The sequence below is a fragment of the Nyctereutes procyonoides genome, unplaced genomic scaffold, assembly GCF_905146905.1.
Source record: "Nyctereutes procyonoides isolate TBG_1078 unplaced genomic scaffold, NYPRO_anot_genome, whole genome shotgun sequence".
Classification (NCBI taxonomy): Eukaryota; Metazoa; Chordata; class Mammalia; order Carnivora; family Canidae; genus Nyctereutes; species Nyctereutes procyonoides.
In genome coordinates, this window is record NW_026575147.1 from 18,213,719 (window position 1) to 18,357,897 (window position 144,179).

At 43.9% G+C, this 144,179-nt stretch overlaps 3 protein-coding genes and 1 pseudogene across 5 annotated transcripts; 2 read left to right on the plus strand and 2 right to left on the minus strand.

Moving 5' to 3' along the window:
- Window positions 1–14,229: 14,229 nt before the first annotated feature.
- Window positions 14,230–85,356, plus strand: LOC129501346 (uncharacterized). Of its 2 annotated transcripts, XM_055312400.1 has the most exons (4): window positions 14,230–14,410; window positions 78,635–78,769; window positions 80,854–80,944; window positions 85,138–85,356. In XM_055312400.1, exon 4 carries the CDS (start codon window positions 85,150–85,152, stop codon window positions 85,354–85,356), a length of 207 nt encoding a protein of 68 aa, XP_055168375.1. In that variant the 5' UTR covers window positions 14,230–14,410; window positions 78,635–78,769; window positions 80,854–80,944; window positions 85,138–85,149. The 2 variants fall into 2 exon arrangements, with proteins under 2 accessions (XP_055168375.1, XP_055168376.1); XM_055312401.1 differs by having other exon boundaries at window positions 80,854–85,356.
- On the plus strand, window positions 85,346–99,454 carry BCL9 (BCL9 transcription coactivator). Its single transcript, XM_055312399.1, is given in 8 exon segments — window positions 85,346–85,450; window positions 86,777–87,093; window positions 88,324–88,513; window positions 89,399–89,498; window positions 92,166–93,435; window positions 93,438–94,412; window positions 95,669–95,929; window positions 96,910–99,454. Coding segments are annotated over 8 exon segments (4,284 nt in total). The 5' UTR covers window positions 85,346–85,397; the 3' UTR covers window positions 98,028–99,454.
- A 9,781-nt stretch (window positions 99,455–109,235) lies between these two features.
- Window positions 109,236–109,351, minus strand: LOC129501575 (small nucleolar RNA SNORD22; annotated as a pseudogene).
- Window positions 109,352–121,342: 11,991 nt separating this feature from the next.
- ACP6 (acid phosphatase 6, lysophosphatidic) lies at window positions 121,343–140,776 on the minus strand. Of its 2 annotated transcripts, XM_055312381.1 has the most exons (10): window positions 140,115–140,775; window positions 131,864–131,992; window positions 131,614–131,744; window positions 131,205–131,284; window positions 128,378–128,465; window positions 127,438–127,570; window positions 126,332–126,432; window positions 123,898–123,993; window positions 122,198–122,363; window positions 121,343–121,533 (listed from the first exon to the last, which is right to left on the minus strand). In XM_055312381.1, the coding sequence occupies exons 1-10, from the start codon at window positions 140,331–140,333 to the stop codon at window positions 121,393–121,395; spliced, it is 1,284 nt and encodes a 427-aa protein (XP_055168356.1). In that variant the 5' UTR covers window positions 140,334–140,775; the 3' UTR covers window positions 121,343–121,392. The 2 variants fall into 2 exon arrangements, with proteins under 2 accessions (XP_055168356.1, XP_055168357.1); XM_055312382.1 differs by lacking the exon at window positions 122,198–122,363 and having other exon boundaries at window positions 140,115–140,776.
- Window positions 140,777–144,179: the final 3,403 nt, after the last annotated feature.

Sequence of the window (144,179 nt, forward strand, 5' to 3'; positions counted from 1 at the left end):
AGTGATGGGAAATCAGGTAGTTAGCTTGGTAGAGATCATATCACAAGGGCACTTAGAGGACGTGCTATGGAATTTAGGCTTTATTCAGAGGACAGGGCAATTAGTAAAAGTTTTCAGGGGAAATCACCTACCACATTTACATTTTGGAGAGATAATGATAACAGTGTCTTGTACTATTTGGGTGGGGCCAACTGGGGTTTATAAACCTCAGCCTCACAATAACCTTTATCATCTCCAGAGAGATATACAAAGTTGGCCAAGTTCACCCAAGGAGTAAGGAACAGAGGAGGCTTTTCTGTTTTACCCCAATATGCTGCTACCTCTCTGGCTGCAGTGTGGACGGGATGGGAAGGGAAGAGGCAGAGCTGTAGTCAGAATAAAAGATAGTAAGACCAGAGCGAAAGCAGCAGGGTAGACATGTAGAGAAAGAGACAGAGTCCAAAATTATTTAAGAAGTATGCTTTCCTAGGCACTGAGTGATTAGACTAGACATGGGAAGAAAAGTGGGGAGAGGATAGGATGACACCCCAGGCTTCTACTACTACAACTGTGTTTCTTGTGGGGTCATCCACGGGGGAGGAGCTATAGGAAGTAAGGGAGGCGGGTATGGAGGTAATGGGTGAGGCGGTTGTGGGACACCCAGTGACGGCCCCAGTGAGTGAGGGATAGACCCAGGAGGAGTCAGGAGCCAGGCAGGGCTGGAGGAAGAGACAAACAATCTGTCAGACCGGCCGAACGGGCAGGGCCGATTGGACTGTAGAGAGCCCCGATGACAGAATAACATATGGATTGGAGTTTGAAGGCAATAAGGAGTCACTGAGTCCCTTTGATTAGGGAAGCAACATGGTCAGTAACAGCTTTTTAAATGTCAAGCCTCAAACGAAAATATCCAAGAACTAAAACGGAACTTATTTCTATCCTCCATTCTACTCTGTGGTGAAGGTAACGCATCAGGAAGGAACGGTCAGCACCTCCACACTCAGGGTAGTGCATGGGGCTTAGCAAGCACAGGAGAAGGAGCTGGCACTTGGCTGGTGTCCCCCTCCACGTGGTGCCCTTGAGACATCCGTCATCGTTCCTGAGGTCTGCAGGCCTGCTCTGTGAGGCTCCCAGCCATGTGCACCTCATAAGGACGGTGAGGGCTCTCCTGGTGAAAGGCCAGAGGAGTCCCGGGTCCTCTCTTTGTTTTTCTTATTCCTGGTACCACCTGGTCACTGAAAGGTAAGAGATGAAAGAAAATGTTGGGCAACGAAATGGAGTAGCAAGTATTGATATCTTGAGATACTATTCTGCCACATAATAAAAATCATATTTTGGGAAAACCAGTTCACAACATTGGACAGGGTATAGTGGAGTGAGGAGAGCCTAGAGGAAACAGGGAGATCTCTTGAGAGGCCACCATGGCCATGTGGTATTGTATGGACCATATGCAGTTACTCTGGAACAAGACAGGTGAACCATGTGGGTCCACTTATATGCACTGAAGACAGTACAGAGAACTATAAATGGATTTTCTCTTCCTTATGGTGTTTTAAATAACATTGTCTTTTCTCTGGCTTGCTTAACATAAGAGAACAGTGTATAATACATATAACATCCAAAATATGTATTAATCAACTGTCTGATATCAGCAAGGCTTCCGGCCAACAGTTGGCTTTTTGAGGGAATCAAAAGTTATACTTGGATTTTTGACTATGCAGAGGCTTGGCACCCCTAACCCCCACGTTGTTCCAGGCTCAACTGTAATTTATAATGGACTTTCCCCTCCATTTGATCCTCACAGGGACTCTGTCAGTTGGTCTTATGATCTGTATTTTACAGATAAAACAACAAAGAGAAGTTAAACAGATTAGACAAACCTCTTGTTAGCTTAAAACCTTGGTCTTGTGTTGAAAACCTTTGAGAGAAAGAACATCCCTTGTGCATTCCCCACCCATGCATATCCCACATCAACTTGCCTCTCTGGGACCATGTTGTCTAAACATCAGAGCCTAAAGGCGCATGTGGAGGCTCTATCTTGAGAGAAGATCCCACTGGGAAACAAGGCTGCAAGCATTCCTCGGGGCTTTGGAAGGGACTTCCCACAGAGAGCTGCTTCCAGCCTCACACACAGCCTTCTGCGGGGCCCCTATGTAAATCCTCTGTTAAGATTCAGTGTACTCTGGGCTCTGACAACCATCCTCTGATCCGTATGGGATGAATCTCGGGTACACACGGTCAGAATCGAAGCAGCAGGTGTGGCTGCCCTGGCGCTTTGAATAGGAACTTGTTCAAATCATGTAGCCTCAATAGGAATAGTTTTTCAAAGGAGTGGTTTATAATTTCTCATCTGCAGCAGGAGTGAGGGGGTGGATTGGGAGGAGGAAGGAGGAAGTGCTGTTGGGGGAGGCAGGCAAAGAGACACCTTCCGGGATCAGAATATCAAAGATCAAAGGAGGGGGGGGAATCCTCACTTCTGGAGATGAGAGGCCTGGGAGAGAATGCCTGAGTAGGTAAAGGAGAGAAAGAAATGAGATGTGGCAGGTGGAGCCCTCTCTAGAGAGAACCAGAAGAGGTTTCTATTTCCCCACAGGAGTCTGGTATTTGGGGCTCCCTGGCCCTGCCCTCAACCTCTGCAGCCACCTCCACTTCTTCCAAACTACCTACCGCTCTTGATCCCCACCTTTCTGGGCCTTCCTCCCCCACAGTACCCTCTCTTCCTTTCCTTCTATGGTTTATGCATTCCTACCCCATACGTGCACTCACCTGGGTTGCCCTTCCTGGATGACCCCCCTAACTTCACTCTCTGTCATTGATCAGAATCAAATTTAAATGCAGAATGCCTTGTAAGTTGGACTTGAATCCAGCCCTGATTCCCCATTACCTACACCATGCTTCTCAGACTCCAGCTCACATCAGAATCGCCTGGGGTGCAGGGGGAAGCTTTTTAAAACAGAGTGATGGGACCTCCAGTTCCAGATTCAGCAGGCCTAGGATGGGGCCTGAGAATTTACATTGCCAACAAATTCCCAAGTGATGCTGATGCTGTGGTCTGAGGACCATTAACCTGTATCATTCATGTGGCCTTAATCATGCACTGCCCTGTATTGATACCTTAATTGAGTGTGTATATCATGCCCCCCAGATGAAACTGAACCATTCAAAGGTAGTGGTAAGTACTTGACTGTGTATCCTACTCCTCACCTTACCCGCCTCGTTGCAGTACCTAGCTGGAGTTTTCTGAGCAGGTACTCAGACCCAATGTAATTTATTAATTGGTATGAAGGGTTAGTCTTGATTTTTAGATAAAATTATGAAATAGACAGTTTGTCCACAGGAGCCTCCCATGTTCCCCTCCTTTCCTTGACCAATTTGTTTCACTCACCCTTCCTCCTCCAGGTTGAACCAGGGCCCCCAAACCATATGACTATCTTACAAACCCAAAGTTCTATCACCCGTCCCTTGGAGCCTATCAGCAATTCTTTTTTTTTTATATTTTATTTATTTATTCATCAGAGAGAGAGAGAGAGAGGTAGAGACACAGGCAGAGGGAGAAGCAGGCTCCCCATAGGGAGCCCGATGTGGGACTCAATCCTGGGATCCCAGGATCATGCCCTGAGCTGAAGGCAGACTCTCAACCACTGAGTCACCCAGGCATTCCGGGAATAATAGTTCTTATGCCATAGGGTTCTTAGGAAGTTTTTAAAAAATTTATTTGAGGGCAGCCCGGGTGGCTCAGCGGTTTAGCGCTGCCTGCAGCCCAGGGCCTGATCCTGGAGACACGGGATTGAGTCCCATGTCAGGCTCCCTGCATGGAGCCTGCTTCTCCCTCTGCCCGTGTCTCTTCCGCTCGCTCTCTCTCTGTGTCTCTCATTAATAAATAAATAAAATCTTTTAAAAATACAAAATAAAAAATTTATTTGAGGGACGCCTGAGTGTCTCTCATGAATAAATTAAAAAAATCCTAAAAAAAATTATTTGAGAGAGAGAGGGCACATGAAAGTGGTGGGAGGGGCAAAGGGAGAGACAGAATCCTCAAGTAGACTCCCTGTGGAGCATGGAAACTGACGTAGGGCTTGATCCCATGACCCTGAGATCAGGCCCTGAGCCAAAATCAAGAGTTAGATGCTTAACCAGATAAGCCACCCAAGCACCCCAGGAATTTTTTTTGAGATTCTATCTATCTATCTATCTATCTATCTATCTATCTATCTATCTATCTATCTAAGAGAGAATGCATGCACAAGTGTGTGCATGTCTGTGAGCAGGGGAAGGGGCAAAGGGGGAGGCAGGTGGAGAGAGAATCTCCAGCAGACTCCATGCTGAGCAGGGAGCCCCACACAGTGCTCAGTCCCATACCCTGAGATCATGACCTGAACCAACACCAAAAGTCAGATGCTCAACTGACAGAGCCATCCAGGTGCCCCAGGAATTAAGTAAGATGATATATACATAAAGCACTGAGCACTATGCTTGGCGCATAGTAAGCAGTCAATATAAGGTGGTTGTTTTGATGTTACTATTGTTACTGTTCTGTAAATAAAGTTTGCCATAATTCACATCTCAGAAGTGACCAATATTGTTAGCTCTTTACATATTTTTTCGGGTTTCGTTTCTATATCTCTATCTCTATCTCTCTCTCTATCTCTATGTCTTTGCCTCTCCCTATATATGATATGGTGCCCAAAATATGTATACTATTTCACATATTTGTTCACATAACAAATATTCTAGGTGATTCTCAAAACAGTCCTACAAAGTACATATTGATAATACCATTATAAAATGGATATTTGATATACCCTCTCTGAAAGTAACATCTTCACATCCCAAATGTTCAAAGGAAATTTCTGGAGGCTGGAATATAGGATATAGGTCAGCAACCTTTTTCTGCAAAGGGCCAGATAGAAATAGTCTAGACTTTGCAGATCATAAGGTTTCTGTTGCAACCACCGAATTCCATGGTTATAGTATGAAAGCAACTGTAGATCATATGTGAAAGAAAAAGGGTGACTGTGTTCCTATACAACTTTATTTGTGGAGATCAAAATTTGAATTTCATATAATTTTCATATGCCATGAAATATTCTTCTTCTTTTGATTTTTTCCAACCATTTTTATTTTATTTTATTTTATTTTATTTTATTTTATTTTATTTTATTTTATGTTAAAGATTTATTTATTTATTTTAGAGAGAGAGAGAGAGAACATAAGCCAGGAGTAGGGTCAGGCAGAGGGAGGAGAGAGAATCTCAAGCAGACTCTGTGCTGAGTAGGGAGCCTGATGTGGGACTTGATCTCAAGACCCTGAGATCATGACCTGAGTGAAACCAAAAGTCAGATGCTTAACTGACTGAGCCACCCAGGTGTCTCCAACCATTCTTTTAAAATGTAAAAACCATTCTTAGATTGTAGACTGTACCACACAAAAATGTAGCAGGTTGAATATGGCCCGTGGGTCATAGGCAGCACACTAGCTTGCCATTCTGGAGTGTAGTGAAAAATCAGAGAATGTAGTGTGGAAGTAATACCTTCACATGCCCTTCCTACCTTCTCAGTAAGAAGTATCTTTTTTTCTGATCAAAATGCATTATCCTACCAAATCTGTTAAATCCTACTCAAGGTTTAGATCACACACTACATCTTCTGTGAAACCTTCCCAAAATTCCTCTGAAGAAATAAATGCTTGTTTCCTCCCCAGATTCTCTTAACACTTCTTTTATAGTACTACATATATACTTTTCACCTACCAGAATCCCTACTAGGCCTCAAACTCCTTGTGAATTCGATTTATTTGATGTGCATCCAGAACAAGTACACTGCTTGGCATCTAAGAAGGGTTGAACTGAGTTCCTGAGCTTCAGTCTTTTTTTGGGGGGCAAGAAAGAGAAACCCATTAGCACTAGTCTAGAGGGAAGACATGCAGGGGGTTACTTAGAATCAGGAACATTTTAAGGAACAAAATTCAGGAAGCTTCCACCAGAGCTAGAACCATGGTTTAGAAGGCAGACAGCCAAAGACTCTCTCTCTCTCTCTCTCTCTCCCTCTCTCAGGCCATGTGGACTCTCCTCTCTATCTCTCCAAGTAGGTTGATTTCATTACTTTTTTTTCTTTTTTTAACCTCAGGATTTCTCTCAGTTCAAGAGCTAAGAGAGATCAACTAGCTTCTGTTAAGTCCTAATTAAATTTCTCAGATAGAGAATGTTACTGGCCAGGGGAACTGGTTGCATTGTATAAACACAAGTGTAGAGCTTCTCTGAGCAGGTAACCTGGGGATTATTCTCCATGAATGGAGGGAATGTGTTGGGCAGGTACCTCAAAATGCATGTAGTACCTGGGTGCCTGGCTGGCTTAGTCAGTAGAGCATGTGACTCTTTTTTTTTTTTTTTTAAGATTTTATATATTTATTCATGAGAGACACAGAGAGAGGGAGGAGAGAGGCCGAGGGAGAAGCAGGCTCCATGCCGGGAGCCTGACATGGGACTCGATCCCGTGACTCCAGGATCAGGCCCTGGGCTGAAGGCAGCGCTAAACCACTGAGCCACCAGGGCTGCCTAGAGCATGTGACTCTTGATCTTCAGGGTCATGAGTTCAAGCCCCATGTTGGCCCTACTTAAAAAAAAATGCCTATGATCCCTGCTGGCTTTCTTTATCCCAGGATGGCTGGCATTGTGGTTACTTGTAAGCATCTCTCTCCTTTCCTCGATCCAGACAGCACTCTCCTTTAGAACACAGACAGTCATACTCTGTTTTGGTGGCACCAGTCCAAGCACAGTGTTTTGCACACAACAGGTAATAGCAAATGCTTATTGAATTGAACTGAAAATACCACCTTCTATTTGGTCTTTACTGCATCTTTCAACTTTATGAAAGGTACACATTCCATTGCTAGGCATAGGACATGGCATAAAAGATAAATTTCCTTTCCCTGGCTTCAGTATTTTTTTTATCGAATTGTCTTTAGCTCAGATAATTGCATTATTTCCATTCCAGGTTTTCAGAGGTCAAACAACCTCAGGTCCAGATGTACTATGAATGCAACTATAATAGTTTCAGAGCAATTATCTCCTTCCAGCTCTGCAGGGCGGAACAACTCAAACTCAGAAGCCAGGCTAGTAAGAAATCCTTTTATATGTACCCCTCTCAGAGTCAGCCCAAAGTGAACTCACAGCCACTTAGAGCAGAGAATTACGTAGATGTGGCTGGTGGCCCAGGTAGCTGCTGCCCGTGCTGGCTTCTAAGTCGGCCTGGGAGCAGCAGAGTGCTTCAGATCATACCTGAATCCCTCTGCCTTGAACCAAGGCCAGGGAAACCCAGTTTCCGAGGACGATCGGGGAGGCAGCCCTTTCCTAGCTGTCTCCAGAACTGCTGGAGAGTTTCTCTCCAGCGTTATTACAGCTCCTCTGATCTGCTCCCTTGGGGGAGAAGTTGGCTCATTGTTTACCAAAACCCGTTGCTCCCACTGGTAGCTCTGCTGCCTCTTTCAGTTCTCATGAGCTGCAAGCTTCATACAGAAGCAGCTCTCAGGGAAGGCGCATTACAGATAAAGCCCTCGACTTTATGTGCCTTCCTCGCCTGGGCTAACATCAATTCCTCAATCCTTTCTCAGGGCTTTCTAAGCTCCCTTCCACATCCTGCTTAGAGGAGATGGAGATGGGACAAAGCAAAGTGGCCTTTCTGTCCCACTGATATGCCAGTTGTACTATTATACATATACTTTTTTCCCAAAAGACCCTCTACAACCTGCACAGTTGGGGTGCTTAATAATGCAGATCCAGGGGATCCCTGGGTGGCGCAGCGGTTTGGCGCCTGCCTTTGGCCCAGGGCGCAATCCTGGAGACCCGGGATCGAATCCCACGTCGGGCTCCCGGTGCATGGAGCCTGCTTCTCCCTCTGCCTGTGTCTCTGCCTCTCTCTCTCTCTCTCTCTGACTATCATAAAAAAATAAAAATAAAAATAATGCAGATCCAGGCCCATCTTTCCCCCACACGACTGTATTTGGTGGCACATAAGTAGGTGCCACGTCTCCTCGTGTCTCCTCGTGACCTGCACACGATTTCAAGTTATCATCAGTTAACACACTTACGTGACAATTATAAATATGAATCAAATACATATGAACTTGAGCAAATCTCTATCCTTCATCACTTAATTAGGATCTACTAAAAGCATTCATAGGTCCTTTGCAACCACCAAAGAGCTTTTTCAGAAAGTTGCCTGGAAAAAAATAAGATGAAAGAACTGCTTAAAAAATGGTGTGTTAAAAAAAAAAAAAAAAAAGGTGTTTTAGGATCATAGGGCATTGAATCTGGTGGCTGCTTCCAGAATGGTTATCCTTTCAACCACCCTACATGGAGCCCATTCTTCTGATTTATTGTAGTTTAGTTAGAAGGAAGAAGCTATATTCATTCATTCCATAGGAGAGAGGATTTCTGTTCCTCACTACATGATGATCTGTTTCCACCTGCCATCTCTCCCTGGAGCTCAGTAATGTGAATCTCTTGTTAATATATATTTTCAAACTTAAGTTGTGCTTCCTGATATATTTTGCCTATAAAATTGGAAGTTCTTCACTTTCTGCACCTCTCTTAAAGTTTGTAGGGAAGCATATTACAGTCTGTGGATTACCTATATGCTTTGTTATTTCTCCTATACTGTACCTTTTGGCCACTTAATGCTCTTCTTTGACCTGAAGCTCAGCTGAGAAGACAAGATGAAATTTAGATGAATAATTTTTAACTTCTAAAACACAAGTCTGGCGGTATCTGGGTGGTTTAGTCGGTTAAGCATCTGCCTTCGGCTCAGGTCATGATCCCAGGGGCTCCCCGCTCAACAGGGAGTCTGTTTCTCCCTCTGCTCCTCCCTTGTTCATGCATGCTCTCTCTCTCTCTTTCTTTCTCTCTCTCTCTCAAATAAATAAATAAAATCTTAAAAAAAAATACAAACACGAGTCTGCCATAATGCTTTTCTGTGATGTTTGTACTCTACTCTGGATTACTTTGAGGGAATCTTTTCAAGTAGTATTTTAAAATAATAACATCATTTCTCTAAGATGTTCTGTATAGAAGATACTTTCCTTGAGTGCTTATGTTTACAGACTAACAGTTCACGTGGGAAGCTAATAAAGGTAAAGCAAATGATGATGCAATTAGTATGTCCTTTCAATTACCTGTGGTTCAGAAAAATCAATGGCAAGATAGACAAATAAAAAAGCAGTAAAGAGCAGGAGTTGTGGGCCAAACAGAACCACACTTGGGCACTTTATATTTATGAGCTGTGTGACCACGGGCAAAGCACTTAATCTCACCTAGTCTGTGAAATGAGAACAAACATAACATCTAACATTTGTTGGTTGCTTTTCATGTGCTGGGCACGGTGCTAATTATGTCACATGCATTCATTATCTCATTTCATCCTCGAAATAATCCCAGGAGGAAGGTACTATTAATATCCTCATTTTGCAAATGAAGAAACTGAGACTCAGAAAGGTGAAGTAATTTGTCCAAAATCATAGAGTGATTGTAACTCACTGTAACTCATACCATGCCTATCTGGCTCTAGAGATCAAGTATGTAAGTACTGTGTTGCTGTGGTGGTAACTCTTCTTATAGGGTAAGTTGTGACAATTAAATGAGATACTGCACATAAAGAGCATGCCTGACACAGAGTAGTGCTCTTATTGTTACAGATTTTTTACCTATTACTGGCTAAAATTTGTAGAGTGCTTTACTCTTTATAAAGCCTATTGACACAGTAACTCATTACTTCATGATACCTTGCAAGGTATGAACCATGTGGCTCAGAAAGGTTAAAAGCCTTGGACAAGGTCATTTAGTTTATAAATACATCACACTGGGACTCATATCTTTTAATTCCAGAATCCAGTAACTTCACTCTGCCTTTTAATCATGGCGGGGTGGGGAGGTGGCAGGGGCGGGGAGGTAGCTATATTTTTATGTAGTGTAATTTATTTAATTTATTATTGGGAGAAGTGGCTATTTTTAGATCATGTGTTATTTAAAAACCATGTCTTAAATGGAACTTAAGCCCCATAGTGACCCCATAGAAACCTATTGTGAGCATGTGCCAGATGCAGGCAAAGGGAAATGTGGAGGAAGATGAAGCCAGGATCCTTCTTCCTTTATTTTTTTTATTTTTATTATATTTTAAGATTTTATTTTTAAGTAATTGCCACACCCAATGTGGGACTCTGACTTAGAACCTTGAGATCAACAGTTGCATGCTCTACTGACCAAACCAGCCAGGCGTCCTCATCCTTCATCCTTTAATTCCAGACTTGCCCCCATACAATTTTTTTTAAAGATTTAAAAAATTTATTTATTCATGAGAGACACAGAAAGAGAGGTAGAGACACAGGCAGAGGAAGAAGCAGATTCCCTGAGGGGAGCCCAATGCAGGACTCGATCCCAGGATCCAGGGATCACGACCTGAGCTGAAGGCAGATGCTCAACTGCTGAGCCACCCAGGTGTTCCGCCCCAGTACAGTTTTGAAGCTATTTCCCTTTATTATGTCCCTACCTTTTCATAGTTTATGCCATCTCCATAGTTTATGCCATAAGGGGTGCCCCCTTATCTTCTCTTCAGTCCCCACATCAGGCCTGCCTTACATCAAGACTCCTCTCAATTCTAAAACTATCTACTGGCTTCCCCTTTTCACTTCACTCTGTAACCTAAGTGATTTTTTTTTATATGAATTAGGTATTCAGAGGAAAGTAGCTTGATGAAATAATTCACACTAATGTATGAGTGGCTGATTTTCCTTATCCCCTCTAGAGGCATTTGCTTTTTTAAAAGATTGTTAATATTGCAAGTGTATTTGTCATTGTTGGGAATTCCAGCAGCGAAACAAAATAAAGTGAAAAATAGCTATGACGTGAAAGGTATTTTTGAAGAGATGTGCTATAATTTGAGTAGACCGCCCAGTGAGGGCCTTTCTTGCTCTATCCCTTTACGCCATGACCCTCTCCAGCACACATACACACGCACACATCCAAACACACATCTCATCAGCTACCTTGGCTTTTAATCTTTACTCCATCAACTGGACACTTACCAGAATGATAGCATTTTCGTTCTGGTGAGGGTGCTAGGTCTATCAGCTAATTTTATAATTGAGGAAACAAAGCTCGGCCAGAAGAGCCTGGTTCACATCCCCATGAGTGGTAGACTGCCACCAGAATCCAGGTCTACCCAAGGATTCAGGGCATCTTCTTCCACTCCACACTTAGCATTCAGAAGTCTCATAAAGTACACTGAGAAACACTCCTGCAGTAACCTCGATCACTTATCCACTTGAATTTTCTTTTCTTCCCTCTTTGGACTTGGCAGGTAGAAGCCCTCAGTGCTGGAGGCAAGAGAGTCTGACTTGGTGTTCCTCCCAACATGTTCTGACCTGGAGGCTGGGGAAGCGCCTTCCTCTGCCAGGTGGGACTAAGGAGGAATTAGAGACTTGGGGCTATTTGGGGGCCTGGCACATGCTTCTTCAGTAGCCCCTTGTGGAGATGCCATGTGAAGACACTAGGATTATTATTGCCCCGCTCTTCTTTCTCTCACTGAACATTTAGATTTTCTCTCTCATGATTGGAAGGGCTCCCTGCTCCCTCCCACCACCACAGAGCTGGGGCAGATGGGTAGGTGGGGGGAGAGCCTGGTCTCTGGAGAGGCAGGCTGCCTGAGGCCCATCTCAGCCAGCACTTCCTGCCTGAGTGAACTTGGCACTTTGCCAGACCTCTGTGTCTCAGCTTCTTCATCCAGAAAATGGGAGCAGTAACAGTTTATACCTTATGGGGTTGTTTACTAGATGGAGGAGCTTAATAAATGTCACCAGCTGTTATCATCATCATTATCATCAACACCTTATGGGTGTTTTTAGTCCACTTTTATTTTTTTAAGGAAGGGAAGCCTTCCTGGCCTCAGCTGCCTTTCTCCATTGCCCAGCAATCTCTAAATCGTGTGGTTACTAAAGGTTAAGTTGACCCTTCATGCAAGAAGGCCTCATTGTGTATAGTGAATCACCGTCACTTAGAAGTGGTCGTCACTTAGAAGTGGTCGGTGAGTCAGCAGTTATTAGGGGGAGGTCAGAAGGTTCCCTGGCTCAAAGTGAGAGGACCCAAACAGCAGCCCTGAGGTATAGAAGGAAAACATCCATTTGTATGGCGAGTGGGGTATTATGGAGAACCGAGCTATGCAGGTCAGAGGACATAAGGCGATGGGTAAATGCTGGAGCTTTGGAATCACACAGATCTGAGTCTGACTTCAGCTCTACCCTCACCTTGCTGTGTGACCTCAGGAAATTTATTTAATCTCTCTGTGCCTCACTTTTTATCATCTGTAAACGGAGATGGTCTTAATAGAAATGACTTCATGGTATAAATGTTTGGGAAAGCGCTAAAAATTAAGTAAATACTCAATCAAAAGTAGTTACTCTTCTCACAATCAGCAAGAATTAGAGTCAGGATAGACAGTTTTAGGGATCAGCATAATGGATAAGCAAACCAAGGTGTAAAGGCAGCAGGAACAAAGATGTATCTTTGATGTGGCGACTGTTAGCTACAAGACATTTAGCTAGTATTAAGGGTAAAAAGTCATAATTTATTCCCTGTTGCACCCCTATGAGGGAGTGTTGTGTGTTCACATAATTTGCATTTTGTAGAAGATTCTGAGAAATAGACTCTAAGCTACCTTTCTGCAAGAATACAGGTCTGGTTTAGCTCCAGTGAGGAGTTAAGCTTCCCTTCAGGTTCTGCAGGTAAAGGGGCAACTTCCGGCCTGGGCAGGGGAGACCTTGTCAGGCTGTGACCCCACAACGTGCTAAAAATATGAATGCCACATTATCATCCTGTCCTTCCTGATCTCAACTGGCCTTCCTGATTTCATGCCATCTGCAAATTTGCACATCCTTTGTGTTCCTTTTTGCTCACATTTTATGCTTTCCTTTGCCTTCTCATTCCCCCCCTGCATGTTTCAATCTCTGGGCTTCCATTTTTCTTCTTCTTCTTTTAAAAATGTGGTGTTTTTTTTTTTTTTTTCTCTCTGTCTCTCTTCCCTCCTTTATACCCCCACCTTCCTCCTCTCTCCACACCAATCAAATTCCTGCTTGCTTCATGCCATATTCATTATCCTACCTCATTCCCCCTCATTCCTAGAAAACAGCTCGGTGGAGACTCATTCACCCTCCCCCTGCAACTCACAGTGCCCACCCTCCATAAATTCCAGCCGCCTGGCAATCAGTAACTTCAGCATCACACTTCACAGCTCTCAGAGTTTACACTACTTGTTACTACTCTCCTTGCTACTGCTCTCTAGGGTTTCTGGGGGAAAAAAACCCGCTTTAAAAATATCCTGGGTACAAGTTGAACCCACAGTTAAAGTTTACTCGCACATTCACACATTTCATGGATTTATTTTAACTAGTAGCTCAGGTCTCTGCTCAATTATGCAGTGAAGAAAGCCTGGAGCCTGGGGAAACCAGTTTTTCTCTACTCTGGAGAAGAAAGGCACCTAAGGATGCAACAGAAACCCCAGGGCTGGATTCACCTTCTCTCTTATCTCCCAGCTCCCCCAACCTCAAGCTGATGGGATCTTGCTGTTGCGTTTGGGGTCATTTATTTAGCTCTCCCTGGAGCTCAGGCTGCCCCCCCGGGTGCGTATGTGTGCACACGTGTGTGGCCACTGCTGTTTTTCCAAAGGGCTCACCTCTCTTCTGCCATTTTACCAGGACACAGGAGGCTCCCCCGCTCTCCCGCTCGCTCCCTCTCCCTCTCTCTCCCTGCCCCCAACTCAGCCCAGGCTTTTTCCTGTCTCTTAACTCCACCAGTGCAGCAACTAGCTGAGCTGCTTGGGCGCGCGCGCGCGTGTATGTGTGTGTGTGTGTGTGTGTGTGTGTGAGAGAGAGAGAGAGAGAGAGAGAGAGAGAGAGAGAGGGAGTGAGTGTGTGTGTGTGTGTGTGTGTGTGTGTCTGCGTGCGCAGCTAGGCCGAGCCTGTGAGCCTGCCTGTCACCGGAGAGTTTTAGTTTGCATTCAGAAGAAAGGAGGAGGGGAGACGGGGGGGGGGGGAGGAAAGGGGGAGGGGGAGGAGTGGGGGGGGCGCCGCCGAGAAGGGAGGGAGAATGTCTTGTTTGTGGCTTGTCAGCAATTGCTTGAGACAAGCTTCCATGTGTGAAAGCTACTTGGCATGAATGCCTGGGCCGTACCAAGTGTCACCGCAGCAAGAGGGGGAGTCAGAAGAAAAACAGATCAGACCAGAGCAGACAATAGGCCCCTAAAGTCTTCCCCCTAAGTTGCTTTGATGTTGTCCTAGTGTCTTGATACCAGGAGGCCAGGGATTGCAGGAAAAGGGTCTTTTTTGTCTTCATTCACTTTCCCCCCTCAGTTTGTGACATGATTCTCCAGAATTTCTCCTCATAAAAAAGGTAAGAGCCCGAACAATCCCTTCCTCGGTGGCAGGCTCGTTCGCCGGTGCCTGGAAGTGGGGGTCTCATTCCTGCGCGGCTCAGGAGCAGCGCCCGGGTCCTGCCGCCGGAGCCGTGGCGCGGCCCCTGGAAGTCCTGCGAGGCGCGCGGGGCTGGGGACGGCCCCTCTTTCCAGGGAACCCCGGGAACACGATCCGTGCCTCCGGGTTGGGGGGGAGACGGGGAGGATGGAGAGGGGTGGGAGGAGGGTGTGAGGGTGGAGGTGTGAGGGGGAGAAAGACGGAGCGGGAGAGAAGCCCGGAGGAGAGGGAGAGCGGGGCCGAGCCCGGGCTCGGAGCACCCGCAGCCTGGAGCCCTCGGAGGCCTCGCCCGCTCGGGGCTGCGGGTCTGAGGCTGAGCGAGGGCTGGCCGGGCTCCGCCGGGCGCCTGCACAGATTGCAGCGAGCTTTGTGTGTGTGAAGGTCTGTGCGCGCGCGCGCGCGCGTGTGCTTCCCCCGCACTGCCCTGGCGCGCCCGGTGAAGGGGAGGCACCCCGGTCCTTACCACCCCGAGCCGGACTCCCAGGCGGAGCGGACAGGCAGGCGAGATGGGAGAGCAAGAGAACTCTGCCGCAACGCAATCCAGAAACTTTTCCAGTCTCAGGGATTTCTCTGCTGATAGATACTGTAAAGGAGTTGTGTGCTGGGGGGTGGAGGCGGTGGAAGGGGGCGAGGGGGGGCGGTGCCTCAGTTTCCCCGTCTGTACAATCCAGAGAGCCGAGCGGGGATGCTGCATGTCTGCCTGGGATTTGGCGAAACAGAACAGATCCTTATGTCTAACAGGCGTGGAGAAATCTTCAAGCTAGAGATACTGTGGAATCACCAAGTACAAGTGTTATCATTATTCTTGGTCATCATCATCATCATCAAACCATCATTAAAGACACCCCGAGACAAAAAAAAAAAAAACCGGGGAACACAGATCAAGTGTCTGAGCATTTCTAAGGAAACAAAAAGCCTTTTTCCACCTGTTGGCTTCTGTCCTTTTCCCTTGTGTCTTTTCGTTAGATTTATTGGCCGATTTGTACAGAGAATGGGGTGGGAGGGATTGGGTTTTCCCCTTTCCTCCTCCCTTGTACATATATATATTTTTTTTAAAGAAGGTCAGTGTAAGATGCTTGAAAGAGAAAATGTGCCTCCTGTTATAGTAGTTTATTCAAGTCCTTGTGTTTTCTGCCGCTGGCAGGGCTTGCAAACACATCTGTAAACTCTACCTTGGAGGTTAAAGATTTTTATTGTGGCTTTTAGAGATTAAATGAGATTTATTTACAATTGCTGTTTATCAGAGAGTAAATATCTTACTGTGTGTGTGAGGGTAAGAATGTGAAGGCTCTTTACTCACTGGTGGTTTTGTGGATAAAACCTTTTGCTTTTTAAAGTGACATCTTGAGAGATGGGAATAGAAGGCTAAAATCAGTGCCTAATACTCTAAATTTTTTTAAAGAAAAAATGTCTGCTTATTTTCTTAAACTGTGGATTTCCCCTCTTCTCTTCTTACACGGTGATTGCTTCAAGGCTGTTAGTTGTAGCTCTCTGAATTCTCTGGGGGAATTTCGCTTTCTTACCTAATTCCAGGTTTGCTGTGACTCTGCTAGTTGTCCAAAAAAATCTGCAAAAGTCTGGGAGGCTGTGCCTCCTTCCATTCTAACTGCAAATGTTCATCAGACTGACTCCCTGTTACAGCTAGAGATTGAAGCAAAGGGCCAGCCCTGGTTGGGAATATTTATGTTCTTCCGTTGGAAGCCCGGAGAACCTGACTTCTGGGTATGAGAAAGGATGAAGGCAAGATATTAATTGGCCAGGATCTGGCAAGAAGCACCCTCCACACACACACGTAATGATTTGTTGGAATAGAACTGAACTTCATATTTTAAAACTTAATTTTTTTTTCCCACTTTGTAAGCAGAAGATCTTACCATGGTTTGTCTCTGACAAGATTTCAGGTTCTGGATGTCTTCCTAAAATGTTACAATTTCAGAAGTGCAAGGAAAAGAAAGGTTATTCATCAAGTTTTAAATGAGGACACCGAAGCCCCAGAAAGACCAGCAGTGATCTGAGGGGCTCAGTGCAGCTGTGGTAACATCCAGACCACACCCTGGGGTGTGAGTACTCCGAGGGTTGTCATGCCAGCACCCTTACCTGGCTTCCACACTACATCTTGTACAGCCTAGCACTTGGGCCTGCCAAAAAGACAGGCACCTTTTGAAATCTGCTTGTTGTGCTGGACTATGTAGCTGTACATTCAGCCCTGCTTGTGACACATGGAGCAAACATGGCAGCCACGTGTCACAGCATGAGTTCGTGTGAACTCATTCATGTATTCACCAGCTTATTCAAGTGATGTTTTAGGGGCTATTAACTATGCACCCACCACCTTGCTGGGCACTGAGGACATAGGAAAGAACAAGGCAGACGTGCCCTTGCTTTCAGGGAGTGTAGCATCTCGGTGGTGTAATCAACATTAACCACATAGTTAAATTAGTAATAATAATAACGATAATTTACACTGAACAGCATGCAGATACTATAATAGGACAGAGGGGCAGCCCCGGTGGCGCAGCGGTTTAGCGCCGCCTGCGGCCCAGGGTGAGATCCTGGAGACCCTGGATCTAGTCCCACGTCGGGCTCCCTGCATGGAGCCTGCTTCTCCCTCTGCCTGTGTCTCTGTCTCTCTCTCTCTCGCTCTGTATCTCTCATGAGTAAATAAAACAAAATCTTTAAAATATATATATAATAGGACAGAACATAAAGTTGTATAAGTGATTGTCCTAAATTTGTAACTAGGTGTAAGCTCACTGTCCTTTTCCTCTTAGCACATTGCTGTCCCAGCCAACACCCATTCCCCTAGAGGCGTTCCTACTCACGTAGAGGCCCAGTGTTTCTAAAGACAGTAAACAGCCCCCCCCCACTTCTTCACACAAGGCAACGGAGACACAAATAGTAACTATTAACCCTTTACACTTGTACTATTAAATAACTCCACATACCTTATAAGTTGGCTTCTGGAGCAGTCATCTGGGTGATTCACATTAGCTCTAGCCTTTGCACATTGTGAAACTCTAATGGGTATTGGAAGAGTCGTGGTTAGTGAGGCTCTTGTCTCATTTCACTTACTCCTTAGTTTCTCCAGTTGTTACTAAACACTTAGCTGCAGGAAACCCCACCATTATCACTGTCATCTTGAAATTCCAAAGACAATAGTGTAGTAAAGGGCTTTTCCCATTTCTCCTAACAAGGACACATTATCTATAAAGGGGGAAAAAATTACAGCCTCTTAATCTTACCACAGTCCCATTTTGTTTGGGTTGTTAAAATCTTACTGGTTTGATCTCCCAAAGTAGGAGCATCCTCCATCCTCATTTTGGTCTTGGATGGAGAGAAGGTATGGTGGAAATGCCGGGAGTTTCCATGCTGGTTGATTTGTGTTCATGCTTGTATCATCATTTTCTACATTGTGTGTTTCCCTAGTACTCAAAGGAGAATTGTCTTCAGTGGTGTCAAGCTATCTTTTTTTTTTTTTTTCTAGACTAATTTAGTAGTTTAAAGGGAAGACAGACATGCCCACCTACACAGAAATCATAGGTTTGGTGCCTATACTTTGGGAACCTACACAGGTCGTGTGGTTAAATCGTGTGATGAGCAAAGTAAGAGTCATTTCTATGTACCCAACGTTGTTACTCAGTGCAGTAGCGGCCCACATTGTAGCAACAGCCCTACCCAGAGCTTGCCATAGTCCTCTGCATTTGGCACCTGTGGCCACTGCCTTCTCCTGTGAGCTGTATGACTTCATTTGCAAGTATTTGATCATTTCCGACGCACTCTGCCCAACCCCCAATGTGTTACTCACTGGGGCGCTGCCTCTGGGGGAGGCAATCTGAGTCGGCTTCTTCAGAAGAGCAATCCGAAGAGAGGAGTGATCCAGGAGTGATCCGAGTGGGGGAAGCTAAGATGTGGATAAAACAAGGATCTGGTGGAGGGAGAAATTGAACCAGCTGGGGAGCCAGACAGCAGCAATCAGGTCATCTTTAATTCTGGGGGAATAAAAATGAAGACTGATCACATTTTAAAAGGTGCATTTTGTGGATTCTGTGTGTAAATAAAAGTGGAAGAGCCCCTAGTCCTGTTGAAGGTAAAACCAACACAACATGTAGAACATCCCCCAAACTTCTTGGTTACAAATACGGCTTTTGCATGTAGGTCTAGTGAAAAGAATTGTGTGTGTGTATGTGAATGTGTGTGTTTCCCCCCAAGAGACATAAATATATCTTATATTTAAAATGGAAATTTTCTCCATTTCTTTTAAGCCCTGACATTTTAGTGCACTTTAAAATATCTGCTCAGTCCTCTCTTATAATAGCCCTGTGAATTAAGTAATATCGTTATCCTTCTGTTATATTTGAGTAAGATTATGTGACTCACCCAAGGACTCACGAGAAAATAAGGGGCAGGATGGCTTGATATTCTAGCCAAATTTATTCTTTTCTTTAAACACTTAGGATTTAGAGTGTCAATCAAAAAAAGAAGGGTCCCCAATTCTAGTTTAATCATTACATGTTTTTTACAAGTGCATTGAACAGCTTCTGGTTTTGGTTTTGCCCTTCTATGACCTAGGTCTCCCTATTCTGCTCCTCTGGACCTCTTTCAGAATGAGGGGCTGAGCTACATCATTTCTGTTTCCTTCCTGTAATTCTGCATTTCTCTAACTCTTTGAATAGAATGTTCCATGGATCTGGTCTTTTGGTCACCTTATACAAAGCCCAGTTCAAGAAACTGTGATTCCCAGAGGGGAGATGTTGTAAGTTTATATGTGTAGGGGATTCGTTCTTATATATCCGAACTATGTTGGCATTTTGAAGTGAAAAGCACAATAGGCAAAAGTGGGATTTTAATTTATGGATTGGAAAGAATTGGCCAGTCAGCACATAGGCACATGTGCAAGGAGACTAAAGAACCATTTTCAAAAGAATAGGCTGTTTTGAATGCACATCTTCCTGTATAATAAGTATGAATTGGAAATGGATGGGCCCTGGGTACATCTCTTAGCTTCACTGTTCTTACTGCTTTCTCACAGAAACTGAGTTCCTTTTTGTACTGTGCTTACAGATTGTTTTGAGGGTGCAAGGGACCAGTTTAAGCAACTGTAGTGCTGATGATACATGCTATGTGTTAAGCACTATGCTTTGGGGAATGACAGGGCTACTGATCATCTTTATGATATGCAACTCCTGAAGGATGTTGCTGAAGACTTGCTGATATGATGTGATATATATATATATATATATATATATATATATATATATATATATATAATATGTATATATACCTTTAGATGTGAATGATAAACTGCTTCTGAAATGTGGCCAAAAGTGAGACAGGCAGGGTAGAGAGTGAATGATGTTTTTATTAATCATGTTTGTATGAGTAGTTCCAGACGCTATTCACTTAAAACCGGTTAAGTCTTTGGAAAGATATAATTTAAAAATTTGGTAGCTCTTTATGTAATTTTCTGAATTCAGAGTAAGATCTTCTACCATGTTTTACGAATATCATCTTGCTTGTAGCAAGGAAGACTGGTTCAAGGCTGCTTTGGGGATTAGTAAACCACTGGCATTCTGAATTGGTCTTATTTCTGTCTGCAAAAAAAAAAAGTAACATATAGTTAGTTTATAACTGGTGGAGGGAACTTGGAAGACTATAAATAATAATTTTTTGACTTATACTCTTCCTGTATTCCTGGTTGCTTAAAATTCCTAACATTGGATATCTTGCTTAACTTCATAAAATCCTAAGAAGTAACTACATAAGAGAACTATATTACTGACTTTATAGATGGGAAAATATGAACAGGCTTGTGAAATGATATACCAGCAAGCATTTTTTGAACATAAGAACATACTCTATAGAAATATGTGAAATGTGGTTATTAATTAACATCAAACTTATAGGAAAAGAAAAGCATATTCTATTTATTATTGTTGTTAATCTAACTTTTATTTTTTTAAAAATATTTTTTTAATATTTATTTATTTATGATAGTCACAGAGAGAGAGAGAGGGGCAGAGACATAGGCAGAGGGAGAAGCAGGCTCCATGCACCGGGAGCTCGACGTGGGATTCGATCCCGGGTCTCCAGGATCGCGCCCTGGGCCAAAGGCAGGCGCCAAACCGCTGCGCCACCCAGGGATCCCGCTAATCTAACTTTTAATGATCTCAGTAATTATCAAAAATATTTTTATGCTGTGTGTTAACTACACTGGAATTAAATCAAAAACTTTTTTTTAAAGTATTTTTATGTTAGTCACTTAAAGGTTCAAAATGCGATTAATCAAAAGCTTTGAAGAGCTCTCAGTAATTTCCATGAAAATCTTAATTGTTCTTTTCCTTGAAAAATGAATACACAAACTCAAAATTAACAGTAATGGCAGTTGAAAGAAGCCAAGCCATCATTTGCTCAGAAAAGAAACCTGGAAAGCCTGAGGTCACTTTATTTTGTCTAATACTAGATACGTTGTACCTTCTGTTACCTTGGGGCTTATGTGGTTAGTGTATGATTGAAGAGAAAAATTTTGCTTAAGGTATATGAATAAGGGACTTTTTGAATGTGGGTCAAGGGCATACCTACCTTTTCTAAAGATGCCTGGATGGGTGGCTTAATGTACATTTGTACATGTACATTAAAAGTCCATGATATACTGGGGTGTTTAAGTCAACCATAGTCTAAAGAATGCAGGGTTTTAATAACTGTGCTGTGCAGGGTTCTACCTTTGCCTGGACATCCCTCTGCCTCATTTGTTCCAAGCCAAATCCTACCGCTCCTTCAAGACTTATCCTGGGTATTTCTTCTGGGAAGCTTCCTAGACTCCATCTCTGTTTCACCACCTCTTGGGCTGGGTGAATGCTAATGTGGTCCTTACCACACTGCACTGGAATCAGCCACCTCGTGCTGTGGGCTGTAGCTCCTTCTGAGTTTGGGACTGTCTTTAGTTTTCGTACCCCTACTGCCTAGCAGAGGGTGAAATAGAGCAGGTGGTCACTAATTGCTGTCAAGTGAATACATGGTACACGTTGAAATGTAGCTTATTAAGAAATTTAACTAAATACAAAAAGAAAGACATGTAAAAATCTTAAACTACACAACCTTATGTCCCTTCTTATAAAAGGAAATTTCTTTTTTTTTTTCCTCAAAGATTTTATTTATTTATTCATGAAAGACACACAGAGGGAGGCAGAGGCACAGGCAGAGGGAGAAGCAGACTCCCTGTGGGGAGGCCGAGGTGGGACTCAATCCCAGGACCCCAGGATCACACCCTGAGCCAAACAAAGGCAGACACTCAACTGCTGAGCCACCCAGGTGCCCCCCAAAAGGAAATTTTTAAAGATATTCACCCTTCTCCCCCTTTGCAAAGACTAAATTCATAATAAAGTACTTTGAATATCCCTGAATCTTTCCTTTTCTTATGCTCAGCTTTTCTCCCCTAAAACTTGTTAGTTTCTCATTCTTGGGCCTCGTGGTTCCCATAAGCTAAGAGTTTACTTTTTAGGTCAAAGGATCATAGGTGATAAATGAGTGGTGAGGTTTGCATTGATATTTAGGTAGGAGCTGGATGGAAGTTTTTTCTATCTCAGAAATGAAAAATAAAGAGATCTTTGAAGAAGTCTGGACAATCAGAGGATAGTAAGGTGAATGCCTGACTTCCAGGAGTCCGCAGCTGTGACCCACCAGAAACAAAGAAGGGGACAGTACAATTAACCTTCATTTTCTTTTTTTTTTTTTTTTTTTAAATTTTTTTTTATTTATTTATGATAATCACACAGAGAGAGAGAGAGGCAGAGACACAGGCGGAGGGAGAAGCAGGCTCCATGCACCGGGAGCCCGACGTGGGACTCGATCCCGGGTCTCCAGGATCGCGCCCTGGGCCAAAGGCAGGCGCCAAACCGCTGCGCCACCCAGGGATCCCTAACCTTCATTTTCTAAAGAAGGTTTTAAGTGCTGAACCCTCTGGAAAAGGCCTTCTGGTCACAGAGAACTGACTCACTATAGTTTCCTCGAGGAAAGGGGGGATTCACTGTGAGTGTGTTTACAAATGGGACCTGAAGTTAGAACTGGAAGTTTTCAGGTCCGGAGGTAGCTCTAGGGGCAACCTCTTCTCAAACCTTTCCTCTCACTGTGTGTTGCTTTACTTGGGCTCCTTTCGCTACGTGCTGGTTTGGTCTTCTAGCTGGACTTTGAGTAACCTCTCTCAATCTCATAACTTTTGCTTACACCTGCCATTACTTCCTTGACTTGCCAAGACTGCCACATCCAGAACCCTATCCTCTCCACCCTCTTTCCCTTGTTTCTTCTTCATGTCTTCTTTCCTTACATTCTTTCCATTGTACTTTTTCCTGATAATTGCTTCATTCTCTCAGATTTTTCTAATCCAGGTACCTGAGAAAGAATCCAGTAACCCAACTCATTTTTTCATTGCCTTCTTCTAGATCCCTAACCAGCTTTGCCCAAGGGTCAGACATGCACCTCTAGCCCAGGGGGCTGTGGGTGGGGCAAGGGGTTGTAACTTGGTATAAAACTTTCTTTTGGGATCCCTGGGTGGCGCAGCGGTTTCGCGCCTGCCTTTGGCCCAGGGCGCGATCCTGGAGACCCCGGGATCGAATCCCACGTCGGGCTCCCGGTGCCTGGAGCCTGCTTCTCCCTCTGCCTCTCTCTCTCTGTGACTATCATAAGTAAATAAAAAAAAAAAAAAAACTTTCTTTTAGTAGGAACTATGGAAGGGCCATCTTCCCCTTCGTGTAGGCGGTGACAAATATATTTGGTATATCTAATATAAATCCATTAAGGAAATATAAGAAATTAAGGATAATCAGATTATTAAAAATTAAACTGTTTCATAGTTGACAGTTAGTAGAACGGAGATAAGAAGACTGTGGGAACAAATAGCAAATTTATAACCAGGAAAGAAATTGGGAGAGGGAAATGTGTTAGAGTTAGTTATTAGATGAGTGACATAATTTCATGCATTTATTAGAAAGCAGGAATGTGTGAATATTGAAAGTGAGACTATATTGACTCAGGTTCCAGAGGCTGGTTTAAAAAGCAAGCATAATCCCGAAACTGGAGGCCAGGATGGGGATAAACAGGAATACTAAGCTTCTTAGGGAGCCTCTGCCCATTCTTTTTTTTTTTTTTTTTAAGATTTATTTATTCATGAGAGACACAGAGAGAAAGGCAGAGACGTGGGCAGAGGGAGAAGCAGGCTACCTGCGGGGAGCCCGATGTGGGACTCGATCCTGGATCCTGGATCCTGGGATCAGGCCCTGAGCGAAGGCAGATGCTCAACAGCTGAGCCACGCAGGTGTCCCTCTGCCCATTCTTCTTGCCTGTGTTTTCTTTCTCTGCTTCCTATTCTGCTCTTGATTCCTCTTACGTTAGCTTCTGGAGCAATCTGTCATGAACTAGTGATGTGACCTTGGGCTGGTTATTTATTCTCTCTGAAACTCAATTTACTCATCTGTAAAATAGGGATAATGATTATTATTTCAATAGCTTAGTATAAGAATTAAATTAGATGGCATAATATATTTAAAGTGACTAGTACACATTACCTAGGATATAATAGGTGCTCAGTCAATTGTACCAATTATTCTAGCACACAGGAAGGAAGGAAACATTGCCTGAACAATGTGTTAGGTAATATTTTGCTTGTTATATCATTTATTTCATGTAAGAATCCTGAAGGACTTGTACTGTTATTTCTACTTTAGGAACAAGACTACAATTTTAGTACTTAATTGAATCTTTGCTATGTGCAAAGCACTGAGTTGAACCCTTTCATGTGTTGTCTTATTTAAGCCAAGTTAGAGGCTATTTATGTTTTTCATCTCCTGGTTGAGGAAATTGAGGTCTAGAGAATTTAACTTGCCCAAAGGCATATAACTAGGAAGAGACAATGAGAATTTGCATGTAACTCCACCTGAACTTAGGTCCAGCTCACTCCAGAGTTTTCCAAAGTCACGTAATGGATGAATGTGAATATGACTGAATCAAGATTCAGGTCTTGGGTGGGGCAGTGCTTTTGCAGTTCACTGACTGAGTGACAGACAGATGAGTAGTAGGAAGACATACACAATTCTGCTGCATTTGAATCTGAATGCTGTGATTAGACAGACAAGGGCAAATTTTGGAAGGAGGACAAAGGAAAAAAATTTAATAATTAAAATATGTCAAAATAGGGTCTCTCAGACCTGATGAAATGATTTAACCAGCATGTGTTGAATGTCTACTGTGTGTCAGGCAATAAAAAATGACCTTGGCATGCTGGGATGCAAGGCAAGTAAGGCTGAATTCCTACCTGTAAGGTGGTTTCATTCTGGTGGAAAGAGATGGAGACTTGCACAACTAATAAAGCATATAGCAATGGATCAGAGAACTGTGGTAGTCAAGAGAGAGAACGGTTACTTTTTAAGGGACTGGTGGTCGAAGGAACTGAGGAAGGAACTGAGGAAGGGGCACCTGTGGCTCAGTGGTTGAGTGTCTGCCTTTGGGTCCTAGATCAAGTCCTGCATCGGGCTCCCTGCTCAGCACAGAGCCTACTTCTCCCTTTGCCTGTGTCTCTGCCTCTCTCATGAATAAATAAATAACATCTTAAAAAAAAAAAAAAGATGGAACTGGGGAAGGCTTCATTCAGGAGACAACATTTGCAATGGTCTTCGAGGTGACAAATACGAAGTACCAGAAGCCTTCTACAGTTTCTACAGTTTCCTTCTTCTTTGTATGAAGTAGCTGATTATTGTGATAACATATAGACAGTAGTGTTTTCCAAGGTTCTTTGACCAAATGTGGAGAAATATCTATTCTTATTAATGATAAGCATATATTTCCATTTTCTGGTCTGAGGTTACCTGTGTCTCTATTGAAGGAGCCAGAAAATGGAATCCTGTTTTCTATACATTCTAGGTTGAGGATCTATAATCATCCAGCAGTCCAACAAGAAGCTAACGAATCCCTCAAGTGGCCAAATGCCCCAGTATCAGCTTTTGGGTGTATTGTGCGGTGTTAAGTAGTACTAAGGTACTGGCAAGTGGGTCATTCATCCATTTAAAATCTGGATTGGAGACTTTAGTCTGTGGTTGGGAGTTCCCAATTTTTCTTGCATGCAATACCAGGTTTTCTGGGAAAAAAAAATCTTTTTTTTTTTTTCGGATACAGTCTCAATTTAAAACATTCTGCCTTGTCTTCATAAGTATATTCCTGATTGGTAACCTATGTGTTCTGTTATTTAAGGTTGATAATTAAATTGAGTTTCCATGGCCTGATCCTGTTTAAAGACGCCTGTAGACATCTTCTGCTTGCAGGTTTTGTCCACTTGAATGAGAATGTATGTACTCATCTTTGCAGTGTAAGGTAGAAACCTAGCCAAGAGCCTTTGTTTTGGTTTGGTTCTTTGCGTGATGTCTCCTTTTTTCTAAACTCTGTTGATGGACATTATATTCATCCTTCCTTCAAGGCCTGGCTCAAATGTAACTTTTCTTACACTCTTTCTCAATTCCTAGAGCCTGAGGACTGCCTCCATCCCCAAAGAGTCCATATTATCTTGTTCTTTTTTTGATGTGATCATAATAGCTATACATGTTCAATAGCACAAATCCCTTAATAAGTGATAAACAAGAGGGCAGGGATGTAGGCTCCATTCACCTATGGATCCCTCTAAACACCCAACATAGCCCCTGCCCTACAAGTGGTTGGTGCTCAAAGATGTTTACTAAAATGAACTGAATTGAAGTTTGGGTTTTGTTGGACTGGCTTTGGGTATGGTAACATTGAAGTTTGAGCTCTAGTTCCTTTTTGGAAAAGGATGCTTAAAAAAAAAGGCTTTTAACTGATTTTAGACTGAAAGAAACTGTGTAGTATAAACAGTAATTGTAATTATTATTAATAAACATCATTAAAATAGCATGAACTGATAGAAGTACTTCCATGCTTGCTTTTGCTGGCAGTGTGGGCAGGCCTGATAAACTAACTGGTCTTTTCCATCTGTAATATCTATGATTCTTTGAAATTTTATGTAGACAAGTGCAAGCTAATGTACACTGGAAGGAACAATTGAAACAGCTCATACTCACTGATGGGCTCTGAATTACTCTACTTGTAAGTGCTCAGGAAAAAGATCTCAGATTCATTGTGGATTGCTCAATGGAGACATCTGCTTGCTGTGCAGAGGCAGCCAGAAGAATGAATGAGATATAATAGGCTGTATTAACTTTGAGAATGGGATAAAGAATGATGCAGAAAATAATATAGTGCACATAATTTGGCATTGACTATTTCTGTAATTACAATAAAACATTTTAATGATATACATTGATGTTATGACTTCACCTTAGAATCAGAATTCGGCATTGGGTCCTTTCAAAGAAAACAAAGCAGAAATACAAAGGATCCAGAGAAAAACAACAGACTGTCTCCAAGACATGCAAAGGATTTGCCTATAATGAGAAACTGAAAAGACAAGGACATTTTAATTTGGATAAGGGGGGGACGACGACATTGTATAAATTTATTTAAAATTAATGGAAGTTTCAGAAAATTGCTAGAGCTAGCTTCAGATTATCCTCGGTAATGGAGGTCAGAGATGGGCAGGATAATTGAAATCCCTGATAATCTCCAACCCTCATTTTAGCTATTAGTGGCAGCATCCTGTCCTATGAAAAGTTTTAATAAATGAACAAATACAAGACATTGCACCACAGGATTTGTGAACTAAATGACCCAGGAGAAAGGCTGCCAGTTGTGTTGAGAAGCTCACAAAGTTTGGAATTAGGTGACCATGGGTCTAGTCCCTATTCTTTGTCCAATCTTGAGTGATACGCTTGACTTCTATGAGACCCAGTTCCCTCATCTGTAAGATAGAGATAACAGTAATATTTATTTTATGGTTTTATTGAGAGAACCAAATGAGCTCATTGGAAGTGGTAGGTGAGTTGTGATATTTGATACTGAGGGCTGGTTGTTAAGAGTACCTACTTTCCCATTTGGCTTGCTGGTCTCAAGGGCAGACATGGCTCCTGGCACCTGGAAGATTACATCACACCTTCCCTTCTCTTGTACTTTCTACGGTTTATGTTCATGGTTGAAGATTTTTAAAAGATCCTTCATCTCCAGGATCATCCACAGACTGTCCTACTTCCTTGCTCCCAGAAAGCCTTAAGATAATTTTGCCATGTTTTTATTAACACATGATCATTTAAAAGTCATCTCCTGTAATTTTCACAGCAGCCCTTTGAGGTGTAGACTGCAGTTGTCTTCATCTTCTAGAAGCGGACACTGAGGCACAGACAACTTGCTTAAGGACATATAGTGATGGCTGATAGAGTCAGACCTGCATTTTCTTGCCTCTGGATGGATTGACATATTCTAGAAAACTGACTTATGTGACTATACTGATCCCTTCCCTGGGGAGTGACCGGCCTTTCTTAATTCCCAAGGAACTCGTACTCTACCCTTTGCACACAATTCAGGACTCATGTCCTCCATAGAGCCTGTCCTAAGCCCTCTACCCTGGAAGAAGTCATCCTGTCTGCCTCAGCACCCTGTATTGTATCTTTTAACATACTTTATGTTAACAGTAGAAATCCTTGTACCCTATGCAATTAATAGTTGGTAATGAAAAAAAAAAAACTAGTTGGAGATTTAGTTGAACAAGGAGTTAAAGCGGGAATCATATAAACTATGGAATCATTCCTTAAGCTTTTATTTCAACTTAAAACATCCCTCAAGTTTTTGATGTAAGGCCAAGGCCTCCCTTGTCTTTTGAGTTTCAAGTCTCACATTAGAGCCCTGCATCCTATTTCTCATATAAGTCACTCCTCCAAGGCTTTTGCAATCATTTTGTCTTGGTTTCTTTTAAAGTGGAGCAAGATCTTAAAGACATTCTGTGAGGCATTCAGATTTTTCCAGGTTTTTTATGATGTTACAGGTGGCTCTCCCACACACAAATCGACAGCATGTGTTTTTAGTAACTCACCGTAATGTGCCTTTCCCAGACATTCACCTTAGATCTTGTAGAAACAACTTCTCTCTTTTTTATTCACATTCCTTCCTTTAAGTAAGTTTAATTAAATTGTGTAATACCAATGATTATGGTTTTGGGGAACAAACAATGAGTTTAGGGAAAAAAACATGCTGACTTCTGGTGAACAGACAGCTCTGCTGTGGCAATAGCAGAGTGCAGGCATTCTAGAGGAGCCTACTACTGGCTATGATCATCCCACATTGTGGGCCTTATGTCTTTACATTTGCAGAGGGAATGTAGGCCATAGATTAATTAGTTTAGTGTCCATCACTTAAGAGAGCTTCTGTTCAGGATGGCTTCTGTTCCGTGTCTAGCCTAGAAGATGAATTTCTTGAAGGCCTAGCATTCATCTTTCTAGCTAGTCTTAGAATCTCGCACAGGGATGGCTATATAGTGAGCCCTCAATAAATGTCAGCTAATTGGCCAACTAGCCATACCAACAGAAACAAAACTCAACTTTGCCACTGAACATCTGCTGCTATGAGTACTAAGCAGCAATCAACTGTCCAGAAGTTGGGAGAAAGAGGGAAGTAGGGAGAAAGGAAGAACCAGCAAGTGAATTTCTAATATTAATATAAGGTAAGACAATGTGTACCATTAAATAGTTAATGTAAGGCGGCTATAAAGAATTGGATTTTTGTGTCATATGTAATTAACCTGGGTAACTCAATAACACAGAATAACATTGAGACAAGCATGCTTAATATTTTATAAAAGACAAGATACGTTCTTACGTGAGGAAAAATCCACACTTAACATCACGGTATCTGACTACAAAAAGCCTCTGGTGATTATGTTCAGGGCCAGCCAGGTCATAAAAAAAATTTCCTCTACTGACATACCATTGGAGTGTGGAGTTTATTATATGCTTTTTGTGACAAAGTAAAGCATCTTGAATTGAGCACCAGAAAAGGAAAGAAGGCAGGTCTGAAGAGTATTGAAGTTGACAGAGACATTCTGTGGTAGGTGATTGGTTTGGAAAATGGTGGAGACTGCTGGTGATGACAGGGATGTCCTCTTTCCTAAGATAAATTAGGCAAAACATTTAGCCTTGTGCTTAATAAATGTTGGAACCAAAATAGACTTAGGAAGCAAAGTCGGAAAATCATAGCAAGTTTGTATGACCATAGGAAATAGTATGATAAAGAAAAATATATATGTGTGTGTGAAACATATGAAACTATTTGTAAAAGCATATAGAATGTATGTCTGTGCAGAATAGAGATAATGCTTCATTTGAGCATTATTTTCACAATGAGTATGAACCTTCTCATTAATTTTCCATTGTGAGAATCTGTAGACCAGTTCCGATTATTAATTCTTAAGGACCTCCCTGTTTCTCAAGAGGTTGTGAAGCCATTGTCTAGCAAAGGAAGAAGGGAATTAACATGGCATTGAGCGCTCATTGTGTGCCAGGCATTATGCTAAGTGTTTAATGTATGTTATCATATTCCTTTGAATATAAGTTGTCATTGAGTTGTGTAAGGTCCACATTACTTTATGTGCAACTATGAAAGAAAAAAAAAACACTCTCAATTAAACTATGGCACACCAGCAACATTAAAATGGATCTTGATTTCCTAGCTATTAAAATGTGAAGAATATCCATCTTAGAATCAACGTGATATGGTATCTCATTTAATCCTCCCAAAAACCCTTGAAGTAAGTATTAATACTGCCAGATGAAGAAAGTGAGACTCAGAGAAGTCAAACAATTTGTGTCAAGGCAAACTGATGCAAGTGTCAGAGCTGGAATTTGACCCAAATTAGTGTCTCCAAATTCAATCCCTTTCTCTCTCTCTCTCTCTCTTTTTTTTTAAAAAGATTTTATGTATTCTTGAGACACACACACACACACACACACACACACACACACACACACAGAGGCAGAGACACCGGCAGAGGGAGAAGCAGGCTCCATGCAGGGAGCCTGACGTGAGACTCGATCCCAGGTCTCTAGGATCAGGCCCTGGGCTGAAGGCGGCACTAAACCACTGAGCCACCTGGGCTGCCCCTAATCCCTTTCTCATAGTCTTGTGCTGCTGATTGAAATCAGCGCTTGCCCCAAAACTCAGAGATTTTTTAAAATAAAAAATAGAAACATTGTATTCTAAAAACATCTACCTTTGTACTTATCTCTCAAAGATGTTTCCTCCGGGGAAAGACTGTGAGTGACACTGGGATCCATGATGGCCATGGATTTCTAAGGGTAGAAGGAAAATCTGAGTTCCCCTGTCTAGTCTCCCATCTGATGTTTGAACCCCCGATGATAACACTCCCCCAAGGGGCCACATGGCCTCTGAGAATCAACAGCAGGACAATCACTGGATTACTTGGACAGCTCAGTGCACCTGTTGTGAGCGCTGCTTTCATCTGCTTCCTAGTACTGGTTCTATCGTGGAAATATATAGAGTTGGCCTCACTGTCTTAACCCCTTGTGGCCCTTCCCATATTTGAAACAGCTATAAGGGACCCTGTAAGTCTTCTTTACTCCAAGCTGAACATTCTGAATTCTTTACAGGACACAGTCTAGAAATTTTTCTCTCTGGCCGTCATACTGAATGCATCCCAGTTTCTCTATGTTCCTTTTTACAGAGAGGCATTCAGAATTGATCATTTTGCTCCACAGGAATGAGAATGATCATCTCCCTTGCTTTAGGTACCGTACCTCTCTTGGTATGACCTGCAAGTACATCTGACTTTTCCAGCACCTCATCAGAGAAATGTAAGCTCTCTCTTCCCTGCTCTTTCTCCTTCCTTCCTTTCCTCTCCTCCTCTTCCTTTTTTTTCTTCCTTTTTTTTTTTTTAACACATGCTGTTATGTAGGCAACCTGGAGTTTGTAATTTATATGTTGGACTTAAGTTGTTCTGCTTTCATCACTTTGAAAGTTCATTTTGTTAGAATTGACATTTTGAGGATTTTTTTTTTTACTTTGGCTTTTTGTTTGTTTTCATTTCATGGTCGTGACTCCCAATTTTATAACATCCATAAACAAAAACATTTAAAAATGTTTTCTATAGTTTTAACTAAATCACTGCTGTACGAATTGAGCATGACAGGGCCAAAGACAGAGTCCTTTGGAAAGTCATAGGAAATCTTTTTTTTTTTTTTAAGATTTTATTTATTTATTCATAGACACAGAGAGAGAGAGAGAGGCAGAGACACAGGCAGAGGGAGAAGCAGGCTCCATGCAGGGAGCCCGAAGTGGGACTCCATCCCGGGTCTCCAGGATCACACCCCAGGCTGCAGGCGGCGCCAAACCACTGCGCCACCGGGGCTGCCCAGTCATAGGAAATCTTAAGATTTTTTATTTTATTTTATTTATGATAGACATAGAGAAAGGGAGGCAGAGGGATAAGCAGGCTCCATGCTGGGAGCCCGACGTGAGACTCGATCCCGGGACTCCAGGACCGCGCCCTGGGCCAAAGGCAGGCGTTAAACCGCTGAGCCACCCAGGGATTCCCCATAGGAAATCTTTTAGTTGTTGAGTTACCAAGCCACAAGCCATGACCCCCCATATGTCTCTGTCTAGTCTGGAACAATATCAGGTGTTTCACATGCACCATCACACGTAACCTGGGTGGTTACATGCTCCTCTTTTATAGCTGGGCAAACTGAGGCTCACTGGTGAGGGAGCTTGCCTGGGATTGCCTGTTTGCTAGGAGTAGACTGGGATTTGCACACAGGATTTCCTATCCCATCTGCTCTGTGTGGCTGTACCCATTGTGAATTACTTTGCTGAGATCCAGAGATGCAAATATTGCCTCATTTTCCTTAGTTACAGGAAAGCATTTCTGACCTCAAAGAGCAAAATATTATAGTAGAAATGCATTGTCTTCCTCCTTTTCCTGGAGAACCGCAGGCAAGAGTGGGGATACTTCACTCCTCTCTAGGGATAGGACTTAACACCATCACCTTCCCTTTGACCTCTCTTAGAGTAGATGTAAAAATAATGTTTGAAAAGGACTTCCTGGATCTTCTGGGCAATTTGAGTAGTTGGATCCTGAAGGTGAGGAACTAGGCACAAAGAAAACAGATTTTTAAGATGCTGGTAAAAAGTTGTTTACCTAAACTCTTGGTAATAAAATCACACACACACACACACACACACACACACACACACACACACACACACAAAACCAGAGTTAGAGAGCCTTGCTTTTTAGGACATGCTACAAAGAGTTCATATTTTATAATAAATTACTATGAAATTTAGGGATGCCTGGGTGGCTCAGTGGTTGAGCATCTGCCTTCTGCTCAGAGGGTGATCCCCGGGTCCTGGGATTGAGTCCCATGTCAGGCTCCCCACAGGGAGCCTGCTTCTCCCTCTGCCTGTGTCTCTGCCTTTCTCTCTGTCTCTCATGAATAAATAAATAAAAATAAAATATTTAAAAAATTACTATGAAGTTTAGAAAGGACAGAAAAACAACATAAATGATACAGGGAACTACTGCTGCTCAAACCACAATTGGTATCTAGCTTGTTGGTAGGCAAGAAAGTGTGTTTGGCATAGTTAGGATCCATGAGGGGCAGAAGCCCAGGGGGAAGTAAGCCATCCTGAGGAAGTATCAGCTGCCACATTTCTCTCTCATTGAGGGACTGATCTTTGGTGTATCCCTGAATCTTCTAGGAGGAGTCCTGTTAACTATTAAGAAGTAATGAAAACAGGTACCATTGCTTCATGAGAGCTTCATGAGAGCTTCATGATTCTCAGCTATAATTAATAACAGATGGTTTGCAATGAAACAATGCACTAACAGTATGTATAGCTTAAAAAACAAGGACCAGGCACCTGGGGGGGCTCAATCGGTTAAGTGTCTTCCTTCAGCTCAGGTCATGATCTCAGGGGCCTGGGATCAAGTCCCTGCATGGGGCTCCCTGCTCAGTGGGGAGTCTGCTTCTCCATTTCTCTTTTCCTCTGCCTTTCCCCCTGCTCATGCTCACTCTCTCTCTCAAATAAATAAAATCTTAAAAAAAAAAAATCAGGGGCACCTGGGTGGCTCAATAAGTTAGGCACCTGCATTCAGCCAAGATCATGATCCCAGAGTCCCAGGATGGAGCCCTACACAGGCTGCCTGCTAGGCCCTCTGCCCCTCCTTCTCATTCTCATGGTCATTCTGTCTCTCACACTCTCCCAAATAAATAAATAAAATCCAAAAAAAAAAAAAAAAGAAAGAAAATATTTTTAAAAACAAAACAAAATAACAAGGACAGCTAGTTATCCTCTTTCATAAAGAGAGTCAAGGTCAGTGCATGAAACAAAAGATAGTAGTGAGGAAATGTTGCCTATTTGCTTCCCCAGCAAATGTACCCATTTCCTACATTAATAGAGGCCTTTTCTCTGTGCGGAAGTTCATTTAGTATCTTTCTTCCAAAACAGAGTCACTTAAGATAAATGAACTTACAACACAATTGATTGAGGTAAACCCCAACACACTAATTCAGTCTTTCTGGAATGCTAATATACTCCAGTGAAGAATTAGGGAATTAGATGAAACTTTTATCTCTTTTTCTGCAAAGGAACTGCTCAACTCAAAATTAATTGCTAAGGGAAATGGTTCTACATTATTTCCCATAAACCTACCTTGGGGACTGAAGGACTGTGGGTAGTGGGGAACCCCAGACATGGAATCTATGTCCTAGGGCACTGCTAACACAGTGCATAATTTTCAGCAACTCCCAAGTGACTTTTTCTGACATCCATTCCATGTAAAACAATGGAAACCTATTTCCATGCTTATTTGTGTTTCCCGGGAGCCCTTAGATGCCATGGTGAAGATGAAAGGACTAGACCCTTTTTCTTACTCCCTTTAATGATTATTCATAATTTTCTAAAATCATTTCATGGAGCAATGCCGCCTGAAGATGAATTTTAGGTCTATTTGTCTATTTATTCATTCGGTCATTCATTCATTCCACAAATATTTATTAACTACATCTTAGCAGAGATCTAGGGACTAACGAGCATAAAAAATGAGTAAGCTTCAGTCATCATCCTCAAGGAACTAAACATTTAGTAGAGGAGTAAGACACGTATGCAGATAGCTGTATATAAGAACAATATAATAAATGCTTTAAAAAGGTTCAGATAAAATCCCGTGGGAGGTTCACATCCAGTCAGAAAGAATAAGGAAAGCATCGTGAAGATGATATCATTCGACTCCAGGGATAGAGCGGTTACAGGATCTCAACAGAGGCAACTGGAGGAAGCATCCGTTCAGACCCAGGAAACCACACAAACAAAAGCAAGGCATGTTCTGAGAAGAGCAAGTAGACCAGTTTGGCCAAAGCATAGGAGGGAATTGTGGAGAGAGGCACAGTTCAGGATATATGCTGGGGGATCTCAAACACTGGGTTAGAGAATTACATTTTAGTTTCATGGGCAGTGGGAAGCCATTGAAAGTTCTCAAGCAGAGAAGTGATGTAGGCAGATCTTTAGTTTGGGAAGATTTGTGTGCTGTGGTATGTGAGGTGGGTTGCATGCAAGGAGAGTCCAGAAGACTAAGGAGAGCTACTGAAGTATTTCTGGTGCAAAGGGCTGAGGACTGAGATTAGGATGATGGCAGTGAAAATGCAAACGGAGGTTGAGCTTCAGAAACACTAGAGGCAGTTTGGCAACAGATTGAATAGGGGTGGACACACACACACACACACACACACACACACACCCGCTGGCAAAATGGCGACACTCCTAAGAGAAACTGGGAGCTTGCACTTGCACACTTTCACTGACGTGTTGGGGCAAGGGGATGGTAGGATTAGGAGTAATCTTTTTAAAAGGCAGATCAGATCTCATTGCTCCCCTGCTGAATAATATCCAAATGGCCTTCCACTGTATTTAGAATAAAATCCAAACTCCTTGCCACAGCCCAGTGTAAGTTCCACGTGAACTGGCTCCTGAGCTGCTCCAACCTTATCTCTTGGTACTCTCCTCTGCTTCAGCTATAGTTCCATTGGCCACCTTGCCATCCCTCAGATGCACCAAATTCATTTCTGCCTCAGGGCCTTTGCTTTTACTGTGCCCTCTGCCCACAGCACTCTGCCCTCAGATCCTCACCTGATTGGCCTTTTCTTGGCAGTCAGGTCTCAGCTTAAATGTCATCTCCTCATAAAGGCCTTTCCTACCCAATCAATGATCATGCCCTTTGCCTACAGCCACCCTTTATCACATCATCCTGCTTTTTATTCTTCACAGCACTTCCCATAATCTGAAGTGATCTTATTTATTTGTTCCCTTTGTGTATGTCTGTTCCATTCTACCAAAAGCAAGCTCTAAGAGTATGTCTTGTTCACAACTGTAGTCTGACTATTAGAACCACGCCAAGCACATATGAGGTGTTTCATGAGTAGTTGTCAAGCAAATAAATGAATGAGTGAATGCGAATTCTTTTGTGGGGAATGTTAGCTTTTTATGCAGGTGTCACATTCAGGTAGAGATGGGCAACAAGGACTCAGGTATGTGGGGTTAGAGGCTGAGAGAGGGCAATGTATTACATTTGTCTTACAGGAGATTAAAAGTCAGGACAAGTCACTTCCTGGGCCATTTTGAGGAAAGGTATCTTTTCACTGCTTCTGCCTCAATCACTGATTTTTTTTTAAGATTTTATTTTTATTTATTCATGAGAGACACAGAAAGGCAGAGACATAGTCAGAGGGAGAAGCAGGCTCCCTGCAGGGATCCTGATTCAGGACTCAATCCCAGGACCCCAGGATCATGCCCTGAGCCGAGGGCAGCTGTTCGACCAGTGATCCCTCGATCATTGATCTTAACTTCTAGTCTCCAACTTAACCTACAATGTTCCAATGAGTGTCTTTTGTCTTCCAGGACTGTCTACTTGGCAGACTTCAGCAAAAATGCTACCTTGTCTGAAGTAGTTTTTTAAATTCCTGCTTCAGAATTGCTCACAGAGTCTGCAGCACCTTAATAATATTGTGAAATATTAATAAGTGCTATTCACTAAGCACTTGTGCCAGGCACTATACTAAGTATTTTCAGAAATTGTCTCACCAAATCCACCTCAAAACCTTATAAAGTAGGTAAAAAGATTCCCCAGTTTTGTGGTAAGAAACTGAGACCCAGAAACATTAAATCCCGTGAGCAATGTCAGATCTGAGGTTCCAGTGCTGTCTGAGGGATTCTGAAGCCTGCATGCTTAACTGCTGGTCAGTGTCTGTGGTGAGAGAGAGAGCTTGTGGGAGTGAGGGAAGGGGGTGGGAATCTTTCTTTCTTCAACATGAATGTGACTTTGGGAAACATCCAGGAGCTGTAGAACAGAATCCTGGTTATGCCACTTGATAGATGTGTGATCTCAGATGGGAAACTTTCTCAGTAATGAAATGCTGCTGCAAATGCTCCTCACAGAATTGTGTTGCCAGCTATAATCTGTAAAATGCCTGGCACACAGTGGGACTTCATTTTGTACTCCTTTCTTTCTCTTATCAGAGAACTAACTTTTGATTCGTTCAGGGTTTGATCATCTAGTTGGTGGAAGAGCGAGTCCATTGCTTTTCCTCAACTTTCTTATTCTTATCCTATTATATAATTTGTTTCCAGTTCTGTGATGAAGTTGGGCAAGAGGAAGGATTGGAGGTTGTACTGTGTGAGAAAGGAACTAGAGGAAATGCAGTTTGAAGTGATTCCTTCAGATTTCTACTTCATTTTTGTTTTAAGCCTGTGATCTGGGGCAAGCACCCAGGTCTCAATTTCCTCATCTGTAAAATGAAATAATATTACTTGTCTTCTACATCGCAGGGTTGTTGTGAGGATAAAAATATAGCCTGAAAGAAATTTGGAGAACATAAAGTTATATACAATTGTAAGGTGTTCTTATCATTGCCATCATTACAAAATGAGACTCCATCCTTCTTTTTAGAAGTTCTAAAGCAATAATAGTGCTCTGTTTGTAAATTGCCCAAATTAAACTCGTGCCTTTATTTATTCTTCAATTGAAACAATTCCCATATGAATAATAGTGAAAGGGAATATAAGGGAAGGGAGAAGAAATGTGTGGGAAATATCAGAAAGGGAGACAGAACATAAAGACTCCTAACTCTGGGAAACAAACTAGGGGTGGTGGAAGGGGAGGAGGGCGGGGGGTGGGGGTGAATGGGTGACGGGCACTGAGGGGGACACTTGACGGGATGAGCACTGGGTGTTATTCTGTATGTTGGTAAATCGAACACCAATAAAAATTAATTTATTAAAAAAAAAAAGAAACAATTCCCAAACTACTCCCTTAATCTTTTATCTTAAAGTTCTGACTTAAAATGAGGTTGATATCTGCCCTATTCCATCCATATGGTAGCCAATATCTACATGTGATCATTCATATTTAAATTAATTAAAATTAAGTGAAATTTAAAATTCAGTACTTCAGGGGCACCTGGGTGGCTCAGTCAGTTAAGCATCTGCCTTCAGTTCTGGTCATGATCCCAGGGACCTGGGATTGAGCCTGAGCCCGCCTGGGGCTCCCTGCTCAGTGGGAAGTCTATTTCTCCTCCTGCCCCTGCCTTTCCCCTTGCTTGTGCTCTCTCTTGTTTTCTCACTGTCTCTGTCTCAAGTAAATAAATGAAATCTTAAAAATAAATTAAAAAAATAAAATTCAGTTCTTCAACTGCACTGGCCTCATTTCAAGTACTCAGTAGCTCTATGTAGCTAATGGCCACCATATTGGACAGTGCAAATAGAGAACATTTCTATCTTGCAGGAAGTTCTAATGCACAGCACCATGGCTGATTTCCCTGAGTTCCATTTTTCCATGCTTTCTCTTAATGCTATAGGCATGATGAAACCAAGCTAGCTGTTCTTCATATGAGGACATTGAAACCCAATGTACTTGCCAATGCCTATATGATAGAATATCAAGAATTATAAGAATGTTTGCATCATCTATTCCAACTTCCTAATTTTACATATGAGAAAATTTAAGCCCAAAGAGAGTGAGATCACTTGCTTGAGCCCATACAAATCTTTAATGGATTTCCACTGCTTTTCTCACAGTGGAACTATGGACTCAAGAGTAATAGAGTAGGCTGATATTCCTTTTGCAGGGCTGCTAATACCATCCATCTCAGCAGAAAATATGCCTGAGACAGAATTTACAAGTAGCTTGCTATTGTGATTTGGCATCCTTTTCCTGCCTGGCCAAGTGTTGCAGGTGAGCCCCCACTCTGTCATTGTGAAGGTGTGTTGGAAGCTAGCGAACACGTCCTTCCATGCTGCCTCTAAGTTACAAGTGTCCTAGAAAATGGTTGCTTTGAGAACCAGAGTATTCCATGTTTCATAATTTGAATAAATTTCCCAGATCAGCTCAAATTCCCTGAGATTGGCTTCACTTCATCTTTGCACTTATTTAAATCATGAAATATTGATCTTTAAGCAAACTGCTAGGGAATTTAGAATGGGGATGGTTATTCCCCAGAGGTATATGCAATATAGATGTAAAATGCTAAATAGTATGTGATACATAGTAGGTGACCAATAGATGTTTGATTCCATCCCTCCAGCTTCTCCTATTTCCACTCCCATCCTCACCCCAGCAACCAGCCCTTTCCTAGGTAACTGACACAACACTTGCAATTCCCAAGTTGCTAGAACTCCAAACTACTGTTTTTCAAAAATCTTATCCCCTCTGATTAATCTTCAGTGAGCGCCTACAATCAAGGGCCCAGTGTATTCACAGTTTGTAAAGGTATGGGGGGGGGAGCATATATTTTTTAAATTTACCATCAAGACAAAGGATCTGGTTGGTTTCAAGCATTTCTAGAGACAACAGGGTGCATTTGAAGTAGGAAGTGTGCCAGAAATTTTGCACTGTGTGGTTGCTCTGTCCTTCCATATATGTATGTGGATTAAATAGCATCATCAGTAAGTTTAGGAGGAGAATTCTACTCTAGCCTGCTTTTCACAATCATAGATAGCTTATTTCCAAAATATTCTAATTGTATTGACATTTCACACATTGATGTATGCCTATTTCCTTCCTCCCAGTGCTGAGATCTACTTTGAAGGTGGCATTGTTAGTGACCCAGCAGGTCCGACTGCCTTTCCACTCTGCTACTGGCTATCTATCTCAAATTGTGCTACGTTTCAGCTCTAATACTTGTACTTTCAAATTGCATGCAAACTGCTCTGCCACTCCCTTGCACACACAAACACCAGCAAACTCCTTGACAAAGCAAGCTGCATTCTCTTAAGAATGGAAGCCCTAGCATATCAAGCGTTAGATATGCTAATGATCCCACCTACCTCTGTAGCCAAAGCCTTATCTTTTTAGAACCCAAACTATTGTCTCATCCCAAGAGAGTTGTAGTCATGTTGCTTTTCCCCAACATGGCTCTGTCATAGGATTGAAATGTCTTAGGGCAAAACTGTGGTCAAATGATCTCATAAGAGATGTAATTCCACAGCTCTGAAAGACTTTAAAACCTGACAGAGCAAATTCTTTGTTACAAATGCCCTATTGACCCACACAACACAGAATGCTGGACTTTGTGGCACTGCGAAGTTTCAGAGTTGTGACAAGCCACAAAATACCATTTGGTCCAACTTCTAACAATGCTTAAATGCCTTTTCTCATTAAATTTCGTACCTGGGCAATGCTGAACCAGAAAGATTGTTGAGGGGAAAAAAGCAAAACCAAACAAGATTCTTAGTCATTTCACATGGATCCAAAGAGAACAAATATTAATAGTTTGTGATTTCTTATACTCCTACCTGAGGGAGAGGCTTGTACTTTTTTTTTTTTTTTCAAATATAGAAAGGGCTCAGATGGAAAAGGAGGGCAAATTCAAGAGACTTGTTAGCAGTCTCTTATCTGCAACCCTCTTTCCCACAGATCTTCCCAGAAGATACGGTAAATGACATTAATTAGACTTGAGGACATCTTTGAAGAAAGACCTCCTTCTGTCTAGGCCCAGAGCAGAGGGCAGTCCAAGAAAAGAGGCATTTCTTTATGTGTATTATTGTATATGTGCTTACGTCTTCCTCATGGCTTTCTTTCCTTTATTTTTAATTTTTGTTTCTTTATTTTTAAGTAATCTCTACACCCATCGTGTGGCTTGAACTCACAACCCTGAGATGAAGAGTTGCACGCTCTACCGACTGAGCCAGCAAGGTGCTGCACCCATCGCATGGCTTTCTTCTTCAACTGTCTCATCTCCCTCACCATTCTCATCATTCATTTATTTATCCAGTCATTCCCTGAGTACCCACCACTGTGTCAGGTGCTAAGGATCCCTCTCTAGAAATCATAAAATAAATGCCTTCCCTTCTGGCAGCGTACTGTGTTGTATAGCAATGAATAAACAGTCCAGTCTAAAGTGGCAAAAATTATTAATAGGAGCCTAGAGGAGGGAACGTGACTACTGGGCAGCTGGAGGAAGCAAGGGAAGGAGAGAAGTCTTATTATTATTATTTTTTTAAGATTTTATTCATTCGTTTGTGAGAGATGCACAGAGAAAGGCAGAGACATAGGCAGAGCAAGAAGCAGACTCCTCTTGGTGAGCCTGATGTGGGACTCGATCCCAGGACCACAGGATCACAACCTGAGCCAAAGGCAGACGCTCAACCGCTGAGCCACCTAGGCACCCCTGGAGAAAACTCTTAGATGGAGCTTTACAGGTCTAGAAGAATCTTTTGGGTGAACAACTGGGGAAGAGAGGCAAGCAGAGGAAAGGCGCCTCGTAGGAGGGAACAGAAAGTTCAAGGTCATGGAACCATTTGAGAACCAAGTCTTCATAGTGAATCATGATTTTCTTGAAAAGGATTCTTTTCGGAGAAAGTAGAAGGACATGAACACAGGGTTAGTGGAGGAAAGATCTGTCCTATGACAAGGAATTTGATCTTTATCTGACAATACTTTGGAATAGGGTAAGACTGGGGGCAGAGACATTAACCAATCGACTGTCACAGGGAAGCAGGAAGGAGGTGGTGAGGGCTATTGGAAGGGGGAATGAGGAGAAAGGGGACATGTTGAAAACATTAGAGATAGAGTCTGCAAGGTAGTGTGGGAGTGAGGTGTGGAAAGTCTAGGATGACACTGGTTTCCTATTTAGGCACGTGGGTATTAAGGTGCTATTTTCTGAACAAAAAGAAAACATAGAAGTTAGAAAAGGAGGCTCAGCCACAGGAGGCTAGTTTTGTTTCTGTTGAATCTAAAGACTACGGGACATCCTGATGGCAATATCTAATGGAGCTTGTGGTTGGAAAAGTCTGGCTAGAGCTCAGCTCATTTGTGCAAACATTTATGGTGTGCTTTCTGTGTGCCAGCTGTTGTGTTCCACAGGATGCCTGGTCTAGAGATGTGGGTCAGAGCCATGTGTTTGTAAGTGGCAATTGAAATTATGGACAATCACCTAGGAAGAGCACACTGAATAAAATGATAGGTCTAGGGATGGAACTCTGGGATCCCCAATCCTTGATGAAAAGGTAGAGGCTAAAGCTAAAAAAAAAAGTAATGAGTGAGAGAAGTAGAGAGGTGATATCAGAGATGCCACAGTCAGGGAGAGAACCAGAAGAGGCCCTGGGGAGCTGACAGTGCAAATCCTGCAGACTCAGGCAAGGTATAGGCTGGCAAGTGCTTCTTCCATTTGACAGTTTGAAGCCATTTGTGACCTAGGTGGAAGCAGCTGATCTGAAGTAGGAAAGGTGGGAGATTTGCATCCTCATCTTCTTTGGGGCAGGGGTTGTGTTTTCAAGTTCTTACTATTTAGATGCTCCACCTTTTGCTTCTCTTCGTCATCCTATTCCTTTGCCCATCCCTCCTCCTTCATACACCATTATTGATTGATTGCTATCCTGAATTCCAAACACAGTTTCAACTACCCATAGACGTATCTCTCTCTTTTTTTTTTTTTTTCCCATAGACATCTCAACCTTGATCTTCCACCTTGAGCAAAATAAAACACATTCACTTTCATCTAAAAAGCCTGAGTCTCCTCCGGTATTCCTTTTCCTAGTTAACTCATACCACCTTTCATCCAGTACCTGAAGCCAGAAACCTTGGACTCACTGAATTCTTTCCCTCACCTTCTACACCCAAATGGTCATGAGGATCTATTCACTTCACCTCAAAAATGTCTTCAAATTCAGCATTTTCTTTCTCCACCTGGTACCGTGTATGTACTTCTTTTAGGATTTATTTCATTCCATCATAGTTTTGTGTATGTACATACTTCCCCCTTTAAATCCTGAGATCCTTGGGTGCCTGGGTGGCTCAGCATTTGAGTGTCTGCCTTTGATGCAGGTCGTGATCCCAGGGTCTGTGGATCGAGTGCTACATGAGGCTCCCCACAGGGAGCTTGCTTCTCCCTCTGCCTATGTTTCTGCCTCTCTCTGTGTCTCTCATGAATAAATAAAATCTTAAAAAAAATAAATCCTGAGATCCTTGATAATAAGGTTGTTTTCCTTTATTTAATCTTATGACTCTGCCCCTAGTACAGTGCCTGGCACCCGGCTGATGCTCAACGCATATAAGCATCACTGAATGAATGAATGAACAAGATCTTTCCAGATGTGACATTTGCCTTCCTGTCTAGAAGCTTATGGAACCATTTTTGTGTCTGTGGTTCTGACCTTTCTGCTCTCTGGTCTGCCTGCCAACCTACCTCCTTCACTTTAGCTCTAGTTGGATGACACATGATTTTGAGGAAGAACAGATGCATGAAACCAACCAGTTATGAATTTGCCCCTCTCCACTTCTCCAATAGAGGAAAACACTTCTCAGATAAGAAAAATGATAGATAATCCAGTCTTTAGGGGTGGAGATGTGGATAATTACCAGACTAATCACTCCTTCATTGCAGGACTACTAATTTCTGAAAGCTATGTCTCATTCAGAATAGGAACCAGTGTCAGTGGAACAAATGAATAAATGAATGAGCAAAAGTTTGAATGCAGAAGAGAAATGTGAATCAGACATCCAACTTCAAAATTTTTTTAAAGATTGGTTGATTTTGAAAGAGAGAGAGTGAGTGGTGGGGAGGGGCAGAGGAAGAGGGAAAGAGAGAACCTCAAGCAGACTCAACATGGGGGGCTCGATCTCACAACCCTGAGATCATGACCTGAGCTGAAATCAAGAGTTGGATGCTTAACCAACTGAGCCACCCATGTGCACACCCTAGACTTCCAACTTTGAAGAAGAACCGCTTTCATACCTCCAGGAAAGATTAGCTTTAAGGAAGACCCATTTTAAATTTGAGCATTATGGTGAAGTTCTTGCTAGAGACAGCGTAGCCTTTCAGCCCCCCAGTTGTGCCATCATATTCTTTTTTAACAGATACTTGACATGATAGTGGATAATAGTTTCAGGACAAGCATATTCCATAAAGGGGATTGGGTATTGTGTATACACTGTGTATTGGCATACACAGTCCCGAATTGGCCCCATTTGGGGTTTGTCCTGGCCAGATGTGGTACAAGGACAGGACATAGACTCCCTAACAACTGCCTCAGGTGACTTCCTGGTACCTCTGTCCTTTGCAGGAGTCAGTCTTGGATTTCTCAGAGTCTCCTATTCATGGGGCCATTTCTGATGCTTACAAATGGGAGGCCTTGTTTTTTGGTAGCTTCATTGACTTTTCCCCCCTAAAGCAACAAATGTAAAATGTTTTTGTTTTTCTTTTGCCTGAGAGGAGGAAAGCTGGTATGTTTTCTCAGGCAACGATCCCAACATGCTGTCTTCAGAGGAGCGTAGTTGTGTAAACTTTCTGGGCCACAATTTTCTCATCTGTCACGTGAAAGTGGTTGGTTGACTTACCCACATTCTTCCTTAGACTGTTATGCTATGATTTGGGGGTTCATAATATTTCCCTCACCACTCTCACTTCTCGGTCAGACATGCCCTAGCAGCACAGGAAACTGAGTTATCTCAGCTGTGTTAAGGAAACAAAACTGATATATTGAGACTCTGTATTAACACAAAAGACAAAATGAGAACCAGGAGAATGGCACAATGATCCTTCTTATAAAAGGTTTCTTCATTTTGTGAAAACATTTATTTATTCATTAATATATGTATTCATTTTTCATCCTCTTAAGTTAATTGCTTGTTAGTTTTTTTTTTTTTCATTGTTGTTGTTGTTTTATGTAAGCTCCACACCCAACATGAGGCTCAAACTCACAATCCTGACATCAGTAGTCAGATGCTCCATTGCCTCAGCCAGCCAGGTGCCCCATGCACCTGTTAGTTTTTAAGGCCTGTGCTAAGAGGCTGCTTCCTTTTTTTTTTTTTTTAATTTTTTTTTATTTATTTATGATAGTCACAGAGAGAGAGAGAGAGGCGCAGAGACATAGGCAGAGGGAGAAGCAGGCTCCATGCACCGGGAGCCCGACGTGGGATTCGATCCTGGGTCTCCAGGATCGCGCCCTGGGCCAAAGGCAGGCGCCAAACCGCTGCGCCACCCAGGGATCCCAAGAGGCTGCTTCCTGCTCTGTTTCAGGATTCCTCATAAGTTGCTCCTCTAATATGTCACACTGAGGTTCCCTGGGACCAAGGACCTTTCCCTGAGTCCCTCACTTGTTAGGTCTGCCCATGCTCTGAGTCATGGTAAGGAACTCTGAGCTATGGTAAGGAACCATGGTAAGGAACCATGATGTAACACATGAGGAAGGAACCCTTAGCTCCTATAGGTGTTCATCCATATAAATCCATCTCCAGCAAAGTAAAGGATGGAGGCAGGGAATACCACAGGTGTGTTATTAGTGGCTTAGGTCCAAAGCTCTTGGGCCATCCTGCCCGATGAGCCACCAGAAACAGTCCCTGGCAGAGGCAGATTGGTACTCCATCTCAGGGAAGCTGCCAGCGCATCTCCTATCCACCACACTGTATACATGGGGCCCACCCAGGTGCCCCTGCATCACAAACGTTACTAAGCATATCCCACCACAACTAGAGACAATTACTGGGTGAGAGGTAATAACTCACTGTATGTGACATCTGCAGTGTGCGATCAGTTGTGGTGCTCGTTATCTCCTTACCACTCTGAGGTGAAGAGGATTGCTCATATTATCCCCATTTTATGTAGGAAGAAAGTGAGGCTGCCGGTCCGAGACTTCAGTGTTCTGATTCCAAATCCAGTATTCCTTCTTTCTTCCTGTGCTTTCTGACTGGCCATCACTGACACTCCCACCCTGCAGGCGAGGGACCAACTTGACACCTCCCCTGCGCAGAGTATTTTAGGCAGGCAAGGGTGGTTCAGGATTTGTCAGTCTCCCAAGAATTAGCTGCAGACAGAGATCCTCTTTCCATCAATGCCAGGCCTCTGGGTTGGGAGGAGCTCAGTGATCTGGACATTGGGGCAGGGTTCACCCCCAGCCCCACCCCGGGTGACACTGAGGTCCCTGGTTCTTCCTCCACAGGTAAAAAAGCACCCTTTTCCCTGTGTCCACTCCCATTTTACCCCCAGAGAGACCCTGGAGTGATGGGAATCAGAGCCAGGGACTGCCTTGCCCACAGGGTAAGGCTGTAGGAACCCTCTAGACAGAAGTAGAAGAGTCCAAGCTGCAGCAGGTTACCTTCTGAGAACATGCCACAGGTGGAATGCTCCAAAGGCAAGAGACCTTCACATATCTGAAGAGGTGTACAAACTTCCTTAGTTTTGCCCCTAGGTGCCTGCCTTGAAACTCAGTACTCTATTCATTGGCTTAGTAGACATTTATTAAACATCTACTATATGCTAGGCCCTATTTTAAGTACTAGAGATGAAACCACACAAGACAAGTCGGTCTTCCTAGAGTTCACATTCCAGTGGGGCATAGGCCAGAGGCTAGATTGAGACCAGACTTTTGCTGCAAAGGCTCCTAAGAGTCAGGTGACAGATGTGTTTCCATCCTAGCTTTTTCTAGCATCAATAGAAATCATTTCCAGGATAGGCTGTAGCTCAGATGGCTCAGGAAATTCTTGACCTGAGCTGACCATAGGTGACCAGCCAGTATTGCTTTGTGACCTCATTAACACTTCTCTAGAAGGAAAGGTGTACAGGTTGAAGATTTCAGTCCTCTGTAATACTTAAGAACAGAGGTTTGGGCTTTGTCTATTGGTTTTTGTTTTCCCCGAAAGAGCATTCCAGCAAAGAATATCTGTATTGTGTATATGTACCCACATATTTGTGAGGTCTTTTATTAGACTGTATAGATGAGAGAGGACCAGAGAAGCCCTAGAATGTTTTTCTCAGAAGAAACAAAACAAAACAAAAAAAACCCAAGTGCTAGAGCCCAGAGAAGATAATATAAAGATTTTCCACAAATAGGTTGAAGTTAGTTCCATTGTTGTGAAAAGAGTTAAAATATATAATTCTGATAGGGAAAAATGTTTGTCACAATATAGGAATTCTAAGGCAGGTAGTTTAATGAATATAAGTTTGTCAGGGTGTTGGTGTCAGGGGGGCATCTTATTCTCCCTAGGATGAAGCATATATTAGACATGCAATAGAGGGTGCCTGACTGGCTCATTTGATAGAACATGTGACTCTGGATCTCCGGGTCATGAGTTCAAGCCCCACCTTAGGTGTGGGGCCTACTTAAAAAAAAAAAAGAAAGAAAAGATTCACTCTTTGTAGGGGCACCTGGCTGGCTCAATTGGTAGAACGTGTGACTCTTTATCTTGGGGTTGTAAGTTCAAGCTCCACATTGGGTGTAGAGATTGCTTGATAAAATCTTAAAAAGAATAAAAGACCTCTTAGTTGAGGGTTACTAGGTAAGAACAAGGTTGAGGCATTCACCCACAGGACAGAACCAGAGGTTCTTAGCCAGAAAGGACCCTGGAGATGTCAAGTGGAAGGGAGAATAAGGCAATTCAATGCAATGTATATTGAGAGGGTAGGCCATGGAATGAGTCCTGGGTTCAATTCCTGACCTTGCCCTTTTATAACAGTGAGGGTTTTTGTTTTTTTTTTTCAGTTTTGGAAAATTATTTATTTCAATCTGTTTCCTCATCTCTAAAATTGGGTAATATTACTTAAAGATTATGTCCAAAAATTCATGTAACCTGGCTCAGTACTAGAGTGAATGGCATTTTCCAGGCGGGAGAAGTGACTTGCTCAAGTCACACAGCTAGTTAGAAAAACTGGAAAATAATGAGGATCCCCAACTTCCTGTCATGCGCTTTCTTCTACTACCACCGCACCAGGCCAGAAAAGAGAAGCAGGACAGGTAAAATGTAGGCTTAGTTGAGAAGTGAGTATTATGGTGCCTTGAAGACAAAAAAAGAAGTCCCTGTTACTTACTGAGGGCAGCTATGTGTCAACCACTATCCTGCATTCCAGATAATTCTTACTAATCTTCACAGAGACACTACACAGCACTGTTATTATCCCTGTGCTAGGGATGCAGCTCTGAAGTGTAGGTGTAATAAATAATCTCCCTAAACCCATATCTGTCTGACCAACCTCCAAACTTGTGACTTACTCTTAGCCATAAAGGCTGTGGTAAGAACACCGAGATGCAGGAAACAAGTCAAGGTGAGTGGGCTCTGCCAGGCTGCCGAGGGATCCCCCGCTTCCTGCTGTCACTGCTTTTGGTGGCTGCCCTTCTTGAGATTGTGATTGTCATTTGTGGAAAGACACGGTGGATTTGAGTGGACCCTGTTTTTACATTATTTGTTCAACTGTGTAGGAGAATCTGTGTAGACAAATGAAGATCCTGCTGCCATCTGGGACCAGAATTCCAGGGGAACAAGCCGGCTGTGCACCTTGATGGCAGGGGATGGCGTTTTATTTCCAGTGTGAAATGCCAAATAGTCCAGGAATGATAAAATCACCCTCGTTTTTCTTATAAACTCCTAGAAGTCATCTTTGTTGGTATAAATGAGATCATTTAGCCTAATTAGTTCCAAGCTTAATTAGCAGTAATTATCCCAACATGGGAGTAATATCCAAGCAGGAAGTGCCGAGTCCTCGATTAGATAGATCTCTAATTGGTGTTACAATATTGTAATTAAAGCGTGTTTGTACGCCTCTGCCGCAGCACGCGATTTGTTTCATGTCTGATTAAACAGGGAGACCCAGCAGCCTTTGAGGGGGCCAGGATTTCAGATCTGACTTATAGAACATGTTAACCCTGTGACAAAAAATATGAGGGGGTGGTGGGGAGGATTGCCTTCATGGTCATGGTGAGTGTGCAGCCTTGAGCCTTCCTGCTCAAGGCTGTGTGCTTGATCTACTCACCCCTACTGCTGCCACAGGTGTGTGGTGGAGGAACTGGAGCATTTAGCACAAGGGCCGTTTTGTAAGCTTCACACTTTTGAGGCTGCCTCATAGGTTACCTGGAAGAGACTCTCCAAAACAACCAGGCAATAATAGCTATCATTTATTGAGCATTTACTATGTGCCAGATACGGCACTAAATGCTTTCAATATCAAAATTTATTCAGTCTTCAGAGAAAACCTCTGAGATTACTAATCCCTGTTTTACATACAAAAGCCTGCAGGTGAGGGAGTTGCTTCAGCAAGCTAACTGCAAGGCCACCCTCCCAGGTCCCATCTCAACCATCAGTCTCCCTCCAGAAGGTCACCTCTGACCCTGAGACCAGGTACCCTCCCCACCAGAACTCCTCCTAGTTTCCCCTCTGTAGCTGTAATATAGTTTTATGCTCCATCCGCCCCTGCTCTATGCCCAGTACTCCAAACCTTGCGAAGAGCCAGCAGAGGACAGGTGTGTAACAAACAGGCATTAAATACATTGTCAGAATAATAAGCTGGGTGATCAGAACTCAGCTCTGTGTGCTGTTTAAAATCCCAAAGTTAAGTTTCTAGGTAGTACACATACAGTGAACATGTATTTTGGTGAGGGATAGAAGAATATATTTTCTTTCTTTTTTCTTTAAGATTTTATTTATTTATTTGAGAGACAGGGTAAGCAAGCGAGAGAGAGAGAGAGAGAGAGAGAGAGAGAGAGAGAGCACATGAGCAAGGAGAGGGGCAGAGAGAGAGGGAGAAGCAGACTCCGTGCTGACTGGAGAGCCAGAGGTGGGGCTTGATCCTAGGACCCCAAGATTATGCCCTGAACTGAAATCAGACACTTAAGTGCCACCCAGGCACCCTGAGAATAGATTCTTTCCTCTCATTTCAAAGTGCTTTCTTACAATTTTGCAATAGATCCCTTAACCATTCACCATATTAATCTATTCAATGCTTCATCTTATATTACAATGTAGAGATTTTTGTCTATATTCAAAAAATTAATAATTAGATCTAATAAGCACAAGAGAATTTGAGTAAACCAGATAGAATTTATGTGTATTTGGGACACCTGGGTGGCTCAGTGGTTGAGCATCTGCATTCGGCTCAGGTCGTGATCTTGGGGTCCTGGGATTGAGTCCCATATCGGGCTCCCTGCAGGGAGCCTGCTTCTCCCCCTGCCTATCTCTTCCTCTCTGTGCCTCTCATGAATAAGTAAATAAAATATTTTTAAAAAATAATTTATGTGCATTTATACATCATTGGATTCTGCAAATTTTTAAAGATGTGATTAGCATTTTCAGAATCTGAAATTTAGTGGTTCCCAGCTATGGTTTTGGTGCATCCCAAGAATGTCTGGTTATTTCAAATTGTGATCAAAATTCTCAGAAATTATTATTTAATTCTGTATAATTAATATACAGTGTTATATTAGTACAATATAGTGATTCAACAATTCTATGCATTACTCAGTGCTCACCACAACAAATGAACTTCTTAATCCCCATCACTTATTTCATCCATCCCCCTACCCATCTCCCCTCTGGTAAACTATCAGTTTGTTCTCTATGGTTAAGTCTGTTTTTTGTTTTTTGTTTTGTTTTGTTTTGGTCTCTTTTTTCTTCATTTGTTTTGGTTCTTATATTACATACATGACTAAATCATATGGTATTTGTCTTTCTCTGACTTAATTCACTTAGCATTATGCTCTCTAGCTCCATCTATGTCATTGCAAATGGCAAGATTTTATTCTTTTTTATGACTGGATAATATTCTATTGTATATATACACTACATCTTCTTTATCCATTCATCTATTGATGGACACTTGGGTTGCATCCATAGCTTGGTTAGTGTAAATAATACTGCAGTAAACATAGGGGTGCATTTTCTTTTTGAATTAGTGTTTTCATATTCTTTAGGTGAATACCCAGGACTGGAATTACTGGATCATATGGTAATTCTGTTTTTTATTTCTGAGGAATCTCCATACTGTTTTCCACAGCAGCCGCACCAATTTACATTCCCACCAACAGTGCATGAGGTTTCCTTTTTCTCCACATCCTCACCAACACTTGTCACTTCTTATGTTTTTGATTTTAGCCATTCTGACAGGTATGAGGTGATATCTCATTATGGTTTTAATTTGCATTTCTCAAAATTCTCAGAATAAAACAAAATTAACTTTGCTGCTGGGGTGCCTAGCTGGTTCAGTTGTAAGAGCATGAAACTATTGATCTGAGGGTCATGAGTTCAAGCCCCATGTTGTGGGCATAGAGCTTACTAAAAATAAATAAACAAACAAATAAAAGATAGATAGATAAATAAATAAAAAATAGACCCTATGGTGCAACTTTTGAACTCTGCTGGATGTTTAAAAGAAAATATGACACATGATGAATAGTGGAGGAATAAGAAGCAGGTTAGATCAGAATGGAGCCAACACCTTTAAAACTTCGGAAATCAACTATTTAATCTTGGTCACTGCTAAAACATTTAGGAGATAAGAAGCTCAAAAAGAATATTTGTTTATTTTTTAAACTCTTTTTTGTTTCTATTTTTTTTAGAGAGAGAGTATGAGCAGGGAGTGTGGGGAGGGGGAAGGGGCAGAGGGAGAGGGAGAGAGAATCTCATGCAAGCTATCTGCTGAGCATGGAACCTGACTCGAGGCTGGATCTTAGAACTCTGAGATCATGACCTGAGCTGAAATAAGAGTTGCTTAACCAACTGAGCCACCCAGGCACTCCAAGAATATTTGTTTATTCATTGAAAATCTTTTAAACATATTTTTTGCAAATGAGTAGATGCTACACGAAGTATAAAATTCACAAAGTGTGTAAATACCATCCCTCAGCCACTTTAGAACAACCAGTTTTTGCATATACCTTTCTAGAAATATTCTATGTGTATGCAAATATATTATTGTTTTGAAAGACATTATTTCTTCCCTTTTTTTTCTTTTTTAGATTTTATTTGACAGAGACAGAGCACAAGTTAGGGGGAGCAGCAGGCAGAGGGAGAAGCAGGCTCCTTGCTGAGCAGAGAGCCCAATGTGGGGCACTGAAGGCAGACACTTAACTGACTGAGCCACTCAGGTGTCCAAAAGGCATTATTTCTTGACCAAACACTATAGCACACACTGAATCATAACAGTGAATCAGCTCACTTCATAGTCTAGGCAGAAACAGGAAGGGAGAATGAGAAATTCAGTGCGTAGAAACCCAAAACGCAAAGCTCTGTCAGTCTATTTTTTAACAAAGCTATTACTAAACACTGGGATGATATTTTGAAATTCGAATGGTACTAATGGTACTGGTACTAATGGATGAGAAATGCTGCTTGATTTATGACAATAATGACATCATCAAGGGTGAGTCCTGAATCTTCCTGGCTTTTTCTGTTCTTTTAGGATGAGGTTTCCCCGGGGCTGTTTACTTAGCACCAGCAAAATGAGGCAGAGGGAATGGGTTCCAGTCACTGTTAGCAATTTAACTTACTGCTGGTCTCTGTCACTAAAGGAGTTAGGGGAGAAAGTGAGAATGAATTCACCCAAATTTAGCACCTCGAAAGAGAAAAGTTTCTTTATATAAAGATCATCACCATTACATTATTTTGTATGGATAGGACTCGGTGTATATCTTGGATGACTATTTTAGTGTCAGAATAATCCACTAAGCTTCCTGCAGTATTGCACTAATAGTTGGGAACTTTTTTCACTTTTGAATTACCAGAAATGATCTGACCATGATACTAAAATAATTGGATTTGCATTTATACAAGTAACAGGTGAATGAGGTTAAAATTGTTGGGGTATGAGTATCTTATGATGCCCAAGGAATATCTGGCCAAGGTCATCATCAGCTTACTATAGTTTATATTTAGAATTTATTGAGCCCTACACATGCTGGGCTTTGAGGAAACCTGGTGCCCTGGGAACTAATAAATAGTCTTAAGTTATTTATCATCTCATTTTGTGTATCAAAGACTTGCCTAGAATCCCTGTGGCTTTTATTTTCACCAAGGGCTCACCTTGGATGGAGATAGACTCTGATGCTTCTTTTCTGGCTATGGTAGTCTCTCTTGACTCTGAGTAGACTACATTCTCTTCTGAAATGCTGTGGAATGTTCTGGAAACATCATCTAGGACCACAGTCTAACCTTTGGTCTTTATTTTAAATACTCTCCTCCATGACACCTGTAAACACATTTATAGTTTGTGTCCCAATTTTTGGCTTAGAGAATATAGCCACTAGAGCTGGAACAAAGTGGCTCTAATTTGGGACCTGACTTTTTTGCCTTCCTTAGTGGAAAAGTAACTTTTTGCTTTGTTTCTCTGGACCTTGATCTTTTCGTTTGTAATAGGATGTTGGGCCAGTCTCTAGGGTACCTTTTGTCTTTGGGATTTGACCATTATGAGCTTTGGGACAGTGTTTCCAAAGTTTTTTGTTTGTGTGTGTACATTCAATGTTTTCATGATATCAAGCTCTGAATGAATATGGCTATAAACAATATGACAAATTAAGACATTAGATCTATAAGGACAAACTCCAAATATTTTTGAGGTAAGAATTAATTGATTGTTCCCTTTTACTCAGCTTACATCTAGAAAACCTTCCTCCTCTGTGATGCTTCAATAAATTTTGAGTTCTCCTTCTCAAAGTATATCCCTTCCTGGTTCCCGGCGGGTTTTTCTCTGCCTTCACAATATTTCCAAGAGTCTGCTTTTCTCCTCCCCCTGGCTAATAACTGTGTGACTTACTTCAGTTATTCCCCTTCTGCCATTAATAAACTTAGTAGTAATGCTCGTCCAGGGCAGAGACCGTGAGATATTATTATTCATCTTATTGGGCTTTCTCTCTCTGTGTCGAGTGCCTTGTACGTATTGGGCTTTTTGAAATGGTTGTTGATGGAACTGAACTTCTGACAATTCCTACCCAATCACACCCTTCAGAACTTCTTCCAAAGAAACCTTTCCGGACTAACTCAATTCAGACTTTGCCTTCCCTTTATTTGTATGCCATGATACATATGTACATGTGGCTTTTATCATATGAACTTGTGCAGTTATTTGCCCTAGTTCTTCCTTTTGGGACACAAGTGAAATATGAGAGAAAGGTCCTCAGTCTTGGAGTTAGAAAAATTGGGTTTTGCTTCTGTGAACTTACTAGTTGCGTAGCCACGGACAGTCACTCAGCCTCCCCAAGTCTCAGTGCTGGTGTCGTTTCTGTTTAACCTAAAAGAGGGAGAGAGGGGAAGGATGAGGATGGATCTAATGATTCTCGCCTTAGGACCCTGATTTTTGGCATAGTGGCTCCCTAACAAGATGATAAACTTCTCAAGGGCAAAGATTTTCCTTTTTCTACAATTTGGAATAGCTAACACTGCTTGACAAAGATGGTACTTAGTAAATTCTTCCATAGAAAATGACTCTTATTCTACCCCTTCAGGCAAGAAAGTTAAGTCCACGAGTGCCCGTGACCTGAGGCAGCTCTTGGATCCACTCTAGAAAATGCTGTTCTGGACTCGGCCGTGAGCAGCTAAGACCAGCACACCATGTTAGCCGTGAAGTGGAGGGGTATACCTCACAGCTTTGCCTTTTTAAGTAAATGTGTTTATGGTTTGTGCTGCTTTCCTCAGTAAGATCATTTCCTTACAAGTAATGAGAGCTGTGTGTGATATGGTTGAAATCCTGTCCCTCGGCTGAGATGGAGAAGTCACGTGATGCTGAGTGGGGCCCATTATCCCAACGGCACTCACAGGAATGCTAAGTCTGGCAAATATTAACTCGGGAACCACAGCAGCAGTGAGGAGACAGCTGTCTGCCCACCTTCCTGAACCTACCACTTTGGGGGTATTTTCTGATTTTCCTTTCTGTGGCTTGGGCATTGCATTTATTTCCCCTTTCATTCATTTTCTTTCTCTCCAAAAAGATAAAAACAAAAACAAAACACACACAAAAAAAAACCTAAACCAAAACAAGAACATTATATTTCCTCCATTTGTCTCCAACTGGAAACCCTGACGTTCTCATTCATTTTGGAGCAGGAAGCTTTTCCTCTTTTGCCTAAGTGATGTACAGTACACTTATTCATCCTCTCTGCCTCCAAGCTGCAAGCCTGGGCATTGGAAGAACTCTGGAGTCTTCCAAAGGTCTCCTGGAACAGGGTCCCATGCAGGCTGCTATAGAATGGATGGGTTGTGAGAGCAGCTCAAAACCATTCCTATGTGCTGGAGACGCTTTCCTTGGAGGAGGAGAAGCATATGCTATTTATCCATATGGCAGAGAAGGGAGTGACATATTAGGTGGGAGAAAGCTAACACACATCTGAATGGATGTAAAGAAACAACTTATAGCAAAAAGGGAGGAGTTGTGGTTTAGGCTAAAACCACAAAGGAAGTGAAGGACGTTACCACCTTCCTCTTTGTGGGTAGAAGATTCTCCTTTGGCTCATCTCATGGGCTCTCTGAGACTAAGTCTTCCTACAGGAATATGTTTATTGCTCCTGCTCCTCTAGAAAAGCACCGTGAGCAACGGTTTATGGTCCTAGAGAGTTTGGGCTTGATTTTTAAAGCATCAACATGCCTTAAAACACCCCCATTTTCAAACCTGTTGTCCCAAACATGCTTCCCTTATTTTAACTAGAAGAGCGAAGAATTAAAGATCTCTGGGAAATGAACAGAAGAAAAAAAAAAAAAATATATATATATATGTATTTATGTAGTTGTGTTGTCTTAATAGCAACCATTTATTGAGGGCTTATTATTGCTAGGTATTTTCCTTATATTATCTCTGAACTTCCAAAAGTTCTGAGAGATAGGTTGTATTATTCTCATTTTTAGAGGTGAGAACATTGAGGCCAAGAAAAATCAACTTAAGCTATGATCTTGAACCTTGAACTCCAGTGTGTTTGATGGTAACATTTGTGCTCTACCCTGCCTCTTCTTAAAATCTGATTTTAGTATTTCAGCCACTGATACTGGAAGCTTGGAAGTAAGATTTGAGACCTGCCTCTGCCCCTTATTACCTAGATGACCCTGGGCAAATTATTGAATCCCTCCAGGCCTTATCTGGTTATGTCTTAATGGATATGACAACTGCTTATGTTGGGAAAAGTCCTCCTTATTGGCCTCTTCTTACACTTAACTGAAGCAACCAATATAAAGGTGTAGCAAATCGATCGGCATACAGTAAACTCCTCAGAGGATAGCCATACACTAATTGTATACCCATCAGGTTCTAGACTAAACTGTGAAATGGTTGAAGTGTGCTTCAGGGAAACATCCCTCTCTTTAAACTACTCTAACTCCTCTCTGTCTCTCTCTAGCAAAAGAATGCATCCAGGTGTAAATGGCTATGCAATACTTGGGAAGAGAAAAGTCATACCTCTTCCACACTAGCACAAAAGAAGCAAGCCTTGGTTGTAGAATTCTAATTTTGTCCTAAAACTTGAGGTAAAAGCTGTTTTGTGGTTTATTGTTTGGGGGAAGGTGGGGGTGTTGGGGGTTAGGAACAAGAAGCCATCTGTGCCCCCCCCTCACCCCCAGCCCCACTGCACACAAGGACCCAAGGTAGCCTTTTCATCTCATACTTCTTTTTCTGGATATGTTCAGTTTAGGGGCAGTTGTAGATTCCAGGTCTCAGCTGCTTTTGATCAGAACTTTTTTTCCCCCTCCTGTGGTGATTTTGCATGAATTTTAGACCCTGGCGACTTTCAGTTGCCTGGGTCTGGTTTTCATTGCAGATTTTGTCAAGATTTTACATTTAGGTTGCATTTGAAAGGCTTTTTTTTTTTTTTTTTTCCTTCTCTCACTATTCTGTGTGAACTTAAGGTTCTGGACTTTTTCCACCAGTTTATTTTATTTTAAATATAGTATTAGTGTACTTTCTTTTTAAAAAGATTTTATTTTTAAGTAGTCTCTACACTCAAGGCGGGGTTCGAACTCACAACCCCAAGATCAAGAGTCACATGCTCCACCAACTGAGCCAGCCAGGCGCCCCAGTGTATTTTCTTAATTACAAAAGTAATAACTATTCACTGTAAAGAATTAGAACAAAAGAATAAAGAAAAATGTAATCACCCGCAAACCCAGCATCCAAGACTCTATTCACATTTAATGCATTTCCTTCATTCTTTCCTCTATGCGTATACATGTTCCTATGTAAATTGCATTACACATGTTTTGCAAAACTAGGAAATAGACATTTTGTCTTGTTTTTTTTCACCTAACTTTATATTGTGAGCATTTTTTGTATGTCATATGTTTTTTCCAAAAGATTTGTAGCTGCATAATATTTCACTGTATGAATGTATCAGATGTACTTAAACCATCCCCACTCTGCTCAATGCTGAGATGCTTCTTTGTATAAATTTCCGAGTTTCCCCATTTCCTTTTTCCTTATAAATGATTCCTAGGGAGCGAATTATTAGGACAATTGGGGAAAAGAATATGTGCTTTTTTTATCTAAAGAAGTATTTGTACCTGCTTATTGTAATACCAACCTGTGCATAGCCTTTACAAAGTTTCTTGATAAAAACAACAACAACAACAACAACAACAACAACAACAAAGTTTCTTGATATATAGTGTCAAGTTGATTTCCAGAAATGTTGCTGGAAACAACATTGTCCCTGCTGGACAGGGAAAACTATACCCATGGGCCAAATCTGTCCCATGACATGTTTTTGAATGATTACTAATGGTGATTTTTACACATTTACATTGTTGGGAAAAATCAGAAGAACAATATTTTATAACACGTTAAAATCATATGGAATTCACATTTAAGTTTGCACAAAGAACGCATTTTGGGGACACAGTCATATTCTCTCAGGTACATGTTGTCCGTGGCTGCTTTCACCCCACAGTGGCAGAGCTGAATACTTGCAACAGAGATTGCCCTTTACAGAAATAGTTTGCGGAAACAGTTTGCTGACCCCTGCTTTTCCTACGTCCTCCTACGAACTACCAATGGGATTTTCTTACTCTTTGTTAATCTGAACAAGTCAACAAATACTTACAAAGTCAGTAACCATATGCCAGGCCATCACAGAAAATACAATTGCTGTTTCTTCGATTACTAGTTAGAATGAATGTTTTCACAAATTCAAGTGATTTTTTTCTATCAATTTTCTGGGTGTGTGGTTAAATGGTAAATTTCAAAATGTTAAAAATTGCAGTGTCAAACCAACTCAGGCGTTTTTTTCCTATTGCTTTATCTGAGTTTTTTCTATACTAATAAGTAATTTCTTTTCAGTCATATTTGTTAAAATCCTATTTGTTGGAAATACTTTGTTTCCATTAGGTCATTGGTCTTCTAGTTTTATGATTTTTTTTTTCACACACAGAATTTTACATTTTTATGTAGTTAAATCCACCAAATTATTTATTTATTTTTCCTTTGGTTTTATTCTAAGAATATCTTTCCCTGTCCACAAGGTCAGATAAATATTCATCTATATTTTCTTCTAGTTTTTTTAATTGATTCATTTTTATATTCATCTCTTTAATCTCTCTGATTTATTATACGATGTGAAATGAGGATCTTAAATTTTTTCCAAACAGTAAACAATTAATTATGCCAACAGTATTTCTTGAGTAATCCTCCCTTTTCCCTACTTATCTGTGGTGCCGCCTTTACTAAATTCTTATGTATCCTGGGATGTGTTCCTGGTCTACATTCCAGTTCTCCATGTGTGTGTATGTATATGTTTTGTTGTTGATTTCTTATGGATGTCCAAATCACTGACGAGGTCCGTACGGTAGACAGATTTTAGTTGGACTTTGGCATTATATTTTTTTCTTTCTCTGGTGTGTTATTCCTTTAACGATGGTAAATTTCAGTAGCATCACCCCTCTCATGGTCAATTTGTCAGGAAAGTAGCATAAGCTTATCTCCTAAAAGTAAACAAATGGTAAGAAACCTTCCTACCAAACGAGAGGTAAAGGCCAGAGCCAGGCCTCACACACATGTGACCCGTGAACCGTAGTACTTATTCATAACCACTCCAGGTGACAAAGGCTTTAGCTTTTGTAACCTAGGAGGTTGGAGGTTTTCTACCTGAATAGTATCAACTGGCATAAAAAGAGCAAATCTCTGGAAGGGGTTCCCAGAAGAGCTGTTACATGATGCACAGTCCCTAACCTTCTGTTAACGGCTCACCCCAACCCGACCTTGGTTCGCAGTGGAGTTATTTCATTTACCAGGTGTGAAAATTGGATTTTACCACAGAGGAGGGGAATTATTACCTATCAGGTCTGCTCTTTAGGGGAGCAGAGATTGGTGTGGGATTTATTAAGAGATGTGCTATGCATGGAACATACCATTAGAGATGTGTTACTTTACAATGGATTTGCAATCTTTGTCATTTTAGGAGTGCTATTTTTTTTTCTTTTACTTTTTTTACTGACAGCCTTCTTTCCCTTGTAGATTGCACACATCCTACCTAGGACCTGAATATTTTATATGGCACCATTCTGCCAAGAGAGGGACCTCAAGGGTGTGACAAAGAGTGCAGCATAGGGGGATGGTGGGTACTGCCTGCAGTTTGGGTGCTATTAGTCACACATAGATACTTAGAATGGGAGGTGGGACGATAAAATAATTTTCATGTTGATTAACTGCAGTCTGGCTCAGGCTCTCCGTTTGATGGAGGTATTAGGGTCACTCAGACTCTCTAATAAGGGAATTCTTGAAAATCAAGAATTTAGATCTAATTACCTTCCTATTAGAAGCTACAGACAGCCTCGAAGCTGGTACCTGGTTAGCCACATCTGTTTTTGAAAAAAAGACACCTTGTTTACTATCATGGTGGAGGAGGCGGCTGGATTTATTATTATTTAGCATTTCTAGCACACTTTGTTCTTGCTGAGTGTCTTAAACTTATTTATGTATGTATATTGGTTGCTCTCCAGCACTCCCATGAGATGAGTGGGTGATAAGTTTTATTATCACCTGCTTTTCCAAAGAGGAAAGGGTAGTTCCTGAGAAGGGCAGGGACTGGCCTGGGTTTACAGCTCAGAGCTCCTGTCACCTTGTTGGGGTACCCTCCACAAACCGGTGAGGAAGGCCGGCCCTGCAGCCTTCTTCTGCCCCGGCCCAGTCTTGGCGGGCCACCTGTGTCTCCTCCTATATTCCACTAACCACAGTGTGCCCTCACTCAAAATAAAAATCAACAGTGTTCTCAGCCTGTGACTGTGCCAGAGCTTTCCATCGAAACACACAGCCTTCCTCATGCAGGCGCCTCTCTCCCCTGCTTTTCTGGTAAAGGTCCTGCTGTTTTCCTCATTGCCCAGCTCCAATCTCTGGAGTCAAGTGTGACAGCCCCTCCACCCACTTCAGTTGCCCAGTGAGCCATGTAGGTTCTGTCACCAAACGTCTTTACATTTGCCCCTTCCCTCCTCTTCCCTGCGCCGCTGTCGCCACGATCATCGCCACTGCGATGATTCAGGCCCTCGTGACTCCCTACCTGGACCCCTGTAATAGCCCTTTCCTGGGTCCCCACACTTTCCATCCTCAACTCTTCAGTCCCCTAAAGCTTCTTCAAGCACCGTCGGCTCGGCAAATACCTTTTTCCCCCTCGGGGTCCATTCTCCGCAGCGCCGCCAGGCCTCCAAGGGGAGCGCAGGTTCTTAGCCCACCTTCACGTTTGGCCTTTTCTCCGGCTCAGCCCCTCAGCGATTCTCTTGCACCTCAAGATCACCTGGGGCGTTTGGGGGACAGGCTCCAGCCCCAGAGGTTCTGACCCGGTGCGTCGGCTCGAGGGCGAGGGACCCGCCCCCTCCAGCCAGGTGTGCGCCGCTCGCCGCCTCCCTGCACCTCGCACCGCGGCCACGCGGTCCCTACCCGGCCCTGCGCGACCGGCCCCTGCTGGCGGTGTCCCCGGAGCCCCAAAACACTCCCCGCCCGCCCCATCTCCACCTGTTGACGTTTGTTTAATGGTTTAATGGCCCAGCTCAAATAGGAAGGCCTTCCTCCGTGAAGACTTTGCCTGGTTGCTCCAAAGGAATGGGGTACAGATTCCTCCGCGTTAAATTTCAGATCCTTTCGCAGTACAACGCGGTTTTACAATTGCAGCCCCGTCTCCTCCCAGGTTCCTCCACTACCCTGAGACTCTCGCTTCGGATGCGTCCCCAGAGCAGGCCCTCCACCCACACCTCTGCCGGGAATGCGGTGCCCCTCCCCCCCTCCCCCATCCTAGCTTTTTAAAACTTTTCCTACTAGGCTCAGCTCCTGTGTCACTTCCTCTGTGCCACATTCATCACAACCCGCAGTCTTTCTAGACCCTCCCCTGCCCCCACTGACGCCCCCTCCTCTGGGCTTCGCGGGCCCCGTGTACCTAACGGAGCTCTCAGCCGCCTGAGATTTACCTGTTGAACGCAACCCCCAGGCAGTGAACTTGGCCAGCGCTGTATTCTGAGGTTCATACTCAGTCAATCCTGGAAAGTGTGCTTGGAGTCTCTTTCCTCCAGGCCATCCCTTCCCCTGGACGCGCTTTGCTCCTTGCACTTCTCTGGGACCATTCTCTTCTCCTGTCTTTTCTGCACTTGTTTTATTCCTTCCACTAGATTGCAAACACCTTTTTTTTTTTTTTTTTTTTATGATAGGCACATAGTGAGAGAGAGAGACATAGGCAGAGGGTGAAGCAGGCTCCATGCACCGGGAGCCCGACGTGGGATTCGATCCTGGGTCTCCAGGAGCGCGCCCTGGGCCAAAGGCAGGCGCTAAACCGCTGCGCCACCCGGGGATCCCTGCAAACACCCTTGAGAGGAGAAACCTTGGAGGATTTCACTCCCTATCCCTGAGCCTGGTTTCTTACCCGTGGCAGGAGCTCAATAAATGTTTGTTTAATTGAATTGTAGGGTGTTGTGCTCAGCTAGCTGCTAAACAATCCCATTTAAGGGGTTAACTAATAACACTCGGAGAAGTTCTTCTCCTTTGGGGACATTTGCATTTTAATGGGAATCTTAAAAACCCAGAGGAAATGTTGGCTAATGGTGGGATTGCCTGCTTTGTAGGGAGGCTCATTTTTGGTGGTGCTGGATAGAGACTGGGGTACGTTTTTCCAGTCCTGGAATTTTTCGACTTTTTTGTGACATGGACCTGCCTTGGGCTGTCTGGTGAAGCCGATGGATGGAATTATGACTTTAAAAAATACATAGCCTTACAAAAAAGAGTTATACTGAAATATGATCAAAATATCAAAAGCATCAAATCTGTGTACTAATATATATGCTTCTTTATTAGAACATTAATAAAAGTCTACTGGCAGATTTAATAACTACCATAATGTTGCATCATCAGTGATGAGTATAAGCAATATTTGGGATATCTGCTACAACGGTAAAGTGATAACAAAAATATCTGTGATTCTTATCAGTGAAAAAGTCCTGGATGGCTCATGCCACCTTGATCTATTGCCTATGTTTGTATTTGAAGTCAATGATAAATTTGAATTAGAAGTTAGTGAAAGTAAATGTATCTTTTTTCCTCTATCCAAAATCCAGCCTTAGGCTCCAGGTGAACCTGGGATTAAGAGACTGCTTAGCTGCCCTTCATAGTGTGATGTGAGTGGGGTGGTCCTGAAGTTGGGGGTCAGTGTTCCCAATCCTGGGCTTCTTTCTCTATACCCTGCTGTCTCTATCCTGAGCTCCCAGATTCTTTTTTTTTTTTCTCCCACTTTATTTCACAACCAAGGACAGTGGTCTAAATTTGTTTCATTTTCACCGGAGATGTGAAAGGAGAAACAAAAAAGGGCTGTCAGGCCTTTGGGGAAGGAGAGGATCTTTAGTCCCTAGCCTGGAAGGATCCATCCCCAAAGTTCTCAGCCTGGGAGGGGGCAGAGGAGGACGGGTCACTACGTTCTGAGTTGAGAAAGCAGTTGCCAAGTTTACCTGAGACTCTGCTGGCTCCTTCTAAATTCAGAAGTCGATATGGAGGCCAAAAAGCCTGATTCTAGGGTTGGTCCAGCATAATACCCACCTTTTTTGGTGCTAAATGAAATGTCATTGCTCTCAAAACACCGCACTCCCTAATGCTGATGTTATTTCTAATTCAGGTGAAAGTATTTGTGCAGTTCTCTTTTTAGCATCAAAATACAGAGACTACATTCAGTCCATTTCCACTTATCCTTGTGTATTTTAGTCACTTAGAGGCAATTTTCCCCCACACAGACTGACCGTGCTGTTTGCCATGCCTTGGGGCACATACCTCTGCGCACATACCTCTGCGCTCGGTGGGTATGAGCTTAGAGAATATAAATGAATTTTAATATTAGTGGGATGAGTTGTTACCAAGGTGAACATCATTATTAGCCACCGCAGTTATCCCTGCCCCTGGTGGTAGTGACACCAAAGGTTTTGTTCTTGACATCTTCCTTTTATCTTGTGTGCCTTTTTCCTGGGTGAACTAATTCATTTATATTGCTTCAGCTATTTTTTAAAAATTTTATTTATTTATTCATGAGAGACACAGAGAGAGAGGCAGAGACATAGGCAGAGGGAGAAGCAGGCTCCCTGCAGGAAGCCCAATGTGACACTGTCCTGGACTGGGATCACCCCCTGAGATGCTCAACCACTGAGTCACCCAGGCGTCCCTATTGCTTTGGCTTTTACCTCCGCACCTGGCAGGACATCTCCACTTCAGTGTCCAGTTGTCACCTATAATTCTAAAACAACTCTTTTTTCTTTCACAAGCTAGCTTCACTTTAGGTAAAAAATAAAAAGCTTTACTGAGATATAATTTATGCACTGTAAGTTCACCCATGTTAAGTGTATAATTCAATGACTTTTGTTGTGAATTTAGTGTTGCGCAACCACCACCAAAATCCAGTTTTCAAATATTTGCTTCACCCCAGAAAGATCCCTCATGCCTGTTTGCTGCTGATCCCCATTCCTGACACCACTAATCTGCTTTCCATCTCTATAGGTTTGCCTTTTCTGGACATTGCATATAAATGAAATGATGCAATATACAGTCTTGTGCATCTGGCTTCTTTCACTTCGCACAGTGATTTTGAGGTGCATCCATGTTATAGTGTGTATCAGTACTTCATTCCTTCTTATTGCTGAGGAATACCACACCACGTTTTATTTACCCATTCATCAGTTGATGTACATTTGGATTATTTTCACTTGTTGGCTGTTAGGAATAATGCTGCGATAGAACATTTACATACAAGTCTGTGTGGGCCTGTTTTTATTTCTTACGTAGACACCTCAGAGTGGAATTGCTGGGTCATATGGTAAAATGTTTAACTTATTAGGAAACTACTGAATTGTTTTCAAAGGTAGATGTACCATTTTACATTTCCACCAGCAACACTCGATGTCATCTGTCCTTTCTACCATAGTCGTCCCCAGCTGGCATACAGTATGTCTCCCTGTGGACCAGTGTCATTTTTAAACCACTCTTGTTTCTGACCACAATGCCCACCACCACTTCCACCCATTTTAGGCTTGAAACCAAACTTCAGCTTTTCTTTCTTCCTCTTACGTTCACATGCTTCAGAAGTGAGGTGCTACAGCCTTCCCCAGACGGTGCTTAGATGTGCCACCTCTTCACTGTCCCCTAAGTTACTCTGTCTGGGTCTGCATCACCTCACACCTACTTTTCTGCAGCCTTCCAGCTGCTCTTCTTGCCTTCCTGGAGCTGCAGAGAGATTGTTAGAGGGCATGCATGGATGTGGAAACTTGGGAGCTGTGCTCCTGTCCAGGAATCACATTCCTTGAATGAGTTCTGCAACTTATCTGAGGCCAACCTCTTTCATTAAATTTTTTAACCTCTGTGAACCACAGTATCTTCATGTGCAAGGTAAGAATGATAACAGAGCCTATCTTACAAGATTGCTGTAAGTCAACCATACAATCCACGTGAGGCTAGGTGTATGGGGAGCATTTGGTGCTGCCTAATATTATTTTAGTGATTATTGTGACTGTTATTATTATTCATTATGATCGATGTTGGAGGTATCTTCTGAACCTCTCACATGGTTATCCTACAAGGATCAGATGTGGCTGTGAATATGAAAACACTTTGAAGAATGCCATACAAATTGCAGCAGTGTTATTTTTACCCAGTTTTTCCCTTGCCCAAGGAGAGAGGCAGTGTGAAATAGCAGCAAGAACACAGGCTTTGCTGCCAGCCTTGTGTTCAGTTCTGGACTGTGCTGTTTAATAGCTGTGAGGCTTGGCCAAGTCATTCAATGTCTCCATTTTGATTTTCTCATCTGTAAAGTGGGTATAACTCTAAATCAAATTCTGGATGGTACTGTAAAGAAGACTGCTTGTTCCACAAGCAGTGTTTGGTAAACTATGATTTTTGGTGTTGTTGTTTTTTTTTTAACCTCACAGTATATCATTCTTGCATACTTTCTTTAAATTATATTCTTTGTGGGACACCTGGATGGCTCAGGCAGTTAAGTGTCTGACTCTTGGTTTCAGCTCAGGTCATGATCTCAGAGTCAGGAGATCGAGCCCCACATTGGGTTCAGTGCAGAATCTGTTTGGGATTCCTTTTTACCTCTTCCTCTGTCCCTCCTCATGCTCTCTCTTTCTCTCTAAAATCAATAAATCTTTAAAAAATAAATTATATTCTGTGTAATGAATTCCTACCCTATTTATTCAATTGTATTTTGCCACTGCATCCCAATACTTGCACTAAGAGAGGCTGTACTGTAGAAAGCTAAGAGCTTTCAACTCAGAATGACTTGGATTTTCATCGTAGCTCCCACTTAGCCACATGATTTTAGAACAGTGACTTCTCTCTCAAAGTCTCTGGTCCCTTGGGACGCCTGGGTGGCTCAGCAGTTGAGCATCTGCCTTTGGTTCAGGTTGTGATCGTGGGTCCTGGGATCAAGTCCCACATCAAGTTTCTGCATGGAGCCTGCTTCTCCCTCTGCCTATGTCTCTGCCTCTCTCTGTGTGTCTCTTGTGAATAAATAAATAAAATCTTTTAAAAAAAAGTCTCCAGCCCCTCAACTGTAAAATGGGAACAATAGTTCATACTTTGTGGGGTCATTGTGTGTATTAAGTGAGATGATATGACTATAGTCCTTAGAATATTGCTTGGCACATGCAAATACCAAATGCTCAGTAAAGGACAGCTCTCAGGATGCTTGTTCTCATCATTACTATTATTGTTTTCTGTCCACACATGCTGTTCTCCTTTGAGTCTCTTGCTTGGCCCCTGGGACACCATCCCCTCCTAGAACCGCTCAAATCCTATTCTTCAAGGCCCAGTTCAACTTCTGATGCTGCAAGTGATCGCTCCAGACTCTACTCATTGCTTTTTTCTTTTTTTTCTGGAAGTCCAGAGTTTGTCTCATGTCTGTCATATCTGTAATACAATTTAGAAATCAATTGTTATTAAACTTTTTGCGTTTTCTCAACTGGGCTGTGAGATTTCTGACAAGGACTATTTCTTCACCTTTTTTTTCTTTTTAAATATTTTATTTATTTATTCATGAGAGACACAGAGAGAGGCACAGACACAGGCAGAGGCAGAGGGAGAAGCAGGCTCCATGCAGGGAGCCCGACGTGGGACTCAATTCCAGGTCTCCAGGATCACACCCTGGGCTGAAGGCGGGGCTAAACCGCTGAGCCACTCGGGCTGCCCTTTCTTCACCTTTTAAAAAATATTTATTTTGGATGGAGGGAGAGGGAGAGAGAATGAGAGAGCATGTGCACAAGTGGGGGAGGGGCCGAGGGTGGAGAGAGAGAATCTCAAGCAGATGCCCTGCTGCACACAGAGAGAGCCCGGAGCCCCGGTCGTGGTGCTCATCTTAGGATCCTGAGATCATGACCTGAACCTAAATCAAGAGTTGGACGCTTAACCGACTGAGCCCCTCAGGCACCCCTATTTGTTCACCTTCTTTTTTTTTTATTTTTTTGTTCACCTTCTAATGAAATTGTCACTCTACTTAATTTGGCACTATGACACATATTAAGTGCTTATTCATTTTTTATTAATAAATAATAACTAAGAAAGCAAACATGTAAAAGTCATTACGAAATCTTAAAGCTAGGGATTTCTTGACTACTTGTATAGTCTCCTTCATTGACATGATTCAACATTGATCCTGAGTGAAATTATTTATTCTGAAACACAGCACAGAGTAGAGAAAGGGGCAGTGGACGGAGAGTCCCCAAATCAAGGTCAGTTTGTTAAGTTAGTAAAGCATGTCTTTACTGACACAAATGACCTTGTTTTTGTTTTCTTCATTACTTCTTGGCATCTCTCTCCAATCCAACCCTTCTTCCAGTCCCAGAGGACCTACTGCCCTCAGAAAACCTGGCTTCAATTCCTGGGGAAGGTTGTCCATGCTTCAGAATTAGCCTTTTCTTTCTTCCCCACAATATTTCCTCAGTACAGTTAATAGTTAAGGATGATAGATGTCTGGCCAGATGATTATTAAAATAAAACAGGGCTAACCCTTTGTTGTGTTACCCTTCCCAAGGCCTTGGGGAAGTGACATCTTAAATCCAAAGGTATGAATATCTAGTGGCAGAACTCGAAGGAATGTGTTAGGAGAGTGGAAGAGATACCAGTGAATGAGATTTAAGTGTGGGAATAAGTGAAGTATTGAGAAGGTAACCTTCTCAGTGCTCCTACAATCTCTGCCTAAAGCCAATCCCATTGTGGATAATCCAGAGATGATGAAACATATTAATAACTAACATTTATTGGTTAGACACTTACTATGTGTGAGGCATTAGTCCTACGTGTTGACATGTAGTTGCTCATTTATTCCTCATGCTACCCTGTGAGGAAAATATTATCGATGTTCCACTTTATGAAGTAAAAGACTAAACCCTAGAGAGGTTAAATAATTTTTCTAAGATCGCACAGCCATCTGATGGCAGAGCTGGGATTCAAAGCCGGGCGATCTGATTGAGGGCCCTAGAAATGACTCTGCTGAACCTTGAGTCTCCCCTTATAAGTATTCTAGGAAATCAGAAGAGCCAAACTCATGAGAAAAACCTAGATGTCATCATCATAGCTGTCATCATCATGACAGGCAAAGGTTGTGCCATTGTGTGCAGGGCGCTGCATAGAATGCTGAGAAGACAAAGGCGTCTGGCCCCACTGCAGGTCTGGATCAACACGACCCTGGACTCCTTCATGTTGCCTCAAATGCCTCCACTTTCATGAAGCAGTTGCTGCTCATCTCACTCAACCCCCTCTAAAATGTATCTCCTCTGATTGCCATTTTACTTTTTGCCTCTGCTCTGCCACTTATTTATTACTTTCTATCTTGTATTGTGGTTATTTATATACATTGTCACACAGCTGAGCCTTTGCACGTTGCTGAGTCTTTTGCCTGACTGACTCCTATGCATTCTTTGAGATTCTGCTCAGGTCTGGTTTAGTTCCCTGACTCTCCTGTCTGGATTAGATGTCTCTCTTCTGTGTGCCCCCAAACACCTGGTATTTATCCATTTCATAGCATTTATTATAATTGATTATAAATGTTCACTTGTCAGTATTCTTTTTTTTTTTTTAAAGGTTTTTATTTATTTATTTATTTACGATAGTCACAGAGAGAGAGAGAGAGGCAGAGACACAGGCAGAGGGAGAAGCAGGCTCCATGCACCGGGAGCCCGATGTGGGATTCGATCCCGGGTCTCCAGGATCGCGCCCTGGGCCAAAGGCAGGCGCCAAACCGCTGCGCCACCCAGGGATCCCACTTGTCAGTATTCTTACCTAGATCGATCTCAGGTCCCAAAATGAGGGGACTTGTCTTACACTTATTTGAATCTTTGATACCTTGCATGATACCTGGCACTTACTGAACTCCCCTTCCCCCAGCACATCTTTTTTTTTTTTTTTTAAATGAATGAAGCCTCTGTATAAGTCTGATTAGATTTTGAAGACAAAGTTGGATACTTTGGGTACTTGATTCATTTTTTGTACTTCCCCCAAGATGTCCTGCACTTAGTAGATGCTCAATAAATATAGCAACTACTAAGTGACTGCAAAATGCAGAGAAGTGTACAATTTTGTTCTCAAGATAGAGAGCAAGATGAGGAACCACCTTAAGACTACTTTTTTTCTTCTTTTTGAAATTACTTTGCTAGTAAATTGCAGTCCAATAGGCAATCAAACCCAGGTCCAGGTGACTCTAAAGCCAATATTGTTCCTGTTTAACCACACTGTTGATCTTAGGGTAGAGGGGGTCCTATAATATATTATAAACAAGTCTTTTAGGAAGGTCTGTTTGGAGAAGGAGCATGGAGAATTGGCTGATTCAGGGAGAGGCTGGAGGCAGGAATGACCATTTAGAAGCTATTACGACAGTCCCAGGTTGGGACCAGAAAACAAGAAGTTGATTGAAGGAGAAATTTGTGGATGCAGGTGACTGAGGAGAGATTTAGAAGAGATAGATAGATGGAGATTTTGAATTAGGATTATGCCAAAGTTTTGAACCTAAGCTGCACTTAGTGTGGTGGCACTTCACTATATATATATATATATATATATATATATATATATATATAAAATCATTACATTGCATACCTTAAACTTATACAATGTTATATATCCATTATATATCAATAAAATTGGGGTGTGTGTAGGGACACAAAACCAGAATATCATTGAAATTCAAAATATAAGAGATTCAGAAAGGAAATGATATTCATTGGATGCTTTGGGCAATTAGGTTTGGCCATGTTGAAGAGAGAATTCTTGCAGAATGGTTGGGTGATTTACAGAGGAGGAAAAGGATTTGTGATAATGTAGGTTACCCTTTGGATAAATTGAGAATAAAAAGAAAGGGAGAAAAGAGTATTGGAATAAGAAAGATTTTACAAAGGGTAAGTAAATGGAAGACATTACCAAGCAAAAAACCCCTTTAGAGGTGGGGTGAGACAACAAGGTAGGTCTTGCAATGTAGAAGGCATAGTGGATAGAATTTGGAATAATTGTGGGAAATGATATAGGAGGTTATGAGGATACACAAAGGGGTTGCCAAGTAAATAGTAACGAAGTTCAGTTGAATTTTCATCACCTGAATTTTGGTCGGGGCCTACTTTCTTTGGTTTTGTGGTTTTTTCTAGTGACGTCTGGCAGCCCAGTAGGGAAAACAAAAATGTGGGTTGATTTATTCCTTACATATCAGCATTAGGAATTGCCACTACTGGAATGATGGGTGGCCAAGGATTCCAACAGGGCATTGGAACAAATGAAAGCAGCTGGACACAGGGCAGCCCCGGTGGCGCAGCGGTTTAGTGCCGCCTGCAGCCCGGAGTGTGATCCTGGAGCCCCGGGATCAAGTCCCACATCAGGCTCCTTGCATGGAGCCTGCTTCTGTCTCTCCCTGTGTCTCTCTCTGTGTGTCTTTCATGAATAAATAAATAAATAAAATCTTTAAAAAAAAAGAAAGAAAGAAAGAAAGCAGCTGGACACAAACCATGGAGGTGCATCAGGCAGCAGTAGTTGGATAGCAGTTCCAGAGAAGCTGGCGGAGAGGATGACTGTGGGAAGTAGGAGGCATCCTGCATGAAAGGTAGAACCCAGAAAACAAAGAAAATAGGTGGAGCTGAAGGGTGGCATTCTGAGAGAAATGTCTGGAAGAAGAAAATGACATGAAACGTAGAATTACTTACCCAGAATTATTGTTGGGAGCAAGGTGAAGAGTAAAATGAAATAGTAAATTAGTGGGATTTGAAGAGCAAAGGGGGGCATGGGACTATGAGGACAGGTGTGAAGAACTGGCATGAAGATGAAGGGGGTTTGGGGAGAAGTGGTTGGAGCACACGGAACACCCCCGTTGCTCCTGGTTAAGCCATGATGGGCTCCTGGAGAGGAGGATCAGCATTTATACATCAGTGATTTAGGGCTCAGGAACTAGCAGGCTGAAAGTCACAAAGCTTGACTTTGAGAAGGCAGATAATGAGGATGGGAGACACTATCATTCAGGTTTGCGTGTGAAAACAAAAGGGAAACAGGGATGGGAACTTTTTAAGGAATCTGAGGGTCAAGTCACAGATCCAGCCAAGCATTCACAGAGAAGGTGCCTGTAATTCCCAGATTGTTGGCAGCAGACTTGTGGTGACACAGAAGGAGACCCATACTCACATCAAAGTGCCAGTGGCCCCAGGAGTAGCTGCAAGAAGGAAGGCAGTGGGGAACATTGATTTCTCCCTTACAAAGAGACACACAGCCCTAAATTTTCCCAGTAGGGATAAAGCTGGAAGACTCCCCACTGACTTAAATGGACTGGTGAAAGCTGGGGTAGGGCGATTTGTTTCTTCTTCATGGGCACCCTAACAAAGAAATGGTTTCTTGGCTATTTTCTTACAGCATTGGGCAATAGGACTGTGAAGGTCAAGACGCCCTTCCATCCTAACCCTTCACTGTCAGTCACAAATGACTCTCTTGGTGGTATTCCTTTGGGGTTGAAACTTGCCCACGTTGGTTTGGACAATGACGTAGTTGAATTGGTAAGGGACAGTATAAGCAGCAGGAAATTATGGACAAACCGAGGGCTTTAACCAAGGCAAGAATTCGGTGGGGGCCTCTTACAGCCCTAGCACCAGCTGGCTCAACCTGTTTGATTCTTACTTTTCTTCATCACGAGGGTAGAACTTCATGTTCTTTGCTGCAGTGATAAATATTAGTGGGAATGAACAAACCACGGGAGTTAGAACCAGGCTGAAGAGTGTTGGACTTAAATTCTACTCCCTAAAAATGGACATAATCTCTGCAAGTCATTAAACCTCTGTGTCTTAGAATTCTCCTCTGTGAAATAGGATGGGGTTTCTTCCAACCCTAAAATTTTGGGGTAAATTTATCAAGAGCTGAGGAAACAAACATTTTGAAAGCAGAATTTACAGGCAAACTTAAATAAAAGATACTGAGATTAGCTGAAGAACCAAGAAGCCAAATTTATACCATCCATGTTTGCATCACAGTAAGTACTTCTCATCAGCATGAGAAGCCAATTTCAAAACGGAAAAAAAATCAAGCCCAGGTCTCTTTGGCGTCAAAAGCCTTTATTTTTAACAATGTTACCATTTGGATCAAAAAATGATTTCTCCTAGAATTTCTAGAGTAGCAGAAACAGTTTGAAGCGTTTATTTACAGGATGCTTTTAAAAATGATTTCATCATTATCCATTAGTATTTACGTGTAGATAGCATGCTAGAGCTCTATACAGCAAAAGAGAATTCTTTCTCAAGTGAGATGGAAATGAATGGAAGTTAGAAAATTCAGAAGACAAAAATTCTAGTAAAATAAACTATTTGATAAAATAAATAATATTTTGAAATGCAATTCTATCCCATGTGCAAATGTTGCTAAATTTACATTACTATGGAGACTCTAACCTTTAGGTTTCATGACTTCTAGCACACTTTATTCTTAATATTATTCCCCCTTTACCCTAGTGTTGCATGTTTAGTATTCATTTAAATGAATGAATTTAAATTCACTTTTCTTCTGTTCAGTAAATAATTTTGAATTTTGACACATATCATGGAGGGTGCAATGCCTAGTAAAATGGTTAAGACTCTTTAGTGGGATCCCTGGATGGCGCAGCGGTTTGGCGCCTGCCTTTGGCCCAGGGTGCGATCCTGGAGACCCGGGATCGAATCCCACGTTGGGCTCCTGGTGCATGGAGCCTGCTTCTCCTTCTGCCTATGTCTCTGCCTCTCTATCTCTCTGTGTGTGTGACTATCATAAATAAAATAAAAACCTTGATTACATTAAAAAAAAAGACTTTTTAGTATGTGTATTGTTATAAGGAGCTTGTCTTTGAGGTTTCCGAGTAGAAGTGATGTGGTCTGGAACACTCCACTCAGGAGCTTATTTCAGTAGTGGTTTTCTCTTATAGGTACGCTCTGTAAATCCTTTCTTTCCACCCACAACTGCAATCCCAAATGTTTCTTGCATATTTCTGCGTTTAGCTGTCTTTCCCTATGTGCATACCTTACTTTTTCCCTCTGCTTTCTTTTACAGAGGTTCTCACCTATCACCAAAACTTGACAAAAAGCATTTTAATTATTTCCCGTTTGGAATCCTTCAGCCAATCTTGGGTTTATATTGTTTAATGCGTACTATCATGTTTTTTTCTTTATTTCAATCACCGGTCATAATGTAAGACAGAGAAAACATCTTGCTATGAAAAAAACGTTTTGCATGGGATCTAGGCTGCGGAGACATGGTATAGAAACTTACATGGTCACTCAAGAATTTTAAATGTTTTGGAAAGCTTTATCGCTCAGGGTTCTCCTGCACCATCCTTTACAAGCTGCACCATTAGTTGAAAGATTGCCCCTTGGGCAAAGGTTTCCTATTTTATAGACAGGGAAACTGATACAGCATGAAGTAAATCCTGGTTAAAACTATGGACGGCAGAAGCAAAAGCAGAAGAAAACTTATCTACTTCTCTTGGCCGTGTCGCCTCTGTCTTCAGGGAGAATACGCAGCTCATTATAACCTAGGCAGTCTCCACTTAACTGACTCAGAAGGGCTGTGGGGCCAGTGCACGTCGTTGCAGAAACCTCTTAGATCGAGCCTCTCCAAAGCACAAACACAGAGACGTAATAACAGTGTGTTCTGGGGAGGACCGTCAGTAGACAGGTCTGTAATAACAGTCGGTCACGGCAGCCACAAGGGCCACTAAGATAAAACAGGAGTAGCCAGAATCTGAGCCTTCTTCAGCAGCATGCGTTCACCAGGATGCCGTCATTTTTCCTTCCGAGGAAAAGTGCAACCTAAGGGGTTACCTTCTCACGTCCCCGGGGACCGGGCCGGGGTGCCTGGGTTTCGAGCTCTCTCTCCAAAGCACAGGCCTTCCGAAGCCATTCGAGGATCTGGACCGGAGGTCCGCTAGGGCACTGGGTAGCGGTGCGTGAGCCGGGCTGGGCTGGGCCCGACGGGGAGGGAGAGACCCTGCGACGGCCACCGCGTCCGCAGGACCCCGGCGAGGGCGGAGAAGAGGGCACCCCCGAGAGGGGCCTGCTCCCTTTGGGGGTGGGGGGGAGAAGCCGGCAACCGTGAGCGCGGTGCACGGATCGTGCGGTGTAGACAGGGGGCCCGAGAGGGTACGGGGAAGGCTGATGGCATCCTGGAACTGTGCGGAGGTTGCCTTGAAGCCTGAGCACTAGGCCGGCAGCAGGGCAGCGGGAAAGTGAGGGAAAGACCCCTTCCTTTGGCAGCTTCCGATTCTTTCCTGTCAAAGATGGCCAAATTCCACGCTGCCCTGCCCCCCCCCCCCGCGTTTTCTGCAGGTCCCCTTGGGTTGCTCCCCCGTGCTGCGGCAGGCGGTTGGGGGGGTCCGGGTGCCTCGAGGAAGGTGCGGGGAAGACGAGACCCGCCCCGGCCGCGTCTCCCACCCGCCGGCCCTTTGGGAGGTTTAGTTGAGAAAGAGGGCTCTGCCGCTTTAAGGCGGGAGTAGGCGTCCCCTCCGGCCGGGTGACGAACCGGGGCGGGGACCCGGTGGGCGTCTCCATGCAAAGCAGGAGGTCGTGCCGGCGGTGGGCGGCCCCGGAGCAAACTGTTCGGGGGCGGGGCGGGGCGAGCCCGGGGTGGGCGGGGCGGGGCGCGGGGCGGGGCCTCCCCGGGAAGGCCGGGGGCGGGGGCGGGGCCCCCGGGCGGCGGGGCGGGGGCGGGGAGGGGGAGGCGGCCGGGTTGGTACCACTGCGCGCGGGCCGGGAGGGGGACGCATGACATTCCCGGGGAGGGGGGCGGGGCGGGCCCGGCGCCGAGGCGGGGAGGGGCAGGCCCCGTGCCCCGGCCGGGCGGGACGCCGGGGCCGAGGAGGGGGCCCTTCTTCGCTCGCGTCCGAGGCGGGGCCGGCGGGACCTTCCGTGGCGCGGTGCGGCTGGGGGAGGGCCGAGGGGAGGGGGAAGGGGCGGGCCGGGGAGGGGGGAGCCGGAAAGGGGGAGGCGCCGGCGGACAATGGAGCCTATGTGTGCCTGCGGGAGTGGGACGGCGCCGCCGCCGCCGCCGCCGCCGCCGGGGGGAGACGCTGCGCCGCCGCTGCCGCTGGCCCCGGCCCCGGCCCCCCGGGGCTGAGAGCCGCGCGGACCGGAGCCGCCTCCCCGGCCCCGCTCCCCTCCCCTCCCCCACTCCCGCCTCGGGGGTAAGTGGCACCTCGCGGGGAGGGGGAGGGGGAGGGGAAGGGCCGGAGCCGGAGCCGGGGGGTGGGGGGCCCGGGGCCGCGTCCGCGTGTTTTGAGCCGGCTTGGGGGTAGGGGTGGCCGCGGCCGCCGGGAGCCGGGAGCCGGGAGCCGCGGGGTGGGGGGGAGGGGAGGTAAGGGGCGGGGGGTCGAGGTTGCGGATGTAAGTGAGTGGAGTCCGGAGAAACCTGTGGGGGAGGAGGGGGGCGTCCTCTCTGAGCGGTGGGAAGGGACCGCGGCATCTCCGGATTTTTCAGAGGTTGTTTCCCAAGCGGTGCCTGGGAGGCTACAGGAGGAGATGGGACGGTCCCAGGGTCCGGGGATGAAGGGGCTTTGGCTGGGCGAGACCGAGAGCTAGATCGGGGGATTCGGATCGAGTTTGGTGGGGTCTGTTAGGACCTCGGAGGCGGATAGAGAGCCAAAGGGGACTTTGCAGGCCGGTGACTTGTTGAAGGGTGAGGGGAAGTGAAAGCTAAGAAGGGTGTCTGAGTAGTAAAGGGCTCCAGTAGGTGAGGTGGTGATGTCTAGGTCACTGAGTCATTGTGGGGGTCGTGGACACACCAGTGATTTCCAAAGTGGAACCCTAGTCATTGACCTCTGAAAGTTGCAAAGACTATTAAGATGTCACTGGTTCGTGTTGGGGGAGCCTGGTGAAATGGAGATATCCTAAGGAAAACAACAGCAGGGTTGGTTATGTTCGGAGGGAAGGGCTAGAGGCCTGTAATATTGTCGCTGGGGGCCTTACCTGAAGGCTCCCAAGCCTGAAGGAGGAGGCCTCGATCTGTCCTCCAGGGGCCCTGGTCGGTGCTAGAGAGGAGGGACTGAGAGCCAAAATCACAGTGCAGTAGGGGACTGAGAAAGTTAGTAGACAAGGCGGAGAGATGGACATAAAGTATCCCTTGATGGAGAGAGCCTCTAAGGTGGGATGGAACTGGAGTGAAGTTAGGTAAACACGGATAGATCCCTGTCAGTGACTGTATGGCAGTGACTTTAGTGGGAAAGTGATATGGTGGCTGTGTATAGAGATACATTTTGGTCGGTGATGTGTGGTGGATTACCGGCATTTGAAATATTCAGGAATTAAGTGTTTGTTCTTAGACCAGAGATTTGGACTCTCGTGCACAGAGCACAAAATTATGAATCGGAAGTAGCAGGTGGGAAGGATGAATAGTAAAAGAGTTGAGAAATGGGGGTTGGGAGAGCAAAAGGATATAGCGGGTAACAGTCATATGTGGGTTAAGACCCTTTGACTCTCCATGGAGACTGCATTGTGATCGTCCTGTTGATTATGGTTTTGTCTTGATACTAGTGATTTGGGAAATTTTAGCAAGGAGTTGATGTTACTGTGAATAATGTTTTTGGTCCTCAGTACAATTTTAAGAAGTTAGTTGGTCCTTAGTAACTATTGAGAAAAGACCCAAGCTATTGAAGACTGAGATGACTTAATGAAAGCAGAAGTTAGTTAGATCACATAAGGATGCTTTGAAGAATGAGGATTCCAATAACTGGTGGTTTGAAAAAGAAGAGAAAATTTAAGGCAAAGTTGCGGCAGAGGTGACATTTCGTAGTTTTAGGACCTTGGATCTAATGGTATTAAAACCATTGTAGTATTATTTTGTAATAGGCATTGAACATAAGATGATCACAGTTCCACAAGATACAGTAGGTAGATAAGGAGGTCATGGACTGAAAAATGAAGGAACAATTCCACACCGTTCTCTTCTTAGAAGGCAACTAACTTGTATGTAACGTGGCTTTTGAGCTCAGGACCCCTGACCTAGGTTTTTAGAGGAGTAGCATAGGTGGAAAAAGTACTATGTACATTGGAATTTATTCTGTGGGATATTAGCCCCATAGACTTCAGAAGTGTCTGCTTTTGTGAATCAAAAGAAAATGCTCTCTGGCTTATGGTGGGGGGTTGGGGGGACATACAGAGGTTTCACAAGCTTTATAATCAACTGAATATTTGATCATGGTAATTTGGTATATTAGAGCCTTGAACTTGGAATCAGGAAACTGGCTCTCCCATTGATTTATGTGACTTTGAACCAGTCTTTCATATTTATTCTCCAGTTTTCCCATTTATGAAGTGGTGATACCACTGCTGTGACCACTCATAATACGTTGCAGCATTTAACAAGTAAATGCCTATCTACAAAGTGCTTTGAACACTTCTGAGAATGAGGGATTATGTAGCCCAACATTTTTCTCACTTCTGAAAGACTACTCTCTCTCAGGAGCAGACCAAATTCAGCTTTTGTAACAATTATGGCAGCATAGTTGATCAAGGAACAAAAACGAGTACCTTATGCGTCTGTCTTGTTCTATCACCTGGGTTTTGGTTTTCTACTAATTTTGAAAGGTGATACCTCTTCCCTTTTTAGTAGGAAGGTAGTGATAGTGATGACAATTGTAGAATGTAAGAAAAGGTCCCCATGGGAAAGTAGGAATACATGTGCTGTGAATGCTCACCTAGGCTGGTGCCCACCTAGGCTGATGCCCACCCTAAATTTAAGTGACCTTGGACATATTATTTGGCTTCCTGGTGGCTTAATTTTCTTCCAACTATGAAGTAATATTGGAATAAATTACTTGTCTACCTTGGTGACTATGATGTTAGAGTCTATAGGAGGTCACCTGGGTGGCTCAGTCGGTTAAGCATCTGCCTTTGGTTCAGGTTATGGTTCAGGTTATGATTGTCAGGGAAGGAACCACATGTCAGGCTCCCTGCTCAGCGGGGAGTCTGCTTCTCCCTATGCCTCTCCCCTTGTTCCTGCACTCTCTGTCTCTGTCTCTCTCTCTCTCTCATGCTCTCTCTCTCAAATGAATAAAATCTTAAAGGAATCTCTAGGAACTTTATTTGTTCTCGAACAACTTTCTTTGTTCTTAACTTCCTCTGCCCTACATACCCCTTTGGCAAACTAATGAAGTGTAGGACAACTTTTGAGAATTGTGTTTTTAAAATGCGTAAAAGAGAACATGTAGACTTACAAGTGACATGGAAACAGTTATAAAAATGTTAAACGATTATGATACAGTAATTTATCTGCTTCCTTCTAACACATTAAATAACAGAATGTAGCTGCAGGTCTAACCATATTGTAATTTTGAAGTAGGGATGACTGTAAATACTGTGTTGAGATCTCTGCAACAAGTGTAATGTGACATGAAAGTGTCCTGTGGTTTGTCTTGGTAACAGTCACGGGATTGCTAATACTATCACTGGTTGTTACCTTCCTCTACAATTGAAGGCAGTGCTAGCTTCTGCTAGAGGTGAGTGAGGGTGAATGAAGAAGGAAGTTTTCCCCAGTAAGTTCACAGCTGTCACTAAGTCTCTCCACAGACTCCATGTGAGGCAGTGGATCCCACGTTAAGACCTCCTGCTCAAGACCAACTGATTTTTGAAAGTTAAATTATCTTATGGCCACTTGTACCTTAGGCTTTGCAGTATTTTTTCAGCATGTCCATCACGCTAAACACAAGGGCATAAAGAATATATGAAATAAAAGTTCATTTTGCAACCTTTTGATGACTGTTCTTGGCTGTGGAGCAAGTTTAATGATTAGCATGAGGCTTAGTGTCTGGTGGTTTTGCCTTTCTAAACAGCCTTGGCTTCAATGGGATGGATTTGGGCTACACTGCTCTATCTTCTTGCATTTTAAGTTTTAGTGGTTTTGCCTTCCTTCCCCATTTTTGACCTAATTATTTTCTTACTGCTCCTTCTAAATACTGTTTTGGCCACAGAGCACTGGGGAATGGGTGGTTTTCTTTGCAATTGGTGTGAATTGGGGTATGAACTTTTCTATTCTTCTCATCCCTGTAGGACTGAATGTGGGGCTAGCTGGTGTCACTCTACTTTGACCTAATAACTCCCTTCTGTTTGGGAGGCAGAGATCATTCTTGGAAAGTTCTTCTGTGTCCCAATGTAGAAGAGAGAGCAGATTGGACATCCTGAAAGGTAAAAGAACCTGATGATGAGCATATGACTCCTGTGATTCAATCTGGAGTATGTTGGGTGTTTGTTTCTGTTTCTGTAGGGTCTCTTGTAAGTTAAAATCTTATTTGTTAATTTCTCTAGCAGTTGCAAAGGCAAAAGTCATCAAATTAAATGCAAGTCAAAACCATAAACGTGGTTACCTTCTACTTTCTATAAGCAGGGACTTCCGTAGTAGCTCACCTCGTGGGAAAGGCAGGTGGTGAGAAATTAAACAGGTATTTAGCATGTCCTCATTGGTTTGTGTAAATGTGAGGCAAGGGTAGCAAAAGTTATGCTCCAAGCTCATTATAAGCCCTGGATCGCCCAGCGTTTCTTGAGTTTCTCCCGGATGTTGGGTGCTGAGATGATGACCCTTTCCTCAAAGGGCTCTCTGTCTACACATAACAGGGATACAGTTTTTTAAGTGTCATAACAGCATTGTGACTATAATGCTGTAGGGCTCCAGAGTACGTTCCTAGGGACAGTTGGGAATCAAGGAGAATTTCACAGAGAAGGAACATTTGTGCTGAAATCTTACTTTGGGGGGTGCCTGGGTGGTTCAGCAGTTGAATATCTGCCTTGGGCTCAGGTCGTGATCCCAGGGTCCTGGGATCGAGTCCTACATTGGGCTCCCCTTAGGGAGCCTGCTTCTCCTTCTGCTTATGTCTCTACCCCACGCTCTGTGTCTCTCATGAATAAATAAACAAGATCTTAAATTTTTTTTTTTTTACTTTGGATGGCCATTATTTTAAATGATAGAAATTCATTTTTGAATGCTTTTGTCAAGACTCTTTAGTTTGATATAAGTTACTTGGTTGCCTAAAGACTTGTTAGCCCCAAGGACAATAGAGGCATTTCGACCCTTGCGTGTGAAAACATCCTTTAGTATTTTGTAGAGACCCAGGCTTTCTGTGCATGCACATGCTCATCATACAGTTTTCTTTTCTCCACATGTTGGGGAAAGGTTGGTTCTTTCTCTTGTGTACTTTTGCTGAGAGGAAGCCTGTTAGGAGTTGGCGTGCCAGAAGTTAAGAATGAGCTCGGTTTGGAATCCTGTGGCCTTTTAGTTCTACATTCTAAGTTTGATACTCTGCCTTTTATGGAGTAGTGGTCATAGCATAGAAATGAACTTTGTTAAACATGACATCGTTGCAATAAACTTCTTAGAGCAGGAAAGTGGGAAAGGATGATTGGAGCAATTGAAATTGGACTCATAGAAGTGATTCTGAGCCTGGTCAGATTAATTGTGAATTTATTTACAACTTTGTGGCAACCATATAGAGTTTCCTTTTAAAGATTCCAAAATAATTTGGCTTTAGGACAATCTGGAACTTGGTTCTTCCTTGCAATTTCAAAACTATAAAATCTGAGCAAAGGGGGTCAGTGATATAATTCTGTTTCACAAGGACCAGTGTTAGAATTTGTCCCGCTTGACCAGTAGCTTGTTTTATTGACTTATCCAGCCCCGTTCAACATAGCGTTTTGCACACAGTAGGTACTGAATCACAGGAAATCATCTGGTCAGGTTGTTCAGCCCCAAGTTCTCCCCAAAGCATGTGAAAATACATTTCCTTGCTGAGTGCTTGCTGTGTGGGGTTATGGTTTCGGGTAGGGAGGACTGCAACTGAGTTCACCCTGTGAATTCAACAGCACATCTGCACTTTTGTCTCTTTTTCCTTCCCAGTCAGCTCCAGTTCTCTGTACTAATTAAGAATGGGCAGAAGCAAATGTGTGAGGGGTTTTTTTTTCCTACTAAATGCCCAGAAATTTAAAAAGTAGAAACATTGATTTTCTTTGCCCTTCGTATTTCCCAGTCTCTGAAAGTAAAACATTTTGCTGGGGAGGAGGGAAAATCACATGGGCCTCGAGATGTCTCCAGATTGGATGATATACTCATTAAAAATTGGAAGTTGATTCCCTTTACATGGGAGATGACAACTGCTTCTTAATCTAGCATTCTAGAATACATAGGAAATCTGTTCTTTCCTTAAGCTATTCAGTAATAAGACATATAGTTGATTTTTTAAAAATCCATTTATAAGTTTTTTTTCCTTATCCTCATGCAGGTGAGGGCACCTTTGAGAAAGGGGTTCCTGGACTCCTCCCACTCCTCACCTCCAGGATGAGCACTGCAGTATCGTGACCCTTGGGGTTTTGGTGAGTAGCTTGACAGATAGTAGCATTAGGGAACCTGGCTGGTTTAGAAAGATGATCTTGGGGAAAAGCTTCAACTTTTATTCAAGAGAGATTTTATAAGCAAATTCCCTGTGCCAGGTGCTACAGTAATACTGGGAAGACAGGGCTGACCAAACCACTCTTGGTCCCCGCCTCGCCTTTCTGAAGCAGAAATTCTGAAGCCAAGATTCCATTCATTTGGCAAAAATATTCAAACTCAATACGGAGGGTTGAGGTGAAGGAGGGACTTGTCCAGAAAACTCCTGTGTTTGCTGCATGAGCACGTGGGTGGGTGGAGGTGCCATTTTCTACGGTGTGGAGGACCGAAGGAGTATTTGTCTGGAGATGAAGAACTCCCCTCCCATCTTGTTTAAGTTTGAGACTTCTAGGGAGATGTCAAGGCGGCATCTGTGTGTGCAGGTCTGCAGGGCAGAAACTGAGCTGGGAATGGGAATTGGAAGTTGTTGGCTTGGAGAGAGCATATGGGATGAGAAGAGAAGAGGTCCCAGGATTGAGTCCTGAGGACCTCTGAGTCGTGGAGCTTGAGTAGGCAAGGGGCTGGCACAGGGGGCAGACAGAGTGATTTGGCGACGCGGGAGGACATTTAGGAAAGTGCAGCACCATGGAAACAGAGAGAGGAGTGTTCAAGAAGGAAGCCATTGGCCAGCAGACTAAGAGATGGAGTAAGGTGAGGTTAGAACAGTGGCCAGTGGTGACCTTAACCAATAGTGGTTTCTGTGATTTGGGTAGGGATCTGGGGATGGAAGTTGGTTTAAAACGGTGAAAGGGTGAATGGCAAGGAAGGAAGTGAAGACCATGTGTCTTGTTAACCCTGTGGAGAAACCTGGCTCTGAAAGGGAAGAATAACATGCTAGGGCTAGATTTTGTTTTCCTGTAATTTTGGGTTTGTTTTTATTTTTTCAATGCTGGAAGAGACTACCACATGTCTGAGTGGTGATTGGAAATACGCAGGAGAGAGCAGGGAAAGCCAAAGGACAGAGTGAGAGCTCTCAGAAAGCTGGAAGGGATGGGACCTAGACCACACGTGGTAGGCTGACCTTTGAGGAAAACTGGGCTGTTTTTTCTAGTTCAGGAATAGAGAAGAAGGAGAGGATAGGTACTCTGAAAATAGGTTGGCACATTTGGTGGTGAGCATGTCACATCCTGCCTGGTGACTTCTTGTTAAGTCCTGGGCAAGACCATGCATTGAGAAAGGGGAGGAAAGGCAAGAAGGGGACAGTTGGAGATGAATAAGATATGAAATAACATTCAGCAAGATGAGCCAGTGTGCTGGCTAGAGAGTAGTAGTCATCATAGTCATAGTTAACCCTCATGTTCATGCTCTGCTGCCAAGCACTATATTTTGTGCACTGGTTCCCCTTGTCTACCAAGTCCCCATCCTGAAAGGTGCCAGACAGAGTGATGACGAGCACAGCCAGGGCACCTGGCCCAGTGCCAGCTCTCCCACTTACTGGGGTATGGCTAACTCAGGTGTGATCCACCTTGTGCTCCGGCAAACAGCTAAATACTTCTGAGGCCCAGTTTCCTCATCTCTCAAGTGGGGAGAGTGGCATTGTGGTCTGTGAGTTTAGTATGCACAGACAGTGCTTAAAAGAGTGCCTGACACCTACTTCGGAAGAATGTTAAATAAGATCTAAGAAGAAAAGGGAGAAACATTGAATAAGTAGATCTTAAAGTTAGGAGATTTCTTTATATGGGAGGAAAAAATCTCTCTGTGGCTGTAATGAAGCATCTTCTGTGGAACAGCTTTTCCAACCTTTGGATAAACAGGTGAGTACCACCCTGCAAATGGAGGAGCCTAATTCTAATCTTTGGAAATATATGATAAGACACTCGGTGGATTTTTTTTTTTTTTCTCAGCCAAGGCTAAGGCAAGGGTGACTTAGTTCAGCAACTCCCCTGGATCTTTTGAAAACCCTGCATCTTGTTCCCTGTCATCACTGAGTCCGCATGCTTGTTTTAGCCTTCCGTGCTCTCTCTCCACCCATAAAGTTATGATGAAGAGGTAGCTTCGAGGAAGAGCAGAGTCAGGGAGAGCCAATGGCAAAACCTCAGAGAAGCCACACACACCAGTCATATGCACTCTGTCCATTCATCTGTAAAATGCCTGTTGCTCCAGGTTGAGCAACTTTCGAGAATAAGAAACTGTCTGTAGGAGTACTTTGAAATACAAGTGTTACATGCTCACAGTATTATTAGAAATAATCATTTTTCCTGACTCTTCAGAAATGCCTGGCAGATTGAGGTGATTTGGTATTTGTAATAGGTTTTGAGTTCCTTTGGAAAAAGAGTGCAACACAAATGCCAGGTGTTTCCGTTCTGGGAGAAGCTTGAGTAAGTCACAGAGGGTCCAAACACATCTTAGTACATCATGCTGAGTATTAGAGACAAGCCAAAGACTTTTTTTTTTTTGCCAAAGAACTTTAAAACAGGATTCTTGTCTTCAAAGAACATAGTCTTCATAGGGAGATGAAACATAACACATAGGACTATTCAGTATGCCATATGATCGAGTGCTCGAATGTGTGATGCAGACAGAAAGTGCCAGAAGTTATAGAAGGGGACTATCTAGGTGGTAACTGCTTTTCTGTTCCTGATATAAATGTTTTCTGATGGCTTTGTCCATGCAAGATTCATTTGCTACTTCTATTTTACCAGTGTTTGCTGATGTTTGGTGAGAGGTCACAAAATTGTGTATGATCACGTCTGTCAAATTTGACAACTGCAATCAATTTTATAGTTTAAACTGGAGAAAAAAAAAAAGCTGAAGGTGGTGGGGGATGAAAATACAACCTTAAGTATAATCAAGACCAAAATGTTTTTTAGGATGTTTTCTCCTAAGGTCGGCATAGAAACATTCTGTAACATTTTATTCTAGTTCTTTTTCCTGACTTCTTCATTTAAAAAGAAAAAAATGCAATCGTGTGTACCAAGAACCTCCACCAATTCCTTTCAGCGGCTCAGGTTAAATAGCTGGGACTATTGCACTTTCCAATGAAGAAATGGACATTTCACGCTTGGCAGTGATCCTGCTCAGTGCCAAAACCTGGACTAGAACTACTCTCCTTTGTCCAGTCCTGGAGCCTCTCAAAGTGCCTATATATAAGCTGGAACACCTGAGCTACTTCTAATTCCCTTTGGTTCTTCAGGCACTAACTAATCCTGCATCTGGCATCTTCTTCCTTCAGCCCCATACCCTAGCAGCAAGATCACAGGAGGAGAGGAGGGAGTTGAGGAGACTGTGGTCACCAGAAAACCCTATTGGGAACTTCCCTGGAAGGAGCAGTGACTGAAATTGTACCTTGGTTTTCCCTGAACTAGTTTAGGCTTCCTTAAGTAAAGGGCTTTCTCATTTGTTCTCTGGCTAGGTTTCAGAGTATTTTCTTGACCTTTATGCGTTGAATTAGCCTTGCAAATTGGCTCAAAAAATATCTTAGCTTTCGAAGCTGTTCTTTTACCTTCAGCATTATGGATCATTCCCATGCTTACCCATGCCTGTGGTCCCTGTCATTAAACAGTGAGAGCTCAAGACACATCCTTGGCATAATTTAATAGAAAGATCATGGAAGTCAGGGGGCAGAACTGATTGTATTTGGTATTGGCTCGATAGCTGGTTTCAGGAGTACCTCCTCCAACGTCTCTCCATCCTGAGGCCCTGAGAATGTAAACACAGATTAATTTGTTTCATGGTTGGGAATCAGGATGGGTTTGTTACATTTCAGTGCCATCGTTTCCCATCGGAGGTGAAACACCAGACAGTTGCTTTGGATTTGGAGTAGTACCCTTTGGTTGCAAAGCATCGTTTTGAAAAAAGAAAAACTCAAGTTTTTGACGGGTTTGTATTTGAAAGTAGAGAAATGTAAGGGAGAATGTGTGCCTGAAGATAAAATGTTTTTCTCATGTGCTTACAAACGCCTGGTACATGATACTTGGTGGGAGGCTCAAGTGCTTGGCAGAAAATCTTGTCACTCTTCAGCTGCCTGAGCGCCAGAGCATGAATATCGCTGCTCCCTTAACCCTGTTGGAAGCTGAGGAGTGATCTATCTGCCACATCCTCGAGTTGGCTAGTACTTTAACTTTGATCCTGTTGTAAGGGTGTTTTGTGTCTTTTGTGTTTTTGCTCCCAACCCTTTTTGGGTGGCCTTTTCCCGTAGTGTGCCCTGGAGATGCGAGATTTTCCTTTGGCAGCAGGAGGCACACACCCAGAGAATGCTGGAGCTGCAAGGGGAAAGGACCCACTTCCACAGCAAAGAAAAACAAAGAGGAAAAAGGCATACAGGTGGCCAGCGCTAAGGGAAGCGCCCAACAAGCAGCGGGCCGCTGCCACTGCCCTGAGCAGCTGCTTCTGTTGCTGCCCGAGAGGAACTCGGTGAGCCCATCCCTGTTTGTGACTGCAAGCTCAGGATTTCAATCAATGCATTCCAGTAACCCTAAAGTGAGGAACTCCCCGTCAGGAAACACACAGAGGTAAGCGCTGGGGCCTACCCAGCTGCCCCTTGGGGATTGTCATAGTGGACCTCGAACTCTCACTGAGGGAACAGTGTGTTCAAGCGGAAGCAAGTGGACCCAAGTGGGAAAAGGAAGAGAAAACAGAGAAGTAAATAGTGTTAGAATAGTAAACGGGCCACAGTGCAATCAGACTTTCTGTTAGAGTTTTCTATTGTTATTCTTTTGCCAGCTGCTCTTTGACTGTGCTTCTTTACCACCACCTCCCTCCCAAAGCACAGAGGAAAGGACCTTAGAGCCCACCCAATACGATGTACTAAACCAAGGCCTGGGATGGTGACAAGGCCTTGGGTCTTAGGACGAAAGGACCAGCCCCTAGTCCCCCGCTGTGAAGTGTTTTCCTGTGTTCCACAGTACTTAAATTGATATGTATTTTTTGAAGATTTTGTTTATTCATGAGAGACACAGAGAAAGAGAGGCAGAGACATAGGCAGAGGGAGAAGCAAGCTCCCTGCAGGGAGAGCCCAATGCGAGACTCAACCCAGAACTCCAGGATCATGCCCTGAACCAACAGCAGACACTCAGCCATCCAGGTGCCCCTATTTTTAAAGAGAAACAGAGGGAGAGAAAGCATGAGCAGGGGGAGGGGCAGAGGGAGAAGCAGACTCTCTGCTGAGCAGGGAGCCCAACTTAGGGCCTAATCCCAGGACCCCAGGATCATGACCTGAGCTGAAGACAGACACTTAACTGACTGAGCCACCCAGGTGCCCCCAAATTGATATTTTTTAAAGAATTTTTTCCTCATCCTGTGGGGTTCCAGTTAGTGTATGTGCTCTGGTTCACAATACTGCTTGTTGGAGGGATTCACATCCGGCAGGGTTTCCCTAACCCTCCACTCACCAGCAGGTTTCCTCTCATGCTCTCTGGGTCCTGCCCGTATTTTCCAGCAGGGAAGCTAGACTCCCATTACAGTTGTTCCCTGTCATCAGCCGGGGTGGGTAGTGTTTTGATCTTAACGATGCCTGTTTGTTTACTCTGAGCTACTCTTAGTGTGAGAGTGAGTTCTCTATGTACATAGAGACCATTGTCCTTTACTGACAGAAGCCCTAGAGATGGGTCCCCACGTGACTGTAGGATTCCCCAGCCCAGGCAGGCCTGATCCTCCTCTCTGTCAGCTACAAGATGAGAGCGGGGATGGAGGGATCAAGGAAGTGACTGAGGTGAAAGGTGGGGTGGTCCCTCAGTCCTTTGCATCTCCTTGACCTACTCTAGAAACTGCTTCTCCCTGATTTGGGCAGACCAGCTGCATCCGGCATCTGATCTCCCTTTGTTATTTGTCTCTTTTAGTAGCCCTAAGTCAAAGCAGGAGGTGATGGTCCGTCCTCCTACAGTGATGTCCCCATCTGGAAACCCCCAGCTGGATTCCAAATTCTCCAATCAGGGTAAACAGGGGGGCTCAGCCAGCCAATCCCAGCCATCCCCCTGTGACTCCAGGAGTGGGGGCCATACCCCTAAAGCACTCCCCGGCCCAGGTGGGAGCATGGGGCTGAAGAATGGGGCTGGAAATGGTGCCAAGGGCAAGGGGAAAAGGGAGCGAAGTATTTCCGCCGACTCCTTTGATCAGAGAGATCCTGGGACTCCAAACGATGACTCTGACATTAAAGGTATGTCTATAAGATCTTTGAGACTCAGAGGGAAGTAGCTATTCCCGAGGGAAGGCCTCTGACATTGGTGGATGCTGGAGAGCCTCAGAGCAGCCGAGTGGGGAGAGTAGGTACCAGGTTCAGGAGTTGTCGCAGCTTGTTAGGGTGGAACTGCTTCCTCTTGTTTTCCCACTCCCTGAAGAATGGTCTGGGACTGCCTCATGGAAGAGTTCTTGCCCTTCAGGATGCACATGTTCCGGGGGTGATGGCAGGATGTCTCTCAGTCCTCACCACGTTCTTGGGGATGTTTCTGGCTTCTGTGCTGTTTCTCCTTCAGTCTCGAGCTCCCGTTTGTCTATGCCAGGGGCCTACACTGGAGCAGTTTTCCCGGCATCTCTTATTCTCCTCTGTCAGTTGAACTCTGTGAGACTGGGGTTCTCTCTGGTTACCACTTTGCCACTAGGCATGAGAGGAAGCCCTGGCAGTAGTGTGGGTCTGTCACAGCTGATTCCCGTGTGGCAGAAACAAGGGGTGACATGTGGTAGAAACGGGGGAGGCACCAAAATAGAGCTAGCCAGGAGGAATATGGGGCCAACGACTGTGGCTTCAGTTGTTTTCCCTCCTAGTAGAAAACCAGAAACCTTAATTATGGCCAGAGTATGAAGTCGCATTCCAGGGGTGGAAGTTTGACCCCCCCCCCACTCCTTCCTGCCAGCCCACATTAGAAGTAAGAACGTGGGTGATTGCTCCCCCATCTTTCCTTCCATCCTCAGGTATTTGTGGGAGGCCTGCCATGAGTGCCAGCACTATGCTGCGCAGTAGGGGACCATGGTCACAAGATGCAGCTGCCATCCCCAAGAATTTGAGTGAACCCGGACTGCAGATCATTAAACAATTATGATAAAATGTGATAAATGCTGAAATAAGAGGATTTGGAGGCTGTGGTTTCAACTCACTGGGGCATCTAGTCCAAGAGGTTCCAAAAAGGTTTCCAGGAAGGAGGGACACTTGTGCTAATGTCTGAAGGGTGCATAATAGACAAGTAAGGAGGTGGAGGGAAAGAGTGCTTAGTGCTTAGTAATTTTGTCATTTTGGGAGAAGCGTTTTGGAATTTTTATGAGTTGAAGAGGTTTTCTCTTAGCAAGGTGCTTCCTCCTTAAAATTCTCAAGGTGGGTTTGTGTTGTGGTGCTGTAAATGCTGGCAGAAGCAGCTTTTTCCTTTCTCTGACACCACTCTTCTCATTCTTTTAGAATGTAATTCTGCTGACCACATAAAGTCCCAGGATTCCCAGCACACACCACACTCGATGACCCCATCCAATGCTCCAGCCCCCAGGTCTTCCACCCCCTCCCATGGCCAGACTACTGCCCCAGAGCCCACACCTGCTCAGAAGACTCCCGCCAAAGTGGTGTATGTGTTTTCTACTGAGATGGCCAATAAGTAAGTTCACAGCTGGGTCTTGCTGTTGGCAGGGCTTGTGTGTTTGGACGCCTGAGTTCTTATTCCCACTGAAGGTTAATCCTTTTTTCCCCCACATGTGTTATATCACTTGAAGTTAACAGTACAGAAAGGGGTAAAATAAAATAAAATACAAAACCTTTGACCCTCTCTCCCCAGAGGCAACCACTGATGATACTTCTTTGGCTTTCCTTCCAGAAGGTTTTTGTGCTTGTAAGGTACAGATCTTTTTTAAACATAAAAGAGATTGATTACACAGTAGACACTTTTCTCTAATTTAGCATTCTCTTTTAAATAACACAAGTAATACTTGTGTCTGTCTTAGAATGATTAGAAAATATAAATAACTAAAAAGAGAAATATGTCTGGAATAGAGGTAACTACTGTGAATGTTTTGGTACCTATGTTTCTGATGGATGGGTCAGCAGATTTTTTTTGCTTATTTAATTTCTACAAAATGTGAATGTACCCTACATACAGACAGAGTGAATTTCCACAGCTTTAGTTTATTATTATGTGTTGAGAGAGTTCACGTTTGCTTTTCATGTTGGGGTTTTGAACTAGGATTCTATAAAACACCTACCACAGTGTATTGGTTGGAAGGAGAAAATCTTGGGATTTTTTAATGCCTCTTTTGAGATTTTGCTAATAGTTATCATTAGATTCCAGAAGTCTGATGGTAAATGATAGACACAAATAGTGAAAATTTGTGTTTCTTGATGCTTACTCAACATTTCTGATGGCTCTCTGCACAGAACCACCTTCCTTTCCGCACTTACAAGTTCACTCTGGGGTTAAAGTGTTTTGCAATTACAGGTAGTGGAGTAGAAGCAAATCCTAGTGTGTGCATCTCTCTTGTCTCTGCAGAGCCGCAGAAGCTGTGTTGAAAGGCCAGGTTGAAACTATCGTCTCTTTCCACATCCAGAACATCTCTAACAGCAAGACAGAACGAAGCACAGCCCCTCTGGTAAGCCATTTTGGAAGTGGAGTGTGGTTTAAAGGCTTTCCAGTGCCCATAAAGGTGGGAGGTAGTCTCGATGGTGTAAGCTGCATCCCGGGCATTTGACCTACTTGTGGTATTATGTGGTTTCAGGCAGATCATGCTGTACTGGCCTTTCCTTTAGCAAGCAGGTAAACTGAGGGATTACTAGGAGAGAAGGACACAGGATAAAACAGGAGGTATATGAGGAGATGTCCGATTTCTTTCATGTAGCCATCCCTGGGGAAATCTGAATTCAAACCATGTGTACAGGGCAGGTTTTTAACAGCTAACAAATGCTCTTGAGTTAGTTGCAGAGCAGAAGAGGAATGACTCAAGCCTCCGTACTGGAGTACATGCTGCTAATCTGCTAATTAGAGTCTCAGTGACTTTCAAAATGATTCTTCCTTACTTCAAAGTGAGAGGACCATTAAATACTTTTAATTGCTTGATATTTCCAAAATTCCAATAAATGTTATTGTGTCTCCTGTCTGGAACTTAAGTACCTACCATAAGCCACGTTAGAAAAAACGTGCAGTGGTTGCTTGAATCCATGTAGCGTTCCACATGGAACCAAAAGTTGTTTCTGTGACTGGCATTGTCAGGGCATCCTGCCAAATGCTGCTGGGACACTAAGAGGTTCAAGACACAGACCTTGCTTTCAGGAAGCATAAAATCTAGTACTAGTACTGGGTGTAGTATTCGATGTGGGAAAAGTTAAGTGACAATAAATGAGTCAAATGACAAGTCAAGATAAAACAGTGACATTTTTGTCTTTGTCATGGATCAACAAAGTCCCTCTCCATTGACATAGCAGAGCTTGGGTTTTCCTAGACTTAAAAAGGCATTTCACATTCTTCGTATACCTCTGCTATTCAAGAAGGGAGGAGGATGGATGTACATGATATTTAAAATGTATATATTTCTTAGTTTACGCTTAAATATTTTATACACATATATACATAATATTTAAAACTTTTATCATCCCAGGATGCACAGGATACATTGTAATGCCAACCAGTATTTCATTGACTTGGCAGCAGATCTTATTAGGGTTTGCATCTCTACCTTCTCTGGTGCTGAAATGAGTCAGAAGTGGTGTTAAGGATGGAATTGGGAATAATCCAACGACCATTGCTCCAAATCTCAAATCAAAAGGGTGGCACCAAACTACTACTTCTATCCTGGTCACATGACACGAAGTCGGTGCCCATCCCAAACTAACCGACCAACTGAACCTGGCCAACAAAACCAAACCTAAAATGGCACCAGGAGGAAAATGAAAGTGACCTCCCCACTGCAGTACGGGAGTCAGGGACATGGGAGACATGTTGAGCATATGGAGTCATGCAGGTTCAGCCAGCCTTCCCACCCCAGTCTCTGTGTGCAGACATATGTGCACGGGTACCTGTGAATGAAACATTTATATACATATTCACAGAACAGAACACGTGAAGATAGTCTTTGTGTTTATGCAACACAGACTGTTCGATGCACATGATTCGTGTACAAATTTGCACACAGGAAAGCCTTCCAGAGACAAGTGGGGAGGTAAGGAAGAGCCTCAGGGGTTTGGAAATACAGACAGGATTAAGTGAGCAAGTAGGAACAAAGGAACACCCAAAGGAGGGTACATGCGGCTAGCTGGAGGCTGGCGAAAGATCCCCGAGATGGGGTTTGTAGGCTGGGCCCCTCTGTGCTTCTGCAGTACCCCCGACTTGGGCACCGCCAGCAGTGCCAGAGTTTAGACCCAGGGTACACATCCTTCTTCCGCACGCAGACAGCATCCGTGTCACCGCAGGTGCATGTGCTTTCACCCAGGACTTAGTGTAGCGTCGGTACTTAGTAAATAATAATGAGGCTGTCATCTGACCTATAAAAAGGGCAGTCTGCTGTCTATTGGAAAGAACAGATCAAGAGACACCGTGGGCTAGATAGCCTCAGATTTCCCCACAGACGCTTCCTGCTTACGGATTATCTTACTACAGTTAATGTACAAGTTCTTATCGAATATGGAATCAGTGATCACAAACTGAAAACAGAAACCAGAGCTATCAGGCCCCCTGGAAACTCAAGGAGAGGAGTACTGTGCTAGTCACCATGTCAGAGGAGACTCTCACTGAAACGGCGTAGCCTTCCCTGCTTCCTCTGGCTGCTAGAGTACAGAGCTGTAAGTGACAAGTATATTCCCTTGCAGCTGAAAACATCAGACCTCTTGACTGACAATGAGGAGCCTATATACCTAGTTGTACTTTCGGGGAAAAGAAGGGTGTTAGGTACAGCCTCCCACATACCAAGAAACTAATCTCTCTTTGAATCAGAAATACACAGTAGACATGTGATATCAAACCTGTTCCTCGAAATAGATACTCGAATATATTCACTTTGGCAGAGTGGCTCTCCCCTGGCATGCTTATGAAGTTATTGAAACATAATCTTCAGCAAGGGAAAGACGATGCCATTTGACAGGAAAGTGGAAGAAAAAAATCAGAACGTCTCCATGTCCAGACTGGGGTTGTACATGGGCAGTTTCTGCAGCAAATGTCAGAGTAGATTTATGTGAACTGGGACAAATCCTTTATAACATGTCTTGCTTTTTTTAATTGCCTTTCCATACCATTTACCAATGATTTTTAAAATCTTGTTTATCTTCAGAACACACAGATATCTGCCCTTCGGAATGATCCGAAAACCCTCCCACAACAGCCCCCAGCTCCGGCCAGCCAGGACCAGAATTCTTCCCAGAATACCAGACTGCAGCCTACTCCACCCATTCCGGCACCAGCACCCAAGCCTGCTGCACCCCCACGTCCCCTGGACCGGGATAGTCCTGGTGTAGAAAACAAACTGATCCCTTCTGTAGGCAGTCCTGCCAGCTCTACTCCACTGCCCCCAGATGGTACCGGGCCAAACTCGACACCCAATAACCGAGCAGTGACCCCTGTGTCCCAAGGGAGCAGTAGCTCTTCAGCAGATCCCAAAGCCCCTCCGCCTCCTCCAGTGTCCAGTGGAGAGCCCCCCACGCTGGGAGAGAACCCCGACGGGCTGTCTCAGGAGCAGCTGGAGCACCGGGAGCGCTCCTTACAAACGCTCCGAGACATCCAACGGATGCTTTTCCCCGATGAGAAAGAATTCACAGGAGGACAAAGTGGGGGACCCCAGCAGAACACTGGGGTATTAGATGGACCTCAGAAAAAACCAGAAGGGCCAATACAGGCCATGATGGCTCAATCCCAAAGCCTAGGGAAGGGACCTGGGCCCCGGACAGATGTGGGAGCTCCATTTGGCCCTCAAGGACATAGAGATGTGCCCTTTTCTCCAGATGAAATGGTTCCACCTTCCATGAACTCCCAGTCTGGGCCCATGGGACCTGACCACTTGGACCATATGACCCCCGAGCAGATAGCTTGGCTGAAACTGCAGCAGGAGTTCTACGAGGAAAAGAGGAGGAAGCAGGAGCAAGTGGTCGTGCAGCAGTGCTCCCTCCAGGACATGATGGTCCATCAGCATGGGCCTCGGGGCGTGGTCCGAGGGCCTCCTCCTCCATACCAGATGGCCCCAAGCGAAGGCTGGGGGCCAGGGCCAGGGGGCGCGGAACCCTTTGCCGATGGGATCAACATACCCCACTCTCTGCCCCCAAGGGGCATGGCTCCCCATCCCAACATGCCAGGGAGCCAGATGCGCCTCCCTGGATTTGCAGGAATGATAAACTCGGAAATGGAGGGGCCGAATGTCCCCAACCCAGCATCTAGACCAGGTCTTTCTGGAGTCAGTTGGCCAGACGATGTGCCAAAAATTACAGATGGTCGAAACTTCCCACCTGGCCAGGGTGTCTTCAGTGGTCCAGGTCGAGGGGAACGCTTCCCAAACCCCCAAGGATTGTCCGAAGAGATGTTTCAACAGCAGCTGGCAGAGAAGCAGCTGGGTCTCCCCCCGGGATGAGCATGGAAAGCAGCAGGCCCAGCATGGAGATGAATAGAATGATCCCAGGCTCCCAGCGACACATGGAACCTGGGAGTAATCCCATTTTCCCTCGAATACCCGTTGAGGGCCCTCTGAGTCCCTCCAGGGGTGACTTTCCGAAAGGAATGCCCCCACAGATGGGCCCTGGTCGGGAACTTGAGTTTGGGATGGTTCCTAGTGGGATGAAGGGAGATGTCAGTCTAAACGTCAGCATGGGATCCAACCCTCAGATGATACCTCAGAAGATGAGAGAGGCTGGGGCAGGCCCTGAGGAGATGATGAAATTACGCCCAAGTGGCACAGACCTGCTGCCCACTCAGCAGAAGATGGTGCCCCTGCCATTTGGTGAGCACCCCCAGCAAGAGTACGGCATGGGCCCTAGACCATTCCTTCCCATGTCTCAGGGTCCAGGCAGCAACAGTGGCTTGCGGAATCTCAGAGAACCACTTGGGCCCGACCAAAGGACTAACAGCCGGCTCAGTCATATGCCACCACTACCTCTCAACCCTTCCAGTAACCCCACTAGCCTCAACACAGCTCCTCCAGTTCAGCGTGGCCTGGGGCGGAAGCCCTTGGATATATCTGTGGCAGGCAGCCAGGTACATTCCCCAGGCATTAACCCTCTGAAATCTCCCACGATGCGCCAAGTCCAGTCACCAATGCTGGGCTCACCCTCGGGGAACCTCAAGTCCCCCCAGACTCCATCGCAGCTGGCAGGCATGCTGGCGGGCCCAGCTGCTGCTGCTTCCATTAAGTCCCCCCCTGTCTTGGGGTCTGCTGCTGCTTCGCCTGTTCACCTCAAGTCTCCATCACTTCCTGCCCCGTCACCTGGATGGACCTCCTCTCCAAAACCTCCCCTTCAGAGTCCCGGGATCCCTCCAAACCATAAAGCACCCCTCACCATGGCCTCCCCAGCCATGCTGGGCAGTGTAGAGTCAGGTCAGTATGCTTGCGTCCTCACAGCAGTTGCACCTTGTAGCCGGAGATTGCAAAAGCCTCATTTATGTACTTTAAGAAAACTGGTGTCCTAATTTGATTATGCAACCGGAGGAGGTGGCCTTTGCCGAGACGGACGTATCTGTGGCCAGGTGCGTGATTCGTGCTTCCGCGGGGTTACGCACTAAGTATCCAATCCTGGCAGAGACACACAGCTCTTAGTGCAGAATGTGTTTGTCAGGTAGGACTGTTCAGAGGAAGAGGGAGAATGGGACACATGTGTAACTCCACAGAATAATTTACATTTGCACAGTGCACGTGGGTTGGTGAAGTAAAATGCTTCGGACAGTGGGTAAATATGACTTCTTTCAATACTAGACCTGGACACTTGAAGGGGGCTGCCCTCGTGTCCACAGGCCCTGAGTATAATCCTAGCAGAAGGGAGGCTGTTGAAAGACTTTAGTGGTTCTCATAAATACATGCTGACCACAGAGACAGTTACCAAAAACCTCCTTGGTAGACTGCTGTTTTCACAGATCAGCTGCAATTTCTCAGCATTTTCTTCCTCCTGGGGGAAGCTCTGGCTAATGATGGTGGTTTTGTGAATGGGGCCGGAGGTGGTCAGTGGAAGATGAGCGTCGGGGTATAAATACTAGGTCCATGTGGTCTCTGCTTGAGAAAAACTAGACTCAGAATAAGATAGAAGATGTATCCCAGGCAGCTGAAGCGTCTCTCTCCCAGTTGGGTAGCGGATCACAAGAGCAGTACAGTAGAACCAGCCTCCTCAGAACTTCTCAGTGCAGACGTTGTGGTTGTGGAAATTAATCAAGAGCGTGTGTAGGGTGATGCAGTTAGCACCTGGGGTTGAGTCGCTGGGCCGGCTCCACGGCGTCTTAAATACCTGAGTGGAATTCTGAATCATGATCAGCAAGGGAGAGATCTGCTTATTTTGCATTCTTTTCAGTGAAATAGTTGTCCCTACACCATGCCCTTCCCAAGCTTGAGGTTCTGTCTCTACTGCATTCTTGGTGTGTGTGTTTTCACGTCTTCTGGTGCATTGCATCCCTATCACACTGGTCACCCCTCTGCACACACACACAGCTTGACCAGAAGACTGATGATTTGTGCTCTGGGTCTAATAACACTGTCCTGTTCATCCATCTCATTCTTGGCCTTGCTAGTTCATAATCATAGGCCTGATAGCCTTTAAGAGGTATCTAATTTCCTGCCCATTCTTGTTTTATTTTGCTTTCTTGTAGGCGGCCCCCCACCCCCCACAGCCAGCCAGTCTGCCTCCGTGAACATCCCTGGAAGTCTTCCCTCTAGTACACCTTACACTATGCCTCCAGAGCCAACCCTTTCCCAGAACCCGCTGTCTATTATGATGTCTCGAATGTCCAAGTTTGCAATGCCCAGTTCTACCCCTTTATACCACGACGCCATCAAGACTGTGGCCAGCTCCGATGACGACTCCCCTCCAGCACGTTCTCCCAACTTGCCATCAATGAATAATATGCCAGGTAAGAAATCAGGAAGCTAGGATACTGAGCGAGTGTTAGACAAAAGAGAGAATTCTCGCATGCTTTTCAGCCGGCTGCAGACCCCCAATGGATGGAAGCCTCACACGCTGGGAAGTACCGTCAGTAGAATCAAGTGTCTTAACTAGAGGAAGAGAACGTGAACAATTTTGTATTCATTTGATTCAGTGTGTTTGTTAGAAAGCAGGTTTCCTTAGGATTCTTACAGTTTCCTCAAAGAAGTTCTGATGCTTCTGTGTACCTGGATGGGTACTTTTTTCCCTTTTGAGGGGGTGGGAGGACAGTGGGGGTCCTCCTGGAAAAATACTGAGAGGTGTTTCTTTTTAACATGCAGATCGGAGTGTCTTTAATTCTCAAGTGTTTTTCTGGAAGGGCTGCCTCCAACCACTAAGCAGCCACAGGATTTCAGACAGGGCACAGCCTGTTTCCTAGCACCATCCTCACCATACCTGGTGGTTATTCTGTAGAGACACCAACTCCTTAAATGGCTTAGGGACTATAGTAGAACCGGCATGTTGCCGTATTTCTGATTCTTGGATTTGTAGGGCTAATCCTCTCTGTCCAAAGAGGACCCTTCCTAAGTGATTCAGACAAATTCGTTTCATCTGTGTTCCATGCCATCCATGAAGAAGGCTGAATTGATTTGCCTATATTAATTTGTGACTTTTCACACAGACTTTCTTCCTGGGTATTTTCTACATACCCTTACGTTGTAAGGTTTACAACATATGTAGTCTGAGTTTAAGACTCAGAATATATCCTCTTGTAGGGCTGTTGGCCTGTATGCTCCAAAATGTATTTCAATCTCGCTGAGGGCAGGGATTTCGTGTTGTATGTTTTCCCAGCAGAGCCCCTTGCACATTTGATACACAATGATCTTGTTGTTGTTAATTGGGTTTATGATAGTCTTTCTAAAGCTGCTCTTGGTTAAGGTGATTCCTTTGATATCTTTATTTTTCTAGGAATGGGCATTAATACACAGAATCCTCGAATTTCAGGTCCAAACCCTGTGGTTCCGATGCCAACCCTCAGCCCAATGGGAATGACCCAGCCACTTTCTCACTCCAATCAGATGCCCTCTCCGAATGCCATGGGACCCAACATACCTCCTCACGGGGTCCCGATGGGGCCCGGCTTGATGTCACACAATCCTATCATGGGCCACGGGTCCCAGGAGCCTCCAATGGTACCTCAAGGACGGATGGGTTTCCCCCAGGGCTTCCCTCCAGTACAGTCTCCTCCACAGCAGGTTCCGTTCCCTCACAATGGCCCCAGCGGGGGGCAGGGCAACTTCCCAGGAGGCATGGGTTTCCCAGGGGAAGGCCCCCTCGGCCGCCCCAGCACCCTGCCCCAGAGTTCAGCAGATGCAGCACTTTGCAAGCCTGGAGGCCCCGGGGGTCCCGACTCCTTCGCTGTCCTGGGGAACAGCATGCCTTCGGTGTTTACAGACCCAGATCTGCAGGAGGTCATCCGACCCGGAGCCACTGGAATACCGGAGTTTGATCTGTCTCGCATTATTCCATCGGAGAAGCCCAGCCAGACACTGCAGTATTTCCCTCGAGGGGAAGTCCCAGGCCGTAAACAGCCCCAGGGCCCCGGACCTGGGTTTTCGCACATGCAGGGGATGATAGGTGAACAAGCGCCCAGAATGGGACTGGCATTACCTGGCATGGGAGGTCCAGGGCCAGTGGGAACTCCGGATATCCCTCTCGGGACAGCCCCATCCATGCCTGGCCACAACCCAATGAGACCACCAGCCTTTCTCCAGCAAGGCATGATGGGACCGCACCATCGGATGATGTCACCAGCACAATCTACAATGCCTGGCCAGCCCACCCTGATGAGCAACCCAGCTGCTGCCGTGGGCATGATTCCTGGCAAGGATCGGGGGCCTGCTGGGCTCTACACCCACCCTGGGCCTGTGGGCTCTCCAGGCATGATGATGTCCATGCAGGGCATGATGGGACCCCAACAGAACATCATGATCCCCCCACAGATGAGGCCCCGGGGCATGGCCGCTGACGTGGGCATGGGTGGATTTAGCCAAGGACCTGGCAACCCAGGAAACATGATGTTTTAAGCTGCTAAGATTGGATGTGCCGATCCTTGTCAAGATGAGATTCCAGGTCCTGTGAGCTGCTTTGAGGGAGTTCCAGGAACACCGTTGGTCATGCAATAGGAGAACAGAGACCCGAGGGCTGCTTTGGGGGAGGGGGGAACTTGAGAATGTATGGATTTACCTGAAAACAAATGATTCATTTAATCAACAGGTGTGTTTTTTTTAAGATTTATTTTTTAAAAATTATTTTTGTGGACTTGGGTATCCTGTGATGGCACCTACTTTTGGGAATCTGTAGCTGTGCTTTGAGAATTGCCATCGGTCATGTGTTGCACCGTTCTCTGTATGTTTACGTCCTTTGGACTGGCTTCTCCCAGGATTCTTTTCTGGTTTTGTTTTTTGCTTTGGGCTTTATTTTTTTGTGTACTGTACTATATTGTAAAAGGGATTTTAGCAGAGACTTTAGTCTTTGGGACAAGAGGAGAACAGGAATGCTGGGCTGTTTACTTTAGGTGGAGAATCCATCTTCTGACCTTTGGACTATTTTCTTTCAACTCCAGTGTATAGAAAAAAAAAAAAAAAACCAAACTACGACCTCAGAGCAGAGTATTAATGAAAAGCACAAAAAAAGGAACTAAGTTCAGCGAGGGGTGGGGGGAGGGGGGAGATTTTTCTTTTTAAAAATAATGAAACTTAGGACGTTTGTTTTTCAGTTCGAGTGCTCCCCGCACTTGTCTGTCTCTCCCAGTCTGCAAACCCACCTTCACATTTTTCTCTCTTCCCTCCCTCTCCCTCTCCCCTTGGTTGAGTGTTTCCTTCCCCCCACAGCCTGCCCACCACCGCCACCGAGGATGACCTCTGCTTTCCTCTTCTTTCCCTTTGGCAGCTGCAATACCCGGTGTTACTTGGGGGAAGTAAATCTAGGAAGCCTCGCCTTCCAGGCCAGGTGTCGTCCAGGCCCGGCTCCGGCTCCGGGAGGGAAAGGCCTGTGTTTGGGATGCTCGGTGGGCTGCTTTTCCCTTTCTCTTCCCCAACACGCCCTCCCCTCCCCACCTTGTTTTCTGTTCTCCTTTTATTAGGAATTCCCAAGTGAATTTTATCAATGTGGGAGTGGAACAGATGCTAAAAGCTATCCAGGATTTTGTTTTTGTTTTTAATTCTGTGGTTCCTCCCTTCCCTCCCCTCCCATGCGTAAAACGTTCTGTGTAACCTCCATTAAATTTGGTACAAAACCACTCACCAGAGCTGTGGTGTCAGAAAAATAAAATATATTGTTTCTTACAAAATTGAATAGCCTTTTGTGTTCATTTCAGTTCCGGTCTGCTTAGTACTGGGCGTGGTAGCTGCCACACGACCCAAGGAACACAGTGGCTTTGTGTCCCAGCGGGTGGATGAAGGTGAGGGGAAGCCTGCAGAAGTGCCTGCCCAGGTGGAGCATCTTCTCTGGGTGGTTGAGGAAGAACCACTCGAAGATTTGTCCCGGGACCAGTCCTGTCTCTGTTGTGAAGCCTAGTGGTGGGCAGAAGAGCAACCCTGGCCCCCGGTGCTGAAATTTACCTCTCGGGGTAATGAATGGTCTCTACCAGGAATTTCTGGGAGAGCCAGTTAAATGGTGTGAAGCAATTCAGGCCAAGGGTATATTTTCACTCATTTGCAGAAGCTCTGAAGTGTCCCTGAATCTTCCTAAGGTAAAACATGACCACTGTGCCTGTGAGCCGGGGTTTTCCCCAGCCTGTGGGGGTGTCCCCTGCCTCGCTGCCTGCCGGCGTCCCCACTGTGGCCCCATTCAGTCTGGGCACGGCTCATTGCCCACCACTCGTGCCCTCAGCGCGGCAGTGTGCATCCTGCAAGCCATGTGTGTCTCTCTGCACTTGAATTTGCCCTGGTGTGTGTATTTCTTCATGTCCTAGGTGGTTTTAGCTGAGTGGGCGTCTGGGTGTGTTTGTTCACAGGTGAGAGAAGAAGGGAGGAGCAGCAGGTGCAGAGTCATCTGCAGACAAACTGGTACAAATTGGGCTCTGCTGGCGCTCTACAGTCAGAGTCCTTCCTGTGACTGTGACGGTTTCTGTGATACGTGTGTTTGAGAGCCAATTTCTCTTCCACTGTTGGCTGCCCTGTCATCTCAGAAACACAAGAGCCCCAGGCAACAAAAGTGAGATGACTGCTGCGGCACCTCGCCCACCAGTCACCTCCACGTGTGTGCTCCTGCTAATCTTTGGAGGGCCTAAACGGTACGTGGTGTAATCATCTCCTTTGCCGATGGGAAAGCTGAGCTCAAGTTTAAGAATTCAGGCACAATCGGGTCTATTCAGATGGCCCTGTGTGGTGAACATTTTATGTTAGGAGAGTAAAATGAGTGTTTTGTTCCATAAATTTAGCGGTATTCCTCGGTTCTCATTCCTCAGTTCTCTGGCTTCGAAGTTTATGGAAGTGAGCAGGGAAACATCTAAGCACGGGGAACGTGAGATGCGAGCCCCAACCAAGGAAGGTTGGGCCCTGGCATCTGTCCACTGGACTGGCTTCTGGGTGGCCCTGCTCCCGGCTGCACCTGACAGCGCTGTGGTCCCTGTCCTACTGGCCCTCGGAGGGAGCCCAGAGCCAGCTCTAGCGGCACGGTGGCCCCTGCTGGGAAAAGCTGGGGATGTGGCGCTGCTCGCTCGGCCCCCTGCTGGACAGCACGCAGCAGTGCGAATGAGCTGTCCACTGCCCCGAAGTTGAGTTTTGAAAAGACCCCTTCATAAATCATTCATTTACATTGTCAGCAGATACCAACAACATTTCATCATGATGATATCTGAGAAACTGAGTTCATTTGGGGTCTAAACAGAACAGTTTCTAATTTACTAAGAATGCTGTGAAATAAAGTCACATTTGAGAGACTTGATACTCCTATGTCGAGAACTAATTTTTAAAAATTAGCAAAAGGTTGATAAAGATATTTCTTGTTAACATAACCCTGTGAAAGCCCAGCCAGTCTCCCCCAAATTGGGGGACTGAGTGAAGGAAATGCAATAATGATGTGTTCACTTCATTTCAGGGGTTAAGTGGTGGGGTGTGGGTGATATAGCATTATTTCTTAAGGACTAAGAGAGTTTGTGTTGTTTTTCCTAAAGCAAAGTGAAATAAAAAAAATTTTGAGAAAATCTGTACTTCTAAATGAAAATAAGTTACTGTAGGGGTCTTGTGAGGTGTGAGAAAATAGAAATTCTAAAACAAATTTTTACAGATTTTAAAGCTACTCTTAGAAAAAAAAATTGATCCAAAATTTTTCCCAGCCTCCCTACTCTCCTGCTGTCACCAGGGCCAGCTTCCATGGCTACATGTGACCTGTGTAGCTGCCCTGGGCTGAGGCTTGGGCTGCTTAAGTTCTCAATAATCTGGACAGGGGACCCCACATTTCCATTTTTCACCCCCCCCCCCCAGGTCATGTAGCCAGCCCTGGCTATTGTAAACTAGAGAAATCACAGCACCTCCACAGCGGTGCTGGGCTCTTGGCCTCACTCTTCTTCTTCCTTTTCCCCAGTGGCAGGGGGGTACCCCAGGTAGGGTGGTGGTTGTGTTCCTTTTAAATGGTCTCTAGTCGTTTCCTTTTCCTTTTCTGAGAACTTTCAAAGTGCTGAAAGGACAGGGAAGCTGTATTCAACACAAGGACTCATTTCCTCAGCAGCTACCACCTAGGGAGCACCTACTGTGTGTCTGGAACTGTGCTGAGGCTGGGATGAGGAAACAGGTGCATGAATTGATCATGACAGTGCAGTCCGGTCGTTGCTGTGGTGATGGCTCAAAGGGCCGAAGGCCAGAAAGGAAGGTGCCACGAAGCCTCAACGGGAAGATGATTTTTCCTGGGTGGAAGGCAGGTGGCAGGCATTTAAACAGAGGAAGTGGGCGCGGTAAAGGCACAGTAAAGGCCAGGAAACTGGAAGGGTACTATAAAGGAGGTGGGGTAATAAATGAGCAGAGGGAGAGAGGTCACAGGGAGCTGGGTGTGGCCCCCCTAGGAGCCTGAAATTCAACAACGTTTTAAGGGAGGGATTTGAGTGATCATCTTGGCAGTTCAGCAGGAGGAGGGTACTGTGGTGTGGGAGACAGGCTGGGGGTGGGGGGGAGAACGCAGGAAAGTCACTGGCAAAATCCTTCAGCTCACAAACTCATCTCTTTTGCTTTAAAAAACATTAAATTGAGTTGTATTTTCTGTGTTTAAAGAACTTGAGCCTTACCGCCACATTCTTTTCTCCAACCCAGACCAGTAATTGTTCAAAGTCACCAAGTCACAGCATCTTAATTTGGTGGTAAAATTCTCACAACACCTCTATAGCAAACAGTTTGTAAAGCACAGAAAACAGTCTGTGGCCAAACATTTTATGTTGGAGGGAGTTAAATAATAAACTAAGTTAAAAAGAAGGTATGCTATGAGGACCAGAGGAATAAAAATGATCTCTCTCTTTAACATGGCTCTTTATCTGGTTTACTGTAAGAGGCGTGATCTGTTTTCTGCTTACAGGCGTCCACACTCTTAACTTTCTGGCTCAGTGCTCAGTTGTGCTTGGCAACCGGTGCTACTAGAGGAAGAAGGTGAGTATATGATCACAGAGAAGATAAAGAGAAGATTCAGAAATTATTTCCTTACACATATTTAAAGCATGGAAAAATGCAGCTATTTCACCAAACACACAAGAACTCAATTTCTCCTTGCAAAATACTCCCTCAGAGCCCAAAGCAATTATGAAGGACCCCGAGGTTCCAAAGAACAGCTTGAAAAAATCCAGCCCCAGCAAAGTGCAGGTCTTTGCTGTGGTGGGGAGACAGGGACAGGACAGGACTGGGATGGTGCTCGGCTCTGGGAAGTTTGGTTCTTCCTACCGTACAGCACAGCGTGCTCACAGCTCTATGCTGGCCACCCACTTCCTTTCCCCAGTGTCTGGAGCTAGAGTTGAGGACAGAAGGCAGTTACAAATCTCAATGTTATTCAGTGTCTGCTTAGTTAATGGTCAGGATGGATTGATGTTTTTAAGAATCTTTTTTTTTTTTTTTCTGCAGCCCAAGTTCTTTCTGTTAAAGACCCCTGGGAACTTGTGTCTATTTCTCATCTTTACCAAGCTTCACGAAGCTTTCTTTCCCCACTTCTCATACAGAAACCCTCTGTGAGCTTCTTTCCCTGGAGACTCCTGCCCATCCTCACACATCAATCTGATCCAAGCAGGAGTATTCTGCTCTCAGTGGTGCTGTAAGAGCTCTGGAGCACAGGCTTCTGGCTTCTTGGTTCTTAGTGTCAAATGCAGCCGAGCAGAGCCTAGCACTTTGCTAGAGACTGAGACATCACCACTGCCTTCAATCCAAATGTACTTGGTTACAGGGAATCATGGATTACTGTGATTTATTTTGTTCTCCAACTGCAAAAGTTCTCCCAGGCTCTGGTGAAGTTCTTTATTCTAGCTGTCAGTACTTATGCTATTAAGAATTTTTACACACACACACAGATTTATTTATACAAGTGTATATGCACCTTTGATTATACTAAGGTATGTAAATAATTAAATGCCAGTTTTGAAATGTCAACATGCTGCCGTGAAGATTAGTTTGTTTTTTCCTTGTTGATGAAGCTGAAGAATACCTAGAATTCTCTTCATCCTTGTTCTTAGTGCCTGCAAGAAAGGCATTTAAAATATAATCATTGCTACCTAAAAGTGTAATAATACCAGTAAGGAAATACAGGGATCATATCCATAGAAAGAACCAGGCATCACTTGGCCCAGGAAAGAAAGGATCTATAGCATTGTGTAATGGAGTTCATGGTCTCAGCAAGGACCTTTATAAAAAGTCTTACTACCACTTAATCAAGAAGCGCTGAGCATCTACTTCATATCCTGCCCTGTGCTGGGCTTAGGGGAATCTAAGGAAGGTATGGTACTTGCCTGCAAGGAATGTACATACGTTTTAGTGAGAAGATACATGGTAGCAATGAATATGGAGTGTGACCATTCTCTGCATCACCATATCCCATGTTCACATTACACGCTGACTTAATTACTGAATTTGCCAATAAAGACAGACTAGGGCCACATAGAATGAAGTTACTGGTCTTGTGATTATACCTCCGATCCCCTTCCTGCATTACTAATCTCTCCCCTTGCTTTCAGTCCTTCCCATCATCATGCAAACAGGCCCTTGACTTGGTCCCAGGCCTTTTGCCTATTCTTCTAAGTCATCCAGTCATCATCTGGCTGCTAATAGCTCTAGGATTTCTATCTCACTCTCTGCCTTTTTGAAGGACATCTAGATTTTCAGTCAACTGGCACCATAACACTGCTTTGTGAGATTCTTGCAGGCACTTCGAACTTACCTTCTGAATTTCCCCCACATCAAATCTCCATAAATGATATAGGTCCAACCACCTGCTTCTCAGATCAGACACAAGCAGTCATTCATAATTCTTTACTCCTCACATAAAATCATCAGCAAACCCTTTTATGTCTATTTCCAAATATATCTTAAATCCATCTACTTCTCTCCATTCCAGTTCAAGTTACAATCTTTCACCTGATCTATTACATTCATTTCTTTTTTTCTTAACTTTTTATTTATTTATTCATCTAAGCAATCTCTAACCCAACATGGGGCTCAAACTTACAACCCTGAGATCAAGAGTTGCATGCTCTTCCAACTGAGCCAGCCAGGCGCCCCTACCCCCCACATTCATTTTTTTCCCCACATTCATTTCTTAACTTCTACTTCCACTCTTGCTGTTCTTCAGTCTACTCTCCACATAGTAGCCAGAGTGATCTTAAAAAGTTGAGTTCATATACATCAGTACCTTCCTTAAAGATCTTTAATGGCTTCCCAATACAATTCTAAGATCCTTCACATGGCTTACCAAGCACCCCGGCACCTCTCCAGTTTCACTTCATGCCCTTTCTATCCTTATTCACTATGCTCCAGACAAACCATTCTAAGTCCAGTATCTCCAGTGTGCCAAGTTCTTCCTCTTGCTTCTGGAATCACATACTGGTTCCTTGGGCTAGCATGCTCTTGACTCTAGCTCTTCCTAGTGGCTGACGCCTTCACCTCCTTAGGTCCCAGCTTGTTACCTCCTCAGAAAGGTCTTTTCTGATTATCCATCAAAACACCCACCCATCCCCAACACACACACACACACATTTTGTATCACAACATCCTATTTTTGTTCCTAACAGCATTGTTTATTCTATCTCACCCACTCCATGATGTCAAGAAATGGATTTTTCTTATCACATATTCACCAGCATCTAGCACAGTGCTTACATTCTAAGAGGAATCAGTAAATATTTCTTAAATGAATGAGAGAAATGAAAGACCCATGTGAATTTGGGTGGCCAGGAAAGATTTCATGGTGGTTGTGATACATGAGGTGGTTCCTATAATAAAGCTGGGGGTGGAGGACCCAAATAACACAAATGATGGAACGGACGTAGGGAAGAACAGGGGAAGATGATCAGACCAGTTGACACTAAAGGAACAGCTGCACTAAAATAGTCTTTTGAGTAATAGAATGAAATTGAAAAGAAAGAGAAGGAAGGATGGCCCCAAAAGCCAAGAAATCTCATCTTGATGTGGGAAGCTGTAGAAACCACTCTTTGGTGTAATTGGGGAAATTACATGATAAGATAATTACTGTATAAAATGGGTTTGACAGGGGCATGCAGAATGGATTGAAGCAAGGGACAGCCCAAAAGCTGGGAAAGCTGACTGGTGGCATGCACAAGTCCTCCAGTGGAGGAGGACAAGGAGGTGAGGCTGCTGGCAAAGGAGAGTGAAAGGTGGAGCCAAGAGAGCTGTGAGGGAAGAACTCCCAAGATTTCATCAGATACTGGGGGGAAAAAAGAGGGAGGAGTCAAGATGCCAAGATTTTGAGACAAAGAAACTGAAAGAAAGAATCATGCACAGTGTTGGAAAGGACAAACCCTCTGTTCTGCAGTAGTGCCGGCAGGTGGGACATCCAGTAACAGGAGGCCATGCTATTGAATGTCATTGGTTCCAATATGTAGAACCACAATGAATCAAGCTTCTTTTAGCTTTTTGTCCATCCCAATTTCACCCTTATGAGTAAATACAAAACAAGGACAGTCCTTAGTTCATATGCCAGCCTTTCAGATATTGGAAAACAGCTATTAGGTCCCTCCTAATTTTCTTCTTTCCTGGCTAGTCCCCTTCCTAGCCCATCAAACAATACCCATGAGGTCCAAGTTTTGAGTTCCCTAACAGCTCCCATAGTTCTATTCTTTTTTTTTTTTTTTTTTTTACAGTTTATAACCTTCTTGAATGTACACTGCTAAGAACTAAAGACAGTATTTGGTGCCCTCGTACTGTCTGATCAACACAGAGCACAGTGAGACGATTGCCTCCTTTTATCTAAACACAGTTCTTCTAAAAGGACAAAGTTTACCTCCGTGCCTCCCAACCCTCCCCCTCCCCCGCTGCCCTTACTATGGGATTACTTTGGAATTTTAGGACATGAAAACCCCAAGATCTTTTGCATGTAAAACAAGTCATTACTCCTAATTCCATATATTTTTTGCTTATTTTTTTATCTTGAATCCAGAATTTTACAGTTAATTCCTCTTTAATTTCAATGCTAATTTTGACCTATCATTCCAGAATCCTAAAGTCCTTAAAAACCTGTTCTAACATCCTTTGCATTGGTTCTGATTTTTGTATCAAGTATGTTAAGACTTTCATCCAAGTGATGAAAGGTCCCAGAATAAGATGCTGAAGTTCACAACTATAGCTACATTTTTAAAATCCATTTGTTTTTATTGTGGTAAAAAATTAAAAAAAATACATAACAAAATTTACCACTTTACTAAGTGTATAGTTCTGCAGTATTAAGTACATCATTTTCATGCAGCCATCACCACCATCCATCTCCAGGACTCTTTTCATCTTGCAAAACTGAAACTCAATACCCAATAAACAATAATTTCCCATTTTCCCCTTCATCCAGCCCTGGCAACCACCATTCTATTCTCTGTCTCTATGATTTTGACTACTCTAAGTACCTCATATAGGTGGAAACATATGGTATTTGCCTTTTATGACTGGCTCATTTCATTTAGCATAATGTCCTCAAGGTTCATCCACATGGTAGCATGTGTCAGAGTTTCCTTCCTCTTTCAGGCTATATAATACTCCACTACATGTATTTAGCACATTTTGTTGATCCATTCCTTTGTCTATGGACACTTAGGTTACTTCTATCTTTTGCTATGGTGAATCATGTACACATGTGTGTACAAATATCTGTTTGAGTCCCTGCCTTTACTTCTTTTCTCTTTAACTATTTTTCCCCTAAACTCATTTCAACTTCTTTTCAAATCTTTTTACTTCTTTAACTACGGAGGTGAAATTGCTGGATCATATGGCAATTCAAAGCTTAAATTTTTGAGGAACTGCCAATACAGTATCCCACAGTGGCTATATACCATTTTACATTCCCAACAGGAATGTGCAAGGGTTCTACTTTTTCTACATCCTTATCAATATTTGTTATTTTCTGGGTTTTTAATTTTTATTTTTTAGATTCTATTTATTCATGAGAGACACAGAGTGGCAGAGACATAAGCAGAGGGAGCAGCAGGCTTCTTATTGGGAGTCTGATGCGGGACTCAATCCTGGGACCCTGGGATCATGACTTGAGCCAAAGGCAGGTGTTCAACCACTGAGCCACCCAGGTGTCCCTTAATTTTTCTTTCTTTCTTTTTTTTTTTTTAAAGATTTTATTTACTTATTCATGGCAGACACAGAGGGAGAGGCAGAGACACAAGGCAGAGGGAGAAGCAGGTTCCATGCAGGGAGCCTGACATGGGACTCGATCCTGGGCCTCCAGGATCACACCCTGGTCTGAAGGCAGCACTAAACTGTTGAGCCGGGCTGTCCCTTAATTTTTATTTCTTAAAAGATTTTAAGTAATTTCTATATCCAACATGGGGCTCAAACTTAAAACTCTGAGATCAAGGGTTGCACACTCTACTGATTGAGCCAGCCAGGTGCCCCTGGGTTTTTTTAAATAATAGCCATCCTAATGAGTGTGAAGTGGTATCTCATTGTAGTTTTGATTTGCATTTCGTGATGACTAGTGATGTTAATCATCTTTTCATGTGCTAAGGGACTATTTATATATCTTTAGAGAAATGTCTATTTAAGTCCTTTGCCCATTTTTGAATTTTGTGTGTGTGCATGTGTTTGTGCATTGAATGGTAGGAGCTCTTTATATATTCTAGAAGTAATCCTTTATCAGAAATATGATTTATAAAAATTTTCTTTCATTCCATGGACTGCCTTTTTACTCTATTGGTAGTGTCCTTTGATATATAAATGTTTTAAAATTTTAATGAAGTTTAACTTGTCTATTTTTTCTTTTCTTGCCTGTGCTTTTGGTGCTGTATCCAAGAAATCACTGCCAAATCCAATGTCATGAAGGTTTTCTTCTAAGAGTTTTAGTTAGAGCTAACCTTAGACTGACATCAATTCAGTAATTTATTAATTTTTAAATGTACTTTTGCAATCACTTATAAGTCTATTACCACCCAGCTCACATTTTACATCTACTTATTAAGTAACTGATTCTTTTATTTTTTTAGTCAGAAGATACAAAACTAGGAACTATGGATACAGCAGCAAAATAGGCATGATTGTATCCTGTCCTCATCAAGTTCATAGTCTGCTAAAAAAGTCAGACATTGAACAAGTGATTACAAACACAGGTATGGCATGACTGAGGAAAAGGAAGTTGCCAACATGAAGACTAAAAAACATTACCTGGAAAGATTTTTATCAAATCTCTTGGGAATATTTGATTTATTGGTCTGTTAACCAAACAGAAAAGAGATAGTTTCACTAACTATGATTCCTAATGCTGATTACTGCTTTCTTTCCTAAGTGCTCACAGACTTTTACTTATTTAAGAGTCCACTCTAGATGCTACTGGGGACAAAGAGCCCTTGGTCTTCAGACTCTGGAGTCTCTCATTTTATGGATTTTGAAACACTAGGACCACATTTGCCTTTGTATTTTGGTTCTCTGAAACTAAAAATCCAAAAGTATCTTAACTTTTCCTAGACTGTTCTCTGAAGTAACATCTAGAACTTCTTTTGCTATTTCACAGCATTATGCATCTGTATATGAAGATCTGAACTCATTTCTTTTTACTTTACCAAATGATTTATTCCCTTTTCTCATATTTGGAAATCCCTTATGATCCCTCAGACAGTTCCTTCTAGAGCAAGCTTCCTCCTTTCCCCAGCCAGCCCCAGTGGTTCACTGCTCTGGGACTAAGACAGAAGGTAAGACATGTGACTGTTTCTTCACTGGGAAGGATCTGAACTCATTAAAAACAACCTGGCACTACGTAGTCACCTACGTTTTCATCTATCCCAACAATGTTTGGCCTTTTTTGGCTTGAAGATTGGTTCCATTCCTAGGAAAGACTTATTAGGGAGGAGAGAAGGATCTGGAGTTAAATGGTTTCTTTTGTTGTTCCTCTATTAAATCCTTTTCCCCAGATACTGAGCCTATTTTTTACTTCTTATTTTCTCAGAATGTAGCTTAGAGGCCTTTAGCTTTCCCCCCTGCCATACCTCATCCAAGCCTCTGGTATCACGGGTAAAAATTGGGGAAGTTGGGAGCCAGTGTTCTTTGGGGTTGAGGAAGTGCTAAGTATGAAGGGATGATGTAGCATCTATGTGCAGACAATTGGACATAAGGGCAGGGAGGGTGAGAGGTTTGGAAAAGCTATGGAAATATGAATTCCTCCACATGGAGATGAGTGTGGATTATTTCTCCATGGAAGTAAGAGAAGAGAACCAAACGGAGGGCAAAGAACTAAGTCATGAAGGACTGGCACAGTCAGAAGTGGGGGAAGAAGTTCCAGCAAAAGAAACTGAAATTTATAATATAAGAAGAAACCCTAGAAATGACCCTAGCCCACCTCTCTCATGTAACTGATGAGGAAATGGTTGTCCAGATAAAGAATCAATCACTGAAGTAGCTACAAAAGTATAGAGTTACCCCTGAGGGTGGCTTTTAAGAAATAGGAGGTGATCCACAGGGCCAAATGCTACTGAGGAATCAAGAAAGGTGAGAACACTAAGAATGGTTCTCAAAATTGATCAACTGATGCTGTGGTCTCCTGGAGGGCATTTCTGGTAAAGAAATGGAAGGCAGATGACCAGGGAAAAGGGTCTGAGTATATATATTTTTTTTTGGGGGGGGGGCTCTGAGCATAAAAGAGACTGGGGGCCATGGAATTATACACACTCAGTAGGTTTGGCAGTACTAGTCAAGAGAAATAGGATGATATGTAGAAGGAAAACAGAAATAAAGTTTAAGATCATGGAAATATTATTTTAAGAGAGGAAGAGAAGAACCAATTGAATGGCAGGGACTGAGGATACAAGAGAACTCATGCCATCCTTGGCAGAAAGATCACAAGAAGGAGGTAAAGAATCAGAGCATTCTGATACCTCTGGTGGAGGTAAGCTTTGGAGAAAGGAAAACACCAAAAGGAAGGAGGCAAGCAAAAGGAAAGCAACACTCCAGAGGACAGATGTGGGGATGTGGACAGAGATCAAGCTGACCCTGAGGTCAAAGGTGGGAGTCTGAGTCCTGCCTCTGCCTCCTACTCAATTAGCTGCTTTAAATTTCAGTGTCACAGAGTTTTTGGGAGATGGATATCAGATAACATGTGCATATGCCTAGCACAAGCTGAGTTATCAGAGCACTTTTGAGATTTACCTCAGGCTTGCAATGCAGAGATCTGAAATGGCTGTTCTATTGAGTAAATTCGAAAGCTTCACAGATGTGCTGGCTGGGCTGTTAGAAGATTCTAGCTGGAGCTGGGAACTGTTTCTTCTTTCAGAAGGGAGACCCACAGAGCCTTCTTTTTGCTCTCCTGGCACTGAAAGTTCACACAGAAAAGCCTTGGAGAAAGCTGCACCAGAGTGGAAATTCTAAGATGGGATGGTGGTAGCAGCAGGACTAAAGTATTCCCTGGCACCTCCAAGCCCAACTGGCCCAACATGATGGATTTTTTTTAAAGGGTTACAGTGAGGTCAACCAGATTCTCAGGCACTTCCCTCTTCCTTCTTTAAAGTTCAGAATTATCAAATTAGGGGACCAAACCCCATCCCTGACCACATAAAAAGAAAAATGAGGCCTGCCTCTGACTCAGACTGTTCATAAGGAATGAAAGATGCTGTGCAATCAGAGCCATAGATTCCCAGGGTGGGTGGAGACTTTAAAAGACACTTATTCCAGCTCCTGGATGGTGTATGACCCTTTACAACACTCTAGGTAAATGCCACTGTAAGCTCAAAATCCTTCCGTGACAGGATTCTTCTAAAGTAGCCCAATTCATCCATGGCCAACTTGGATTATTTCACAGATTTTCCTTATATGAACCTAAAGTCTGTATGTCCCTATAGCCTACACACTGGTCTGAGTGTGGTCTTCAGCCCCTTTGATCCCTCTTCCTTGATGGTCCTTCTCCAGTTGGCATGTTTGCTCATTTCTGCTAGCAAATCTGGCTCCCACATCTGAGCACAGTTCTCTGGGTGTGCTCTGAGCTGTGCGGGATGGAACAGGACCATCACCTCCTTCATTCCAGGCACCACAGCACATTTAGGATTTTGAGAAACACATCATACTATTGATTCACACTGAACAACCTTGTTGTGGGCAATTGATTTTGAAATCAAGAACTTTGTATTTATTCCTAGTAAGTTTTATCTCATAATATTTGGCCCAGGATAAAAAAAAAGATATTTGCATGGACATATCAAATATATCCATCGTTTATTCACTCATTCATTCAGTCATTCAATAAGCTATTCTTCCTGGTTTTATGTCTTTAGTAAGTATATCCAGCCTGCACCCTCTGGTTATTCAGTTGTATTTTTCCTCAAACTATTAAATAACATGTCCAAATGGGCAGAGGCCTAGAGGCCTACCAGACAACACAAAACACTTCTCTGAAAAAAGATTGACTACTGAATTGGTTACTTTATTAATTTAGCAAATACATTCAATAAATATGTATTGATGCCCTACTATGTGCCAGGTCATGATCTATGTGCTGAAGAAACGTCCAGCAGTGAACAAGCCAGACAAGGTTCCTGGTGATTATAGGAGGGGAGACATAGCATAATAAAAATAAAAACAAAAAATAATAATGGCTGACATTTATTGAGCGTTTCCTATGTGCCAAGCATTGTTCTAAACACTGTACATGTTTACTCTTCACAAGGTCTTGTGAGGTAAATACTATCATTATTCCCATTTTCTAGATTAAGAGTCCTGAGACACAGAGGAGTTAAGTCACTTGCTCAAGATCACACAGATCCTAAAAGATGGAGCATCAACCTAGGCAGTCTGGCTGTAGAGCCTGTGTTAACCACCGGGCTTCTGTTGTACCTCTACAAAAGTAAATGTTAAATTAAACATACACATAAACGCATAAGGAAATATTCCACCTGAGAGAGAGTCATGCTGAAGCTGAGGTCTAGATGACAAGCAGGAGTCAATATCGCAAGAATCGAAGGGAGAACAAGAGGCAGGGCATGAGGCTGAGGGGTGAGCAAGGGTCCTGTCATGTGGGGTTAGGTAATACCAGGGATTCAACCAGTTATGAATATACATAACTGTTTCAGTATTCAACCTACACATACCCATCTTGCCCACAAATATACAGTGAGTGATACCTTACCCCTACTCTGTGATACAGGACCCCCTCTTTCTTCTGGCCAGTTCCCTTCCAGCTGTCACCATCAGTGTAGCACAGCAAGATGCACTCTGGATGCACAATCAGGACCCAGAATCCATTACAGTTCCTCCATGCTATGTGACCTTGGCCAAGTTACAGCCTCTCTGATCCTTCAGTTTCTGGGGATTTTTCCCATTGCTCATTCCCAGAGTAGAACCACTAAGGTACTGAGCATTTGGGGATACTTCAACTTAGGGAGCAATCACTTATCCTTTCCCCTTCCTGAGCTCTTCCATCCTCATCTCCATAGGGCCCAGGTAAGCTGTATCTAACTTTATGCATCTGGCTTCAGTTACTAACCGCTCCAGGGACTGCTCTCTCATCTCCCAGAAGCCCTGCTGGTTTGACCCCATCAAGTTCTACTTACCCAAGTGTTATACAACCCTCCCCTTAATTACACACTCAATCAGTTCCTTCCGAGCTCAGCAATTTGTGGTCTCTGGGCATCCCCAGGCTGCTTTCCTGGATGTAGCTCCCAGGCCGGGCCTTGGCAAGCCTCTGAAGTGCCGACTGGGTTTCTAAGGCCATGGTGCCCAGAGCTGAAAGCCTTGCTGCTATTTCACACTCTATTTCCTTCCAAATTAATTCTCTGATGAATACTGTCCTTTGCAGTGATTCAATGCAGGCCATTTCCTTACATCTCTCCTTTACCTTTGAGACTTTTAATCTCTCTTGAATCCAGATTTTCCTCTGCGGAAAGCCTGCCTCAGAGAAAAATGCCCTGCTTTCCCAACCAATATATACAGCCCCACCACCACTGGCCCCAATCTCACAGCATTCATCCTTTACTGGCTAACCTAGGCTATATCTTTGATTTTTTTTTAAGATTTACTTATTTATTCATAGAGACACACAGAGAGAAAGAGAGGCAGAGACACAGACAGAGGGAGAAGCAGGCTCCATGCAGAGAGCCTGATATGGGACTCGACCCAGGGTCTCCAGGATCACGCCCTGGGCTGCAGGAGGTGCTAAACCGCTGCGCCACCAGGGCTGCCCTATATCTTTGATTTCAAAGCACATACTTGCCTTCTCTAAAAATCTTGGCAGCACAAGGAGTGACTCAAACTTCTGGACATATGGGGAGCCGCTGAATTCTAGTTTAAGGCCCAAACACATGAAGATGCAGATTCTAAGTTTGCACTTGAGCAGCTACCATGTTCTGGATCTTTCATATAGTGATTTTGCTTTCACTCTCTACCACTTGCCCCCTCCCACTCACAGAGAGCATCCTCCTTCTCAACATACAAATGAAGAGAGGCTCTGAGTTGTCCAAGGTCACAGGGCATAGGAAAGTGGTAAGACTGGAATCCAAATCCCTGACTCTTAACTCCAAGGTAGATGCTTCTACCATCCCATAAGTGGCTGAAACTCCCCTAAAATAGTCACTAGGATCTTATCACCAATGGCACAGTATCCAGGACTGGATGCCCATGCCTTAGGAACCCTCAGAAGAACACTCAGAACACTGCCTGAGGAACACTCAGAAGACGTTTTTTGAGCAATAATACAAGCAATGCCCTACATTTGTATAGCACATTTCTCTTCACGCTATTAAGTGCATGACATACCTAATCTGTGAGAACTCTGGGATGATTCTGTGAAGGAGACACTATATTACAGTATCATTTCACAAATGAGGATATACTGGCTTGTTAATAGCAAGTTAACAGATTTACCCCAAATCACACAGATGGTACATAAGGAAGTAGGACTTGAACTCACAGCCTGTGACTCCAAGACCAGTGCTCTCTCAAGTTCTGGCACTAGTTTGGATCTTTACTTCCAAAATGGGAGTTTTGGGACATTCTACTCACCCCCCTACACACCACCCCACACTCCAAGTCCAACCTTCAGGGAAGCTTACATTTCAAAAGCCAGGTAGAGAAAAAGGAGTCCTGGAAGACTAGTTGTGTATTGAGGATAGTGCTTTTCAGCTCTCTCTCTCCCCACCCTTACATAGACAGGAACCAGGTTCCTAGAAGCTGGCAGTGTGGACTGGAGGGTCAGGACTGTAAGGCCAGTCCCCTCGGCCACCAGGAGGTAGGGATTGAACAGAACAGAGCCCTCTTCCTAAAGAACTCCCCAGCCAGGCAAAGGAACTCAGACTTTCTCTTAGCAACTCCAGGGTACACAGGGAACCTCAGCTTTAGCCCCAAGGTTGAAGAATGATACTTCCCTGGCATATAGTAAACAAAATAGTTGCTCTTAACTCCTCCCATCATCCTTTGCAGATAGATGGACAGCACCCTAAAGGATTCCAGCTGAGGAGAAGGGGTGCCAGGTGCCACTTGCAAAGACCTGAGTTGCTTACAATAAATACAAACAGGTCAGCATGCCAGGTCCCAGTGCACTGAGGACTGGGGATGAGGTGAGATGGGGACTCTGTCTTCCTCCTTCTCTACAGGTGGGCCGTTCAGAGTTTTGAACACCTCATGTCCTTTTGAACCGTCTACATGAAACTATTAAAGAGGACTCAGCACATAAGGAGTGACTGGCCTTGTCTAATGACAGTTATTTCATCTCAGTGCCTGCCAGAGCCAAGAGCTCTGTGAGTAAGATAAGCCATGTGGCCCCGGGGAGGATCTGTCAGGTGAATTCCTGTTGAAGTCAATCTACCCAAGCAAGCCTGGGTATGGGGGAGAAGAGTGACCACTCTACTCTATCTTGGGAGGCCCTAACTTTGGCCATCCAAGGAGAGACCCATGCTGCAAATCCTTTTAACCTTACAGCAGACATTAAGAGAAACGACTCAAGGCCAAGGGCAGGTTAGGAGTTTATTTTATTTTTTTTAAAGATTTTATTTATTTATTCATGATAGACACACAGAGAGAGAGACAGAGACACAGGCAGAGGGAGAAGCAGGCTCCATGCAGGGAGCCCGATGTGGGACTCGATCCCAGGTCTCCAGGATCACGCCCTGGGCCAAAGACAGGCGCTTAAACCGCTGAGCCACCCAGGCTGTCCAGGTTAGGAGTTTATGAAGTGCTTTTCACATCCATTCTCAGGACAGATTGTCAAGTTGGCAAATATTAACATCCCTGTTTAATAGTTGGGGAAACATAAGTTCAGAAAAGTTAAGTGACTTGCCCACAGCCACATAACTGGTGAGCAAGGGAGCCAAGGTCCCTCTGTACACACAGGCACACTCCCCCCGGTAATGGATAATAGAGGTAGCACTTCTGCAGTGAGGGGAGCTAAAAAGCACACTCCCAAAGCTTCCTACCAGGTGAAGAACCTGTCACAGCTCAGAATCTAGAGGGCAGAAATAGCAAAAAGGTAAAAAAAGACTTTGAAGGCCCTTACATTTACTCAATTAATTCTCACAAAAACCCTAATTAGTAGGTATAATCATTTCCACTTGACATGAAAGGAAAAACAGACTCAGAAAACCCTGTTCAGGGGTCACAAAGAGGCACATAGTATTGCCAGAATTTGAACCCCCAGAAGCCGGCTTGTTTTCCCTTACTCCATGGTTCCTCCTGGTGGTGAGTGGGGAAGAGTGCACAGAAGCCACCTTTGTACCAGGCAAAGGGAGTTCAGAATCCATTCAATAAATCTTTGCTCAAGTCCACTTTGTGCCAAATCTTGTACTTGGCTCTAGGAACACAATAATGAACAAGACAGATGGCTCTCTACTGAGAGACAAGTAGAAACATGAGAGGTGTCTCAATGAGCAGGGATTAGGTGGGCAAAGGGTGTGACAGGAGATAGTGAATGTGTACTGAAGTCCAGAGACCAGAGGAGTGGGATTTCCTTTTTCTAAAACAGTTCAGTTTGGCTGGAACGGGGCAGAGTGGGGGTGTGGGGATGGGTAATGTGTGCTATGTGAGGGGGTGTGAGGGATGAGGCTGGACAGGTAAGCAGGGGACAGGTCTAAAAGAGAAACAAAAGGCAAGAAGGGATAGGACTCATTAGGAAGTCACTTAGTAACCCAAGAGGATAATTATGGGCCCCAGGATAGTAGTGACAGAAGGGATGTGTTCATTTATTCAACAAATGTTTGAGTGCTAGCATGTGTTAGGCACTATTGGTGTTAGAGGCATATCAGTCTGTCTTTATGGAGCTTGCATTCTATCAAGAAAACAAACACATCAAACGTTGATAAATACTATGGTCAGAGAAAAAAACCACAGGATTAGGTTGATTGGTTGATTAGGGCTGCCATAACAAAATATTACAAAGCAAGTTGCTTAAACCACAGAAACGTATTTCCTCACAGTTCTGGAGGCTAGAAGTCCCAGATCATGGTATCGACAGGATTGGTTTCTTATGAGGCCTCTCTCCTGCGCTTATGGATAGCCACCTTCTCCCTCTGTCTTCACATGGTCTCCCTCTGTGTCGGTGTCCTAATTACCCCTCTCATGAGGATCCTTATAAGTCACTGGATTAGGGCCCACTTATATGACCTCTTTTTACCTTAGTTCTCTTTAAAAGCCCTATCTCCACACATAGTCACATTGAGGTACTGGGAGTTATGACTTCAACATATGAATTTTGAAGGGACATAATTCAGCCTGCAACACACAGTGACAGAATGTAACTAAGGCTGGAGGTAGAGGGAAGAGAAGGGCCTGAAATATTTTACGTAGGATAATATGGGGAGGGCCTCTCTGAGATGGAACTGATCTGAGGTGAGGACATGATGCAGGGCTATGTGGCATGAGAACAGCAAGATGGCTATTGCAGCTGGAGGATGAGGATGGAGAGGATGTCATAAAGCCTTGATGACTGGCTCTTTGAGGTGGGAAGCTGGGGTGAATTCTGAGTGACATGATCCAACCACATTTTAAAAGCACCTATGCTGAGAAGTTGGGGGAGAAGGAAGAGCAGAAATAGTAAGAGATGACGCTGAGACTAAGTAGCAATGGAAGTCTTGAGAGGTGGTCAGCTCTGGATATAGTTTGAAGAGGGACACAATAGGATTTACTGATGCATTAGATGAAGGATATGAGAAACAAGGGGGAGGCAAGGGTAATTCCCAAGTTCTTAGCCCAAGCAACTGAAGGAAGGGTGGTGCCATCTACTTAGATAGGGAAGCCTGTGGGAGAAGTATGTTTGAAGAGGCAGGAGAATTAAGAGTTTATCGTGGACAATGGGAAGTTAATATAAATTAAATATATTAAATATCCACATAGAGATGTTAAGTAGACAGTTGAAAATGACACGAGAATTCAAGGGAAAAGTCCAGGCTGAAGGTATAAATTTAGGAGGCATTATGTAAAAATATTTTAAACTATGGAACTACTTGCAGGAGAGAATATCCAATGGAAAAAAGTCAGTCTCTTCAACAAATGATGTTGGGAAAACTGGATACCAACATGCAGAATGAAACTGGACCACTTTCTTATACCATACACAAAGATAAATTCAAGAGATCAAAGACCTAAATGTGAGACAGGAAACCATCAAAATCCTAGAGGAGGACACAGGCAGCAACCTCTTTGACCTCGGCCATAGCAACTTCTTACAAGACATGTCACGGGAAGGGAAACAAAAGCGAAAATGAACTCTTGGGACTTCAAGATAAAAATCTACACAGCAAAGGAAACAATCAACAAAACTAAAAGGCAACCTACAGAATAGGAAAAGATACCTGCAAGTGACATATCTGATAAAGGGTTAGTATTCCCAAACCTATAAAGAACTTCTCAAATTCAACACCCAAAATACAAATAATCCAGTTAGGAAATGGGCAGAAGACATGATTAGACACTTTTCCAAAGACATCCAGATGGCTAAGAGACACATGAAAAGATGTTCAACACCACTCATCACCAGGGAAATACAAATCAAAACGATGAGATACCACCTCATGCCAGTTAGAATGGCTAAAAATAACAACACAAGAAACGACAGGTATTGGTGAGCATGCAGATAAAGGGGAACCCCTCTTGCACTGTTGGTGTGAATGCAAGCTGGTGTAGCCACTCTGGAAAACAGTATGGAGGTTCCTCAAAAAGTTAAAAACAGAACTACCCTACAACCCAGAAGTTGTACTACTAGGTATTTACCCAAAGGATGTAAAAACACAGATTCAAAGAGGTATATGCACCCTGATGTTTATAGCCACATTATCAATAATAGCCAAACTATGGAGAGATCCCAAACATCCATCAACCAATGAATGGATAAAGAAGATCTAGTATATATACATAATGGAATATTACTTAGCCATCAAAAATGAAATCTTGCCATTTGCAATGATATGGATAGAACTAGAATGTATTATGCTAAGTGAAGTCAGTCAGAGAAAGAAAAATACCATGTGATCTCACTCATGTAGAATTCAAGAAAGAAAACAGATGAACATATGGGAAAGGGGAAAAGAAAAAAGGAAAGAGGGAAACAAACTATAATAAACTCTTTACGATAAAGAACAGAGTTGATGGAGGCAGGTGAGGGATGGGCTAGATGAGTGATGGGTATTAAGGAGGACACTTGTAATGAACACTGGGTGTTGCATGTAAGTGATGAACCACTGAAACCTATTCTAGAAACCATTGCACTGTATGTTCACTAACTAAAATTTAAGTAAAAATAAATAAAAAATTAAAAACAAATGAACACATAAAAAGCAGAATCAGACCTATAAGAAAATAAACTATGAAACTGCTTGAGATCCTGTAGGGGGCTGTGCATAGGAGAAAATGTAGAGAAAAGATCCAAGGACTGAGCCCTGAGATACTCCAACACTCAGAAATTAGGAAAATGTAGATTCAGCAAAAATTAAGAAGTTGAGAAGTTGGAGGAAAACCAAGAAAGTATTTGTCATGGAAGCCAAATGAAGAAAATATTCCACGACTACTGATGAGAAGCTGAGTAAGACTGGAAATTGGCTGTTGGATTTAGCACTCAGAGGTCACTGATGATGTTGACAAAAGCTGTTTCCATGGTGTGGTGGGGTGAATACTTAATCATAGTTGATTCAAGAGAGAAAGGGAAGAGAAGAATCAGAGATGGCAAGTATAAACAACTCCTTTGAGAAGTTTTGCTGTAAAGTGGGAGGTAGCATAGTAGTTCAAAGATGTGGGAAAAAATTTCAAGACAGGAGATTTTACAGCATATTTGTATGCTAATGGGAATAATTAGGGTAGGAAGATGAAAATAACAATTCAGAAAAAAAATTGTAGGAGTCTCAGTGTAGAGCTGGAGGTTGGTCTTGGATAGGAGCATGGATGGTTCATTCTTAGTAAGAGAAAGGAAGGAAGGTCTTATAGGTGAAGAGAGTTGGCAGTAGTCGGGGGCCGGGATATATCCGGATTCTCTTCCATTGCTTTTACTTTCTTAGTGAAAGTAGAAATATAGTAATTAGTAGAGTGAGGATGGGGAGGGACAGTGGTAGTCAAATGAAAAGATGTGGATAGACTGAAACAGTAAACAGGAGAGACTTATAGAACTTAACTGATTAGACATGGAAAACGTGGGAGGAAAACGACAAGGATGGATTTCTGGTTTGACACCTGAGTGGATGGTGGAGTGTCTTTCATTCAGATACAGAAGGCTGAGGGAGGAGGTCTGAGAGGAGAGAGGGGTTTGATTCTGACACAGAAAGTTCTGTGCCTCTGGGACATCCAAGTGGTCATGAGTGTCTGAAGCTCAGATGAAAAAACCTCAGCCAGAAAAGTAGGTCTGGGAGTTGTCAACATAAAGACGGTTAGAAGTGGACAAGTTTTTTGACTGCTATTTTCCCTAAGAGGTAAAGACATTGGTGGTTTAAGATCAGTGCAAGTTTGAAAGAGATTCTGGGGAAGAATAAGAAAATTGATAAGGAATAGGAAATAGGGAGACCATCTGGGTCCTGGTAAAGGTAGAGTTCATATTCTGAGAGTGGTTCCAGCCCTCCACTGCAGAGCCCTCATCCTTGCTCCTGGAGCTACAGCCACCAGAAGCCGAGTGTCTGTCCTGCATCTTCCAGGTGGGTCTCCACAGCAGGGCTCCATCCCTGACCAGCCAGGTCCCCTGACCTTCAAGCTTACTTTCTACCTACACATAACACCCTTTCCCCCTTACTTAACTGGTTAATTCCTATTCACCTTTCCTACCCAATTCAAGATGGAACCTCCCTAGAAGCCTTTCTAAACTGCTCCCCCCCAGTCCCTGCCAGCTGGGGCTGGGGGATTTCTTCTCTGTACTCAGATAGCCCCTGATACGCCTTATCATACAGTGAAACATATTGCATTGTCATCACTGACTTACCTGCCTCTCCCACCAGGCTGAAACAACTTGAGGACAGACCCTGTTCACTTTTATAATGCTCACTATTTAGTAGGTGCTCAATATATGTTTGCAAAATGAAGACAGGAGAAAATAACTCAAGTCCCAAACCAACATTTCCGCAGGGTCATAACGTCCCCAGCATACATCATGGCAGAGGCGTCTGGCCATGGAAATCAAGCCACAAAATAGGAAATACTTCTTTGGCTTCAACATAACACCTCTCTTCCTTTCAAGAAGAGACTTCAGTAAACTTACTAGAAAGAAATAATACCCTTGCTAAAATACATTAACCCTTGTTCCTACCTTCCCCAAATATGACAGACAGAGGCAGTGTGTATAGGCATTTATTGAAAAACCAACACCTTCTGTTTGTATAAATCAGTCACTCTCCGTTTCCATCACCTGTACTTGAGAGCAGAGTGTGTGGTATTTTTCTGGGCTCAAGGTGTAAACTGACAAGGTGTTTAAGAACTTGTCCAGTGGACAGAGCCGGTCAGGACAACCTTTTGGCACCTGCTCCTGTGGAAGAGACAAAACTCAGCAGAGCCACTAAGGACCCTGGCCTGCTATTTTCTCCTATGCCCAAAGATCTGAGAGGCTTTGACCCAATGGTGTGTGCATGCACACATATAACAGCCAAGGAGGCCCCACTACCCAGTCAGCTTCTAGAGTAGGAGCACCACGCCCTGCTTGGTCACGCAAGTACTGCTTGTTGAATTGACTGGGGAGACACAGTAACATTATACCCCAAGCTGGAAGGGCGAAAGGTCTAATCGCTAAGGAGTGCTCTAGCATCAGCCCTGAGCAGCAACTTGCTGAAGCAGCCAAAGCACCCACAGCTCTGAAAGCATACACTGCCTCCCAAAGACATCATCATTAATTTTCAAAACAGGCCTCCCGGTCAGGATGTTACATCCTGGCAGAGACACTCAGGGGAAGAGGAAGGTGGTCCCGTTCCTAGGAGTCTGTAGCAGATGTGTGAGAAGGCTCAGGTCCTAGCCTGCCACCTATTTCCAGTTCTGCCTCATCTCTGGGTCACAGCTATGAGTCATTCCATTGGATCCAGAGAGCTGACCGTACCAAGGAGACTCCATTGAGCCTGAGGAGGGAGGCTTGGTGCTAAGAACGGAGAGTGGGGCTGGAGGGGCCTAACTACCACCCAGTTGCACCTCACAGGTCTTACCTCCCCACGGTAATAGAGCTGCACAAACCACTCCTTAGATTCCTGGTGCTGATAGAGTTCCATGGTCAGATCAACAGCAAATGGGGGCCATTTGTGGTCAAAAATCCCCAGGGTAATTAAGAGAGGCATGAGGGTCACATCATGAGCAGCATAGAGGTACAGCTTTCTGCAGGGAGAAAACAGTCCTCCAGTCCTTTACCTCAGGACTCTGGAGGCCAGGATGCTGTCTGCCTCCTTTAAGTAAAAAACAACACTTGCCTCAAAACCAGGTAACATCTAGAAGTCAGTTAGCCTGGTATAAAACTTCTTTGATGTAGATGGTGGGGAGAAACCTTATTCCCACCCCCATGTTCTCATGAGGAGGGATCCCCACCAGAGCAGCTCTCTTGGGCCCTTCCTGCCCACCTGCTTGCCCGCCCACCCACCTACTTGCTCCGCCCCGGGTGAGCTTTAAAGTAGAAACTGAGCATGTGTGGCTTGGCCCTACCTCTCTTCTCTCCTTGGGAGCCGCCTGTCTGTGGCAAATGTTCTTCCTACTTACAGCTGTGTGATGCGTTTAGCGAACACACTCTCCTCCTTGTTAGCGAGGCTTGTAGTTTGAGGGAACTAAGCTCATTTTGAAGGCATATTAATAAGCTTGTTCGGCCTTCAACACATTCTCCAAATGGCTTTAATCGTAAGAAAGGTGCCATTTTAATCTATATCTGCTTGTCCCTTGTATCTATCTCTTAGGAAAGATCAAGGATTTTATGTGTTGACTCCTAAGCTAGAAGACTAGCATTGGATCCTATAGTATTCGACAGATAAAAAGTCAAGGGGGGCAAGGTAGCAAGGGCCAGTTAGAAATGTATTGTCATTGCAGGTGCTGTGAAGTATAGGGAAGGGCACTGGCATATCTGCTATTATAAATCTGGCCCAAAGTTCTTGAATGTTCCTATTACCTCACTGACCCATACTATTCTGGTGCTTGTGAGTTTCTAGCTATTTTACGGTCTCTCTCTCTCTAAAGAAGGCAGCCTACAAGAGTGCTTCTCCAATAGTAGGGTGCATACAAATCCCCTGAGGATCTTGTTAAAATGCAGATTCTAATTCAGTAAGTCAGAATCTAACAAGCTCCCAGGCAGCAGTGAAGCTGTTCATCTGCAGACCACACTGCTCAGCCAAGTGCCTACGACATACAACATTCTAACTCTGTGCCTCTTAACTGGGGTTCCAGGCACTACAAAAGTGGTGATGGAAGTTCAGAAGCTAATTCCAATATTTAAAAATGCCTAGTGGATATCATACCCTTCTAAACACTCAGTGAAGGTGTTCAAACTAAACAACCTATTAAGCTGTTATATCAGTGTGACATCATAATCAGCTACTCTTTCACATGTGTTCAATTAGTAAAAAAAGAAAGAAAGAAAGAAAGAAAGAAAGAAAGAAAGAAAGAAAGAAAGAAAGAAAGAAAGAAAGAAGAAAGAAAGAAATTTAGAGTTCTTTCTTGCTAACATAAAAATTTCAAACCATGGTGGGATGGGTGCAGCAGGAAGAAAGGTAATGATGTTGTAAACATCTTTAGGACTCATGACATCTTCAACAGCTACCTTCAGGGACTGACAACCTGGTCCTTGCCCCTCTAAAACCTGGGTCCCCTCCTTGCAGCCAGAGGCCCCCCTGCCCTCAGCTGCACAAAGCAGGATTACTGTGGCAGGTACCTGGTCTTGTCTGGGGGAGTGGCAGGATCCACGACTTTCAGCAGGTTGCTCTCCAGGATGTGGAGGAACGGGCCTACTGCCATCTGAAGGCTTTCCCTATGGCGAGTAAACAACATTGAAGCAACCAGTGGGCACCAGCACTCAGGAATGCAAGCTGGTTCTGCCCTGAGGACCTCCTGAGCTGAGAAAACAAGTAACACCTGAGGGACAGAGACAGGCAGGAAGGGGAGAAATGGCACCATCTTCAGTTTGAGTGTTCTCAGTGCACGAAGACTTCCAACAATACAAGCACCAGGATATGGACCTGGTGTGAAAACAACTGCGATGGAAGTGGTAACCAGGATAAATCATGAAGAACTAGTCCTTCAGGTATAAAAGAACAAAGCTGGGAAGGACAGGGTGTAAGTGGTTTCCAAGAATTCCAGAAGGCCCTTAGAAAAGTGATCAGAATAAATAGCATCCTAATCCATGCTTCCCAGAGGCCTACCCTCCCTCTTTGGAGTTTAGACCATAAGGACATGTCTTATCTATTTGGGATTACACAAAGCCCAGCAGTAGTGCGCACAGGGTTGGTGCAGTGGCTCCATCACTTTATTTTTTTAAGATTCTATTTATTTATTCATGAGAGACACACAGAGAGAGAGGCAGAGACACAGGCAGAGGGAGAAGCAGGCTCCATGCAAGGAGCCTGATGTGGGCCTCGATCCAAGGTCTCCAGGATCACGCTCTAGACTGAAGGCGGCGCTAAACCGCTGAGCCACCAGGGCTGCCCATCTCCACCACTTTCACCCTCAGGTTTGCCACCTTATCATCACAAGGTGGTTACCGCAACCCAAAGCCTGTCATCTCACAGTGGTAAACAAAGCAGGCAGCTGTGCCAATAAGTGGCAAAAAGGCTTGGTTTTGGTGCCTCTTACCTTTTATCAAAGAGGAGGAAAAACCTCTTCCAGAATTCCCACAGCCCAATCACGGACTAATGGGAATGCGGTTGTCCTGATTGGCTTAGGCCAATCTTCTTTCGTGGTGACAGGGTAAATAAATGACCGCCTTTATAAATCAAGGAATGTTGAAGCAATGGGTGAGGAGTAGGCAACCAATACCGTATGCAACATATACTTTCCAGAAGAATGTACACAGGCCAAGCCAAGCTGGATGGCACCGTGAGGTCATCTAATTTGTTCTTGAAGAAACATCAGTTTTATGAAAGCAGGGCTAATTTAAATAGAAAGAAGAATCAGATCTTATTTAAAATGCTTTACACTGGGAGAAAATAAACTCTGGCCATTTTCCAAATCCAACCCACTTACCTATTTTGTAAATAAAGTGTTACTGGAATATAGCTGTGCCCATTTGTTTGCATATCATCTATGGCGGCTCTCATGCTACGTGGTCAGAGATGAGTAGCCGCAACAGATAATGCATGGGCTGCGAAGCCTAAAATATTTACCAAATGTGTGTGTGTGTGTGTGTGTGTGTGTGTGTAGGGGAGGGCAGTGACAATTTAGGCTGGTGGGGCCACTTCAGGAACAGATGGGGGGAAGGTGGTAAGTCATAGTGAGTGGTGGCAAGGTGTATGGCATGGCTGGAGCCTTCTGGATGCACTGACTCTGAGTGGGAGAAAAGCAGCCAGAGGTTCTTACTCTTATGTAACAGGCCCTGAAAATTCTTGAAATGTTAGCCACTTTTTTTCCCCACTCATCTCCCCAGGACTGATCCTCTTATTACCCAGCTCCTCCTCTACCAAGTTACCTATTCTCAGTGCAAGCCAAATGTTCTTAATCTATCAAAGAAAGGTGTTGTTTTCTTTTAAATTTGGTAAGAGAGAAACTCTCCATTCTGGAGACAAGAAACAGGCCTTCTAAAAACAGATCCCAGGAACGCAAAAACACTCAGGGCTGATAGGTGATCTGGCCTAAGTCCTGGCTCTGCCTTGCTCGCCAAGCCTAGGTGAGACAACCCACATCACTCAAGTCCAGTTTCTTCAGCTCTCAATCCAGGACGTGGACACTGTCAGGGATAATGACATCCCCCTCATAGCGAGAATAGGAAAATGACTTGTAAGTTGTAAACTAATGAACAAAGTGGGCAGTCATTATTTTTCTGTTAGCTGTCCCCACCCAAACACCCAAACCCTTTGAAACTTAAAGTAAAAGAGGGAAAAGTCAGTGATTATGAGAAACTCAGAGGTGAGTGGTGGCTCCTGGTTTTGTATAACAGTGAATGGAAGCACCCCAGGTCACCAGTCCCAGCTCCAGAAGTGTAAGGACTTAAAGCTGAATCCATTCAATAGGCTAGCAGAACATGGTGATTTCTACCTCAGCATATATAGAGACCCAGCTGGCAGGTGTGAACAGGCCTGGTGAACTCTCTTCCCCACATACTGGGAGGCCTGGCCAAGCATGACTTGATGCCAGCAGCTGAAGAGACTCCTCACCTGTCTTCCCCTTGGATAACATACAAGGCTGTGTCCACAGCTCTCTGCTCAATCATCCGTGCAAACCTCTTCAGTGTGGGGCAGCTCAGGAGGCTGTGCACCTGAAAGGACCACAGGGACAGTTTTACAAAGAAATGCTTCTCATTCACTGAGTTTGGCAGCTGATCAGCTTCCACAGAGCCTTCGGGAGCCTGTCTTCTCCTGGGGAGGGGTCTTAACAGCTCAAAAACCTATCCCCAAGGCTCTTCTGAAGCAATTCTTAGAGATCTGAAGACCCAGGGAAAGAAAGAAAGCTGTTTTTCCTTCCTTTCTGATGGCTCCTTACCTACTTCAAAATGAAAAACATTTGTATTTTTTAAAACCATAAAAAATAAGTAAATAAAATACAGAGTGCAGAATTCATAAATTTCTACATGACTTTCATTTTTCCCAAATGGATTTCTAAAAAGTATGCCATGTAAATACTTTATATAAACCCTCATCTTATAACCTTACACCTATTTTACCCATAAGCATGGGGCTTTTCTGCCTTCTGGGAACACTGTCATCCTGACAAGAGAGGGAAGGAGGATCCAGGTTATACTACACTTTTAGGAGTCTAGCTTTTGAATCTAGAGAAGGCTTTCCCATTGTGTGGTCTTCAGTATTTATTAGATAAAAAAGATTCTATAGCTAAATAAGTTTGGGGAAAATAGATTTAAAGATTGACCAGCTTGCTTTACATCTTAGATTCTTTAATACGCTGCTGTGCACATAGACTCTCCAAAAAGTGATATAATGGGGATTCTAAACTTTTAGACAATCCCTCCCTACACATCACCCACCCAGCCCCTGCCTGCTCATAGTATACACACTTATATCACAGGTATTCTGGAGAGCACACCTCAAGAAATTCTGATCTACAGTTAAATATCCATGCGCCTAACAAAGTGAGGAGTCTTCCCTGATTGTGCCCTATTACTCAGTTCCACACCCATTCCACCTGCAAGTCCTACCACAGTTGCCTCCACGCACTCCCCTCCACCTGGTTCTAACTCAGGAGCCAGCCTGTCCAGGTGCCTATCCCCAGATCCCCCACTCTCAGGGCTGGAGGATAGTCATCCAACCTGCTCGGCAGCCACATTGTCAAGTAGGCTGAAGAAGTCCACTCCATCATTACTGGTGATGCCCATCCCTTCCTTGACCTTTTGCAAATCCTCTGAGATTCCTGGCTGCAAAGAGGCAGCCTTCCTCCGTCCTCTGCCAAAAAATAAAAAGTAATCCCATATATTGTAAAGTATATCTCATTCATCATTTGGGATTTTATTTATTGCTCAATAACAAGACGTTGGGATTAGTTGGTATTATTCCCATCTTACACGAGTCAATTGGGGTTCTATGAGTTCAAATGACTTATGAAAGTAAGTTAGCAGGTACCAGGGCTAGAATAAAAGCCTGGATTTCCAAATTCCACTCTAGCATTTTCTTCTATTATACCAAGAACAATACAACCATGGCCTAGGTCTGCTTGAAAACAACATTCTCTCTCTCCTGTGGAACACAGTCTTCACACAGCCCTGAAACATCTGAACACTGTAAAGCGTCAACAGCTCAAGCCAATCTATTCTACAGGGCAGCAAATTAGTAAGAGATGGAAAATCTGTGTCTTCTGCTTGCCCACCTGGATTTGCAGTTCAACCGCTGGCTTAATCATCTTTTACTTAACCTGTCAGTGTCTTCATCTGCCTCTTCTGAGAGCCCACAATGGTCAAGATGACAATGGTTTATAAAGGCAAACTCCACTCAGGCTGTACATACTATCTCTCCAGCCCAGCACATGGCTATTCTTAAGCTTGCTGTACCTTCACTATGAGTTTGTCACTGTGAACAAGAGCTTCTTCATTTCCTGGACAGCAATGTCAGGACTTACTGTAAAGCAATCCTTCCCGCCCCTTATCCACCAACATGGTAACCCTAGGCAGGCCCTGCGTTCAGGCAGAGTCTGCCAGCAAAAGTGGTAAAAGACTGTCTGTTCCCCACTGATGAGCAAGAACCCAGGACAATTACCTGGTTCTTTCCTGCAGGTTCCAGCAGTTTTGGTAATTGGGGTACAAGACTTCTGAGCTTGCTTCATCAGTGTGGATGATGATGGGTCCTGGAAGGAAGGTGAAAGCACAGGCAAAAGAGACTTCAGCTTGTTCTTCCCAGCATCTACCCACTCTCTTCTTCTCTGGTCTGCTTCAGGGAACAGATCATCAGGGTTATTCCTTAAGGACAGTAACTGCCTTCAATATGCCCTGGCCTTGCCAACAGCCAACAGAAGGTCTTCTATGGTCTGAGAAATGGAGAAAGCAAGTAGCAGCCTTGTTCTATCTGGCACAACCCCTCCTATTGGGCCATGTATAGACTAGAGTAGGCACAGACTTGGATCAGAGCAGCACTTCCCTGACCCATTCCAAAAGATTCCTGAATAAAGGCACTAGCAGCACTTGTGCATTATAACAAAGAATGGGCTGTCCCTGACTCTATCAGAACTAGGTGACTTTCTTGCTTTTCAAAGTCCAATCCTATAGACCAAAATGGTGACTTAGCACATGGCAATCTAAGAAAAGTGACTACAAGGTCACAAATCCTGTCAGCCCCACAGCCTTGCCCAAAAGGGAAGCCAGGTTTCCAGGTGAACTGCCAAGAACCACACACGTTAGACTACAAACAATGTTTCTTATATAGTTGATCCTTGAACAACAGGGGTTAGGGTCACTGATCCCTACCCCCTACAGTCGAAAATCCATATATAACTTTCGATTCCCCAAAAACTTAACTACTAATAGCCTACTGTTGACTGGGAGCCTTACTAGTAACATAAATAGCTGATTAATCCATATTTTGTATGTTATATGTAGTACATTACTGTATTCTTACAATCAGGTAAGCTAGAGAAAAAATATGATTAAGAAAATCTTAAGGAAGAGAAAAATACATTTACACTTCTGTACTGTACTTATAAAAAAAATCATGTGTAAGTGTACCCAAGCAGTTCAAACCCATGTTGTTCAAAGATCAGTTGTATACTTCACAGTAGCTCGCTACTGCTCAGAGCTCACAAGTATCTTTATCCTCTTTCATCAATACCCAGAGAAGGTGCTCTTATACCTTCCCATGCTTTGCCCTGTGCCAGACAGGTACATAGTGAAGGTACAGACTGGTAGCCTCCCTTTCTACATAACTCAAGCCTGACCTTCTCTGATGGCAAAAGAAAGCGCCTCTTCAGCAGCTCTCTGGAATTCACTGAGGTCGATATGTGAGGTGATTAGATGAATTTTTTTTTTGATTAGATGAATCTAAGCCCCAAAGAGCTAGTATTCTCAAACAAATTATTCATAGTCAAAACTCCCAGTAGCATATGGTAACTTTATTAAATTCAGACACCACTTTGTTGATCAAATAATCAGGGGCTCTCTCCAAATATATGTCCTCTGAGCAACAGAGCCATAAAGGTGAAGAGTGTAGATTCTGGAACCAGACTGCCAGACTTTGAATCCCTGTTTCACCATTTACCAGCTTTGTGTCCCTGGGACTCTCTGTGCCTTAATTCTCTTATTTGTAAATTAGGGATAATATTACTTACATCATAGGGTTATTACAAGAATTAAACAAGTTAGTATATACAAAACTATTAGAAAAAGGTTTGGTACATGGTCAAATTAGAGTCCCAGGATATTTGGGTCCAGTGTCTAGTGATGAAAAACCACTTCCCTCTCTGCTGGGAACAGGAGGCAGTCTCGGTCTGAGACCTGCCCATAGGTCAGGTTGTCTCCAAGAAACAGCTTTCCTATTCCAATTGTACTTTTGGTGTTTCTGAGGAGAGGGCATTTGCCTCTTAAAAGCTGGGCAAGTAAGAGTTTTCAGAGGCCAGGCACTGTGGACTATTCCAAAGCTCAGGGGCTCCTAGGAAGTAAGAGGAAGCCCATTCTGTTTGCTTTATGTTACTTAGATACATGCTGCTTGTGTTCACTAGCCAACTGTAGCTGGAATTAGCAGCTGTACCCAAGCCGGAGTGGGGTAAGGCCAACCTCCTCTGGCCTGGAGGTTTCTATTATCTTACATGGTTTATTTTTCTAAAGGCTGATGAAAATCTTGTATCTATTTGAGATACTGCTAAAGAAGCTAAGCAAGCACCTTTGCCTTACGGCACCATTTTGATATCGGTGAGGTCATGTTGACATGAAACTCAGACTGGCAATTAAATGTAAATTTGCATCAAGTACAAATGACAAAATGCAGCTCCATTTGATAGTCAAAGGGCCTCAGTACATGAGGTCCATGAGGGAAAATAACAAATGCGGTCCTTGGTGGTGAAAGGTTGGGTACCACTAGCTGTGATCATTCACTAGTTGAACATGTCAAAACCCAAACACAACAGACTTTCTCAATGAGGAAAGGCTGAACAGAATACTATTAATACCATCTGGGTCATGCTGTGGATTATCATCACCACCAGAGCAACAGTAGTAAGCTGGGGTCCCAGCTAAGTGTCCCTCCTGCCCTCCTTCCTTTTCAAGCAGTGTCTTACCTAAGCAAAAAGTCCCCATATGTTTCACAAGACCTGACTAGGGTTGCCTCATGCAGGCTATGTAGCAGCTTAAGGGGAGAAGTCAGGAGCCAGAGGCACATCAGTATGGCTGATGCGTCACTGCAGATGTGTGGGTCAGAGAGGTAAGGCAGCAGAAGGCCAGGCAACAGAGGACTCATGAGGATAGGTACACCACAGAAGCCATGTACATAGGAGAGGAGAAACCAAAGGAATGGGTACCAACAAAGAGGGCAAGGAGGGCTTTGGAAGTAAGAAAGCTCCTCTGGGATAGGGGCTAACTTCTAGACTCCAAATTCAAACCTTCTTTCTGACATTGGAAAAGCCCAGCCAGCAAACACCGGGTAGACTCCAGATTCCGATATATATTAGTGGAACGGACACTGGAAAAAAAAAAAAAAGGTAGAGACATTCATAAAAGGACATTCATATATTACTTTATCCTACAGAGTAGCTGAGAGGCTTTAAAGATCACATAAGGGGAGCTATGGGGGTGGGAAGAATCTCTGTGGGATGGCTGCCCCAGGGAAGGGACCTGAAAGCCAATGAATGTCACCTCCATTGACCACATGTTCACAGGATCCTATTATACAAGGGTAACAGCCCCTAACTATGTTGGGTGAGAATGGGAATCATCTGGGGGGGTCAGTACAGGTTTCTTAACGCTTAAGACCTTCAAGTGGGTGCAGCATCCCTTTTTTGAGTGACTCACAAGACCTCCAGTGGATTGAAGGTTGGCGAAAGAAAGGGGATGTCCTCCACATAGTTCTTCCTCAGCCTCTCTCCTAGGGCAAACATCTGCTGCATGCCCACATTAGTCAGCTGTCCAGCAAACATGCCCCCCTAATATGGGGCAGAGAGATAGAGAAGAATGAAAATACCTCATAGCCTGCTAAACTCAGCCCAGAGAAAACCATGGAAACGTCACAGTGAGCTTCCCAGAGGAGGGAAGCATTGCTCACCTTCAGTTTGGTCTCACGGTATTGAGAGTCGAAAGGAGAATGCGGTTTTGGGCCACCAGCTAGATTGGTGATGGTGTAATCAAACTGAGTATGGGGTGGGACCTCTAAGAGCTGGAGATTCCACTCTGCCTGTTGTGACCACAAAAAACAACACATTGTTTAGAAGTTTCTTGAAACTTATAGCAGTAATATCCAGCAGCACTTGGAAGACATAGCTGGAACCACAGACACTAGCTAGACCCACAACTTTCGCACAAGAAGGAAAGAAGCTAACTCTAGAAAAGACCGTAATTTAGTACTCCAGGGATCCTTAGCCCAAGTCCTGTTATTGCTCCACTAGTCCTCACTGTTAAGATGTTGCTCTGGCACTGAGCCCAGACTCCAATAAAGGAGAGAAATGGCCGGAATGCCTGGCATTCAAATACTTGGTAAATGAATGAATGAATGAACAAATGAATGAATATAATATAATGTCAGTGAGCATACATTTGTAAGAATTCCTTAGGAATCAATCTGCAGGTTTCTATGCATCCTGCCCTCAAGGGCTCTACTTAACATCCCCTGTAACTACCACCTATTTCCCTTCCTCTCATCCAATTTCTCAAGCAATTGGTTGCCCCCTAAGAAACCTTCACTTCTTCACCATCTTCCTTCTCTCCTTAAGAGAGACCTGGCTCCTGCTCCACTGTACTGTAATGGTTTCGAAATATCACAAGTAGCCATACGTCTCAGAGCTCCAACTGCCCATGAAACTCTTACACTCATTGAGTCAGATGTGATGACTTCGATTTTAAAAACAAGTCTTTTCTTCTTTCCATATACCAGCTTCTCATCCCAACATATTATGTATGTCACTCGCAATGATACCACAGTTATCCTAGGCTCCAAAACTCAAACCTCACTCTCCACCAGTCTTGCACTAAACTCTATTGATCGCTGTCTAGAAAAAAAGTCACTCCCAAAAGTCTTTTATCTCACTGTCACACTGTAAAATCTTATTACACAGATTATCTTCCCCCTCACCCCCATGAATCCTGCTAAGTCATTTTCATCATATCAATAGCTTTTTTTTTTAAGATTTTTTTAAGAGTTATTTATTCATGAGAGACACAGAGAGAGAGGCAGAGACACAGGCAGAGGGAGAAGCAGGCTCCCTGCAAGGAGCCTGATGTGGGACTCGATCCTGAATCCCAGGATCACGACCTGAGCCAAAGGCAGACACTCAACTGCTGAGCCACCCTTGGTGTCCCTGTCCCAGTTCCTCAATAGTTTTTTCCTAATGTTTCAAGCGATAAGCACTTGGCATTCCAGGGCTTCTCTACCTTGGCTCAGCCCCTGTTCCCAGCTGTACTGTCACTATGCCTCTTTCCTCCCCTCCCCAGACCAGATCATGCCCACTGCTTCCTCTGCATCTTCTTTTAGCTTGCTTCTCCCTTGCTTGTAGGGACTCCTATCCCTACTGTCCATCCATTTTCTCTTCAAGGTCCAGTGATAGCTCAAGTCTTACTTTTCATCAGTGACTACTCCAACTTTTAGTGGATTGTCTTCTTACCTGAATTCCTACAGCACTTAAAATCATAAGAACCATATTTAAGTCAATTCCCCACTACTTTGTTTTGTTTTAAAACTAACATTTGAAAACTTCCCTATGTCATGCATCATTATATTTATCTTGGTCTCTCCCAGAAATTCCCAGGAGAGCAGCACTGGGAATGTCAGGTTCCTTTCACACAAAGGAAACCCCGATCCTTTCAAAAGGCTTTGTCTCACTTCCACCTGTAGCCAATCCCCCAGACCTGAACCTCTTCCCCCAGGGGTGCTACAGCAACTGACATCAGAAGACTAGGTGTTCAGAGCACAGACCTTCTTCCCAGTGTCTTTTAATCCCAGTTCCTTCTTTCAGAGTTCTGACTCTCCCTGCATAAATCCTTCAATGACTCACAAATACATGATGGCCCTTGCCTCCCCCCTGCCCCTACTTCAACATTTCTTCCCTGTCCTACACACTTAGTCTCTAGCCATATAACTTTGTTTCCTATAGCACCGTCCTCACACTTCCTGGTCTTTCAACCTCATGTTTCTTCTACCTGGGATTTTCTTTCTCCTTTCATCTGGAAGGATTTCTGCTTATTCCACAAGACAGCTTAAATGTTCCCAGAAACTGTGACCATGGGCCCATGCTCTCAGCCTCAGTGGCTCTTTTGGTAGCCTTTACCAAACTGTATTAGAAGAGCTCCATTACAAGTCCGCCCTGCTCAGCAGTCCTGCTCTGAGAACAGACTGGGTTGTCTATTTACCACTGCATTTTCAAGCCCCAGCAAAGAACTTGCCAGACCTTTGTGGAAGATACAAAGATGGAAAGAATATGACCCTGCCTTTTCTGGATTTTTAAGTTAGTAGAGACAGCAAGCTATGAATGTAAACGATATAGCAGCACTAATACAGAAACTACAAGAAGAAGCCAGATGAAGGCCACAGCTGTTCAAAGACAAGAAAGACCTTCTCTTCTGGCTGGGAATTCAGGAAAAGTTTCATGGCATGAGTGGCCTTAGAAGTGAAGAGAGGATTTAGACGAGCAAAGACCAGGACTTGAGAATTATTCTCAAGGTAAGGAGGTAGGTAAGGAGAGAGTAGTATTCAGCATTCCAAGAATAGGTAAAAGTTTGAGCAAGGCAGAGATGGCGAAGAATGCATATAGGAAAGAAGTGGTTTGGTTTGCCTCAAACTAGGAGCAGTTTTCAAACTTTTTAATTAGCAAATACCAAACAGAGTTTGACTTTAGATTTCCACAAAGGCAAAACCTAGAGTTCCTCTAGTTGAAGTAGGACTGGGAACACAGAAGCCCAGCCACTCAGCATCCCCCTAGGCCACAGACTCCAAAGAATAGTTGGAAAACCAGCAGCACAGATCACCATAATTGGAATGGGAAGACTGATGCAGAAACCAGTTTCAAGATGTCTGCAATAGAGCTGATGAGGGCCTAAGGCCTCATCTAAGGCAGTAGAAACAGAAGGGATGGACACAATGCATGTGAGTCAAACCTGGCAAGCAAGTAGATAAAAGTTTTATTTGGGGGCTATGTTGGTAGGTCAACTTGGAAGAATAAAGAAAAAAATTACTTCGATTTTGAGGCTGGATGCCTAAGGTGACAAGAGGTCCTCCATGACTAAAACTAAGACCAGCACAGAAGACCATTGACAAGCTGAGTTCAGTGTTGGACATTTTAAATTTGAGGTACCTCCTTTGTGTTCCCAGGGCTTCCGGCATATTCCCATAGTTGGAGTCTCTTTTCTCTCTGCTTCAGCACATCTTAAATTCTTCTTTTTTTTTTTTAGAGGTTTTATTTATTTATTAATGAGAGACACACAAAGAGAGGCAGTAACACAGGCAGAGGGAGAAGGTCCCCAGGACCCCGGGATCACGCCCTGAGCCAAAGGCAGATGCTCAACCACTGAGTCACCCAGGCGTCCTGTACATTTTAAATTCGTTTACAGTCAAGACTGAATTATCCACCCTTGTAAGTCCAGTGTCTAGCCCAGGTCCTGACACCAAGTCAACAACAGGGCCTATTCAGCCTCACTAAGAAATCTCCTGGGGAGCCTGGAGAGCTCAGTTGGTTAAGCATCTGACTCTTGATCTCAACTGGGTCATGGTCTCAGGATTGTGGGATCTGAGCCTGTGGTGGGCTTCTTGCTCAACAGGGAGTCTGCTTAAGATTTTCTCTCCTTCTCCCTCTGCTCCTCTCCCTGCTCTCTCTCTCTCTCTCAAATGAATAAATAAATCTTAAAAAAAAAAAAAAAGGAGAAGAAAAAAGAAATCTCTTCCTGTTAAGGACATCTTCCAACAGGAGGTTCTTTGGCGTTTCCCAGAAGATGACTCCTGGAAGTGCAGGTCATGTCAAAGCTACAGTACATGTTTTTAAAATTTGAAGAACAGATGATACACCAGTTCCATACATGGTGTCCACCCCCCAAACAAACTCTCATTCTCACTCTTGCTCTTCAGCTTCAAAGTTAGTGGCAAAGACTATAATTTTACTTACTTATGCCCCATTTTCAAGAACTTAAAGTAGATGATAGCAATACCTAAAATATAGTAAAACAATCAATTCAAAGTAGGCAAGAAAGACAAAAGCAAACAAGTATAGGGACAAAAATTGGACACAGAAATAAAGTTTCTCAAAAATGTACCCTATAAAGATCCATATACTTAATTGTAGAGGGGGCAAAGATTCAGCACTAGGCTCTCTGGCTTTTATGTAAAGGAGAAACTCCCATCAGCTAGACAAGCCTAAAGATAAAAGCAAGACAACTGTTCAGAAGAAGCACACCACTTCTAATGCTAACAGACAAATTCCTCCCAAGGGTCCTCATAAAGAGGATAGAGTAATATAATGAACATCTTTTCAGTAGTCACAGCAATGAGTTCTATGGGATTGTTTCTCATAGTTTCCTCAACACAGAATGATGACATCTCACCAAAGCACATTTCTGTGAAGATAATACTATACTAGGATTGATAGGCTACATTCCAGAGGTAAAAGAAAAAATCTACATAAAAATAAACAAAACCTTTCTGGGTGTAGATTTTAGAATAAAGCAATGGGCAGCGGTGGGGGCGGGTACCTGAGTGCTCAGTTAGTTAAGCATCTGCCTTTGGCTCAGGTCATGATGGTGGAGTTTGGAGATAGACCCCCATGTCGGGTTCCCCGCTTAGTGGGGAATCTACTTCTCCCTCTCCTCCTCCCCCTGCTTATGTGTGCTCTCTCTCTCACACAAACAAATAGATAAAATCTTTAGAATAAAGCAATGGTTTTAAACCATGGCTGCAGACTGGCGTCACAGAAAAGTTTTTTTGTTTTGTTTTGTTTTGTTTTTTAAGATTTTATTTATTTATTCATGAGAGACACAGAGAGAGAGAGAGAAGCAGAGACAGACGCAGGCTCCACGCAGGATGCCTGACATGGGACTCGATCCCAGGTCTCTAGGATCACGCCCAGGGCTGAAGGCGCACTAAACCGCTGCCCCTGAAAAAAGTTTTTTAAAGAAACTGATGCCTGGCCCCATCCTGAGCTCATCACATCTGGATATCCTGGGGCTGGTTCACTTTTTAAATGCTATCTAGTCCAGATAATCCTAACGCTTTACCAGAGAGGCTGTTGCCATGTATGGATGCTCTGGTCCAATTAAATCAGAATTTCCAGGAGGGAGACCGAGCATTAGTATTTTTTAAAACTCCACTGAATCCAATGTCCTGCCAAGAACGAGCAGTTAAGAACACTGCTCCAGAGGAATGGATGGACTTAGACATATCCTTCATGCACTGCTTCCTGAATACTGCTTCTCTTAGCTGATTACTGCTTCTCTTAGCTGAGCTTTGGGTATTAAGTAACAATGAGACTGACAATATGCTTCCCAGCTTGCCTACATTATCAAATAAAAAGGAACCCAAATCCCTTAATCAATAGTGTAGCTAAGCTGGACTTTGTTTTATAAAAACAGAAGAACCTGCCTGAGTTGGAGGCCATCTTGCCTAGAGGTGAGCTGAAGGAAATCTGAAAGCAAGGTCACATTTATCTTGTGAATGTGGACTTGGATCTAATCTAATGATCAGAAAAAATAACCAATCAAGTTCCAAAGCTTTATTTCTCAAGCACAGCTAAACGAAGACAATTCAACAGTCATTCAAGTCTAAAAAAAACAACTCCATAAAAGATCTAACTTTCGGGGTGCCTGGGTGGCTCAGTCAGTTAAGTGTTTGCCTTGAGCTCAGGCCAGGATCCCAGGATCCTGGGATCAAGTCCTGAGTTGGGCTCCCTGCTCAGCAGGGAGTCTGCTTCTCCCTCAGCCCCTCACCCCTATTTGTGCTCTCACTCATTCACTCTCTCAAATGAAAAATTAAAAAATCTTTTTTAAAAAATCTACTTTTAAACAATGCTACTTTCTTAATATCTGTGAGATAACTGAATGACTTGTCACTTTTGTTCATCTATAAACCAGTCACAAGTCTGTATACATCTACCAAAGGCAATTTTAGTTTTAGAATTGTTGCCAGGAAGTCCCTTCTGACTACAGTTAATAGCAGAACCAGGAAGATCAGAAAAGCCCAATAACAACTTCTATCAAAGTGGATCTTGAAAAGAAAACCTTAGAGAAAATATCCAGAAACAAGTTACAGGAAGCTGATGACACCCGCTCACAGCCTAAATTGAAAGAGAGCTGGTTCCACCCCTGGTTTTGTTTTAAGATTTTATTTATTTATTCATGAGAGACACACACACACACAGAGAGGCAGAGACACAGGCAGAAGGAGAAGCAGGCTCCATGCAGGGAGCCCGACGTGGAACTCAATCCCGGGTCTCCAGGATCACACCCTGGGCCAAAGGCAGGTGCCAAACCACTGAGCCACTCAGGGATCCCCCATCCACCCCTGGTTTTTATGCACACAGCTTTATATGAGATAATCAAAGATGTCTAATGCATTTGCCTGAAGTCTGAGAATGTGAAGAAGCAGGAGAAGTAACATGCCTTCTCTAATTGCAAAGCAAGGACATGGACTTCACATGCTTCTTATTTTGAGGCTACATAGAAGACTAATGATGATGGCGTTCTCCTGAGCTACAAACTGCCTCTTCCAATATAAAGGCAGAAGGTACCCTTCACACACATACTGACTCAGGATAAAGTCCTAAAAGAATCTAAATCTTTCTCACCCCCTTAAGGAAGGATATATACTGTACAAACTAGGTCCAAGCCTAGACATTCAGACTTTTATTCTCTTGCTACCACTGATAGCTTTGACTTTAACATGAGTCTTCTACCCTTATATGTTATTTTCCAGATTTTCTGTAACAAGAATAAATGGAGGAGAGTGAGTGCACATGAGATGTGTTAAGTACAAAAATCATAAGGAAAATTTAGTGACGTAATACAAAAAGGCAGAGTAAGGGATTGAAAAAGCATCAAAAAGAAAGGAAGGAAGGGAGCCCAGGGCAGGAGGAAAGGAGGGAAGAAGAAAAAAAAAAAAAAAAAGAAAGAAATTCCAATACCAAATAGAAAGTGGTATAGACATTCAGAAAGGCTAACTAGAAATCTGGTAGTAGAATTAAGTGCCTGCCAAAATGTATTTATTTATGTGGGAAGTGCTTTAAAAGTTTGAGTTCATGTAAAAAACAAAACAAAACAAAAGTTTGAGTTCATGCGTGGCCAGCTTTAAAAAGTAGATTTTCAGTTGTAGGGTGTGAGGACACAACTCTAAGGGTTTCTGGAAAGCCAACTATGATCATGAAGAGTATGATAAATATCAGGTTTGGACATCCGTTGAACATGCTCCAACATTAAGCTGGAGGATCAATAATACAAAAGCAGTCCACAGTTAAGTGTGACAGCTAGGGGCCTGAGGATTTCAGATTGCCTCTTTACCCTCATCGGGAAGCCAGTTCTTCAATTACAGGCCTGCCCGCTATCAAAGGTCAGAGACCTTCACTGCTTCTCCCCAAAAATCAAATCCAGGAAGGTTAATCACTTAAAAAAAATAATTATTTGTGCTTTAGTCATAATTATCCTCACAATACCAGTTAGATCTTGAGACACAGCCACAAGACTAGCCAATTTTTTAAAAAATCCCTTCCACAAAAGTTTTAGACACCCAAAATAGTAAAGGAGAGCCTCAAGATACAGCACTTAATTGTAACAACAACAACAACAAAGCCTTCAAGGGATCCCAAATGGTCTCCAGCAAACCCTGAGAAAAAGCTCCTGTAAAGTCTGTTCCCAAAGATGTTGAGCTCTGTTATCCACTGTGATCCCAGTTATGGTGGTTCCTGCAACTCTCCACAACCTTCAAAACCATCACACAGAAATGCACTACACTTCTGTTCTCAAGTTCACCCCCAATACCTGTTAAAATGCAGAATCTCCAGCCGACCTCACACCTACTGAATTAGAATCCTCATTTTAACCAGATCCCTGGGCGATTTAACTAACAAGCACCCTAAGCAGCGCAGTGCTACCAGCTGTGCTACACCACAGCCAGGAGGGGCACAACTGGAAGGTCCTCGAGGAGGAAGGGGACCTCGGGGATACCAGGCCAGGACCTCTGCTCAGAGCTGGGGGCGGAACTGGCTAAGGCAGTTTTCCCTGGGTCTGGACCAGCGGGAACCCAGCTCAGTGAGAGTAAAACTCCAAAGGTGAGAGATCGGTCGACCGCACGGTCCTCGCCGCAGCAGCCCCCGCCCAGGCCGACCTCTCACCTGCTGCTTCTGCGGGAGCGGCTTGAGGGGGCTCCGCGCCCCGTGTCGGAACACTACTTGCACCATTTTCAGCTCCAGCTGACTCCGGTCGACAGGCTGCCGACCGTCAGGCCCCCGCGGCTCGGCCCGGGCCACCCGCCGCTGGTGCACGCAGTAAGCCAGCGAGGTCAGGACGCCCACCGGGACCCACGTGCGCACGCTGAAGACCCCGGTGATCATGCCGGAAGCCCCGGGGCGGCCCTCCGGGGTGAGGCTGCACAAGGCCAATACACACTCCCCGCCCGCTCCGGGGCTCAGCGGCCGCCTCCAAGGTCCCGGGGACCCGCGGGCGCGCACATCCAGCGACTGCTGCGACTCCCGGCCCCAGAGGGAGCCCCCAAGCGGGAGCGGAGCGGGAGAAGCGGAGGCGGGAGCAGCGAAGACTCCCTGGGAGTTTTAACTCGGGTCGGGGTTGGCAGCTCCCGCTCTGCTCCTTATCTTTCGCCCTCCAGGGAACCGTAAACTTGGACTCCAAGTTCGGCCTCCAGGGCTCCGAAGGCACGGGAACCAGCCCTGAGTTCCTCGACGGCAGAGACTCCACGAACGCACACAACTGGATTCCACTTTCTTGTCAGCAAGCTCCCACAGACCTCTCCCCCCGTCCGAGGACGGTCCCAAGTGGATCCGCGCACAGGAGCATGGGAAAACGAGTCCCGAGGTGTCGCCTGCTTCGGAGGTCTACGTTTTGAGAACTACAACTCCCATAAGGCTGCGGGCGGCGGGCCCTGGGCTGGAGGAATTTACTCGCCCGGGACCTAGGACCTCGCTCCTCAGTCCCAGCGGGTGCAAGTCTCCAGGACTGGGTGCCCAGAGTAATAGGAGCAAATGCGCGAGTTTTCCTGGCCGATGGGGTAGGAAGAGGGAAGGCTGGGATAGATTTGGGGGGCAGAGGGGAGTAATTTAAGTCTAAGGAGTGTAAGAGATTTCCTTGAAGTCCTGGAATCGACGGTCGCTGAAACTAAGAGCCCAGACGCCAATTTACTGAGTGATTACCATTTGCGAAGGGCGTCACTAGGCATTTTATATTCAATCTTCACCTACTCTACCCCTTCTAATTTTAAAGAGGGCTGAATTGTCGCAAACATGTAGAACTTTAAGCTCACTGATGTGTTTACTCACATCCATAGTATTTCTTGTGGGAAAATCCGGGTCTTGCCTGTGGGTGTCCCAATGACTAAACACCTTAATTGACATCTAGTAGCCACCTGCTGGTCTGGTTTCCCTTGCATATAGGGCTCCCCCAAGCCTGTGCTCCAGATCTTTGCAACAGGACACAAAGGAACCAGCTGTGTTTATGTGAAGGCAAAGGTCAAGTTGAGAGGAGGGACATTTGGGAGATGAGTCAGAATATATGCCCTCTAAACCAGTCCTTAATTCCTTCTAAATTCTAGTCCTGGATCAAACTGGACCAAATGTGAAGAACAACATAATTATGGAGTATGACTCCTGGCCTGGATCTAAACTTGTTCACCAAGCTAGACTGTTATGAGTACCCTACTACGGGGGAATGGTCATTTTGGAACATTGCACATTATCCCAGTTTTCCCACTGGCCTAGCCCATGGATGGACTCACTCTTCAGAGTCTTATTGTGCATCCTGATGTGATTACGAACCAAAGACTGTTTTCTAAAGAAGGCATCATGAGTGCCAGACAACACTGCTTCAGAAACCATGTAATGACATGTAATCCCAGTGGTTGGAGAGAGCAGTTCTCAATAGTTCAGCAAAAATATGGTGCAACTTTTGTGCAGAAAGATCTTGGGCCCTGAGCACTGGATGTTTTAGCACATTGGAGCAGCTTTAAGGTGATGTAACATTGGCATCTGGGTGCCAATATCTTTGAGAGTAATTGACAGGCCACCCTAGAACACACCATGCACTCTGGCAGCCTCAGCATACATTTGTCTCAAGCATTCTGAGCAGCACCTTTGACCTGCATGAGCAATAGCAGGGGCTCATCTGGGCAGGACACACATGTGTGGTCACTCTGTTGGGGATGTCTCAGCAACAGATCTCTGTAGGAAGCCAGAGCAGGTAAGGTTGGAAAAGGGATAGATTCCATGTGGTAGTTGAGAGTATTGTCAGCACATATAAGACAACCCTTGGGGAGTCCTATATATATTTAGTATGTGATGTATGGTGGTGCTGGTAGTGGTAGTAAACTGCAGTTGAAAGGAAAGGATAGAAATCCTGAAATCATTCTCTGGGGATGGTCCCAGCAGGGGAGGGACGAGGTGGACAAATTGAACGACTGTTGTGCTCTGGGTTTTACCATCAGGCAGGGATAACTTGGAAAGCCAACCTCCTCTCACCAAATTGTGTGCAGAGGGATTTACTATGATGCCAAAGTTTGGTTTTAATCATGAGATTAGGTAAGAAACAACCACATTCACTGTTTTATCTGCAATAGTAAGCACAGTGCCTGGCTTATGGTAAGTACTACATGAATACTTGCTGAATAAAATTATAGGATGTATCACAGGAATGTTGTTGAGGACCTTGTCCATTTCATCACTTATTGCCCCCTATATAAATCTCCTCCTGAGAAACTTCTTTAAGAGCAATATGTTAGCATTAGAACAAGCATTAAAAAATATGAAGATTCATTTTCCTTCATTTTTGCCTTTGTTGACAGGAAGCTTGGAGCCTAATTTCAAACTTAACTACAGCAAATATTTAGGACCTAATGGCCAGTATAACTGGGGTCTTTCCTTCCAAGGTATCATCCTGGATTGGAAGAGAGCAAAACTAGGGAAAGGACAATTAGGAGGCTATTGCAACATTCTGAGTATTAGTTAACAGGAGAGCGAGGGAGGAAGGAGTCAAGGATGACCCTTAAATTCCTGGCTTGGGCAGCTTGCAGAGAGGATGCCATTTACCTGGAAGGAAGTTGAATGGCAGTTACCAAGGTAATTTTGTTGTTGTTTTTTTTAATTTTTATTTATGATAGTCACACAGAGAGAGAGAGAGAGAGGCAGAGACACAGGCAGAGGGAGAAGCAAGCTCCATGCACCGGGAGCCCGACGTGGGGTTCGATCCCAGGTCTCCAGGATCGCGCCCTGGGCCAAATGCAGGCGCCAAACCGCTGCGCCACCCAGGGATCCCTACCAAGGTAATTTTGAATATATATGTTATGAGGTATCTTTGAGGCATCTAAGTAGAAATGCATTCTACACAATTGATCATGTGGCTCTGTATCTCAGAATAAGTTGGACCAGGAATGTATACATGGAACTCTTCTGCACATAGTGATTAATTGAAACAGTAGGCATGGATAAGTTTCATGGGGTGAGTGGGGAGAGATGGGGGGGAGCAAGAGAGGGCTAGGACAGGACTCTAGGAACACTATTTAAGGAACAGGCAGAGAGGAAAAAGCCTGAGAAGGAGAATGGGAAGGAGCACAGAGATGGGAAAAAAAGAGTTAGATACGAAGGAAGCCAAGACAAGAAATGTTCCAAAGAAGAAAATGGACAACAGTGTCAAATGGAACTGGGGGGTCAAATAACATATGGACTGAGTATCTCCATTGGACTTAACAACAAAGTAATTCTGGGTCATTTTAATGAGAGTAGTTTCAGGGAAATTGTGGGGTAGAAACTAAGCAGAAGTGGGCAGCAAATGGGCAATCAGTATAGACATCTTCAAGAAGCTTAGCTAAGAAGAGGTGAACGAGTATAGTAGCTGGAGGTGTTTGGTTCATGAAATTAAGGGAGAATTGTCTGGAAGATGGGAGAAGTGCATACAGTCGACCCTTGAACAACATAGGTGTGCACTTATACATGGATTTTTTTCAGTAAATACAGTACTATAAATGTGTTTTCTCTTCTTCATGATTTTCTTAATAACATTTTCTTTTTTCTAGCTTACTTGATTGTAAGAATATGGTACATAATACACATGATGTACAAAATGTATGTTAATTGCTTGTGTTATCAGTAATGCTCCTGGTCAATAGGAGGCTATTGAGATTAAGTTTTGGGGTACTCAAAAAAGTTATATATGGATTTTTGACTGCGGGTGCTGGG

What these genes read in the sequence shown, in the direction of transcription:
- LOC129501346 (XM_055312401.1), top strand. Translation starts at nt 85,150, where the DNA reads ATGCGAGATTTTCCTTTGGCAGCAGGAGGCACACACCCAGAGAATGCT.
- ACP6 (XM_055312381.1), bottom strand. Translation starts at nt 140,333, where the DNA reads ATGATCACCGGGGTCTTCAGCGTGCGCACGTGGGTCCCGGTGGGCGTC. An exon ending in CGCTCCCGCAGAAGCAGCAG is followed by an intron (nt 131,993 to 140,114) that starts GTGAGAGGTCGG and finishes TGGTCACAACAG; the next exon opens with GCAGAGTGGAATCTCCAGCT. An exon ending in GTTATCCAAGGGGAAGACAG is followed by an intron (nt 123,994 to 126,331) that starts GTGAGGAGTCTC and finishes TACTCGCCATAG; the next exon opens with GGAAAGCCTTCAGATGGCAG.